Source organism: Fringilla coelebs, assembly GCF_963513975.1.
Source record: "Fringilla coelebs genome assembly, chromosome: 12".
Taxonomy (NCBI): Eukaryota; Metazoa; Chordata; class Aves; order Passeriformes; family Fringillidae; genus Fringilla; species Fringilla coelebs.
Genome location: NC_140038.1, coordinates 21,860,158 through 21,997,156, shown reverse-complemented (window position 1 = coordinate 21,997,156; position 136,999 = coordinate 21,860,158). Strand labels below are relative to the sequence as shown.

Genomic DNA, 136,999 nt, shown 5'->3' with positions numbered 1-136,999 from the left:
TTCGTATTTATTTAACACCTCAGTGAGGAGCAAAGAAAGCACAGCGATTAAAGCACCTGGAAACCCTGGCAGTCTGTGCTCAGGGCAAGCTCCCTGTGCCATGGCCAGCCCGCCGAGGCTGGCCCTGCCGGCCCTGGGAGCTGTGAGCAGCACTTCCCTCGGCTGCTGGGCCACGAGGGTCACGCTGCACACCCCTCCTCTGGTGGATGCCACCTCACCCTCAGGAAACACACCTCCCTTGGTGCCAGGAATCAAACTTTCCACGGCCTGAGCCTTGGAAGCTCTTGGTGATGTTTCCATTGCCCTCTGTATCTTCCAGAGGGAGCCTGAGCTGAACCAGCAGCCCTGGGGAGTCCCGAGGCTGGGCCTGGCACCATCCCCAGCACAGTCCAACACTGCCTGCTGTCCTTAGGGCAGTGGGACCTCACCCCCTGAGCTCTGGGCACACTGGGCCTGTCCCTGGGCACCCCTCATGCCCAGCTACCCCCAGCACCCTGCCCCTCCAGGCACATCCCCGTGCCTGCTCAGAGGGCTTGGCAGCTCCCATCCATGCAATAATTATGCAATTATTGTTGTTATTAATGCCAGCTTCCCAGCTGTTATTTCATCCAGGACCTTGCAGGCTGCCACAAGGTCTCTTTCTGTGCCACTGCACTGTTCATAGGTGACAGCTTTGGCACAGGAGGCACCTTCTGCTTTGTGCTGGGAGCCACCTCTCAGCCCTGGCGGAGGCTGCAGCAGTGAAAGGGGACGTGGGACCCCTCTGGGGTGGCTGGAGAAGGGGAAGGGAGAGAGCCCTGGCCATGGAGGGGAGCTGGCCGTGCTGCTGGGAAAGCCCTGGAGCTGCAAATCCGCCTGCAGCTGGGCACAGGGGCAGAAGGGGGAGGATGAGGGGCAGGAGTCGGGGCAGTAGGTGGCTCCAGCCCCGCTCTGCCCTCTCTGGCACTGCCCTGGTGACAGCAGGCCTCGGGCCGTGTCCCCTGAGGTGGCCGTGGGCACGAGTTCCAGCAGTACCCAGGCCAAGCAGCTCCATCCTGGCAGTGCCAGCACCCTTCCCAATTCCAGCCTGTTCCCTCCCGTTCCCATGGCAACCTGTGACCTCACCGGGTTCCTTGGAGCTCTGCCAGCATTTTCAGCAGCGATAAAGCCAATGACCAGGGTTGTCCTGCTGTCCCCCCTGTCTGTGGGGGTCTGTCACACCTGGGCTCAGCTCAGGGCTGGCTCTGCTGCAGGACTGACGTGCCACATGGCAGGTGTCACCCTCGGTGCCCGTCACGGTGGCATCTGGCTGACCCAGCGCTCCCGGCTGCGGAGGGCCCTGGGGTGCAGGGGCACCAGGGCACTCCCCTCCCTGCATGGGCTGCAGCTGCAGCCAGTGCCAGTTCTCCAACACCCAGCCTTCCCAGTTTTGCCCTGCTCGGCAGAGCACACACGGCCAGGGTGGAGAAGAGGGATTAAGGGTGAGACAAATGGAAATAAATGGAGAAACTGGTCCCTCTGCTCTGCCTGCTGGTGCCACTTCTCTCGAGGTCCTCCCCTGCCTAAGGGCCCCTGGGATCCACCACCCCAGGGTTCCCATCTGGTCTAGGGTCCCTCCTGGCCCAAGGCTCTGGCTGTTCCTGGGGTCCCACGTGCCCAGGGGTCCCCCTTGCTCTCGGGGTTCTGCGTGTCTGGAGCTGTCTCAGCTCTGGCTGTGCCTGGGGGTCCCTCTCGGCCCGGGGGTCCCTGGGTCCCCCTCGGACCGGGGCTCTGTCTGGGTGCGGGGCTCCCCGGCGGTGCGGAGCTGACGGTGACGGTGCTGGCGGCGTCCCCGGCATCCCGCGGCCCGGGGGCGGCCCCGGCGAGCGCAGCGCGGCGCGACCACCCCCGCAGCCGGCGGCAGGGAAGGAGGCACGGGAGAGCGGCAGCGAAGGAGGGCCGCGGCTCCGCTCGGCTCCGCTCGGCTCGGCGCGGCTCCGCTCGGCGCTGACGGTCCCCGGTGCCGCCGCCGTCACTCGCCCCGCCCGTCCGCGGTTCCGCGCGGCGGGTGCGGGACGCGGCGCTCACCGGCACAGCCGCGGCCGGGGCTCAGCAGGGCCGGGCCGCGGGATGAGCGCCCGGCGGCTCCCCGGGGGCAGCGGGGGCCGCTGATGCTGCGGGGACCGCGGGGTCTGCGGGGGCGGCGGGGGTGGCTCGGCGCGGCCCCGCCCGCGGCGGGGGCCATGTGAGCGCGGAGCCGGCAGGATGCAGAAGGGGATGCGGCTCAATGACGGGCACGTCGCCCACCTGGGGCTGCTGGCGAAGAAGGACGGTGCCCGGCGCGGATACCTGAGCAAGCGGAGCGCCGACAACACGAAATGGCACACCAAGTGGTTCGCGCTGCTCCAGAACATGCTCTTCTACTTCGAGACCGACTCCAGCTCCCGGCCCTCGGGGCTCTACCTGCTCGAGGGCTGCGTCTGCGACCGCGCGCCCTCCCCCAAGCCCCCCCTCTCGGCTAAGGACTCCCTGGAGAAGCAGGTGGGCGACACGGGGGGCCCCGCGGAGGGGGAGGGAGGATGCCCCGCGGGGGTCCAGGCCCCTCACCCCCGGAGCTTCCGGCGCCCGTGACCTACCCCACGCGTGACCGGGGTGGGGAGGTGAGGATGAGGCCGGTCCGTGCGGGGGAAGGGGGATGATTCTCGGAGCTGCAGTGCCGGAGCAGCGGGCGGGTTCATTGTGGGGGTGTCGGGCTCTGCCCGGGGCGCCCCTGCTCCCCCTCCCGTCTAATTAACCGCCGGTAATTAGCGCGGGGCTGCGGGGCGCCTCCCAGCGGCCGCGCTGGGCGTTGCAGAGCCCCGCGTCCCCCGCGCGTCCCCCCCCGGCCCGGCGGGTTCGGGGTTCGGGTTTGGGGTTCGGGGTCTGGGGCAGCGGCCCCGGCGGGGCCGGGGCACCGCGGGGCTCCCGTGGGGCGGCCCCCGGTACGCGGCCTCGCTGTTTGCCAGCCCCCGTGTGCCCCCTCCGTGCCCCGTGGTTTGCGGGCAGCGCCCCCGGCCCGGCGGTGCGAGCAGCCTGCGGTGGGTGCGCGGTGCTCGGCGCGGGGAGCTCAGGGCCTTGTTTTCAGGCAGATTTCAGCCTATTCCGCTCGCCACGTGTGCGGTTTGCGGCTCCATCCCCATCCCTGGCGGGGGAAAAGCAGAGTGCGGGTCTCCAGAGCCCCCCGTGCTGGCGCTGGGCTCCAGTGTCCCTTGCCGCCGCTGATGGCTGCGGGCGATCCGCACGGCAACACCGAAGCCCTTGCGAGAACCGGGGACATTCCAGGTGTCCCCCAGCCCCGGGGCTGCTGTGGTCCCAGCCGTGAGGACTGCAGCCCCTGGCGGGCCCCAGGGTGGATTTCTCCCACCAGCTGTGCCCTTCCCGGCTGGGCAGGGTATCCCTGGAGCAGCACGGCAGGGAGGCTGGCAGCCCCTGGCGCGTTTGTCTGGGGTGGTTTGCTGGAGCTGGGGTGCGCCGCGGCAGCCAGGAGAGAGGGGATGGTACCAGGCAGGGGGAGAAGGGCTGGCTTCCAGCTGCGGGGGCAAATCCCCATGCATGGCTTCCAGAGCCACCCCCGGTCTCATCAGCGGGGACGGGAGCCAGCTGGATTCACCCTCTGACACCCTGGTGGCGTGTGAGCGCGGACGTGTGCCCTGTGGGTGGCACAGCGGCACCGGGGCCCCTCCGTGGGAGCAGCGCGGGGGTCCCGGCACCACCGTCCCGGGCTGGACACGTGCGGGAGGCACGGCGCGTTTTGGGTCCGGCTCTGCAGGGCTTGCATAATTACTGCCTGGCAGGCTCCGGGGAGGCGCAGGGAGTGCTGCTGGCAGACTGCAGGACGGGGCCCCGGGGCACCCCCGGCACCCCGGGGCAGGGGGCAGCCTGGGAGGAAACCAGCCCCTAATTCCGGCTATTCCTGGCAGCTGGAAAACCCTGCCAAGAGAACCAGGCATGCAGCACCACTGCTCCCTGGCACATCCCCTCCTCCTGGCTTGGAGCACAGGAATATTTCCTGTGAAGAGGAAAATGCTGTGGTTTTTGCCCAGCTGGGGCTCCTTTCAGCCCAGCTATGGGGAGCAGGGGTGGCGAGGGGGGTCTGTAGTGGCAAGGGGTCACACTGCTGTGGTTGTCACTGCTGTCCCTTCAGAACAGATGCTGTGTGCTCCTAGCTCAGCCTCCATGAAGTTTACCAGCCAGGCTGCTATCAGCCCTCCTGCCAGGCTGGAATCGAGCTGGGAACGGGGGCTCTGGGTCCTGGTGTTTGTGCGGAGGGTTTTCCACCCCGCAGACGCCACGGGCAGGCTGTCACATCCCCTCTCCAGCTCCAGCCGCACCCGGAGCGCTGGTGCTCGCTGCGGGCGAGGGGCGGCTGGCGCAGGGAGCTCCTGCCGTGGCACACGCGGCCCCTGCCACGGCTGCGGGGTTTGCCGCGGCTCAGCGCCCGGCCCGGAGTCCGTGACATTCCTGGGGCCAAACGGGACTGCAAGCCCAGCGCTGGGTGCCCGCTGCTCTGCAAGCTAATTAAGGGCCCGGGGATGAGATAAGCGGCGAACGCTGATGGTGCAGAGCCGCAGCCCGAGCAGGTGGCACACGGGGCTGCGCTCGGGCAGGGTTTGTGCCCCCACACCAGGGAAAGGCTCGGCTCGGGCTCACCTGGGAGCCAGCCAGGCCAGCAGCCTCCAGGGGGAAGGTGCTGAGGAAATTTCCAGCATTGCCCGTGTTCCCAATTAGCCGTGTTCTGGGTATTTATCTATCCATGCAGTTCCAGCTCTGAGGACAGTGCTCCTTGCAGCAGAGGAGCTCCAGGTTTGGATTCCTTCCTGGCTGGAGTGCCGCCTGACAGGTTCCCAGTCCTCTGCAAGGGAGAAACTTTTAGAGGTGGGGCTTTCAAACCCCCCCTTTGAATGTACTCATATTTTGCTTTGGGGGGATTTTTTCCTTGGAACACAGTGAATTTTAGCATTGGTATATGTGAGAATGAGGGAGCAAAGACGTGTGGAAAACTGGAACACCAAAGAGGATTTGCTACCTCTGGAAACTTTGTTTTGTTTTTCCAGAAATGAATTTTCCTTCCAACCAGTTGGATGGGGAAGATAATTTCCTGCTGGGTGAGGTCAGGCTGTGGCCTGGGGAAGGGTCCATGGGGTCGGGCTGGGGCTGCTCAGGGCAGCAGTGCCGGCGGTGCTGGGGGGAGCCAGGCTGGGAGAGAGCCCCCTTTCCCCTGCTGTGGTGTCTGGGCCGTGCCACACCCCAGCCCTGCTGCTCCCGGCCCCTGAGGTGCTGGGATGTGCTCTCACAGGGTCACTGTCCCCTCCCTGGGCAGGATGGGGTCCCCAGGTGGGAGGGGCACGGCCCAGGTGAGATGCTGGTGGAGGAGCTGAGCAGGTGCAAGGTCCGGAGCTGATCCCGCCCAAGGCCAAAGACACCCCAGTGTGGGGTGAGGGCTCTGCTTTGCCCGCCAGCTGGGCAGCAGGAATCACGGCTGGGTTTGCTCCATGGATTCAGCCTGGAGCTGGATTTAGAGTCCCAGCATCACTGGGGCTGGACAAGCCCTCTGAGGCACTCAGCCCCACCATTCCCCCAGCAGCACTGAGGCTGCCCCTGCCCCGTGCCATGCAGCTTTGGAGCAGCTCCAGGGATGGGGGCTCCCCGCTGCCCCGGGCAGCCTGGGCCAGTTTGCAGACCCCTATCCCAGTGCCCCGGGCTGCTCCTGAGCAGGAGCCCTCAGACAGAGCCAGCGTGGTGCTGAGTCAGGCTCAGGAGGCTCAGGAGCTGGGCTGTGTCCCCAGCTGGGGCTGCCCAGGGATGGGATTTCCCTCCCCTCTCCAGAGCGTTTCCCAGGGATGGGGCCACAGAGCACCGAGCCCAGCCTGTCCTGTGCCCCCCACTCCTGGGGCACTGGCAGTCTGGGGTATTTGGATGCCCTGAGGCCGTGCAGCAGCCCCTGCCAGCCCAGCAGCTCCAGCTGTGCCAGGGCCCAGCCCCAGGCCTGCTGCAGCCGCTCCTGGCAGTGCCAGAGCTTGGGCAGCTCTCCGAGGTGCAGCAGTGGGGCCTCGGGAGCCAGCCGTGCCCGTCCCTGCACGGGGGGCCCTGGGTACCCCCAGAGGGCTGTGCAGGGGGCTCGGGGTACCCCCAGGAGGGCTGTGCAGGGGGCCCTGGGTACCCCCAGGAGGGCTGTGCAGGGGGCTCGGGGTACCCCCAGGAGGGCTGTGCAGGGGGCCCTGGGTACCCCCAGGAGGGCTGTGCAGGGGGCTCGGGGGGCCAGACCCCATCAGGGGAGCAGGGCTGAGCAGGTCACCCGTGGACATCCTGAGCAGGGCAGCTCCCAAGCTATTCCAAACTTCAGGGTAGATATCCCAGGCACTGCATCCCCAGATGCCAGCTCTGGCTGCAGGTCCATGAGCATCAGCCATCTGGTCCGCTGAGAATTCTTCTACCTGAGTGTCATCCCAGGCAATCTGATTTTTTGGAGACTATAAATCATAATTTGTGGACTTAAATCCAAACTATTCATCAGCGTCGGGGTGACACTGGGTTTTTAATTAATGAGTGTGTTGAGTGATGCCATGTGGGGATTTCTGAGTGAGGGGGATGCTCACAGTGTTGGTCCCAGCCATGCCTGCTTGCCCGCCTGCCAGCGTCCCCGGATAAAATCAGGGGGAAAATTGATTTATTTTAATTATTTTATGAATATTTCTCCGCATGACTCCAGAGCCTGCTCCATAAGGGTGATGCTCACCTCTAGTATCCATTTCCAAATATCCTGACAGCCCGTAGTGAAACAAAGAGGGGAAATTGCAGCCTCTGGGATATTTTTTCTTATTGTCAGCACGGAAATGAGCTGCTGGAGCATCCAACTCTGAGGTCCTGTTTTCCCAGAGCACATGGTATGTAGGTCAGGGATGTTAAAAGCTGCCATGGCTGGCTGTGGATTTTTAGACTCATCCATCCAGAGCAGGAAAATTCTCCTCCTCTTGCCCTTTGTGTCAGCTGGAATAACCATCAGCTTCACAGCAGGCGGACGTGGATCTGCCCACTGGGGAGGGTGCAGGGCGGGCAGTTCGAGGGTGCTGGGGCATCTCTGCGGGGGAAAGCCCCCTGTGGTGGCACAACAGAGCCAGGAGAGGGTGGCAGTCGCTGCTGTGGGTTGTTCAGGCTGAGAAAATGCCCTTGTGCAAATTCTAAAAAATTCTCTGAGAGGCTGGTTTTCTACTTTGGAAATAACGTGTCGCTTTAGAGCTTATTTGAGTTTATTTTGGAGCCTTTCTGCACGTCAGGGGCCTTGGGAACGCCACCCCCCCGCAGCAGGGAGGGCCTGCGGGGAGCCGGGTGACGGTCACGGGGCTGTGGTGGCCCGGGGGAGCCGGGTGACGGTCACCCGGGGGTCACGGGGCTGTGGTGGCCCGGGAGAGCCGGGTGACTGTCACCCGGGGGTCACGGGGCTGTGGTGGCCCGGGGGAGCCGGGTGACTGTCACCCGGGGGTCACGGGGCTGTGGGTACCCCTGGAGGTGTTCTCATGTTTGCCTTGGTGACCTGGAACGCTCCCGCGCCGTCATTTCGGGCAGAATCGCTGTGAATTCCGTGAGGTCCGGGTAGCTGGGCATCCCCCAGGGGCTGTGTGTCCGGCGGTGCCAGACGGACACACGGCCCACAGCCCGGGGCCCGAGGGCTGTGCGGGCACCGTGGAAACGGGGAGGATGGAAAACCCCGCCAGGAGGGCTCCTCCAGGAACCGCATCTGCTCCTTTTGGCGAGAGCAGGGCGAGGGGGTTGGGATGAGGGGGGTCCGTCCCGGGGCTGGGGGTTGGTGAGGTGATAAATGAACGAAAAATGGGCGCAAAGAGAAGCAAAGTGACGCTGCGGGCTGCTCTGCCCTGCCCCGGGCAGCACAAACTGCCCCAGGGACACTGAGCTGGGGCCGTGGTGGAGCTGGGGGCTCACACTGGTAGCTGGCCTGCGCTGGTTCTGTCCGTGGGTCTGGTTCTGTCCGTGGGTCTGAGGCTCAGGAGGCAGCGAGTGCCGGGAAGCGCTCCCGGGCTGTTGGTGCGATGTGTCACTGCGATGGCAGAGAGGGATCATCTCTTAGGCGGAGATAAAAGGTGGTGGGAGTTTTATTATTCAAATATAAAATAACTTCCTCCTTCCCAGCACGCTGCACTTCCTGGGAATTGTGTGGGGATACACGGGAGCAGCGCACGGACGGGGTGTGTGCTCCAGGAGCCGGGCCGGGCTGGCAGCCGTGGCACAGAGCAGCCCGGGGCACAGCCCTGCCCTGGGGGCTGGCAGCGGTGGCACAGAGCAGCCCTGGGGGCACAGCCCTGCCCTGGGGGCTCGCAGCCGTGGTCCTGGCCACAGCCCTGCCCTGGGGGTTCACAGCCTCCCCTCGGCCCGGCTGCCAGCAGCCTGGCACCCCCTCTGACAGAGCCCTCGGCTGTGGACTGGATCCCACCTGCCCGGTGCTGATGTGCTGGGAGTGGGTGAAGGGGGCAGAGGGGCAGGTGGGATCCAGTCCACAGCCTGGTGACCTGTCCAGGCCACCTGCTCCAGGTGCCTGCCCCGGTTCCTGGGCTCTGCACCCTTGTTTGAAGCTCAGACAAGCCCCGAGGCTTTCCCGGGGTGCTGGGGAGGTCAGGAGGCTCCAAGCCAGGCTGTGCTGTGGACGCAGGGCTCCCCGTGGGTGCCCTCACCCCCACAGCACAAGGGGCACCGTGCCATCCCCATGGCACCCTGGGGTGTCTGCCAAGGACAGCCCGGGGCTCGCTATCTCCTGCCAGGCAGGGACCAGTCTGGGGGGCTCCTGGAAGTGTTTCCCCGTGTTTCCAGTCTCAGGGGAGCTCAGGCTGTTGCTGTTGGATCCTGGAGAGGGAATGGGCATGCTGTGCTCTCGTTCCTGTGGCACCAGGACCTGCTGGGGGCACCAGGGCCTCGAAGGGGCTCCCCCACTCCTCGCTGGTGTTCAGGGGGGCATTTCCAGCCTTGCCAACTTGATGAGCTCCTCTTGCTGCAGTTACAAGGGAAGGGATGTCAGGTGGGTGTAAAGCTGGGGTACAGAACCCCCCCCACCCCACAGGGATCTCAGATTTTTGGTGAGTTTTCCCTCGGAGCTTTGTCTTTGCCAGCAAAAGCATTTGGGAGTGGGAGGGAGGGAGAGGGGGTGGGATGCAAAGGCTGGGGAGCTGCTGCAGCCCCAGAGGTGTCCTGCAGGCAGCCACGGAGCTCTGGGCAGCCTGAGCATGGCAGTGGGAGGGGTGGGCAGTGGGCGAGGGTGTTTGGCACTGGGGTGTGTGATGGATGGTGGTGTTTGACGTTGGGCATGGCTCTGGAAGGAGAAAGCTGCTCCACAGGTCAGCAGTAAAGGATCCTGCACTTAGAGGATCCGTGGCAGGAGTGAAGGAGCTGCATCTTCCCCAGGGCCCTGCAGCTGCTGCCCAAGGGTGAAAGCTGTTTCTGAAGGGGGCCCTGCTGTGCCTGGGGGCAGCGTGGGCTCCTGGCCCCCTCTCCTCCTCTGCTGGACCCGGAGGGCTGGGCGAGCTCTGAGGGTGCCACCCGAGTCCTGAGCCCTGGCTGGGCACAGGCTGGGGCTGCTGGCTCTGTCTGTGCCCTGTCTCCCCATCGTCCCGTGCTCACCCAGAGCCTGCTGTGCTGCCCGGGGCTCCTTGTCCCCAGCACCCCTGGGCCTGCTCGGCACAGGAGGGGAGCAGCCTTGTGGTGCCCATGGGCGTTTTCATGGCACGCACAGGGCTGTGCCCTTGGGTGTGAGGCAGCTTTTACCTGTGAATTCAGGTCCCCGATGAAGCCCAGCAGAGGAGCAGATGATGTCAGGATGAGCTCCTTCCAGTGGGTTTGGTTTAGCCCAGTTATTCCGGGCAGTATCCGGCACTGCAGCGTGGTACCTGTTTCCTTGGAGACTGCAGGGAAGCAGAGGAGCGGCACAAACCCGGCGGCGGCGGCACCGCACACAATCAGCACAAACACGGGAAATGTCAAGGGAGGCTAAAAATAGCCCCGCACCGCGGCCACCCCCCGAGCCCGGGAGCGGGACAGAGGGACCCGGGCTCTGCCCGCTGCCACCTCCGGCGGCCGCGGGGCTCCGAGGGGCTCGCTGGCCACAGGGGCCGGGCTGCAGGCAGGGAGCGCCGCCAAGGGAGCATTGGGGCTGGAAAAGGCCTCTGAGGCCATCCATCATTAGCTGCGGGTGCGGGATGCAGGTGCAGCTCAGCATCCTTGCTCCCCTGCCCGTTCCCCAGGTGAGGGTAGCCACAGGCTCAGGACTGCAGCGCCCTGGCCTTGGGTGGGTTTGGTGGATTTAGGTGTTCCTGGAGCTGCATTGCCCAGCAGGATTCCCCCTTGGATTTCCCTCACCAGCGGCAGGGCTGTGCCGAGGCCACATCGTGGCTGGGGTCCCGGCGTTCGCAAAGCTGTTTATTTTCAATGACGCAGCCTGGGGTGGGTCAGGAAGTCAGGAGGGTCTGGGTGTGCTTTCTGCCAGCCCTGTGTGGGGTGTGACCGTGTCCCCAATGCGGGGTGTGACCCCTGTGCAGGGTGTCACTGTGACCATGTCCCCTCTGTGGGGTGTGACCGTGCCCCCTGTGTGGGGTGTGCCCCCTGTGTGGGGTGTGACCGTGCCCCCTCTGTGGGGTGTGACCGTGCCCCCTCTGCTCCCCCCACAGCACTACTTCACCGTGAACTTCAACCACGAGAACCAGAAGACCTTGGAGCTGAGGACCGAGGACGCCAAGGACTGCGACGAGTGGGTGGCAGCCATAGCTCATGCCAGGTGTGCCCTGTGGGTGGGGTCGAGGTGAGGGTGGCTGGGAGCAGGGTGAGCTGGACACTGCCAGCAGGCAGAGCAGGACACGTCTTCCCCCAGCCCCATCCTGGGGGCCCTGATGCTGAGTGGGGGCTGTGCTCAGTTGTTCTCCTGCCCCTGTTCCCATCCCAGTCCCATGCCACCAGCCACCCTGGCAGGCTGGCACTGCCTGTCCTGGCCTGCAGCCAGAGGGACTCGCCCTCAGGCTGAAAGGGATGGCAAACCTGGTGAGGACAGGGATTGTCCAGGCTCCTGTCCGTGCCCTGGCAGTGCTGGCACAGCCCAGCTGCCACGGAGAGCAGCCAGGAGCCAGCGCAGTGCAGGTGCCTCTGGGGAAGGAAGCGAGGTGTGGGAGCAGGTGTGAGCTGTGTGCAGGGCATGGGAGAAACGCCATCCCCTGCCAGGAGCAGGGAATGGGAGGAACTCTGTGCCCTGCAGCCCCTACCAGGAGCAGGGAATGGGAGGAACTCCGTGCCCTGCAGCCCCTGCCCGGAGCAGGGCCTCGTAAGAGCTTGTGCCACACACGTCCTTCTTCAGCTCTTGGAACGTGGCAGGTTACAGAGGTTTGGCCACGGGTGTTTGGGGTCCTTTTTGACTCCTGTGGTTCCATTAACGTTTGCTCTGTCCTTTCTGTTTGCCCCTTTGGGAGCCCATGCCCTGCCCAGAGGGGCCCTTTGGGAGCAGCAGCGTTCCCAGCTGCAGGAGCTGTCCCCAGCTCTGCTCCCCGGCCGGGCTGCGAGCAGGGAGGAGCAGGGAGGAGGCCGAGCCCCGTTGCGGGCCCTGGGGCCGTGCCGGGGGCGCAGGGCAGGCTCTGGGGCGGGGATGCTCACGGCCGCGTCTCCTGCAGCTACAGGAACCTGGCGACGGAGCACGAGGCGCTGATGCAGAAGTACCTCCATCTCCTGCAGATCGTGGAGACGGAGAAGACTGTTGCCAAGCAACTCCGGCAGCAGATCGAGGACGGGGAGATCGAGATCGAGCGCCTCAAGGCCGAGGTGAAGCGCCCGGCGCTGCCCCGCGGATGCTCTGGCGCTCCTGGGGTGACCCGTGGGGGCCGGGTGCCAGCCCCGCCCGGGCAGGGGGTGTCACCGCCGGGGGGTTCTGCTTCTTTTAGCGACACAGGGCTGGCCCTTCTCCCGCAGGAGGGCGAGGGCAGCGCCTTCCTTGGGGATTTTCCTGGCAGGAGGGGTGCAGCTGTGCCCCCCCAGCACTGAGCCTGTGGGGGCTCGGTAGGATCCCTGGAAGCTGCTGGAACACGGGAGGGTTCACTCCAGCCAGGAGCGCTGGGGAGCCGGTTCTTGCCTCTGGAGGGAGGGGAAAGCAGTCGCTGTGTCCCAGAATGCCAGAACGGCCGGGGTTGGAAGGGACCTCCCGGACCGTCCTGTCCCACCCTGCCCTCTCCGGGTCCCCCTCTGGAGCGACCCCCGCAGCCCAGGTCCCTGTGCTGCTGGGGTCCCGGAGCCGGGGCAGCGCTGCGCTGGGGCTCACCCGAGCGGGGCGAGGGCACCTGGCGCTCCCGGATGGCGGGGATGGCTGAGCTCCCTGCCGTGACCCCGCAGGCGCTGGCCCGGGGAGCCCCTGCCCGCAGCGCGCCCCCGGAGCTCCGCTGCCGTTCCCTCCCTCGGGCTGGGCTGTGGGAAGGGTGACACGAGGCCGGGAAAGGCAGACAGCAGCGAGGTGCGCAGATGACTCAGCAGGCGGCGCCGAGGGACACGCGTGTCCCTGGGGCGCCTGGAGGAGGAGGCTCAGGAGAAGCCTGGCAGCGGGGGTGATGCTCCTGGGCGCGGGGGCTGCTCGGCAGGGGAGAACACGGAGTGCTCCGGGTGCTGTGGGGTGCTCCCGGCAGAGGGGCGCTGGCAGCGGAGATCCCCTGTCTCCGGGCCATCCCCGTGCTGCCGGGCTCTGCCCGCAGGACTGTGCCCCGGTGGGTGCCGGCCCTGCCTGGGCTGTGCCCCGGTGGGTGCTGGCCCTGCCTGGGCTGTGCCCCGGTGGGTGCCCTCCCTGCCTGGGCTGTGCCCCGGTGTGTGCCCTCCCTGCCTGGGCTGTGCCCCGGTGTGTGCCCTCCCTGCCTGGGCTGTGCCCCGGTGTGTGCTGGCCCTGCCTGGGCTGTGCCCCGGTGGGTGCTGGCCCTGCTGCACAGGGGGGGCAGTGGGGACAGCGAGTGTGGGGCACCCCACAGCCAGTGCTGCTGCCAGGCTCTCCTCATGCCTGGCACGGCTCCAGGCAGCGGCCATGGGGTGGAGGCAGCCAGGAGTGGGCTGGCAGGGCTGGGACCTTGATCCCAAATCCCTCAGAGTCCCAACATCACCCCAGAAGGATGTCTGAGGAGGCAGTGGGGTGGTTTTGCCTGTCCTAATGGTGGGCTTTTCCTTGCATGTTGAATCTTTGCGTTCAAACGTGCAGGTCAATAACAACCCCTGACCATGTGTTGGGGTGCACAACAGGCTCCAAAATCTCCTCTAACATCTGATCCATATAATGAAATGGGGTGAAACAGATGTGTAGAAGCTGGATCAGTGACCATGAGCCTGTGGCCACCAGCTCTGGAGTGTTCCTGCTTTTTCTGCCAGTCCAAACTCCACCTTTCTTTCCTCCTTTCTGTCCAAAATGGGACATCTTCCCCATCTCCCCCAGCAAAGTCCTCTTTCCAAGTTGTTTCCTTCAAAGTCAAAATCAAAATCCAGATCACATTTTCCCAATTTCCCACGTTCTGGATGGCACATGTGCTGTTTCTTGCCTTTTCCTGTCACTTTCCAAGTGGTTTTGGCCGTGGGGGCCGGGACAGGCGATGAGCAGAGGAGGGAGAGAAAGCACAGGCAGAAACAGTGAAACCAAACCCGGGAGCTGATGGCTCTGATCCCACATGTGAGGGAAGTGCCTGGGGGGCTGCTCCCTGCCTGCACATTTTGGTGTCCAAATGCTCATTGGATTTTTCTGCCATTTTCTCTCCAAGTTGTGTTTATTGAACTGCTGTGAAGGCTTTTTTGGGAAATGGGGATGGGGTTTGGATTGGGCACCCATCAGAATTTCCAGGTGCTGGTCCTGGCAGGGTTCAGAGGTATTGAGGAGTCGGTGACAGATTGAGGAGCCCTGACAGCTCTGCCACCTTTCTTCACCTGCTTCATCCACTGACTGAGCCCCCACCCCTGGAGGGAATTAAAAGCTGTGTGGATGTGGCACTTGGGGACAATGATGGGTTAGTGGCAGTGTTGTGATCGGGTGGGCTTGATGATCTCAGAGGGCTTTTCCAGCCTGAAGCACTCGGTGGCTCTGTGAGTCTGTGATGCCCATTAGGACAGAGCCAGCAGAAGGTGTGCCTGTGTCTGTCATTAACCCAGAGGCTCACGCTGTTCCCTGGCACAGGGGCAGCCTGGGATGCCCTCAGCCCCTGGGATGCCCCCAGAATGCCCCTGGCCCCCGGGCAGTGGGGCCCCTGCTCACCCCTGTGCCTGCAGATCGCGTCCCTGCTCAAGGACCACGAGCGCATCCAGGCCAGCCAGAGCAGCGCGCCCAGCGACGACGACAGTGACATCAAGAAGATCAAGAAGGTGGGTGGTGGCGAGGGCTGGCACCCAGGGGCCCAGCAGGCACGGCAGAGCGCTCCCTGGGGGGCTGAAGGAGGTGTCTGGGCCGGTGCTTCTGTCAGCAGGGGTTTTAGGAGGAACATGTGTTCTGCCCAGGCGGGAGCCCATCTGTTGGCAGGGCACTCCCAGCATTGCCGGGGGCACGAGGCATCCTGGCCCGAGCTGGCTCCTGCACCTCCAGCCCCTCTGACTTCTGTTCCCATGGCTGTCACTGCTTTTTTTGTGGCCAAGGAAAAGCCATCACCCCGGCAGCATTCCCACAGGGAGCAACAGCCCGGCCCCAGGCACCCCCTGTGCTGGGGTGGGAGCCCTGGGCACAGAGCAGGACGTGCTGCAGGTGCCCAGCTACACAGGGAAGGGATCTGAAACCTCATGTCCTTCCACCCCCTGTGGAACGCACACCTTCCACTGTCCCAGGCTGCTCCAAGCCCCATCCAGCCTTCCCTTGACCACTCCAGGGACGGGGCAGCCACGGGCAGCCTGTGCCAGGAATGTGAATGAGCTGTTGGATCCCCAGCCTGCAGGGTTCAGAGCAGCACCAGGAAGAGGCAGCAGCACACACACCTGGGTGCAGGGCCTGGGACCTGCCGGCTGCCCCGTGCTGAGCGAGGGTCCCTGCCTGGCCCCCAGCCCCATCCTTAACCCCCAGCCCCTGCTCCCCCAGGTGCAGAGCTTCCTGCGGGGCTGGCTGTGCCGGAGGAAGTGGAAGACCATCATTCAGGACTACATCAGGTCCCCCCACGCCGACAGCATGCGCAAGAGGAACCAGGTGGTGTTCAGCATGCTGGAGGCCGAGGCTGAGTACGTCCAGCAGCTCCACATCCTGGTCAACAACTTCCTGCGGCCGCTGCGCATGGCCGCCAGCTCCAAGAAGCCGCCCATCACCCACGACGACGTCAGCAGCATTTTCCTCAACAGGTGAGCTCTGTCCTGGGCTCCGGGAGCTCCGTGGCGTCCCAGCAGCTCCGCACAGCCGCTGCCTTCCCTGGTGCTGGGAGTCTGCAGCTGCACCATTCCCCCCGTGCCTCCGGGCACCCTCTGCACTGCCTGGAGCAGCTGCCCCCAGCCAGCACAAGGGCTGCCCTGCTCCCCCCGGGCTGGGGAATTTGTCTCCTTCCTCCTTGTTTACCTCTCGTTCATCTGTCTGTTCTTGGTTTGGCTCAGTCCTCTCTTGGTTCCTCTTCCAGTGAAACAATCATGTTTTTGCACCAAATTTTCTACCAAGGCCTGAAGGCGCGGATCTCCAGCTGGCCCACACTGGTGCTGGGTGAGTGCTGCTGTCCCCTCCTCCTCCTCCTCCTCCTGCTGCTGCTTCTTCTCCTTCTGCAGCTCCACAGGCATTTGCCAACCAGCAGCAAAACACTGCACACCGTGTCCTGGCTTGGTCACATCAGCCACACACAGAAAGCCCAGAGTGACCAAATTCTGGCGTTGCTGGTTCTGCTGGGAGGTGGGACTGGGCCATGCACAGGGAGGCGATGCTGGAGAGCATCGCTGTGTCCCGTCAGAGCCTCCTGAGCTCAGGCTGGGCAGGGCTGGGGGGCACGGGGGGCAGGAGAGCGCAGGGCTGCTCTGGGCTCAGGGCTGTGCTGGGCCCCAGGAGGGGCTGCAGCAGCCCACCCACGCCCCTGCTCTGCCTGCAGCCGACCTGTTTGACATCCTGCTGCCCATGCTGAACATCTACCAGGAGTTTGTGCGCAACCACCAGTACAGCCTGCAGATCCTGGCGCACTGCAAGCAGAACCGCGACTTCGACAAGCTGCTCAAGCACTACGAGGCCAAGCCTGACTGCGAGGAGAGGACCCTGGAGACCTTCCTCACCTACCCCATGTTCCAGGTGAGCGCTGCAGCCAGGGCTGCCCCAGGGGTGCTGGGGGACCTGGGATGGGCAGTGCACATCCGCAGCTGGCATTGGGTGGTGGGAGGCAGACCTGGGTGAGGTGGCCTGGGGCTGGACCCCGGTGGTACCACATGGCTTCTGGGCCTGCTTGATCCATCTCTGGGGGGGAGCTGGGTGCTGCTGGCTCCCCAGTTATCCCACACCTCTGGGACTGGGACAGGGACCAGCAGGGCCCTGGGCACAACCCCACTTTGTGCCCCCTCTTCATTCAGCTTCGGCACAAGGAGCTTCGAACTGCTCAGGCCAGGGTGTCCCTGGCCAGGGTGTCCCCAGGCATGGCAGGAGCAGCCCAGGGTGGGCCCCTGCTGTCCCCTGTGCCCCCAGTGACCTCTGCTCTCTCCCTCGTGCTGCAGATCCCCAGGTACATCCTGACCCTGCACGAGCTGCTGGCTCACACGCCCCACGAGCACGTGGAGAGGAACAGCCTGGATTATGCCAAGTCCAAGCTGGAAGAGCTGTCCAGGTGAGAGCTGCTGATCCATCTCCTGGCTGCTCTGGCCAGGGGCAGTGTTTCCCAGGGATCCTGGACGATGAAATGAGTGCTTTGGAGTGCTGGGAGTGTCTGGTTCTGTCCTCTGTTCAGGGCTGGTGGGGCTGCCCCGTGGGAAGGCACCAAGTGCCTCCGAGGTCTCCACATGAGCACATAATTCCCTGCTTTTTATTCTCTTCCTCCCCAGCCCATAGACTGTTCTGGAGTGTTCTGGATGTCAGTGCCAAACCCACCTGCACACTTTAAGTTCTGTAAAGAGTTTCCATCTCTTTTCCCACTCCTCAAGGAGCAGGGATATCAGAGGGGGCTGGTGAAGGGGGGATCTGTCTGCCCTAAATCTGAATTTTGTGATTTCCAAGCACTCCCATTTCAGTATTTATCAGCCTGCAGGCACAGCCTGGGCAGATGTACAGGTCACCTCTGGAGCTCCTGGCTCTGGGTGGATCCTGCTGCAATTGCCTTGACATTCCTTCAGTTTTGGTTTTACCTGGTGCAGCCCCACCATGTGTCCAAAGGGGTTGGGAAAACCTGAACAGATCCCACCCCAGCTCTGATTTTCTCCTCTCCGTCCTTCAGGATAATGCACGATGAAGTGAGTGAGACTGAAAACATCCGGAAAAACCTGGCAATAGAGAGGATGATCATCGAGGGCTGTGAGATCCTGCTGGACACCAGCCAAACCTTTGTCAGACAAGGTCTGTGTCAGTGCCAGCGTCCCTCCCCTCTGTGGTCAACGTGAGCTCCGTGGCCCTGTCCCTGTCCTGTGTGCTCTGGTGGCCTGTGAAATTTAAGAATATAACTCAGTTGTGAGTTTTCACTGATCAGAGGCACATGGGTTTGGGCAGTTCTGGCACTTTAGGGCTGTTTTGTCCCTGCCCTTTTCCCCCCCAGAGCACGGCAGGTGCACCTTGGCTGTTGCTGGTGCCCCACGCTGAGCTCTGTGCCCGGGGCTGGGCTGGGGGCACGCTGGGGGCCGTGCTGTGCGGGGCTGACGCCGTGTGCCCCGCAGGCTCCCTGATCCAGGTGCCCATGTCCGAGAAAGGGAAGATCACGCGGGGCCGGCTGGGCTCGCTGTCGCTCAGGAAGGAGGGCGAGCGCCAGTGCTTCCTCTTCTCCAAGCACCTCATCATCTGCACCCGTGGCTCTGGGGGCAAGCTGCACCTCACCAAGGTGAGGGGCCGGGGCTGCTGCCGCTCCCTGTGGCCCGAGCTGGCCGGGCTCTTGGCAACAGAGGGGCCAGGAACCGCCTTGTCCTCCCCTGGCACAGCCCCAGGGGTGCTGGGCTGGGAGCCTGTGGCCACCTGGATGTATTTCATGTGGTCCTTGTCAGAGCTGAGTCACGGGGGAGATGAGAAACTACAAGATCTTGATAAAAGAATTCACCCTGATTTGCAGCAGAAACGTTGACAGTCTGTTCTGGAAGAAGCTGAAATCACAGCCCGGGCTGTCTGTAGCGCTCCCGGCTCCTCTGGTTGCTCCCTAGGTTCCTGTGTTTATCTGGGGAAGTTTGGCAGTTAATTGAGCAAGAATCTTACAGAAATTGCTTGTTACTGGCATTAAATTATCAGTTTGAAGAATTACAGTCCGTGGCAAAGAGCTGATAATTGCAACAACAGACTTTGGGAAAATTAAATTTAAAGCTCCTATTAAATAATTTATAAACAAATTAGTTGATCAATTTGACAAGAAAAACCCAGAGATCCCAGCAGGCACAGATCTTTTTCCCAGTGAAAGCAGGCGCTGTGTGTGTGTCCCCCTCCCCTGGGCTGTCCCCTGGGGACACTGACCTATCCCCAGCCCTGGGGTGGGGGACAAGGACAGAGGAACTGCCAGCCCCGGAGGGTCCCACTGCTGAACCCTGACTCCTGGCCTGGTGGGCGCTGTGCTGGGGGCCGGGGGATGCCCAGCCCCAGGGTGGCAGGGCTGAGCCCCCTTTGTCCCCTGCAGAATGGGGTGATCTCCCTCATCGACTGCACGCTGGTGGAGGAGCCCGAGAGCACCGATGAGGACGGTAGGTACTGGGGAGGGGGCTGGGGTGTGCTTGGTGGGTGGGTCAGATTCAGGTGCCAGTAGAGTCAAGAAATCCACGATTGAGGTTTAATTAGATTAATTATTTACTGTGAACCAAGCAGACCCACGCTCAGGCAGACCTGACCTTCTTGGGGCAGCCAGCAACCCACAAAAACCAGAATAAACCCTCCTTGAAAGCTGGCTGGGAGAGAGGGGATTGGAAAGGCTTTCCCAATCACTGTGTGGGCTTCTTCTGTTCCAAAGCCAAAACATCAGGACAAGACATTGACCACCTTGACTTCAAAATCGTGGTGGAGCCAAAAGATTCCTCATCTTTCACCGTTATCCTCGTGGCCTCGTCCAGGCAGGAGAAGGCTGCATGGACCAGTGACATCAGCCAGGTAGGACCCAGCAGGGAGGGCTGTGGAGCTCTCAGCACGAGGAGCTGCCACGGGGTCCCTGCTGGGCCGTGGCGTCAGTTTGGGCACACAGGTAACCCCGGGTCTGCCGTGTGCCCACGGCCCCACTGCCCACCCTGCACCCCGGGAGCTTTCCTGGTGCCCCTGGGTGTGGGGACCCGCACGGAGCAGGATGTGGCTGCTCTGGGGACAGCCAAGCCCTGACTCCCTCCACCTGCCGCCCGTGTCTCTGCAGTGCGTGGACAACATCCGCTGCAACGGGCTGATGATGAACGCCTTCGAGGAGAACTCCAAGGTCACCGTGCCCCAGATGATCAAGTGAGTGTGCAGGGGCCAGGACACAGCTCCTGGGCCAGGAGCCTCGGGACCACAGGGACCTCCCTGGGACCTCAGCCCTGTGCTCCATGGGCTGTCCCAGAGTGGCGATTAGCGGCGGTACTTAGCTGCTGAGGGATTTGTGCGTGCTGGGGAGGTGGGAATGCCAAGGGGGAGAGTGAAGAGAAAAATAACAGAAGTAAAGATGGGGTAGAAGTGCCAGAATGGAGGGGCATGGGGGCTGTCCACCCTGTAGGTCCTGGGGTGCAAAGGCTGTGCATGTGTGGGATGAGGGGGGACAGGGCAGCACAGGGTGTTCCCTGCCCCGTTCCCTGCTGCCAGGCAGGAGAGGGGGCTTGGCTTGTCTGCACCTGGGGATGGCCCTCCACATCCCTCTGCCTGCTGAGCACTCCACCCATTCCAGGAGCCCATTCCAAGGTGTGGGTTTCTGGGTTATCCCCTGGGAGCATTCCCACCCGTGTTTTCCGTGGGGGCACCCATTGGAACAGGGCTCCTTCCTGCACCACTTCCCATGGTCTCTTGGTTTCGTTCCAGGCTGGAACCACAGAAATCTTGTTTCTCTGCAGGTCTGATGCCAGCTTGTATTGTGATGATGTTGACATTAGGTTCAGTAAAACGATGAATTCCTGCAAGGTCCTGCAGATCCGCTATGCCAGTGTGGAGCGGCTGCTGGAGAGGCTGACGGACCTGCGCTTCCTGAGCATCGACTTCCTCAACACCTTCCTGCACTCCTACCGCGTCTTCACCACCGCCCTCGTCGTCCTCGACAAGCTCATCACCATCTACAAGAAGCCCATCAGCGCCATCCCTGCACGGTGAGGCTGCGCTGCTGCCAGGGACCTGTCCTGTCCCTGCTGCCACCCTGGGACTGTCACTGCTCCCCGTCAGCTGTGCTGCCCCCAAACAGGGAAGGAGATGAATCCCGGCTCTGCGGGTGTCCCCACTCCTGGGAGGGCCAGGTGCTGCCCGCAGGGTGGTGGGGCTCACGTTGGCTCTGCTGCTGTGCCTGGGGGGACGCCCTGGGGTCCCAGTGCCACGGGGGGAGCCCCACGCCCTCCTGGGCAGGGCAGGTGCCAGCTCAGCCTCTCCCTGTCTCTGCAAGGTCCCTGGAGCTCCTGTTTGCAAACAGCCAGAACAACAAGCTGCTCTACGGGGAGCCCCCCAAGTCGCCCCGAGCCAACCGCAAGTTCTCGTCGCCGCCGCCGCTGTCCATCAGCAAGTCGTCGTCGCCCAGCCGCCGCAGGAAGCTGTCCCTCAACATCCCCATCATCACCGGCGGCAAGGCGCTGGACCTGGCCGCGCTCAGCTGCTCCTCCAACGGCTACGCCGGCGTCTACTCCTCCATGGCCCCCTTCAGCAAGACCACCCTGGACATCAACAAGCTGTACGTGTCCAGCAGCTATCCCAATAAGATCCCGGACGAGGGAGAAGCGGCCCCGGAAAAGCAAGAGGAGTCCCTGCCAGGCAAGCAGAGTGAGTCCCTGTGGGTTTGGGCTCTGGCACAGAGGGGCTGGCTTAGGTGCATGCACAGAGAGCTCCTGCCTCCTGAAAACTCAGTAATTTTTAGGAACAAAACCAAAAAATCCACCCAACCCCTCACCTCAAGGAAAAAACCTGTTCCAAAGTGTCCCACAGAAATGGCAGAACTCTGTACCTTTCCCGTACATGGTGGCTTTGTCCCAAGCTGGAATGGGCCAGACTTGAGGAAAATGGGGAAGAACTAAAAGGTGGCTGTGTTTGTGTGCAGCGGGTGTAAAGGGGTTCCCTGTCCTCCCAGGCTCAGAGGTGTCTGTCAGGGAAGAGTCGGACACGGATCCCAACCACAGCGATGAAGCAGAAGCTGAAGCTTCCCCAACAAAATCTCCAACGACTCCCAAGTCCATCAAGTGCAAAAATTCATCAGGTAACGAGTGAGGTCTGGGGGGGTGCCCATGTCTCGGGGGCCTGGCACGTGTGGGGCCCTGTCCGGGCAGCAGCGGTGCCCACAGGGGTGTTGGATTTCTTCTCCCGCAGATTTCTCGCTGTTTTCCTACAACAATGGCATGGTCATGACGTCCTGCCGGGACCTGGACAGCACCCGCAGCGCCCTGTCTGCCACCTCTGCCTTCGCCATCGCCACGGCGGGGGCCAACGAGGGCACCCCCACCAAGGAGAAGTACCGCAGGATGTCCCTGGCCAGCGCAGGTACCTGCCCGAGGCACTGCCTCTGGGGCACCCATTGCCGCCAGAGGGGATTCCCTGGCTGGGAAGAGCCTGGCTGGGGTCAGAGCCCCCAGAGCCTGCTCCAGGCTGTGCCCTGGAGTCTGGGCATGGCCCTGCCCAAGGGCTGTGCAGGTCCCAGGGTGTGCCCCTGCCTCCTGACACGGCAGCTCAGGGAGGGAGTGCTCCTCTGGCAGCCCTGGAGTGGCTGTGAGCCCCTGCTGAGGAGCTGTGCCGTGCTGAGGGCCCGCTGGCAGTTTCAGGGTTCCCGACGGACCAGCGGAACGGGGACAAGGAGTTTGTGATCCGGAGAGCCGCCACCAACCGCGTGCTCAACGTGCTGCGGCACTGGGTGTCCAAACACTCCCAGGTGGGCAGCGCCGCCTCCCTCGCTCCCTCCCACCCTGCCTGTGTGCTGGGCAGCTCAGCCAGCCTTGCTGAGGAGGCAGTCTGGCGCTGAGGCTCTGGTGAAGCAGTGTAGAGGAGCAGGGGGCTGGGGTCCCCGGCAGGGAACGGGGGTCACATCCAGGGTTTGCACAGCTGGGTGCAGAGGAGGGGAGCTGGGCCTGCCAGCAGCCCTGGCTGGGTGCAGAGCAAGGGGAGTCTTGGGTTTGGTGCCTGGTGAGATGCCCAGGATGGGGTCAGGGATCAGGCACTGGGAGCTGTCCCTACTGTCCTGTCCCTCCTGCCCTGGTGATGGGGCAGTGGCAGCAGGGCCATACTGGTTGCCACTGGGAACACACAGCTCTCCCAGACTGGTGATGCTGATGCAATGGAACTGAGTGAGCCTGCTGCCTTCCTGTGCTGGGATTGTGCTGGAAAGAGGCAGCCCCTTGCCCAGCTGGGAAGGAAGCAGCTCTGCTGGGATCAGGGTCACTCCCAGCACAGTAATCCCAGGCTGTGCTGGCCTTGGCAGGACTTTGAGACCAACGAGGAGCTGAAGTTCCGGGTGATTGGCTTCCTGGAGGAGGTCATCCATGACCCCGAGCTCCTGACGCAGGAGAGGAAGGCGGCTGCCAACATCATCAGGTGAGGGGTGTGGGCAGGGGGTTTTGTGTCAGGCTTGTCCTGGCACTGCCAGCTGCTGGCCGTTCCTGCTCTCCCCTGGGAGCACAGCAGGCTCAGCAGGGACTGTGCTGGGGCTGGGAGCAGCCAGGGAGGAAGATGAGGAGGAGGCTGGGTGGTGCTGGCTGCACTCAGCCTCAGGGCACGGTGGTGTGACCCCCTTGGTGCCCTGCTGAGGCTCAGTGTTGAGCCCAGAGGGTGCTGGTGTGGCACCGTGGCTCCCAGGGCTGTGCTGGGCAGGGTGGCTCTGGCACTCAGGGTGTGCCCACCCCTGTCTTGCAGCAGGGCTGACACTTGTGGGGCCATGTGGCCTCGGCTAAGGAGGGTTTTTCTCTTTAAAATGAGCAATGGCACTGAGGGGGTCTCCTGAAACCCAGGCTGAGTGTGGCACCGTGCTGTTCCTCGGGGCCATGCTGCCCTGCTGGAGCCGTGTGGGTCTGGTGCTTTCCCAGCTGCAGTAATCCTGTCTTTCCGTGCCACAGGACCTTGACGCAGGAGGATCCAGGAGACAACCAGATCACCCTGGAGGAGGTGGTGCAGATGGTAAATACTCCATCCCTCCCTGCCTGCCTGCCCCCGCTGCATTGGGGCGGTGAAGGGGGGCAGCCAAAGGTCCTGGGGCTCACTCAGGGCAGAGTGAGCCTCCAAGGCCAGTGCCAGGGGTGCAGCTGCAAAGCAGGAAAGGCTTTCTGGGGAGGGGCCAGCTGTGAGCACAGCTGGATCTGTTAGGGGCAGAGGAAGCACAGCCAGCCCACAGGCACATTATTCCCCTGCAGTCAGCACAATGGCTGCAGGAGGCACAGAGACACCTGCCTGCTGCTGCCTGTGCCCCAGGGGCTCCCATCGTGTCTTCTGCGTCCCCAAACCCATTCCAGTTCCAAGTGAGGGGCCCTGGCTCAGCCAGGATCACTGCTGCTCCCTGGAAGGAGAGCCCTGGGGATGTGCCTGGATTTGGAGCCCCCACGGTGGCTGCAGAGCACTTGCTGCCCTTCTGCACTGAAAACACCCAACCAAACCTGTTCCCAGAGCACAAGAGCCACTTGAAACTGGCCTGGAGCACCTGAAACACCCAAGATTCTGTCTCCTGGTTCTGCTGGTGGCTTCTGGAGGGGGGCAGTCCCTCCTGGGCTTTGTTTGAGCTGTTGCCCATAATTGCATGTTCTGGAAACTTCCTCTGAAGAGAACAGAACAGCCCTGAGGGCTCTGCTCTGCCCCTCGGGCTGGGCAGCAGCGACCTGGCAGTCAAAGGGTGCGGGGATGTGAGGCTGCCCTGGGGTTTGGGGTGCACATCACGAGCAGGGGGCTGCCTTGTGCTGGTACCTGCGGGGTGCCTCGGGTACCCCCTCCCTGGGCTCTGCTGGGGTGTGCCCCACAGCTCACCCCCGTGCCCCTGCAGCCACGCCAGGATCCCTGGAGCTGTGCAGGAGCCCAGACAGTGTTTGTTTGCTGGAGCTTTCACAACCCCTGTCCCAAGGGATTGTGCAAGGGGCTCTTGCCTTGTGCTGGGCTCTTGTGTATGTGTGTTGATCTTGGGGGGTTCTCCTGTGTCATCAGGGCAGTTTGGTGTTGATTTGGGCAGGATGCCAGCGGGGTTTGTTGTTTTTGGTGGCTGATCTTTTCCCTGAGGGCCGTGGGGATGGAGGTGTTGCAGGGAGCGGCACCAGCCCCATCCAAGCACTGGTTGTGGGGCTGTTGTGGGGGCTGTTGGGTGGTCCTGAGCTGTGCCAAGGACTGGTCTCAGTGACAGTGTCTCTGTGATGGTTTGAGGACAGCCACCAGCCAGTGGCTCCGTGCAGTCTGGACCTCAGGCTTTGGCTGTGACCCCAGGGTGGCTCCATGTGGGGGCACCCTGAGCCCTGCCCGTGCTGTAGTGCTGCTTGGCCAGAGCCAGGCAGTGGGACAGGGCTCATCCCTGTTCCCCTGCTTGGAAATCCCATGGCAGAGCCATCGTGCCCCTCCTGAGCCGGGGCAGCGGCGCTCCAGCTGGGATCCCCGGATGCTTTGCTAATTAAACAGCCAAAAGGCTGCATGATTAAATCCCTGGGGTTCTCGAGGCTGGCAGGAGCTCGGCACAGGCACGGCGTGGGCTGGGGTGCCTCTGGAGCACCACACAGAACCCAGCTCTGCTGGGGAAAACCTTTGGCTCGGGAGCCTGGCTTGGCTTTGGGTTTGTGTCCGTGGCGTGTGGGATTCTCACTGCTCTGCTGCCTGGTGAGCCCCACTGTTCTCTGTCCCACAGGCCGAGGGGGTCAAAGCAGAGCCCTTTGAAAACCATTCAGCCCTGGAGATCGCAGAACAGCTGACGCTGCTGGATCACCTGGTCTTCAAGAAGATCCCTTACGAGTGAGTGATCCCCGTGCGTCAGGAAAGGCAGCTCTGGCCACCCAGGGCCTCACAGGCAGCCTGGCTGGGCTGACCCCAGGGACTGCAAAGCCTTCCTGGGCTTTGCCAGCAGCCCAGACTTGGCTCAAGTGCAGATTTGGAGCCCTGTGGCTTCTCTGCTTTTGTGGGATGCCCCAAGGTAATCGGCTCAGGGAGACCCTCCCACAACCAGCACATATCAGCTCCATCCACGGTCCCTTTCTGGCAGCACGAGGGCAAAGCCCTGGGATCTCCATCCTGTGCAGATGCAGTGGAGCTTGCAGGGCTGGGACATCCCACAAAACTGGGAAATAAAAGTTGACCTGAGCACTGTGGTTCGCAGGGAATTCTTTGGGCAAGGCTGGATGAAGCTGGAGAAGAACGAGAGGACTCCATACATCATGAAGAACACAAAGCACTTCAATGACGTAGGTGCAGCTGCAGGGCACAGGGGGATGGGCACAGGGGAGGCAGCTCAGCCCCCTCCCCAGGGCCGGGGTGAGGGAGGGTCACCTGCCCAGGGGCCCTGCGTGTCCCACGGCCCTGCCTGCGGGCAGCAGCGCAGGCGGCGCCGGTCCTGCCGCAGCTGCTCCTGGCGGGGCTGCGGCAGCGCAGGGAGATCCAAGCCCTGCTGCGAGGCCGGGGTGCCCAACGCCACGCTGAAGGCCGGGCTGGGCCGTGTGTCCCCCAGGTCAGCAACCTGATCGCGTCGGAGATCATCCGCAACGAGGAGATCACGGCGCGCGCCAGCGCCATCGAGAAGTGGGTGGCGGTGGCCGACATCTGCCGCTGCCTGCACAACTACAACGCCGTGCTGGAGATCACCTCCTCCCTCAACCGCAGTGCCATCTTCCGCCTCAAGAAAACATGGCTCAAGGTCTCCAAGCAGGTAGGGCTGGCCCTCCGGGGAGCTGCGCTCGCTGCGGGGTGCTGGGGCAGGGTGAGAAAGAGTTAGAAAACGGGGAGAGGGGTTTGGGGATATTCTCGGGAGGGAGATGGTGAGCAGACGGGCAAAGCCTGCCTTGGAGTCGGTTTATTCATGGCATCACAGGATTGTTTTGGTTAGGGAAGCTCTCTGAGACTGTGCAAGTCCAGCTGTTCCCTTGGCACTGCCAAGGCCACCACGAACCAGTGTCCCCAAGTGCCACATCCACATATCTGTGGATTCCTCTACTGACTCCACCACTGCTCTGGGCAACTGTGCCAGGGCTGAACATTAAGAAAAAGCCATTAAGAAATTTTCCCAGTATTCAGTCTAAACTTCTCCTGGCACAACTCCTTTCCCCTTGTCTCATCACTTGTTACCTGTGAGAAGACACTGGCCCCACCCTGCGAGGCAGAGGTGCAATTAAACCTCTCTGAGCTGGCCCCACTGTGGGCTCCCACCAGCCAGGAGCAGTTGTTTTTGCTATAAAATGATAAACCTGTGAATGAAAACAAGCGCTGGTGAGGGCAGAGGTGGGAGCAAGGGGAAGCAGCGAGTGCACAGCCTGCTCCCCTGCCGCCAGGTGTGACAGCCAGGGCACACTGTACCTGTGGAGGTGCAGGTGGGGTGCTGTGCCTGGGCAGGGCGGGCTGGAAGTGCCCCTGTGGCTCTGCAGACTGTCCCCCAGCCACAGGGAGTGGGGTTCTTCCAGGGCCCTGCCAGCAGCACTCTGGTTTCTTGCAGACGAAGGCTCTGATTGATAAGCTCCAGAAGCTGGTGTCGTCAGAGGGCAGGTTCAAAAACCTGAGGGAGGCACTGAAAAAGTGAGTGAATGGTGCTCCTCTTCCTCCCCCACAGTGCTCCTGGGTGCTCTGGGGCCTGCAGGGTGGGGGGACCTGAGCTCTGCTCCCAGGATTGTTCGGAGCCTGCACTGAAGGCTGTCACCTGGAGCCAGCACAGTGCCTGGCAGTGATCCCCAGGTCTGAGCTGCTCCTCTGTGCAGCATGCAGAAAGATGGGAATAAAATGGGCTGCAAAAGGAAAAATCACTGCCAGACACCAGAGAACAATTCTCCCCATCACTATCATAGAATTGTCAAATCCCAGGGTGGTTTAAGTTGGAAGGGACCCTAAAGCTCATCTTGTTCCATTCCTCTCCGTGGGCAGGGCCCCCTTCCACTAGTCCAGGTTGCCCATGGAAGGTTCTAAAGGTCTTCCTGACCCTCTGTGCTGTCCAAGCTGCCCCCAGCTCATCTCCTGCATCCCATGGCTTTGTGAGGGGCACAGCCACAGGTCCTGCCTGTCCTGGTGGGGGTGAGGCCCAGGAGACCAGGAGCCTTCCCCGGGAGAGCCCTCCTATATTAGAGAGAATCCTTCCACATCTGCTGTCTGCAGAGCTGTCCCCTCCTTCCCTACCCCGCCCCAAGCTCCAAAGTAAGAAAGTTTTACTCCTCATTTCTTTCTGGTTCACTCCTGAAGTTGTGATCCCCCGTGTGTCCCTTACCTGGGCATGTACCTGACGGACCTGGCGTTCATCGAGGAGGGCACCCCCAACTACACCGAGGATGGCCTGGTGAACTTCTCCAAAATGAGGATGGTGAGTGCTCCAACCCTCTGGGGTGGGCACAGGGGCTGGGCTGATGTGGTTGTGGCCAGGTCTGCATCCCCTCAGCCTTCACCTGCACAGCGCCAGGAGGCCACACGTGTCCCCTGCACACACCTGGGGTTGTTCCCAGTGTCTGGAAGAGACAAAAAACCTTCTGCTGGGTGCCTCTGCCCTCCTGGGCACTGGGACGGGTTCTCTGGGTGGTGGCTGAGCCATGAGCACCTCCTGTGTTTTATCCCTGACAGATCTCACACATCATAAGGGAGATCCGCCAGTTCCAGCAAACCTCCTACAAGATCGAGCACCAGCCGAAGGTACAGCCCTGTCCCCAGAGCCTCGGGCAGGCTCTGCCCCTCATGCCCCCCTTCCATCACAGCACCTAAGCCTTCAGTACCTGGCAGCTCCGTGCTGGAGTCGGTTGGAGGGGTCAGGGGGTGGAGGGAGGCTGTGGGGGCTCCAGCAGACTCCCCCGCGGTCCCCAGGCAGCTGCAGCAGAGGAGTTGCTGCAGAGGGCAGCATCGATGGACAGCCCCGGAGTGCTCGAGGGGTGCACCCGGACACGCTAAGAAGCAGCGGCATAGCGGCAGCACTCCCTCCCCAGGGAGCAGCGTCCCCCTCCGCCCCGCTGCCAGCACCAGCCACCCTCTGCCCGCGCTGGCCCCAACATGAGCCCAGCTGGAAGCTCTCCGAGCCCGCTGTGGCAGGGTTCGGGTGCCCCGGCTGTCGGGCTCGGTCCCTCCCGGCCCGCTCACGGCCCGCTCCGTCCCCAGGTGACGCAGTACCTGCTGGACCAGTCGGGTGTGATGGACGAGGAGTCGCTGTACGAAGCTTCTCTGCGGATAGAGCCCAAGCTGCCTTCGTGAGCGGCGCGGCCGCCGGACACTCGCTGTACCCCTGTACATAGCCACGCTCCACGGGCGCCCTGGAGCGACCCCCAGTCTGTGCTTCCCCCGCCCCCGGCCCCGGCCCCGGCCCCGGCCCCGGCCCCGGCCGCGCCGCGCTCGCGTAGGATTCCCCGCCCCGTCACGGTTTAACGCGCCGACACTTCGCTGGAGTCCCGGGTTCTTTTCCATGATGTTACTTTTGTCATTTGTTCCTCCTGGGGGGCTGGTGGTCGGGCAGGTGAGTCCCTGTGGGACAGGTGAGCCCTGTGTCCCCGCGGGGCAGGTGAGTCCCCGTGTGGCAGGTGAGCCCTGTGTCCCCGCGGGGCAGGTGAGTCCCCGTGGGGCAGGTGAGCCCTGTGTCCCCGCGGGGCAGGTGAGTCCCCGCGGGGCAGGTGAGCCCTGTGTCCCCGCGGGGCAGGTGAGCCCTGTGTCCCCGCGGGGCTCCGGGGCAGCACAGAGCAGCTCTCACTCGGGCAGTGCTGGCGGTTACATCCCAACTCTGTAAGGTGGGAGAAGGGAGCACATTAAAGGTTGTCCCTCGGTGTGAGCTGCCCTCTGTGTGTGTGCCGCCCTCGTGCTGGCCGGGCACGGGGGGCCCTGGTCCCCCCGAAGCTGGGAAGATGGAAGCATCCCCTCGCCTCTCCTCGCTGCATCCGGCTCCTGTTGATATGCTGTAGATCCGTGCCCTTGTGCCCACTCTGAGTACCATGACGTAGAGTTAGAGATGACGAGTGTTTTTATTACATCTACTGTAATCCTGGCTAACCACCCGCTAGCAGGATATAGTAATGTAGTGCTTATTCTGTGAATAGTACCTGGGTTTTTTACATTGTACAGTCCCTGACACGGTTCCCCGGCAGTGGCAGGCATGCTCCACTCACACAACACTTGCTGTAAGCAATACCTCGTGGTATGGGAATTCTCTTTCAAGCCCTAAAACTATTTCAACTTACAGCTTGTTTGGGAAAAAAAAAAGATATTTCCATTTTTTTTGTAAAAATATATGTTTCCTGATTACCTCTTGCTAATAAATCTATTCTATCTCAGGGTGAACCGGGGTTTGTGTTAGTTTTACGGGAGGGATGACGCCGGACCCGCCGGGCCGCGCCCAGTGCCGGTGCCCGCCCAGTGCCCCTCCCAGAGCCGGTGCCACGCCCAGCGCCACGCCCATCCTCTGCCCCGCCCACCCCGCCCCTTGTCCCGCCCCCTGGCAGCGGCTCGGCCCATTTCGGCTCCGTTCGGCCGCGCTCGGCTCGGCTCGGCTCGGCCCGGTTCGGCTCCGCTGCGTCCCGCCCGTCCCGGTTCGGCCCGGCCCGGCCATGGGCTGGCCCGTGCTGCTGACCGCGGCCGCGCTGCTGGCCGCCGCCGCCGCCTGGGAGCCCTCGGCCGAAGGTACAGGGGCACCGGGAGGGCAGGAGGCGGCTTGGCACGGCCTGGCCCCGGCCGGCCCGGCTCGGCTCGGTTCCGGCCCGGACCCGGTGCGGCAGAGCCGTGGCGGTGGCGCCGCTGACGGGCCCGTTCTCTCCCGCAGAGGAGCGGCTGTTCAAGGCCTGGATGCTGCAGGTGAGCTCGGGGCCGCGGGCAGCCGGGCCGGGCCCCGGGGCTCGGGGCCCTGACGCGCCGTGTCCCCGCAGAACGACCGGCGCTACGGCCCCGAGGAGTACCCGCGCCGGCTGCGCATCTTCCTGGGCAACAAGCGGCGCGTGGAGGAGCACAACGCCGGCAACCACAGCTTCCAGAGTAGGAGCCCCGAGCCCTGAAGCCTGCCTGGCCACGGCCGGCCCTGGGCAGCGCGCCTCGCTCAGCAAAGTGTCCCCTTTCTCCCCCTCCAGTGGGCCTGAACCAGTTCTCGGATCTGACCTTCGCCGAGTTCAAAAAGCTGTACCTGTGGAGTGAGCCGCAGGTAAATGCTGGGAGTGCGGGTGGGCAGGGAAGGAGGGGCTCCAGTGCACCCGTGAGTGGTTTCTGCAGTGACCCAAACCCCCGTGAGGGGGTTCTGCAGTGACCTGAACCCCCGTGAGAGGGTTCTGCAGTGACCTGAACCCCCGTGGAGGAGGTTCTGCAGTGACCTGAACCCCCGTGAGGAGGTTCTGCAGTGACCTGAACCCCCGTGGAGGAGGTTCTGCAGTGACCCAAACCCCCGTGAGGAGGTTCTGCAGTGATCCACACCCGCTGCTGGGCCAGCACCCCTGGCTGTGCTGCCTGCAGTCCCCTGTGATCCGGTCACATCCTGTGCCACCAGCACTGGGGCAAGAGCCAGGTGAGCCCTGTTGCCCACCCTCAGGGCTCTCACTGCCTCAGCCCTGACTCCAGCCCAGCTATCTGTTCTGCTGTCAGCTCCCTGAGCAGCCAGAGCACTGCAGCCAGGGGTGCAGGCTGGCAGTGCTCCCCGCTGCAGTGGCCAGGGTGTGTGGGTGGTCACCAACCCTGATCCAGGAGGGTGGCTGTCGTGGCCCACTGGCCTGGTGGCTCACCACAGCCCTTTGCCCTGCTTGCAGAACTGCTCAGCCACCAAGGGGAACTTCCTGCGCAGCTCTGGGCCACATCCCGACTCCATCGACTGGAGGAAGAAAGGGAATTTCGTGACACCTGTGAAAAACCAGGTGAGGGGTGTGTGACACGGCCAGAGGGGGCTGGTGGCTGCGGGCAGGCGCCGTGCCCCAGGGGCAGGGCTGGGTGCCCCTGCCAGGGGAGCTCCCCCAGAGCTGTGCCATGCCTGCTGTGTGCCCTGGCAGGGGCTGCCAGCACGGAGTGGAGGCTCTGCACTGCTGCCATGCCCCCTGCCCGTGTTTGGGGAGGCTGGTGAGCCTGCAGCACCTGGAGCAGTTCCTCTCCCACTCCTCATGTAGGGTGCCTGTGGGAGCTGCTGGACCTTTTCCACCACGGGCTGTTTGGAGTCTGCTATTGCCATTGCCACGGGAAAGCTGCTCTCTCTGGTAAGAGGCTCTCTGGGCTTAGAGCCCTTTGGGGAGCAGGATGGAGCCAGAGGGGCTGGAGGCTGCTGGGAGCAGGCGTGGGGACAGAAGCTGTGCCTGCCCTGCCAGCCAGCCTCACTGCAGGCAGCACATTGGGACATGTTGATTTTTCAGCTCCCAGAGGATTTATATTCCTGAAGAACTAGAAAGACAGTAGCCACTTACACAACTTCACAGAATAACTGAGGGCTGGGTGTGTTAAAAACAAACCTGACCTTTGGAAGACATCTCAGCCAGTCCTTCTGGGGGGGGATGGATTCCTGGCAGGCCTGGGGAGGAATGCCCCTGGCAGCCAGGGCATCCCAGGCTGCTGGCTCCAGGCCTTCCTTTTCTGCCTCCCTGGGACATGGAGCCATTTCCAGGGTGCTCCCGGGGGTAAACGGTGCTGTGGTGGTCATTGCAGCCAGCTGCACGGACAAACCAGCTCTCAGTTCCTGCTGTGCAGTTGCTTTTTGTGTCACTGACTCTGAGCACAGGTGTGGGACAATCACTGACTCAAAACCCTTCTCTGCAGGCAGAGCAGCAGTTGGTTGATTGCGCCCAGGCCTTCAACAACCACGGCTGCAGTGGGTAAGTCAGAGAGGGTCAGAAAGAGCAGAAATTAGGGAATCTTACATCCTGTGATGGACAGCCTTCCTCCAGATCTAGTGTCAGGATCCTTCCACATTATGGAACGGCTTTTCCCATGGCTGCAATGTGTCAGGGGAAGTAACTTTGGGTTTGGTTGCTTATTTTAATTTCACCCTCCATCGAGGTTAGGATGTTTCACTAAATGTCCAGCATTTCCCAACCTCTGCTGTTCCTCATTTGTTGGTTTTTATCTGAGGTGTTTTTCACACGGCAGCCATAGGCTGGGCTCTGATGGGCTCGGGGACAGCAAGGGGACTTCTGGCTGTTGTTCTGCCCTGACTCACGCGCCTCTCGTGGCGCCCTGAAGAACCCACAGAAACTTTAACTTCCCCTTGGGGAAGTTCCTCCTGGCTTTGCTAGAGAAGGCAGAGAGTAGAGCTGTCTGAGAACTTCTGTTTTCTGTGAGATAAGCGGTCCTAGAGGGACGCTCAGAGTTGAGCAAAGCCACTCTTGGTGCTTTTTATCTTTCTTGTGGCACCTCCTTGGGCGTTTCCACATCAGCACTCCCTGATCATCTCTCTTTTCTTCCCTCCTGAGACGTGCTTCTGGAAGGTGGCCAGGGAAGGGAGCAGCTGCTTGCTGGAGATGTGGGTGTCTCAATGTGCCCCAGCCAGGCTGGGCAGAGGGCACCAAAAAGCACCTTTCAGCATGTGAGGCTGCTGCTGTGTGGGCCAACTGACCTCACACCCTCAGGGCTCCTGGTGTTCTTCTCCAGGGATCTGGCAGCTGGAGAATGAGGTGTGACCATGCCAGGCAGCCCAGGCAGGGAGATGCTGCAGGCACAGACTGGAGTTTGTGCCTCTGGGGGCTCTGGGATAGACACAGCCCTTCCCTGGCTGGTGGAGTGGACTGCAGAGGGGGGAATGTTGGTGGCTTTGCTCTGCAGAGGCTGCAGCATTAGCAAGTTCATCATTACCATCCGAATTAGCTGTTAGCATCCTAACGGAGCCGTGTTGTCTCACAGGGGCCTGCCCAGCCAAGCCTTCGAGTACATCCTGTACAACAAGGGGCTCATGGGGGAGGACAGCTACCCGTACAGGGCCAAGGTACTGCAGCACGGCCCCGGCCATCGAGGGGGCACAGCAGGCCTGGCTCAGCTCCCACAGCACCTCTCTGTCCCCACAGAACGGCACCTGCAAGTTCCAGCCCGAGAAGGCCATTGCCTTTGTCAAGGATGTGATCAATATCACACAGGTGAGGCCCCGAGGGCTGCTTTTCCAAACTGCCAGGGCTGGGCCAAGGGAAGGTGCCATGCATGCTGTGTGCCCTGGCACACAGCCCACGGCGTGCTGGGCTCAGCAGCTGGAGCTGCAGCCTGTGTGCTGCTGGAGAGAGAGAGCTGCTGGGCACACTCCTGCTCTGCTGCAGCTGGAGCTGCAGCCTGTGTGCTGCTGGAGAGAGAGCTGCAGGGCACACTCCTGCTCTGCTGCAGCTGGAGCTGCAGCCTGTGTGCTGCTGGATTCAGTGAGCTGCTGGGCACACTCCTGCTCTGCTGCAGCTGCAGGCTGTGTGCTGCTGGATTCAGTGAGCTGCTGGGCACACTCCTGCTCTGCTGCAGCCTGTGTGCTCCTGGAGAGAGAGACCTGCAGGGCACACTCCTGTTCTCCTGCAGCTGGAGCTGCAGCCTGTGTGCTGCTGGATTCAGTGAGCTGCTGGGCACACTCCTGCCGTCCTGCACACCTTTTGGAAGGTGGCACCAAGGAGGTGCTGGAGGCAAAAGGCAGGCCCTGGGTTCCTGCCTGCTTCCCTGGGGTGCCCCTCCAGGCTGGGACAGAGGCCTGGTTCTCCTCTTACGGCTCAGCACTGGGTTCCTTGTCCTGCAGGACAGCAGGGTTATCCATTGCCCATGGCCTGGCTGCTGGGCCTGCACTGGGCCCATCACCGCCAGGAGATGATGAGGATGATGACCCTGGATCCTCTCTTGCAGTATGACGAGGACAGCATGGTGGAAGCTGTGGGAAAGCACAACCCAGTGAGCTTTGCCTTTGAGGTGACGAGTGACTTCATGCACTACAGGAAAGGAGTGTATTCCAAGTGAGTGTGTGACCCTCATTTGGTAAGGTGAGGGCAAGGGGAACGTGTAGGGCTGGAGTCATGTGCATCCCCGTTTATCCTGCTGCATGCAGGAACACTGCACTGCATTCTCACACTTCTTTTAAGTAGAAAGTAGAAAAGAAAAAAAAGAGTAAACAGAGCCTTGATTTACTGGTTCCTGAGGGGATGAGAGGGCAGCACAGGGAGGAGGGCTGCAGGCTAGGAACCTGTCCAGCCTGGAGACCAGGTCGTGGTGGAATGAAGGTCAGCGAGTCAGGCAGCTTGGGAGACTCTGTGCAGCTCCCCATGGGGCTGGGGCTGTTCCAGGGCTGATCTGTGTCTGGGCTGGGACAGAGGCAGGGGCAGCCCAGCTGTAGAACACATCTGGTTGCTCAGGGTGAGCCCCAGCCTAGGTGGATTTTCCATGGTATCAGGGCAGCTCCCGCAGTGCCGGAGCTCAGAGGGGCGGGTGAGGAGGGTGGCTGCCCTCACACTGCTCTGCACCTGAGCTGGCAGCTCAGCAGGTGCTGCTTTTCGGTGTCACTGCTCTCCACAGGGCAGGTTGTGCAGCACCTCGCCTCAGCCCTGCCACGTGCTGCTCCCTGGACAGGTCGGAGGAACAGCAGAAAGAAAAACCGGCTTGGGACACGAGGGAAGGCTCGAGCGTGGTGCCACTCCATGGCCAGGGCAAAAAGCCACCTGGAAGGCTGATCAATGCACATTGGAAAGATGAGAGCTGAGCAGGGCAGCACAGGGGCTGGTACCCAGCAGGGGGAAAGTGTGTGTTTGGAGAAACAGAAAAAGGCTTTGGAGTAATGAACCCTCCGTCGCCAGAACTGCAGGGAAAATGCAAGGGAGAGGCTGAGCCTGAGGGATCTGCCCCAGGGAGCTCTCAGGAAGGAGCAGGTGGGGATTCCAGAGGCTTTGCTGGGCCCAGAGCCAGTGATGCCAGAGGTCAGTGCCAGCCCTAGGCAGGTGTGAGCTGTGAGGGCAGGGTAATGGTCAGAGGAACGTGCCAGCAGCAGTTATCCTGTGGACTTACAGTCTAAGGTGGATTTGAAGTCAGAGTGCATGGAATAATTGATGCTCCAGTGCTTTCAGCACAGAGCAGCTGTTAACATATCAAAAAAAAGAAAATCTGAGGTGGATTATTGATCTTTTCCTGTGATGCAGCTTGAAAATGTTTAAAAATAGATGCTCTTGAGATGGGAGCATGTACCATGAGCTGTCTTGTTTCACACCACAGGCAGCAGCTTTCAGCAAGTGCAGTTTAAAGGTTGAAAATTCAGAGGAAACACATATTTAGACCCAAGAGCTCGCCCTTCCTGTGCAAAACATGAAGCAGTGCCCTTGAATTTCAGGGCAGTACAAAGCAGCACTGGGAGGCACTAAGAGCTGCTGGTTCCAATTGGGAAAATTCCTTTGCACTGTAGCTCATCTTGGTGGGCCAGGAGCTCAAAAGTCCATGGATCCCCTAACTCCAGATATGGCTGGTAATTTCAGAGCGGAAAAACAGAGCAGTGTCTCCCTTCCGTGCCTCCCCTCCCTGCTCTCCAGAGCTGGGAGTTCAGAGCACCCCCAGTTCTGTTTGCAGAGCGTGCTCACCGCTGCTGCCTGAGCAAGCCCTGGCTAATTGCAGGCTGCTTCTCAGAGCACGCTGTGTTGTGTCCCTGCAGCCCCCGCTGCGAGCACACCCCTGACAAGGTGAACCACGCCGTGCTGGCCGTGGGCTACGGACAGGAGGATGGCACTCCCTACTGGATCGTCAAGAACTCCTGGGGCCGCTTCTGGGGCATGCAGGGGTAAGGCTGCACACCACGCTCTGCCGGGGCCTGGGGACACGCCACCCTCAGCTCTCCAGATGAAATGTGGCAGCTGGGAGGACACGGGGAATGGTGCCAGGCTGGGCAGGGACACAGCTCACCAAGACAGGCCTGGGGTCCCTGCCCAGCAGAGCCTTGGCTCAGTACAGAGCTGCTGAGGTGCCCAGGGCACAGCCAGGCTGTCAGAGCTGCTGGTTCCTGAGGTGCCCAGGGCTCAGGGCACAGCCAGGCTGTCAGAGCTGCTGGTTCCTGAGGTGCCCAGGGCTCAGGGCACAGCCAGGCTGTCAGAGCTGCTGGTTCCTGAGGTGCCCAGGGCTCAGGGCACAGCCAGGCTGTCAGAGCTGCTGGTTCCTGAGGTGCTCAGGGCACAGCCAGGCTGTCACAGCTGCTGGTTCCTGAGGTGCTCAGGGCACAGCCAGGCTGTCAGAGCTGCTGGTTCCTGAGGTGCCCAGGGCTCAGGGCACAGCCAGGCTGTCAGAGCTGCTGGTTCCTGAGGTGCCCAGGGCTCAGGGCACAGCCAGGCTGTCAGAGCTGCTGGTTCCTGAGGTGTCCAGGGCTCAGGGCACAGCCAGGCTGTCAAAGCTGCTGGTTCCTGAGGTGCTCAGGGCTCAGGGCACAGCCAGGCTGTCAGAGCTGCTGGTTCCTGGCTCCTCCCTGCTGGTCACACGGCCAGGAGAACATCTTGTGCCAGGAGTGAGATCCCAGCTTCACAAGTGTTCCCAGCTTCACAAGTGGGATTCTTGGGAGTGAGATGGAAATTCTGGTTCGTTCAGGGTGGAAGGGGCAGGGACTGGCATTGCCTGGAGAGCTGAGGGGGAAGGGACCTCACAGCCCGTCCAGTGCCACCCCTGCCGTGGCAGGGACACCTCCACTGCCCCAGGCGCTCCCAGCCCCGTCAGCCCAGCCTGGGATCCGGGGCTGGGCACTGTGCCAGGGCTGCCCACCCTCCCCTGCCACCGGAGGGAACGCTTACTCACTGCCATTTCTGTCCCTTGCAGGTATTTCCTTATCGAGCGAGGCAAGAACATGTGTGGGCTGGCTGCCTGTGCCTCCTACCCCGTTCCTCAGCTGTAGCAGGGGCAGGCTGGCCCGGGGCTGCGGTGACTGGCGCTGCTCCAGGGCTCAGGCTGGCCCCAGAGGGGCAGGACCGGTGCCACGCCTGCCTGCCGGGGTGTCGCCTGCCGGGGTGTCGCCTGCAGGCAGCCGGGCTCACACACACAGCCAGGTCCTCCCGCAGCAGCAGGCCGAGCTGAGCCTGCCCGCTCCGGCCAAAGCCCGCCAGGCTCCGTCCTCCCGCCGTGCCCAGGTGTGCCCAGGTGTGCCCAGGTGTGCCTCCGTGCCCCGCCGGGGTGCAGGGGAGCCCCACAGGAGCCGATTGAGGGCACACAGAGCTCCCCCCGCCCTCGGGTGGCTTTTCTGCAATCACCAGCTGTAAATTGTAATGACTTCAAAATTTTCTTTGAAGGCAGTTTCCCTGTTCTTTAAAGGAAGGATGAGTGAGTGCTGTGATTTTTACACTTTTACCTGTTTTGATGAAATGCTTGCTATATTTTGTATTAAAACCCAGGGTATTTTAATGCACATAGAGAAGAAACGGGTGATTTTTCTTTAACCCACCAGCGGAGACCCCAGAACCTCGGTGCCGATCCTGAGCAGGCGCTGGGGAAATGAAGCGGCGTGTGAGCAGGGGCACGTCTGAGTTCTTTCACAATGAAATCTGTCACTGACAATAAAGCTGCCTCGTCACCGGAGCTGTGCTGTGGGCTCTGAGCGGGGGGCTGAGGGGCTCCGGCCTCCCGGCGCGGGCCGGGACCGTGCGAAGCGCCGAGGTGGTCTCGGGGCTCTGGAGCGGGGCTAAGGCGGGGCCGGGCGGGAGCGGGCCCGGCCTGAGGGCGGTGCCGCCATTTCCGGAAACAGTTCCATTTCTGCCACCATGCCGCCCGCCCCTGCGCGTCACTTCCGGCCCGTCCCCTCCGGCCAATGGGGAGCCGGGGGCGCTTTTGGCGCCGAATGCGAAGCGGCGGCGGCGGGCGCGGTGCGCCCCCTGGCGGCGGGGCGGCCCGCGATGGCGGCCGTGCCGCAGAACAACCTGCGGGAGCAGCTGCGGCGGCACTCGGCCCGCGGGGCCCTGCGCGCCCCGCCGCCGCCAGCGCGGGACCGCCCGCCGTGAGTACCGCGCCGGGGCGGCGGGCCGGGGCGGCCGTCGCGGCCGGGGACTCACGGGGGCTCGTCTCCTTGCAGGGGCTTCACCTTCAAGAAGGCGCCCCGGGGCCTCGGCGTCGCCGCGGTGCTGAGGGACAAGGACGTGAACACCTCGCTGGCCCTGCCTGCCTCGGCCCCGCCGGACGCCAAGGCGCCGCCGCGGGGCTGCGTTCCGGCCCCCAGCCCCGGCCCGCGGCCGGTCTGTGCCCCCGCCGCGGCTGCCGGGGCCAGGCCGGCCAGCGCCGCTCCCGCCGGGAAGGCCGACAGCGGCCCCGGCTCCGCTGCGGGCCCCGTTATCACCATCGGCGATGAGTGGGATGACATCGACGACTTCGACCTGTCGGGAATCGAAAAGAAGCTCTGTCGGCCGCCCGTGGTGTCCCCCAAGGGGCTGCGAGCCCCCGGCAGGGAGCCCCCGCGGGCCGGCCCCCGCCCGGCCCCGCGCGGCTCTCCCGGGACCCCGGGGCCCGGCGGCGGCGGCGAGGCGGCGGCGGAGGCCGAGCCCGAGCCGCGGCCCTGCTCGCAGCGCTCCGTGATCTGCCTGGAGGACTCGGCTCCCAGCAGCGGGAGATCGGCGGCGGAGCTCGGCTGCGGGGAGCCGGCAGCTGCTGAGCCCCGCGTTGATGCGGGCAGCGCCGGGGCTCGCCCAGGTAACGGCTGTGGCGGGTACCGGGCTGGAAGAACGGCTGGGTGTGCGCCCCGGGGCTCGGCGAGGCTGCTCGGGAGTCACGGGGAGCTGCGTGCTCGGCACTGGCAAGCAGCCGTGATTCCGGTCCGGGTACCCGCAGCCTGGAGGCAGGGCAGCATCCTGCCGGTGCAGGAGTAGCAGCTGCTCGTGTACTGCAGTTACAAGATCGATGGCATTCCTGAAATTGTAATAACCTATAGGGATGCTATGGAGAGAAAAGCACTAACAAAATTCATACAGGAGAGACATAAAGTCATCTTACACCCAAATGAAATACTAAACCAGAAAAAGTGATTGCTCTCCATTTTTAATACAAACGTAAACACAAAAGAAATCCAGCTCTCAGTTATGATCACAAAATTCCTGCCTGTCATTGCTTTGGCAACTCTGTCCCACAGAACTGCTTTATTTTAGATTCCTTACCCGCTGTGTTTTGAAACTTTGCACCTTTATTTGGGAAATTACCATGTTTATGCAACTGAATAACATCAAAGAGTGTTCTGGGATGCTGCCCTTACACTGAGTGGTGAAAAGATTTGTGAACTGTATTTCTGTTCTTAATATTTTGTTGTCTTTTCCTTTCCCTGTGAAATTAATTTCAATAAGTTAATGATATTGACCTCTCTTTGTAGGATTTGTCTTTTAAGACGCAATACATTTACATTCACCTTCCAATTCCAGTACAGGGATTGTGTCAGCTGATGAGTCTGCACTCTTTTAAGGCTAGGATTTAATATAATAGGAGCTTTTTATAGAAACAGGTTTTTATAAAAATAGTTTTATAGAAAAGTATTGCAGAAAAATAGATCTCTTCAGTGTTTCACTTCTGCCAGGGACAGGTGACTGTAGGTTTAGCTGTATCACTTTTCCACTTAAATCAGGGTTTGTGGGGGGCAAAAGGGAGCAGCAAGTTTTATCCTTTGGAAGTCAGAAGCTGTATCAAACACATGTTTTGAAATCTGGCTGCTATTTTTCCCCTCTGTCTGTGGCAGGCTGAGTGTGCAGTGTTACCCAGCAATATCAATGCACTTCTCTTGCAGCTGAAGGGGGTCAGGGCCAGGAGCCACAGAGGGCTGGGAACAGCTCCCCAGCACTGGATGAGGCCACCTGGCCGTGGGCAGGTGCTGATCTCGAGGAGGATGACCTGGACATCATCCCTCCCTCCCCTGAGGAGGAGCTGCCTCCCTTCTCCCCCTCTGTACAAAGTGCCAGGTAACCATAGCTCACTGCTGGAGCCATCTGTCTGATGCATGAGTCCAAAAGTACCAAAACCAACCCAAAACTCCTGCTTGTTAAAGAGGCACAGATTGAGCTTGTGTCTCTTTGCTGCTTGGCAGGTTGATGGCTGGCAGCTGCAATTAATGCTTTATCAAATACTAGTTTTATGGCTGATGTTTTAGGTGGCTTTCACTTCAGAAAAAAAGCAGAGTGACTTCTGTAATGGGATGGGAGAAAATTCCACACATTGGTACACAGGATGAGTGGCTGCTCAGCTCTTGGGTTCTACCTGGGCCTTCAGGAATTTGTCTTTCCACACATCTTAAATCCAGCTGTTCTATGGAAGTGCCTCAGTTTACAGATATCTGTATTTTCATGGCTTTTCCTTTTGGTGTTAGCAGTGTTTTCAGAGACTCTCCCACTGGAGGAAGGGGCACACCTAGCAGCTCTGAGGCCAGGCAGGAGAAACTTCCCTCAACACATCCTGGTGATGCCAGTGCAGGAGATTCAGGTACACAAAATGCTTTGGAATGTCATATCTCTGATTTTGGGGATAGTTTGCAACTATTTATTATCCTGTGTAATCCAAGAATATTAACAGATGGAGAATTAACATCTGTAGATGGAGAGTTGACGTAAATGGTTGAATTATAGACAGATAATAAAAGACAAGGGCAAAAATAAGTACATTCATTGAGTTCCTGCGCACAGAAACAGTTTCTTTATGCACATGGACTAAAAAGATGTTGGAAGTGAATTGTTTAGACTGATTCACTGCAGTGCCCTGTCCTCTGGGAGGGTGGTGTCCTCTGGACAGGTGTTCTGCTGAAATGACTGTGCTGAGCTCCCTCCCTGTGCAGGTGAGGCCGTGCCGGTGGCCCCGCGGCTGCTGGGAGTCATGGAGGCCATCTGCGAGCTGGTGGATGCCATCCCCCTGCAGGAGCTGCAGGCCCTGGGCTGTGCCCGGGCCCTGCTGCAGCACAGGGACCTCAGGTAGGCTGGAGCAGCTCCGTCAGGAGCAGGGACCCGCCTGCAGGTGTCCCCAGCACATTGAGAACCGGGCAGGAGGGCTTGGAAAGCTTGGAACAAAGTACCCCAAACTGCTGCAAGCGTTAGGGGCCCCTGTGTGCTGCCAGAGGGAGGGTCCAGTTCCACGGGCAGCCTGAGGAGGGGCCTGGCACCAGGTGCTCCTGCACCCACAGGTGATGGGATGTGACCTGCCAGGTGTCCTCCTCAGTTCTCCTGCCACGGGCGCTCAGCTGGTATTGTCTCCCCTCTTGCTGACTGCAGGGATGGTGATTTCTCCTAATATCCCTGAATTTGTCATCTTCCAATGGAATTATTGCTGCCACAACCTGCTGCTCTATCTGCTGCCTCATCTGATGGCACAATGCATGGACAAAGTGTTGGGATCTGGGATTTTGGTTAGGTTCTTCCTGGACTGGGACCATGAGCTTCTGTAAATGTTCTCAATACAACAACTATTTTATTTCCCATTGCTGTAGTCAGACATAGTCTTTAGAAAGTACCTAAAAACGTCATGGGGTTCAGGCATACTTTTAACATCAGGTTTTGCCTCTTAAGGACTTTTTGTTTTCTACCTTGCCTGGATCTGTTCCTTGCTTTTAGGAATTATTTAATATTGTGTCTGTAGAGATGATGTCACAGTTTTGTCATTAGTTTCTTCTGGAGGTATTTTCTCTTCCCTTGATTTGTTTGAAATAATTTTCAAACATGGTGACTCAGAGCACGATGGAACCACCATATGTTAAGATGTTTAATAGCAGTGAGACAAAACTGTTAATGAATGTTGTAGAACTTGGTAAATCATTGCTTGTGACTAAATTTTTTTTTTTTTTTTTGTTCGTCCTTCCCTTGTTATCTCTCCCAGGAGAAAACTGCTGGCTAATTCTGTCAGTTTGAACCAGAATGGCATCAGCACCACTGTTCCTAGAAGCTGGAAGTCTCCCATGGAGCAGGGCCCTCGCGTGTGTCCTGGTGCAGGCTCTGGCCCACGCTGGAGCTTCAGTTCTGACAGAAACTCCTCCAAATCCACAAACCTCCCCTTGGTGCTTTCTGTTCATTCCAGCACCTCTTCTGCCAAAACCAACCAGACCTCGGACAGCTCTTGTGCTGCAAAGCAGAGTGCTGAGGAGGTGCCCTGCCCGGGCTCTGCAGAGCTGCCTGGCGCCAGGGGAGGTGGCAGGGAGGGAGCTTCCCCCAGGCTCAGCCTGCACAGAAGCCCTGGAGCACGGAACGGGATCCAGCCCCTGACCAGCACAGTTCCCACTGCTAGTCCTGCAGGGAACAGCTTGGGCACCAACGAGCCCGACCTGGACCTGGATGCCTTTGACATCGATGACCTGGAGGAGGAGGACTGGGAGAGCCCGGTGCCCGTGCCGGCCCCCGGGGCGCCGCTCTGCCGGCCCGGCCCGCAGGGCCCTCCTGCCAAATCCCTCCTGTCCAAGATCATGTCCAGAGCCAAAGGGACAGCCGTGGGATCCAGTCCTGCTGCTCCAAAGCCAGGCCTCCCCATGGCAACAAAGAACCATCCAGGTGAACTATACTGCTGAGAGTTATTGGGGTTTTCCATTTTTAAATTCTTATTTTTTTCTTATTGACTCTATTACCAAGTAACTATTACAGATCACATCCATGTCTTTTGTTTCTGTGGAAGTTTCTTTTGGTTCCCTTTTTTTGCAAAGTCATCTTGGGTTTTTTTTTCTTCCGCTAAATGATGTCAAACTGGAATATTCCCTTCCTGTGCAAGTTTCAGGCTGCTGGAAGATGAAGCTGCTAAAATTGGAAATGAGGATGTTTCTGTGTTTTAGTTAAATAATGATTCTGCAGCTTTTGATTCAAAGCTGTACAATGGTTTTCACTGCAAAATGTTCCAAAATATGTTTGTGGAAGCAAACTCAAGTCCCCCTGGGGCCCAGAGTTGTTCAGTGTCATTTCAGGTTAATGTAGGAACAGGCTTGCAAAAAGGGAGGTGAAAATCAGAGCCACGGAATGGTTTGGGGTGGAAGAGACCTTAAATCCCATCCAGTGCCACCCCTGCCATGGCAGGGACACCTTCCACTGTCCCAGCTGCTCCGGGCACCCTGTGCCAGGGCCTGCCCACCCTCACAGGGAGGAATTCCTTCTGTGACCCAATGTCATAACTTATGCTAATTACTTTTTTTTTGTCTTCCAGATCCAGTGGTTCATAACCCTGCACTGGAGCGTTTCAGGGGTATGAAATTCCCCCATTCTGCAGAAATGATGAATATATTCCACAAGAAGTTTGGATTGCACTGTTTCCGGACAAACCAGCTGGAGGCCATCAATGCTGCTCTGCTGGGGGAGGACTGTTTCATCCTCATGCCCACAGGTACAGGGTACAGACCTGCAGCTCTTTTTGCAAGCTTTGGGACAAGCTTTTCTCTTCCTCTATGCCTCTGTTGTGCTAGAATTCTGTGACTGCAGGATTTCAGGAGTATTGTGGCACTGGGGTATTTTGAGTGAGGGGATTGAATTTCTGCCTTCCTTAATAATTCACACGGTAACTCTTCCTTATCCTACAGGCAGGCATTGGTTGAAATGTATTGTTTCCAGAAGTGCCATAAATGGGAAATAAGGAGTAGGTGTCCATCCCTTTTCTCTTGATACCCAACCCTTGCTGTGCTGTGTCTCATCCTCACAGGAGGTGGGAAGAGCCTGTGCTACCAGTTACCAGCCTGTGTCTCTGCTGGGGTCACCATCGTTATTTCTCCGCTGAGGTCGCTCATCATCGATCAGGTTCAGAAGCTGAAGACTTTAGATGTAAGTTCCAGCAGCTTTATTGAGTGAAACTGCAGGTAACTGGATTAGAAATCTGAAATTTTACGGCGAATCTTGTGTCTCCCGAATATAAACTGCATAAATAGATTAGATGGACACTGTGAACAGCACAGGAAGTTGCCTGGGAAGAGCTAAATTGGATGAGCTCGAATATCTTGGCAGTGTGACCGCTGGATTTATTGCTGCTCCTGGTGCTGGGTGTTGGAGCTGCGCTTTTCAGAGCAGGGGCTGGTTCTGAGATCCTGAGATTGTAGATGATCACTCACCTACACAGGAGCAGCTTGACTGCAGTGGGAATGAGCCCTAGGAGTTCCTGAGCTGCGGGAGTTCTGGAGGTGCTAAACATCTTTGGGAACATATGCACAGAGCAGAAATGCAGGTGCAGGAGATCACAGGATCCCAGGATGTTTGGGTTGGAAGGGATCTTAAAGTTCACCTTGTTTCACCCCTTGCCACGCACAGGGACAGCTTCCCCTAGCCCAGGGTGCTCAGATGTGTGCTCCAAACGTGTGTTCCCAAGGCTGACTGCTTAGGAAATGGTTTGTAATGAGAGGTAGGGAGGTTCTTCATTTGGAGGTTCTTTTGTTTTGCATGTAATCAAACTCTATATATTTATGCTTTTTTTAATATAGATTGCTGCAACATACCTGACTGGTGACAGAACAGATGCTGATGCCTCAAAAATCTACATGCAGTTGTCAAAGAAAGACCCTGTCATAAAACTGCTGTATGTCACCCCTGAGAAGGTCTGTACTTCATCTTCAGTTGTAAAACCATAGGGGCTATGAGGGGGAAAATTGCTGTGAGGTGCTAAAATCTGCGCTCAGAGTAGGCTTCTGGGGAAAAAAAAATGCTAGGTTTTGGGTAACTCATTAAGAATCTGTACAGATGTAGCTAATTTTCAGTAATTAGCCAAGAATAAGAACTGAGTATGTCTGTAAATTGTAAATTCCTAAAACAGGCTCCCATGCCCAGCTGTTTCAATCTGTCTTGATACACATTAGTGTTAATCACTGTCCTGTAGCTACTAAATCCAGACTGCTCTGAATCGGGTAATACAGGAAAAATGCAGCATTGTCAGGGTGATAGGAGATTGTCAGAGCTGGCCTTGGGCTGCATTGGATGCTGCCTTAAAAACCTGTTATTGCACAAGAGCTTTGTAAGAGGGGCCTGGTTAGTGTGCTGATTGTGTTTCTCTCTCCGTTTCCTGACATAAGTAATTTAAATGTGCTGAAATTTCCTCAGAATGAGGGGCCTTGGGGTGGGTGATCCCAGAACCTGGTGGGAGTCCCACAGCAGCTGCTTGGTTAGAACGCAGCTGACTGGCGTCATCTCTGTGCCTTGAGGAGTCAGCTGCACAGTGCAGGGTGATTCTGCGCCGTAGGACGGTTGTTTCTGTGCTCTCAGCCAGCCCAGCTGACGCTTGTAGCCCAGGTATTTTGCTTTGCATTGCCACTGGTGGTGTGTCCCAGGTGTGTGCCAGCAGCCGCCTGATGTCCGCCCTGGAGAACCTCTACGACAGGAAACTGCTGGCGCGTTTTGTCATTGACGAGGCCCACTGTGTCAGCCAGGTAAAACCTCCCCTTGTTTTCAGGAGTGCCAAAAGACTCCGCTGGAGCGTTTTACTCAGTTGCACCCAAATTGTGTTTCCCGACCAGTGGGGCCATGACTTCCGACAAGACTACAAGCGGCTGAACATGCTGCGCAGGAAGTTCCGCTCCGTGCCCATGATGGCCCTGACTGCCACCGCCAACCCCCGCGTGCAGAAGGACATCCTCAACCAGCTCGAGATGCTCAAACCACAAGTGTGAGTTGCTCAGCGGGTTTCTGAAACCCTTTGTTTCTTCCACAGAAATTCTGAGTGGAAAACTTAGTGAAGTAAAAAAAAGCCTCACAGGCCTATCTGAAATCCTTGTGTAGCTGTATCTGATTAAATAAAATAAAATTAAATTAAATTAAATTAAATGCATGCATGGAATTTAATAGGAGGTAGACTAAAAATATTAACATATGACACAAAAAACTCACCAAGCCCTTCCTTGCCTGATGAAGGAAGCTGTTTAACACAACATAGCTGTACCCATAAGGCTGACGAGCACCATGAACTGTCACATTTCAGGTTTACAATGAGCTTCAACAGGCATAACTTGAAATATGATGTGTTGCCCAAGAAGCCAAAGAAGGTGGCGATGGATTGCTTGGAATGGATTAAAAAATATCACCCCCGTGAGTACTCAGCAGCATGGTGCCCACAGGCCTTTTCATGAACCACTTCTCAAGGCAGTAAAAGCTTTTATAATGCTGTAATAGTGATATATTTACCAGAAAAGCAAGATGGAGGTAAAGTGATGTTACTGAAAATGGGAATCAGATTTATGTGCATTCTAGAGTTGAGAATTTAAGTTAAGATGGAAAAGTCAGTTATGGGGATGCTCTTGAATGACCCTTCTGGAGCCTGCCAGAGCTTTTAGGATGTCTTCAGGGCATAAAGGCCATGCATTATCTTAATTGTTTAATTGCATTGGTCTGCTTATCTGTAGTTGCCCTTGAAGCTATCTTCAGAGATTCCCATCTTTCTAGGCTCACTTTGGAGTCCTGCAGCTCCTGCTGCTGGAGCTGGATTACACCAAGCTCCCTCAGAGCTTCTCCCATGCTGTACCCTCAGAGAGCATTTATTGGGCTTCTCTAACTCTTGATTTATATAGGTTTTGTTCATGTATTCTAAATCCTGAGATTGCACAATACTGATGAGGGGAACATTTCTTCATTCCACCTCACCAAAAGCCCAAAAAGACTGTGTAGGAAAAACTATCAAGACTATCTGATATTAATAAAGTAAGTTCTATAGTGAAGCAGTTATATCTTTACTCTTATCCTTATTCTAGTGGGGAGAGGTTGGTGTGTGCTTGGCAGGTTGAGCAGGGAAAGGAATTAAAACTGTATTGTAGTTCAGATTTCTTTTCCCATCTCTTTGCAGACGACTCTGGGATAATCTATTGCCTTTCCCGGCACGAGTGTGACACCACAGCAGCCATCCTGCAGAAGGAGGGGCTGGCTGCCCTGGCCTACCACGCTGGCCTCACCGATTCCAACAGGGATCTTGTGCAGCAGAAGTGGGTTAATCAGGAGGGATGCCAGGTGAAGAAAAACCGGGAGGAAAAGGGAAGAAAATCTGGGCACTTTTATCCCTCTTGGCCTGGGAAATAATAGGGAAGTTGTTATCACCAAATGCAGTATTGAATAACCGATCCCAGCAGACCTGCTGGGGCACAGCAGCCACCTTTCACCGGGAATTCTGTGAATGGAAGGTTTGTGGCGCTGTACCGAGGTGTGCTACTCCAGCAGGGAGGACCTGAGCAGTGCAGGGCTTCAGAAACAGCTCCTGGCAGGCTGCTGTGCAGAGGCTGGGATGTTCCTGGGTGTTCCTGGGTCTGGAGTAGCTCCTCTGACAGGATGGGAGGTGGTTGCTGTTTTGTACTTGTTCTGCACCATTACAGCTGAAATTCTGGGTCCTCCGGGTTTCCTAATTCAGGTCCCTCATCTGCTTTCCATGCAGTGTTGCAGGAGTGATTTCCATAACGTGGAACATTATGATCTCTTTCCCAGGTGATTTGTGCAACAATTGCCTTTGGAATGGGCATCGACAAGCCCGACGTGCGCTACGTTATCCACGCATCCCTTCCCAAATCCATCGAGGGTTACTACCAGGAGTCTGGCAGAGCTGGCAGGGATGGAGAGATGTCCCACTGCCTGCTCTTCTACAGCTACAGTGATGTGACCAGGCTGAGAAGGCTCATCCTGAGTGAGTTCTCCTCTGGAGACTTTGGAGATGACATTACAGCAGTCACATTGTCGCTGGTCTCATTTAGCCTGTGTTACTTCTCTTTTGCAAGTGCCATGGATAGTTCAGTATTGCAGGGAGGGGAGAACTGGAATCCTTTCCTGGATGTTTTCATTCAGGTGGCAGGAGCAGGTTTTTTGTCACTTGTAGTTAATTTTAGTTAAAACCACTTTGCTTCACAGAATAATGGAGTTGTTAAGGTTGGAAAAACCTTTAAGATCATCAAATCCAACTGTCAGACCAACTCTACCCCCCTGTTCACCACCAAAACATGTCCTCAAGTGCCACATCCACATATTTTTTGAGCATGTCCAAGGATAGTGACTCCATTAAGGGCATCCTGTACCAAGGCTTTGCTACCCTTTCTAAGAAACTGATCTTGAGATGTAATCTAAAACTCTCCTGACACAACTTGAGGCCACTTCCTCTCCTGCTGTCACACTTACCTTTCTCTTGATTTTTGTCATTCTAGCTTTATTTCCCTTCTCCAGTTCTCTAAAACTTCAGAGGTAAAATCTGAAGTCCTACATCTGTTCTGTACTAACCCGCTCATCTTTTCTTGAGCAAAGCCAATATTGCGTTTTAAGCAAAGCCAGTATTGCAGATTTTTTAAGCAAAGCCAATTTTTTTCTCAGTCCATGAAAAGGCAGAGGTGCAGCTTTAACACCACTGAATTTGCTGTGTTTCAGTGGAGAAGGATGGGAACAGCCACACGAGGCAGACCCACTTCAACAACCTGTACAGCATGGTGCACTACTGTGAGAACGTGGTCGAGTGCCGCCGCGTCCAGCTGCTCGCCTACTTCGGGGAGACCAACTTCAACCCTACCTTCTGCAAAGAGCACCCAGAAGTGATTTGTGACAACTGCAGTAGAAAGAAGGTAAACCCCACAGGTTTTTTTTGTAGCGGTGTTAAACTGAATTTGTATTTAGTTGCATCCAGAAGCAGTTACATGACCTTTGGGAAGGCAAATGGAGAAAAGGAATAAAAGTCCTGTATTTTTGTGATGCTTCCAGGTATTTTCAGGGTTTTACTATGGACTTGTCCTGTCAGAGGCATAAGGATGTTCCTTGTAGGAGGCAGGAGCTCAATTCAGATCCACTGCAGTGACTGTGGGGAAATCCCTTCAGCTCCTGTCCTGGTGTTTTCAGGGCAGCTTTTTACTGCCAGAGCAGTATGAGGGCCATATTAGGTGTGCCGTGCTGAAGGTGGTCGAAACATTTGGGGTTATGCAAACTTAGGAGCAGGAGCAGAAGGGAAGGCAGGTGTGGAGGCCAGCAGGGAAGGGATCCTGATCAGTTGTGTACCTGTGGATATTGTTTCTCAGCTCTGTGTTTGAAACATTTCCTTATACAGCTGTGATTGGAACCAAATTTGATGAGGATAATGCCTATTTAGTCTCATTCTAATGTTCTAGAGCGCAGCAGGATAATTACAGGAATACTTCCCAAATGATTTACCTTGATTGCCGGTATTTACCCAGCAATCTTGCACCTCACTCTACACAAATAACCCCGGGGGGATTTTATACAGTCAGTTGGACTGGTTTTGCGTTTTCACATCCAGAATCCCTGTGACTGTATCACTGTAGGTTTCTAACTAGGAAATCACGGTTTCTTTATTTGGAACAAACTCAATTCACAGCTGAGAAAAGCTCAATCATGTAAACTGAGGTTGTCAGTAACAGCTTGGATTAGGGCAGAAACACGTAATGGCATGTCCTAATGGGGTGTAACTTAACAGGATTATAAATCACGGGACGTGACTGAGGATGTGAAGAGCATCGTGCGGTTTGTGCGCGAGCACTGTGCGCAGGCGGGGCGGATGAACAGCAAAAGGAATCCAGGCTCTGGCAGGTACACCCTCAACATGATGGTGGACATTTTCCTAGGTGAGTCTTCTCCCAGAAACGCCTGAATAACCTGGTGCACAAATCCCTGACCAGGAATCAAGAGGGCTGTGCAATGCCAGCAGGTGTTTAAAAAAACATGTATTTTGCAAAGTTAATTTTCCCAAGAATCTCTTGTGGTAAATGATCCAAAAGAAATGAAACTGAAGATTTAATCCATTTCAGGTTGCTATAGTGATAATATTGGTTTTCTGGTGTTTAAAGGCTTTTTTGAATGTGAATAGACTGCCTTGGGAATCTCCCACAGGTCTGTAAATGCATGTACATGGGCTTTGTGAGCACGGGCTCATCCTGTGCTTTCTGTTGCGCAGGTTCGACGAGTGCCAAGATTCAGTCTGGAATATTTGGGAAGGGGGCTGCCTATTCCAGGCACAATGCTGAAAGGCTGTTTAGAAAACTAGTCCTGGACAAGATCCTGGATGAGGATTTGTACATCACAGCTAATGACCAGGCAGTGGCATATGTCATTCTGGGGGAGAGAGCTCAGGCTGTGCTGGATGGGTCACTCCAGGTGTGTAACTGTTTTTAGTTTCTTTGCTGCAGTTTTCCTTTAGCATATTCCCTCTGGTAGCTTAAACACACTTTGCCTCCAGCTGAGCCAACGTCTGGTAGATGGAAGGAACAGAATCCAATATGTGTGATTCCTAGCCCAGTATTCCAGTAATAATGTTGTGGGGCAAAAAGTGAGTTTGTGAGGCTTGAAGAGGTCTAAATCTTTCTCTTCTTCCCCACCCATGTGATTCCTGCGGGACAGTGAAGGAAAGTTCTGATCCCCACAGAAAGATGGCTAAGAAGAGAAAGAAGAACCAGTGCTCCCTTCTTCATTTTCTACTCTAATTTTTCCTAGTCATTGGTGGGATCTGATGGAATAGGCACTTTGTGAAGGTCATGGAACAGTCCCAGGTTTCTTGAGGCAACGCCTCCTCTGCGTTAGTGCTGTGTTTGGAGCAGGACAAAGCCCTCAGTATTAGCCCAGTAACCTCTTTTTCAAGCCAGCTGGGAACTGGGCTCTTGGGAGGTTTTCTTTCTCTCTAAACTCTTCCAGCCCTTTGTTGAGGAAACTGGGTGCGGTTGAGTAGCCTGTAAAAACTTACTTTAAAAATGTGTGCTGGGAGAACAGCTTTTTTTGGTCCATCAGAGGATATCTGTGTTTCCTGCACTGTGTCCCTGTGTTATCAGTCAGGGTGTGCCAGAGTTCCCTGGCAGCAGTTATGGATGGCTCATTTTAACAGGTGGAGTTCCACGAGACAGAGAGTGCCAGTGCCATCAGAAGGCAAAGGGCTTCCATGGCAAAGATGTCCCAGAGGGAAGAGATGGTGAAACAGTGCCTCAGTGAACTTACAGACACCTGTAAAACCCTGGGCAAAGTCTTTGATGTGCATTACTTCAATATTTTCAGTACTTCCACCCTAAAGAAAATAGCAGGTAAGGTCAGGTTTCTCAGAAGTCCATTGGGGCTTCTGCATAGAGGGGTGTGGAAAGGAATTCATTTCCTTCAGGGTGTCTTTATAAAAAGTTATTTGTTTGACATGTCTGCGGGGTGCTTTGTCGTGCTGCAGAAACCTTGTCCTCAGACATGGAGGTGTTGCTGCAGATCGATGGTGTCACAGAAGACAAACTGGAGAAGTACGGTGCAGAAATAATTAAAGTGATGGATAAGTACTCAGAATGCTCCATCCCAGGTGTGCTTTGTACCTCAACATGTACTTCTGTTCAGTGCCTTTCTCTCCTCCTCTAGCAGATGTTTGCTTCAAAAGTTACCATGATTTAATCACAAATAACTAATTTTTACAGTTCTATAATTCAAAAGGGAGCAATCACTTTCAGAACACACCAAAGTCTTTCTGCCTTCCCACTAGATATAAATTCAGGGTGTATCTGAAAGACTGGTGGTGGGGCAGTGCAGAGGAGGTGAGGAACGGCCAGGACAGATGTTCTGACCCCAGCAGTGTGTCCTGGTGCCTGACTGGCCCCGGTGCTCCCTGCCTGAGTTAGCTTTCCCTCCCTGCCCGTGTGTAGAAGATGCTGCCTGCCCGGGCGGGGACACGGCCACGGGGAGCACGGGCTCGCTGGGGAGCGATGGGGAAGCAGAGGATGCAGGCACAACCTCCAGCTATTTTGGCAATAACACAAACCAGAGGAGGAAGAGGAAGCGGGCGCCGACCTCCAGGGACTCCAAGAGGAAAAAGACGAGTGGTGGTGGCAGCCAGCAGTTCCACCCCAGAGGGTACGTGCCTGGGGTCACTTGTCACTGCGCAGTGATGACCCCAGAACTGCAGTTATCCCACTGCAGTGTCTTGAGCGTGGGCTTAAATAATGGTGTTCAAATTATCTGCGTGCCTTGTCAGAGCTGCTCTGCCATGCTTTTCTGCATGTTTGCTTTTTAAAGCTGGTGAGGAAGGACATTTACAGCTGTCCTCACACTTGACTGCCGCAGGCTAGCAGGGAGCACTCCGTTTCAGTGTTCTGCCATAGCTAGCATTAGCAGGCTCACCAGGTTCCTTGCTTGAAATCATAAACAGGTCTTAAAACTTTGAACATTTGATGGATATTTGAACTTCAGCCCCTTGTTAATTCAGATTCTCCTTCTGATTGTATCATGCAAAGCAACACCTGCATCTGCTGTTGGTTGGCCTTGAGCTTCTCAGGCAGATCTGCCACTTCCCAAGGATTTCCCCTTCTCTGCCCCAAAATTCACCCTTCTGCTCCCTGGTTTTTGTAGCAAATGGTTTTCCCAGCCCAGCAGGTTTTGTCCCACCCTTGGCACTTTCCCATCTACTGGAATATCTGTCATTAGCTCTGCTGCCTCTGAAGTGTCCCTTGCTGTTGCTGCTCACCCGTGGGTACATCCCAGATCAACAGTTGTACTGTTTGCATTTCAGAGGTCGTTTTGCAGCCATGCATGTTAAAAAAAAAAAAAAATTCACAAAATGAGTGTGTAGTCCTCAAGAAAATGCAGTGGTGGTGCCTGTGTGAGCGCAGGCTGGTGCAGGGGCCAGGGCAGGTGCCACAGGTGTCTCACACACTCCTTCTCTGATTTTTGCAGTGGCTACAGCAGGTACAGAAGGACCAAGAAGCTGCCGAGTTCAAAGGCTTCAGCTTCCTCCGGTGCCAGCTCTGTGTCCTACAGCGTTGGTGGCACACAGGGAGCTGCTGGGAAGCTGGCCATGATGGCACTGCCCAAACCCAAATCCAGGAGCTTCCTTCAGCCTTCGTATTCCATATGTTAGCAATTACTGAGTGAATTTCCTGAAGATGGAATCACTGTTTATTAAATTTTTGTTTCGTTTGCTGCTGCTGAACCTTCTGGGACTTGTGTATTTGTCGAGTACAAAAGCTCACATTAAATAAGTATTTTTTAACTTGTCCGTTTATTTGAGCCTTTCTGCTTGTGAGTGGTTCTAGAAGGTGACACTCCTCCCTGTGCTGCTGCTTTACAGCCCCCTCAGGTACATGATCATGACCACAGATGCTGGGGGCTGCATGTCCCCAGAGCTGTGGCTGCCTCTGTCCTTGCTTGCTCCTGCCTCAGTGCTCCCGGTGCTGGGAGCTGGGGTGCTGCTCTGGAAAGAGCAGGTTGGGAAGGAAAAAGGTGATGAATGAACGTTCTTAATTTTCCTATTTAATTCCCCACATCCTGGAACTGGGTGTGTCTAACCCTGCCCTGCGTGTGCTGTTTTTCAGTTACTGTTTCCTTTTTAAGCCGAGATCTTGTCAGTGCCGTGGCGCGGGGCGCGGGCCTGCCCTTGCCCGGCACGGCGGAGTCGGGGTGAGGGCGGCTGTGCACCGGGCAGGGCAGGGCAGGACGGGCCGGCCCCTGCGTGCCTGGAGCCCAGCATTTCATCCGCTCGTCCCGGGCAACGAGTCCGCACGGCTGGGCTTGGGAGGGACCTTAAAGCTCACCCCTGCCATGGCAGGGACACCTTCCACCATCCCAGGCGCTCCCAGCCCCAGTGTCCAGCCTGGCCTTGGGCACTGCCAGGGTCCAGGGGCAGCCACAGCTGCTCTGGGCACGCTGTGCCAGGGCCTGCTCACCCCCTGAAGGGAGGAATTTCGCACTCCGCAGCGCTCCGTGCCCGGCGGCGGCGGCGGCCCGGGCGGTGCCGGCGCTGAGGGCGCTGAGGGCGGGCCCGGCCGGGCCGGCCCCGCGCGGGCGGGAAGCGCCGCTCCGCCCCGCGCGCGCCATGGCGCTGTCCCAGCCCGGGCCGCGGCAGCCCGAGGAGCCGGCGGCGCACCACCGGCAGCAGCTGCAGGTGCGGGGCCGCGGGAGGAGAGGCGCTGGGATGGGAGGGGACCCGGGGGCTGGCAGGAGAGGGGACACGAGAGGAGCTGGGCTGTGAGGGGAGAAACCGGGGGAGGTGAGGAGCGGGGCGGGCCGGGTTCAGGGCCCGCCGGTGCCGGGGGCCCGGCCGCGGGTCTCCGCCGACTCCCGTTCATCCCCGCAGGAGACCTCCTCACCGGACCCCGCCGAGACCCGTGCGCCCCACCAGGAGTCCTCCTCCCCGGGCTCCGCCGAGCCCCGTTCACCCCCGCTGGAGTCCTTCTCCCCGGGCCCCACCGAGCCCCGTGCGCCCCAGCAGGAGTCGCCCCTGGCGGGCCCCGCCGAGCCCCGTTCGCCCCCCCTGGAGTCCTGCCCGGGCCCCGCCGAGCCCCGTTCACCCCCACAGGAGTCCTCCTCCCCGGGCCCCACCGAGCCCCGTTCACCCCCGCTGGAGTCCTTCTCCCCGGGCCCCACCGAGCCCCGTGCGCCCCAGCAGGAGTCGCCCCCGGCGGGTCCCGCCGAGCCCCGTTCACCCCCACAGGAGTCCTCCTCCCCGGGCCCCGCCGAGCCCCATTCGCCCCCGCAGGAGTCGCCCTTGGCGGGCCCCGCCGAGCCCCGTTCGCCCCAGCAGGAGTCCTCCTCCCCGGCGGGCCCCGCCGAGCCCCGTTCACCCCCACAGGAGTCCTCCTCCCCGGGTCCCGCCGAGCCCCGTTCCCCCCCGCTGGAGTCGCCCCCGGCGGGCCCCGCCGAGCAGCGGCCGAGCGCGGCGCCGGGCCCGGGCCGGCAGCTGCGGGTGGTGCTGACGCCGCTGCCCGCGGCGGCCTGGCCGCGGCCCCAGAAGCGGCTGCTGAGCGCCCGCTCCCCGGCCCGCAAGAGGCTGTGCCTGGAGCCCGACAGCGGCCCCAGAGCCGCCCCCGGCTCCCCGCCCGGGCCCAGCTCGGCTGCCCGCGGCCAGGACGGGCTGCGGGATGTGGACAGCGACGGCAGCGACGGGGGAGACGCGGCTCCGGTGAGTACCCGGCCCCCGGTTATTATCTTTATAGAAGTAAAGCTTTTGAGTGTTTTTCTTTTGTAAGCGGGTTTTATTCCCCCTTTTTTAACCTCTGGCTGGCAGTGTCCCACTTCATTTTACGCCTTCACTGAAGTTTTAAATGCTTTATTGAGTCTCTTCATTATTACTTTAATTATTAAAAATTTTGATACTGTTTTCTTCATAGCGTTAATGCTAGAGTAAGTTTTGTAAAGCAAACTGGACCCGTATGGACAGATTCTGTTGTTGATACATGACCACCCCAATTTGTATGGTCTTAGATTTGTTATTATATTTGTTAAAAATAATTTAGTTAGTTTAGAGACTCACTTCCACTCGTGCAGCCTTGTAACTGTATGATGGAGAGTGACTGTCTTTCCATTCTGTAGGATGGATACTCCCACCTATCAGCCTATGAAAGGAAGAGACTAAAGAACATCACAGAAAATGCTAAATTCTTTGCTGCTCTAAAGCTACATGAGGTTTGTATTGGGTCTAAATAGCATCAAAACGCTCTTTTCAAGTGTCATAATTGCACTGTCATCTTTCCTGGTGTGAAACCCTTTCCTCACTGGGGCAGCCGTATACGAGGAAAGCCATGAAAATCACAGAATCCTTGGATCTTTGGAAAGGACCTTAAAGCCCCTCTCATTCCACCTCCTGCTGTGGGCAGGGACACCTTCCATAGATTAAGGTGCTCCAAGCCCCATCCAACCTGGCCTGGAACACTTACAGGGATGGGGCAACCACAGTTTCTTTCTTATTATTATAAATAATTGCAGTAAGTTCATCGCTGCCTTGAGATAATTGTATTTTATACAGGTTAATTCTTTATGCTCATTATCTATAATTAGTCTCTTTTTTTCTCTTTAAGTCAGCTGCAAGACTTAACCAACTTACCACTAAAAGGCGATCTCAGGTCACTAAAAGGTACAGTGACAGTAGATGAGATTTATATCCTTGATTCTTCATTGTGGGAGGAAAACAAATGTACAGTGACAGTAGTTGAGATTTATATCCTTGATTCTTCATTGTGGGAGGAAAACAAATGTTGGGAAAAGGTTAGGGGGAAAAAAGAGAGGGTGTGACCAAGGTGCGAGTGAGAGGTTAACCAGTAAATGTGGAGGAGAAGACATTGGCTGTGCCAAAACAGTGCCAGGTTGAGCAGAAAATGAGCTGAAGCCCAAATACAGAGTAAGCTGTGTGATGGGAGCAGGTGGGAATGGCTGGGTGGGTAATGAATGGGGAGAACTGGGAAGGGATGCATCCCCGGGAAACAGGAGTGGCGCCTGCGTGTGCATTGCAGAGTGCTCGTGGTTTCGTTCCTCACCGCTATGGGTGGAGGAGCAGGGCCAGGAGGGGCTGGTGCCAGCCAGCTGTGCCCTTGGGTCCGTCCCTAACTCTGCTCTGTAGCTGAGATGCTCTCGTTGCTGCAGGGCCAAGCCTAAGAAGGTGGAGGATGAGCCAGCGCGGCGGCGATCCATGCGCCTGCTCAGGGAGCCGCCGCTGGACATTCCCTTGCTGGACACGTTTGCCCGGCCAGAAGCAGAGGAATATGTGAGATGGGGAAGGGCTGCAGGAGGGGGGGTGCACAGCAGCTTTCTGAAGCCACTGCTGGTGACACTGATGGGTGGCCCTGGGCATTGCCCTGGGGCGTTTGGGAGCTGTGACACAGGGACAGGAAGGCAGGGTCGGTTCTGTCACGGTCTCGCCACGAGCCAGGCAGTGCTCTGTGGCCCAGGCTGATGGCATGGTGCAGTTGGGATCCACAGAAGGGTCCTGAGGTGGAACTTTCCACATCAACAGCCCATGGAGCTGAGCAACCTTAAATCCAAAGGTTTATTACTCTGGGTTTTATTTCGCTGTAACTTCTGAACTGGTTTTATTTTCCCGGGTAATATTTACCATCTCTTTGAAGCAGTGATGGAGCAACAAGTAAAAGGCAAGTTGTTCTGAGAGATCAGAATTTAAATCTTCCATGGAGCTGTAGAATAGATTTGAATCTGTAGTAAAAGTCTTGCTGGAGTATCAGGAGAGGAATAAACCCAGGGAGGCAGTTGTTCTGTGCTGCCAGTGAAATTCTCTTTATCTTTTTAATAAGGTTAAGATATCACCTTCTGTTTTTACTGTTTATTTCCTGTCCTACTGTAGGAGTGTTCTCAGAATGTCTGGTGTAGGAAAAGTACCAATTCACCTTGTTTATGGTTTAGTTGGCTTGAGTTAAAAAAATTGCCAATGTCCTCCCAGCCTCAGGTTCCAGCTGGACCTTTGCCCATGGTTCCAGAGGATCAGGCAGAGAGCAGTAAATGGACAGAGGCCTTACTGAGCACGTGGATGAGGATAAGTGAGGTATTACTGGTTTTATTTGTTATTTTTGGATCATGTAATTTCACTTGGGCTCTGATTTTGATTAGACATCTCCTTTCTGTGTGTAGGTGAAAGCGGAAGATGCTGAGCAGGGCACACCTGACATAAAGAGGTAATGTGAAAACAGCAGCCAGAACTGGGGGTTGTCTGGCCCTCCTTCCTTCCCTAATGAGTGTTTTGGTGATGGTTGTCATTTTGGTTTTCCAGGTACCAGGAGAGCCTGAGCAGCATGGTGCTGAGAGAGGAGAACATCAGGAAGGTGGTGAAGTCCCGGGTGTGTTCCATGGCCATCCACCCTTCTGAAAGCACCATCCTTGTGGCAGCTGGAGACAGTTCGGGGCACCTTGGCCTCTGGAATGTGGTGAGTGGTTGGTGTGCTCCTCACCTGAACAGGTGTGTGGTTCAGGACAGCTGCAGGTGGGGCACAGCCTGGGGTGGCATTTTGTCAGGCTCTTGAGAGTGTTTTAGGTTTTTTCCATTCTTAGGGATAATCCTTGGTAGTTGTCAAGAGTGACTGTCAGAGTTGCCAGAGTGGCTTTCCCTTCTGCTTTCCCTTGTTTTTTCTGAAGTTTGAAAGCAGAATCATCTTTGTGGGATGAACCAGAACTTGGTCCAAAATGACCTGTTCAGTTTCTTTTAAAATAACAAAATGATGCAAAATTTTGAAGAGAAGACACAAGAGATCCTGTGTTCATGCAATTTGGGTCACTAATTCAGCCTGAGCTCTCAGTAACCCAGTGTGTCCATATTTTGATGTGGTAGCAGAAACCAGCTGTGTGAGTGAAAATGAGCCAGGTGCTGCTGTCCAGGTCCAGGGCTGGTGGCTGCAGTGGCACTAATTGCAACAGGAAGTTGCAGCTTTCCATAATTAAGGACCAAAAGCAGTCCATATCACCTGTGCTATTGTCTCCTCTCACCCAGCAGCCTCTGCCTCCTCCAAAAAACATTCAAAAGCCAGAGATTTGGGTCTAAGAGTTGTAGTCATTAACAGAAATAACTACAGTGATCAGCACCCGTGTCTGTGGGATCTGTTGTTTTGCAGAGCTGCGGGATGGAGGAAGGAGCCCACATCTTCATCCCCCACAGCTTCCATATCAACTGCATGCACTTCTCTCCCTGCAACCCTGCTCACCTGCTGTCCCTCAGCAATGACACTCTGCGCTGTGGCGATGTCACCAGGGCTGTCTTTGATGAGGTGAGGCGCTGCTGGGAAGGTTCAGTCTGCTTGTACCAGCTCATTCTTTGGCTCTTTTATTAACAGGAAAGTTCAGGTTCTATTTCCACAATGAAAATATGAATCAGCATTTAATTAACATCACATAAATAGGGAGATGTTTCCTACTCACCAAAACCCAGAGACAGCCTGGGTTCTCCCAGTTTCCAAGTTTACATTTCTGCACATGATTAAAAGTTTCTGGAGCACTGGAGAAGGGAAAGATATCCTTAATCCTCCCTCAGTGTGTGCTCAAGGCCCACAGCTCTTTGATTGCTGGAACACAGAGGTGACAGTGCCTTGTAGGAGCTCTGACTGGAAATTTGGATGTGCTGTTGCCGGTCTGGTTTGGATGGTTAATTATCTCCTAATTATTTCCCCTGTGGAAAGCATCCTTGTTTCAAGGAAGGGTTACCTGCACAGCTGGATGACGCTGTCACATGGGCTGCGTGGTTTTTAGTGAATTAAAGAGGGAAAGGATGGAACCATAGCCCAGGGAGTGTTTGGGTATTAGAACAACTGCCTGTTTCCTTTACTTCTGGTGACATTTAACCTTCCCTGGGCTCAGATCTGCAGGAGTGAAGACTTGTCCTGCTTCGACTTCCTGGAAGAGAATGCCTGCACTGCCATAGTGAGTCACTGGGCCGGGCCCGTGGCTGTAGTGGACAGACGGACACCGGGGGCGTCCTCGGAGCTCTCTGTGGACATCGGCTTCAAGAGGACACGGACAGTCCACGTGCACCCCGTGAACAAACATTATTTCCTGGCTGCTGGCTCCGTGTACGTAGCCCAGACTGAACTGGCTGATTTTTCAGTTGTGGGGCTGAGGAGCTTCTCAGCCTCAATTTACAGTCAGAGCTGTCTCGGTCCTTTTAGAAAACAACTTTTAAGTCCTTAGCAGGATTTAAGGTGGCATTTGGTTTGATTTCCCAGATCAAATGGAGGCAGATGGGCCCTGGTGGGCGTTGGCACAGAGGGACTGTATGGAGGGCTGGTTGGGGTGGTTTTGGTGCTCCCCAAATCCCTCAGAGCCACCATTTGAGTGGATATTGAAGCTCTGAACCTCCTCCCACACAGCCTGCCGTGCTCTGGAGCTTTTTTGGTGAATGAAGGATAATTACTGAAGTGTTTGTGGTACCTGTTACAGGGATGTTTGTGTTTTTGATGTTCGGTACCTTCGGAACGCCAAGGAGAACAAGCCCCTGAGCTCTCTTACAGGACACACCAAAAGTGTGGCCTCAGCCTATTTCTCACCTGTCACTGGCAGCAGGGTGGTGACAGTGTGTGCTGATGACAAGCTGAGGTAAGGCTGTGGAAGGAAGAATCCTCATGTATTATTATTACTACTACTACTATTATTACTATTACTATTATTACTATTATTATTATTCTCCACATGATCCATCATTGAGCACCTTCTGTCTTTGTCACTGTTAAAAAATTATACAGATTTACTTGCATTAACATTTTTTATGTAGTTTTAAATAATTTTTTGCTTTGGTTGGTTTTTTTTAATTCTCATTTTCCCTCAGGATATTTAAAAGTAAAAACATACAGGTACTGTTAATCTTTAAAAAACAAACAAAATGAAAACCCACAAAAACAGCCAGACAAAACCTGGCTGGTGAACATAAGCACAAAATACTCAGAAACTAAATTTGTTTGGAGCTGGTACTTGAAATAATGATGATAAATAGCAAATAGCCTACCATTTCATCATTTAAGGTGCTGTGAGTGGCTTGTGTTAGAGGTTCATTTTCTCCCGGTTACTTTGTGACTGTAATTCAGATGATTACCTGACTCGGTGTGGGCTGGGCAGTTTTTGCCCCGCGGGGTGGGACCCCCGGGTTCATGGGGCGGAGGAGCAGGTGGGACGCTGGGCTGGCCTGGGGGCTCTGCAGCAGGGTGGGCTGCAGTTCCAGCTGAAATAAATCCAGTTCCCCGGCACAGGGAGGGGTTCCAGCTGGGGTGCTGTGCCTGTGGCCGGGCTGGGTGTCTGTGCTGGGTGTCTGTGCACGCTCCTGGAGCTCTCTGTGAGGGAAGGGCTGCCTTGTTAGCACAGGCTCTTGGTGTTAATGTGCTCTTCTGTGCCCAGGGTCTACGACACCACGTCCTTGTCATCCACTGTCACGTTGCTCAGCTCTGTCAGGTAAGGACAGCACACCTGGGCCAGGGCACCGCCGTGGCTGCTCCTGTGGGCCTGCAGGGACAGACACAGGGAACGGCTCCCGCTGCCAGAGGGCAGGGATGGATGGCGTTTTGGGAAGGAACTGTTCCCTGGCAGGGTGGGCAGGCCCTGGCACACGGTGCCAGAGCAGCTGTGGCTGTCCCTGGGTCCCTGGCAGTGCCCAGGGCCAGGCTGGACAGGGCTGGAGCAGCCTGGGACAGTGGGAGGTGTCCCTGCCATGGCAGGGGGGGCACTGGGTCATCTCTAAGGTCTCTCCCAGCCCAAACCATTTTGGTATTCTTGTCCCATCCTGCCCATCCCAGGACAGGGATCCGCTGCAGGGGTCTGAGCACTGCCGCGTGTGTGCTGAAGATTTAGAAGGCAAGGCAGCAGATGGGCCATAAATGATGATTTGAAATGCTGGATTCACAAGGAGGAATGTTCCTCTTCCCCTGCAGGCACAACAACAACACAGGCCGCTGGCTGACCCGCTTCAGGGCCATCTGGGACCCCAAGCAGGAGCACTGCTTCCTGGTGGGCAGCATGGCACAGCCCAGGCAGATCGAGGTCTTCCAGGACACCGGGAAGTTGCTGCACTCCTTCTACAACGTGGACTGCCTCGGCTCCGTGTGCTCCATCAACGTCGTGCACCCCAGCCAGAGCATCCTGGTGGGAGGCAACTCCAGTGGCCGCCTCCATGTCTTCAAATAGAAGTGCCTTAGAGCTTCATTTTTCACCTTCCTGCACTGACTTTGTGCATTCTGTATTAAGCAGTTCCGAAGCTGACTGTTGTTTCTCAGGACAGAAATGTACTTTGAAAGTCTTAAAATAAATAGTTTAAACTGCCTTTGGCACCCATGTCTTCCATGGAAATAAAAGTTACACTTGAGTCCCCAGCTCCCTCAGCCACTCCTGGGGCTCCAGGACATTCTGCAGCCCCTCCGTGCCTTCCTTGTGGTGAGGGGCTTGAAACTCCCAGGTGCCTTTGTGAAATTGTGCTCCTGGAGTGCAGAGACGTGTGAGGGACTCACCTGCAGCTCTGGAACTCTCGCTCCAGTGAGAAGCTCCTAAAAGACCAAATTTCTCACACTCTGAGCTGTTTTCACAAAAATCAGAATCACTGAACAAAGCTCATCCCAACTCTGCTTTTCATGATATTTAAATATTTATTTAAATTTAAAAATACTTTTCATGGCACCAATGATTTTATGCTAACTAAGGTATTGGATATGTAGAAAAAGGTACATTTTGAAGGAAAAAAAGATGTAACTTACAGTATTTGGCACATGAAAGGTTAATCTCTAGGTTTTCTTTATGAAAACTAAGAAATTCACATTTTCAGGTATTTTACTGTCTACTGCTGAAAGATGCAGTATGCTAGGACGAGATTCATGGGTTTCTGATCTCAGAACCTATGGAAACAACATTTTGATAGAAAGACGGGCGAAACTAACGGCCTGAAACACACGACAGGATCTGGGACCGACGGGAGAAACGTACAACAGAAAATCACCAATTCTCGTGGTTCTGCAGTAAAACGCTGGGGGACAGCGGCAGAGGTGACCTGGGGCTGGCACGGAGCGTCACCCGAGGAAAGCCGAGGTGGAAGGGCCCAGCTGGGGCTCAGAGGATGTGTCTGAGAAGGATGGAGCGCGGGATGGAGCTGTGCTGTCACACGTCACACAGAACATTGCCGTGAGGAGAGGAGGAGGAGGAGGAGGAGAGGAGGAAGGACGACACTGCAGCGTTAACCCGGGGTAAAAAATGTCAGCGTCGGGACGAGCACAACTGCATAGAAACATCAGCGCTATGGGCTGAGGTAGGAACACTACACTAAGAGTTAATTCTGCTATGTTGCATAAAAGAGGATTATCATGTAAAAAAATAGCTCCTCCGCCTCCTGGAGCCTTCCCCCGGGCTCCTGGAGCCTTCCCCCGGCTCCTGCCGTGCTCTGGAGCCGGGGCTGGACCCACCCCTCCTCGGGCCGTGCTGGGACCCAGGCGGGGGGCTGTGCCCCCACGGGACCTCTCCCCTTATTGCAGTGACAAGGAGAGGCCCAACGTCACCGTCCCGCCCGGCGGTGGCTGCTGGATGCTCAAAGACAACACGGACGTCAGGCTTTGTAAAACTGCAGTTATGGCCCCAGCTTACAGAAAAATCTCTCCCTGAGATGAAATTAAACTTGCTCAGCTGTTTCTACCCATGTGTGTTTTTTTTTAATTTTTTTGCTGATGTGTCCAACTTGTCACCCCAGCCTAACCAGAACTGGCTGTTATTGCTCCCTGCGGATGGGCTGCTGCTCCTGGTGACCAACAGTCCGGGGGTCCTCACCATCACTTGGGTTTATTGACTTGCACTCAGCGTTGGTCGGGGCTAAAGGTGTCCGTTGGCTTCTTCAGTGTCACCTGCGCTTCTGAACTTGTGTTCTCTTGGGAAGAGTCCCAAAAGCAGAGCTCCTTCTCTGTCCCAAACCCAGCAGGGCTCGGCTGGCCTTGGGCTCCTGGCGTTTACTCTTAAACCGTTGCTCACTGGGAGCCGCTCGGTACCGGCACCCACGGTCACCCATCCGTAAAGTAAAAAAAGACTGGATTAGATCTGATAACAAAATAGCTTTTCCTTGTTAAAATAGACCTTGAAATGTCTCTCTTTTTTTTTTTTGTTTGTTTTTGTTTTTTTCTTCTTTTTGCTTGGTTTTTTTACAAAACAGGTACAACTGGCGGAGGGTAAAGGTCATCCCAATAAATCTGACACAGTCACTACAGCTCCGCGCCAGGTTCGCGTCCCCCGGCTTCCATGCTCCCCTGCCCTCGGGAGCACCGATGCTTCAAGGCTTAAAAAAGTGGCGGAGGGCCGAGTCCGCGGCAGGGCGAGGGCTCCGGATGGCTGCGCTGCGGGGAGGAGGGCACCGGGGCGTCCCCGAGAGCGTGGCGGCTCCGTCACCTCCCGGGAGGCTCCGGTGAGCGGGGAGGGCTCTGCCAAGCGGTTCGTGGAGGGCGGGGGCGGCGGGCACAGTGCGGATTGAATACCGTAACAGTACACGAGTGTTAAATGAAACCTCAGTAGCACCATTGCTAAAGCTCCTGCGGAACGGCCCCGCCAGCCCCGGCCGGGCTGGCAGAGCAAAGAATTCCCCTCTGCTCGGTGCTTCCCAAGTCGTGAGCGTGGGATCGGGACGGGAGGTGTTGTGCGGGCTCCGGGGGTGGGAGCACGGGGAGGAGGGGGCTCCGGGGGCTGCGCCCACCCTCCTCTTCCTCCCGGAAAGCCGCCTCCTCGGCCGGCCGGGCTCTGGGTCGGGAGGGGAGGGTTAGTGAGTGACGGCGGCAGGTCCAGGCCCCCGTGGTGGCTCCTGCCTTCAGGTGTCAATGAGCAGGTTTACCACGGCGCGGAGCTTGCAGGCAAACCATCGCCTGAGGGGACAAAAGTATTGGTAATGGAACTGCTCGAACTCTGGGGTCTGGCGGATATCACGGAAAAAGGCAGTGTCAAGGTCGGACTCGGTAAGGACGATCAGGAGGAGGAGCAAAACAAAGAGGAGTCCAACTGTCACAAGGAGCAAACGGAGGACACTTAAAAGAAACTTATTCACCTGTTGGGCCTGTGCCGGCCCCAGGCCGCCGGCGCCCGGGCACAGCGCCCGCAGCTCGCCCTCCGCCTCTGCCGCCGGCGTGCCCGCCTCCGACTCCTTCTCCTCCTCGATGCTGCACGGGGCCCCGTTGGCCTGGCGGGACAGCAGCATCAGCTCCAGGCTGTGCTCGGCCACGGGCGTGGGCAGCACGCTGTCGGCGGGGCTGTAGCTCTCGTCGGCGATCACGGCCACCCGCTCGCTGCTCTCGGCGCGGCCGCTCCGGCCGGGGCCCGCGAAGGCGTCGCCGTGGGAAGCCGAGCGCACCGGGGTCGAGTGGGCGCTGTCGCGGAGGGACTCCAGGCCTGAGGAGACAGGGGAGGGGCGAGGGACGATCAGGGGGGTGCAGGGGGTTCCTCTCCACAGCCGGGAGCCGCCCGCACTGCCCCACGCCGGTGTCCCCGCGGGACGGAGCGCAGCGGCTGCCCTGGCTCGTTGCTTCTTGTTGTTATTGTCGGTCCTTCGGGACCTGCAGCCCCTTAAACGCGACCTGTGACTGCGGCAGTGACACCTCAACACCCGCCTGGTTTGTCACTGGCACCAGCAGCCGCTGGCTGCCAGCCGGGACCGCAGCAGGGTCCGGGTTGTTCCGCAGGCCATCACACGCACCCGCGGGCTGTAGCTGCCCTGAGGTGACAGTGACAACACCCCTGGCAGTGCCCACAGTGCTTGGGGCCCCTCTGCCGCTGGCAGCGCCAGCTGTGGCACCGGGGCGCCACGGGCAGGTGACACAGACGGGACGGGCTGGGGGCTCGGCCATCTCGGGGGACAGGGATGGGTGCCGGTGACGAGAACCCCGGGTGGGAGGTGCACGAACAGAGGGTCCTGCTGGGCTGGAGGGGGTGGGTGTCCCCCAGCACACAGGGCAGGTGTCCCCATCACGTGCAGGAGCCCCTGCAGCGCAGGCTGCTCTGAGTTCACCACAAACCAAATGTTTCACATCGCTCACACCCAAGCAGGAGCCGTGGCAGGAGCTCTGTGCCAGCCCCTGCACCAGCTCCCAGCCCTGTACCAGACTGAGCTTTGGTCCTTTGTGCCAAGGAACTCCTGCCCCTGCCTTCATCTCCTCCAAATCCTCAAATTCCAAGAAACCACGCACATAAGGAACTTGTATCTGGTGGTTCTGGCAGGTGGGGGGGATAGGAACTCTGCCATTGCAGTGGCCCCAGCTCCAGGGAGGGTGTCTGAAGGTCATGGAGGGGACGAGCTGGTCCCCAGGGCCACCCTGCAGGCAGCTGGAGAGGGACGGGGCTGGACCTGTCCCGGGGGAAGAGCACAGTGCACTGAAGCACCTCGACATGCTGTCACCACGGCCTGGCTGCCGGAGGGTGAAGGGGAACACCCGGAGCTGATCCAGCCGCATTCCCGGGGATTTGCAGCCTCTCCTTTGTGAGCGCTGCCCGGATGAGGGCCACAGCAACGCTGTGCTCCCGGGCAGTGAGGAGGGAACATGTTCTCTCCCTGCCAGCTCGGCGCTTTCCCCTCCCATGGGAACGCTCCCCACGGCACCCACTGTGTCCCCGACATGGGGGACAGCCCCTGAGGGGGTGTCACTGCTCATCACCACAGTGACAGCAGCGCTGGCCCCCAGACCCAAACCCTCCTGCCATCTGCTTCCACAGGACTGGCAGCAGAAGCTGGAAAATCCTGGAAATCCGAGTCCAGCCCCACCACCAGAGCTGCTCTGTGGTAACAACAACAACCTGGAGTCCAGGAGACCTCAGCCACACATACCCTGCACCCCACATTCCTGCCCCCCACATTCCTTCCTGCACCCCACATTCCTTCCTGCACCCCACATTCATTCCTGCCCCCCACATTCCTTCCTGCACCCCACCAGCTCACCAGCTGACTACAGGACCACAGTCCCTGGGAGCCCCGGGCGCTCCAGGAGAGCCAGCCCCGCGGCGCAGCGTTACCTGGCTCCGGTGGGTCCCCGGGGCCGCAGGCAGCGTCGTGGCCGAGGCCGGGGGCAGCGGGGAGCAGGGGCAGGATGCCCAGGGCCCGGGAGAGCAGCCGCGGCCCCAGCGCCAGCACCCGCACCCGCACGGCCCGGCAGCAGTGGTTGATGAGCCACAGGTGCACGCTGACCCTGGTTCTGATCCTCACCAGGCACTTCACCATGGTGGCACGGGGACGCACGGGGCGCGGGCACGGCTCTGAGAGCGGCGCTGCCGCCGGCCCCGGGCTCAGCACTATTTTGGGCACCCGCATTCCCACGGGACCGAGCTGAGGTGGGAGTGAGGAAAAGCAAAGGGGTGGAACCGGCTCGGGGTGATTTATGGTGGGAGGTGATTTAATGCGCTGGCTGCTTCCCAGCGGCATCTGGGGGACAGACTGTCACATGTAACTGGGTGGCAGAGGTGACCCTGTCTGCTTCCATCCCCAAAACTGGCACTGCCACCGACCCAGGGATCCCTTGGTGGAATTAAATCCCGCCCACGGGGCAGACAGTCCATGTCCCTGCCTGCATTCCGAGACCAGGACCAGGATCGGGGTGGCTGTGCTGGGGCAGGGCTGGCCCCATCCAGGGGCAGGGAACAGCCATGTCACTGGGAGTTGGACACTGTCACCAGCAGGTGACACAGCCACCACCAGCAGCACAGCCACAGCCCCCAGCATGTCCCCAGCCCCGTGGAGCACCTCCACAGCTGCTCCCTGTGTCTCCAGTGTTTTTCCTTTTGCCAGACCTTCTTCCCAGTGCATCCTCCTTTGACACAGCCCCAGCATGGGAAGGAGCAGCCTCCCTGCTCCAGCCTGGTGAAACACCAGCTTTGCTGAGGACAAGCCACCGGGGCCGAAGCCTCAGCTGGACATTGTGCACGTGTGTGTGTGTCTGTGTGCACATTGTCATTGTGTGTACGTGCATCTGTGTGCCTGTGTCTGTCTGTGTGCCTGTGTCTGTGTGCACCCCTGTGTTCAGGTGCCCCTGTCCCTGTGTCCCTGTGTCCCTGTCCCTGCAGGTGCCCAGGTGTGTGTGTTCCCGTGCCCCAGCCTGCTGGGCAGGGCTGCCCCGTGTCCTACCTTCCATGATGGAGATGTGGACGGCTCTCCGCCGGGTGCGGGGCACGCTGCTCAGCCGGGGGCCGTGCGTGATGGAGGGGCAGCTCCTGCTGGGCACCAGCCCGGCCCTGGGGACAGGAGTGGGGACAGGGTCAGGGCCAGGACAGAGCCAGCGCTGGGGGCACACGGCAGCGCCCTGGGCACGCTCCCACCCCGGCTCCCACCCCTGGAGCTGCTGCCAGGCTCTCACCTGTGGATCTCGGGGGGCTCCCTCTTGATCTTGGCGCTGGACTCCATCACCTCCTTGGCGACGCGGCCGCTGCAGGTGGGTCAAGAGCAGCACAGGTGAGGACAAGGGCACAGCCCTGGCAGCCACGTGGGCACCCCGTGCACAGCCTGGGCCCCTCCCCACACAGCTCCAGGGGAAAGCAGAAATGTTTTCTCCAGGGGAATGGGGGCAATGGAGAAGCCTGGGCTGACACCTCTGCCACCATATTTTGCTGCTTCTTCTGGCATGGGATGCTGGACACCAGCGATCACCTCTCCTCAGCTGAGATGGACACAACATGGGCATCCAGGCCCTCCCAGGCCAGCGAGGAGGGTGCCAGCACTGTGCCTGGTGAGGGCACACACTGGGGTGTCATCCTGGAGACAGGAGGTCCCCGGTCCGGGCTCTCGCTCCAGCAGCTCAGCACAGGAATTTAGGGATAGTGCTGATTTGTTTCCCACCTCGTTCTTCTCAACACCCAGATCTCCCATCCTCTCCCATCCTCCACTCCTGTCCCTCCAAACCCTGTCCTGTGAGCTGGGGACAGCGGTGGCCTCTGTGACACAGAGGCAGTGGTGGAGGTGGCCTGGTGGGGTCAGTGCTGCAATGGGGGGGATCTCTGGAGACCCTGAGATGTCCCTGGGCCACTGCAGCCCCAAGCTGCTCCCCAAGGAGCACGCAGGAACACACCCAGCAGCTGCTCCTGCCAGGGTTTCCCTGTGCCAGGGTTTACTTGCACCAGGGTTTACCTGCACCAGGGTTACCTGCACCAGGGTTTCCCTGCGCCAGGGTTTACCTGTGCCAGGGTTTACCTGTGCCAGGGTTACCTGCACCAGGGTTTCCCTGTGCCAGGGTTTCCCTGCGCCAGGGTTTCCCTGCGCCAGGGTTTACCTGTGCCAGGGTTTCCCTGCACCAGGGTTTACCTGTGCAGGGTTTACCTGTGCAGGGTTTACCTGTGCAGGGTTTACCTGTAGCGGAAGCGGCTTCCCTTGAAGAACAGGTTGCTGCTGGACACTGTCCGCACCTGGCTCGACTTCTCCAACCTGCAACAGCCCAGGAGAACTCTGAGAGTCCTGCCAAGCCCTGGGAGCATCCCAGCGAGGCCAGGTGACAGCAGCAGAGCCCTGGGAGTGTCACCCCGCTGCTGGCAGGGGTAGGTGGCACTGGCCAGTAGGACACAGCACCTGCAGCCACACAGCCCATCCCTGATGGCAGCCAGGACAGACACACTGCCAGGGGCTCTGCAGGGGGCTCGGGCCACAGCTCCTGCTGGGTCCCCAGGGCCAGCAGTGACACCCATGTGCAGGGCTGGCACTCTCTGGGGCCAGCAGTGACACCCACGTGCACCCAGCAGTGACACCCACGTGCACCCAGGGCACTCTCTGGGGCTGACAGCCCCCATGGCCTGGGAGCTGCAGGGTGACAGTCTCAGCCCCTCTGGGCAGGTGGGTGAAGCTGCCAGAGGGACCCTCCCAGCTCCCCATCCCACAGGAGCTGATCCCTGACCCCAGGAGCACCCCGGGCCAGCCCGTGGTGCCCCCGCAGGGTGCAGGACCCAGCAGCGATCCGCTGCCACGATGAATCACAGAGAGATTTGTAAAGCAATATTGCAATTTCATTTCATGTTCATGTAATGAGGAGTGAAACCTGCTGATTGCAGCTGCTGATTGCAGAATTCCCGGTGGGAATGCATCGCTTGCTCTGTCTCAGCTTGCTGATTAAAATAAAACTCATTACCAGGCACAAAGTGGCCTGGGTTAAGAATGGCACCAACAGGATGGGGCTGCTTGGCATGCCAGGCTTCATCCCAAATAATTAGTTATCATTTCCTGATGGGACTTTGTGAGGAGGGATGAGCACAGAGGGGCTGGGAAAGGAGGGACCCTGCAGGGCAGAGACCCATCCAGGGCACTGGTGCTTCTGGTGGCTCTGCCAGGGCTGCTGGGACAAGGTGCCACATGGCCAGGGACTGACCACTGGGACAAGGTGCCACATGGCCAGTGATTGACCACTGGGACAAGGTGCCACATGGCAGTGACTGACCACTGGGACAAGGTGCCACACAGCCAGGGACTGACCACTGGGACAAGGTGCCACATGGCAGTGACTGACCACTGGGACAAGGTGCCACACAGCCAGTGACCGACCCCAGTGCCTGGATGGAGCCCACAGGTGGGCACCAACCCACGGGGGCTGCAGCACACCCCACAAAGCAGCACGTACTTGTAGAAAGCCTGGTTCTCGATCCCACACTTCCAGAGGTGTTTGCAGGCTTCTGGTGTTGGGGCAAAATAGGTGAGAACAATTTTCTTCTCCTAAAAGAAAAAGACAGGGCATCAGGGGGAGAGCAGGGAGTGGTGCTCATCCCACAGACAAAGAGTGGAGCATACAGAGCTGGAGAGTGGCCCTGGCACGGACAGATCCTGCTCTGGAGCTATTTGGGATGCAGGGATCAGTCTGGTGCAGCACCTGGCATGAGGAATGGGCAGATGTGTCCACACCTCCCAGCCTTTGGGAGCAGCCAGAGGCACAGGGGCTTTTAAAAATTCCTGCTGATGGCTCCTGTGGGAGCCAAGCCCAGCCAGAGGAGCTCTGGCTGACTTTGAGGGGTGATGGCACTGCAGAAGCACCTTGGGAATATTCCCAAGGGTGGGCATGGCCAGGAGCTCTGGGGGTCCTGGCAGAGGCACGTGTGGCCTGGCCTGGGGCTGAGGGGGCTGTGGGGTCCAATGCCCACATCTGGGCACCAGCAGGAGCAGGGAGGTGACCCCAGCAGTGGCACAGAGCTGCAGCTGCTGTCCCCATGTGCCTGCCCTGCAGGCCAGGGTGACGCTGCTGCCACGATCCCAGAGAGCTGAAGGGAGGAGCAGGCTGTGCCAGGGTGTCCCTGGGGAGGGGGAGCACTCACCTCCTTCTGACTTACGTACAGATAGAAAGTCTTCCCTTCGAATTTCATCTTGGTCACCTCGTTCCTGGGGGGACAAGGACAGGCAGGTGGGAGCTGTGCCCACACAGCCAGGCACCCCTTGGCCACTCCTCAGCCACTCCTCGGCCACCCCGGGGATGCCAGGGAGCGAGGGGAGCCCCTGGGGGGAAATCACCGCTGGCAGGGAGCTCCTCACACTGGCAGTGAGCTCCTCACACTGGGAGTGAATTCACACTGGGAGTGAGCTCCTCACACTGGGAGTGAATTCACACTGGGAGTGATTCACACTGGGAGTGAGCTCCTCACACTGGGAGTGAATTCACACTGGGAGTGAGCTCCTCACCCTGGCAGTGAGCTCCTCACACTGGCAGTGAGCTCCTCACACTGGCAGTGAGCTCCCCACACTGGCAGTGAGCTCCCCACCCTGGCAGTGAGCTCCCCACCCTGGCAGTGAGCTCCCCACACTGGCAGTGAGCTCCTCACACTGGGAGTGAGCTCCTCACACTGGCAGTGGGCTCCCCAGGCGATGAGGTGAACTCACCACTTGATGAAGTGCACTCTCTTGTTGCCCTGCAGAACGACGAAGCCGAAGGGGGTGAAGGCCAGGAACGCTGCATTGCCAGACACGTCCTGCAAGGCAACAGCCAGGGCTCGTGCAGCTGCTGGCCACCAGCACAGCTGGCATGCCACTGTCCCCCCAGCCCCAGGGCCAGGCACTGCCCCACCCGGTGCCAGCGCTGCCAGCAGGGTGCCACAGCGACCTGTTATTGTCTACATTAAATGCCATACTGACATTTATAGAATTCCTGCTATTAATATAATACCATGTTGTAATTGTTGCAATTAATGTGTATTTATATATCTACATATTTATATATATATATATACATAGTAACTGTATTACTCTGTGTAAGTATACATAGTTATTATATAGATATACACGATTTATTTTGTATATATAATTACTATAATATATATAGTTTAATATGGTTATTTATTATATTATCACAGAATATCCTGAGTTGGAAGGGACCCACAAGGATCACTGACGTCCAAGTCCTAAATATATATACCTTAAATATAGCAATTAACCCAGAACACGATAACCCCCAGCTGTAGTCGCCTCCCTCGGAGCCCTGCCCAGCCAGTGCCCGGGTGGCACCGAGCCAGTCCAAACCCAGCAACCAGTGCCAGCCTTCAGCCCAGTCCCAGTCCAAACCCAGTAACCAGTGCCAGCTCTTTAGCCCAATCCCAGTCCAAACCCAGCAAAGAGTGCCAGCCTTCAGCCCAGTCCCAGTCCAAACCCAGTAACCAGTGCCAGCCTTCAGCCCAGTCCCAGTCCAAACCCAGGAACCAGTGCCAGCCTTCAGCCCAGTCCCAGTCCAAACCCAGTAACCAGTGCCAGCCTTCAGCCCAGTCCCAGTCCAAACCCAGCACCCAGTGCCAGCCTTCAGCCCAGTCCAAACCCAGTAACCAGTGCCAGCCTTTATCCGAGTCCCAGTCCAAACCCAGCACCCAGTGCCAGCCTTCAGCCCAGTCCCAGTCCAAACCCAGCAACCAGTGCCAGCCCTCAGCCCAGTCCCAGTCCAAACCCAGTAACCAGTGCCAGCCCTCAGTCCCAGTCCCAGTCCAAACCCAGTAACCAGTGCCAGCCTTCAGCCCAGTCCCAGTCCAAACCCAGTAACCAGTGCCAGCCTTCAGCCCAGTCCAAACCCAGTAACCAGTGCCAGCCCTCAGCCCAGTCCCAGTCCAAACCCAGCACCCAGTGCCAGCCCTCAGCCCAGTCCAAACCCAGTAACCAGTGCCAGCCTTCAGCCCAGTCCCAGTCCAAACCCAGTAACCAGTGCCAGCCCTCAGCCCAGTCCCAGTCCAAACCCAGCACCCAGTGCCAGCCTTCAGCCCAGTCCCAGTCCAAACCCAGTAACCAGTGCCAGCCTTCAGCCCAGTCCCAGTCCAAACCCAGCACCCAGTGCCAGCCTTCAGCCCAGTCCCAGTCCAAACCCAGTAACCAGTGCCAGCCTTCAGCCCAGTCCCAGTCCAAACCCAGTAACCAGTGCCAGCCCTCAGCCCAGTCCCAGTCCAAACCCAGCACCCAGTGCCAGCCTTCAGCCCAGTCCAAACCCAGCACCCAGTGCCAGCCTTCAGCCCAGTCCAAACCCAGCAACCAGTGCCAGCCCTCAGCCCAGCCCCAGGGAGGGGCACAGGGAAGCCAGGGGCAGGCTGGGCTGTGAGACCCCGGAGCTGGGGGTCAGCAGCACTGGCTGGATCCATCCTGGGGGTTTGGCCCCCGATCCCCAGAGGGTTTTGAGGGTGCTCAGGAGCCCAAGCCCATCTCAGCTGCCGAGGCTGAGTGGCCAAAGGAAGGCAGAGAGGGCTGAGCCTCAGCCCCACGGCTGCACACCACGGGGCAGCCCAAACTCATCCCCAGCCGGCACAGCAGGGACATCCCTGTGTGCCCCTGCCCCAGCCAGCCCCAGCTCAGGCCTGGGCTGCACAAAGGGCTCTCCCAAATCTGGGACAGCCTCCAGCCTCAGATTCACTCAGGAGTGAGTGAAGGGACACTGAACTGAGGATGGCTGCTGAGAGGGAACAACCCCTCATGCAAACTTCTCCACAGTCCACTGGGGAGGAGAGAACAGAAGGATCAGCTTCATTTAGCCTTGGTTTCCAGGTCCTTTAAGCACATTAACGGCAGCTCTTGATGAATTAGGCAAAATGCTGCTGATAGACATACAAGAGTGTATGTTTGTCCTCACAGGAGCATTAATTAGTGGAACTCAAATATGTTCAAAAGGTTCTTGAAGTAAAAGGATGGCAATTACCTGCAGCAGCAAAGGTCACAAGTGGGTGGCTGCTGGCAAGACCACTGCTTCAGAGGGAATTCAGTGCAAAGCAACCTCTTGGGTACTCAGAAACTGCCCATAAATGGGGAACCCCCCCAAATTTGCTGCCAGTGTGTGTTTATGTGGCACAATCCCAGGAAAAGCCCCAGCACAGGCACTGCCTGAGAGCAGAATTCTCTGTTTGCTCTGTATCCCACGTCCATCTGCACATGATGGGATTACCAGGGAGCAGAGAGCCACATGCAGTGACAGCCTCAGTCAATAAAGAGCATTTCCAGCAGCAAACTGGATTTAGGGCTGGGCAGGGCAGAGGGATGGGCTGTCCCAGCCAGATTAATGCCTGGTGCCTCCTCAGCCACCTCACTGACCTTGGTTCTTGCCTCCAACCCCCTCCTTCTGCAGGAGGGCATTGACCACCCTGCCACAGCTGTCTGTGCTGAAAACACCTTCCCAGAGCTGCCCTGGGAGGTTGCAGACCCTCACCCTCCCACTCCCTCAGGCTCTCCCCCTGGCCAGGGATGGGGCTGAGCAGGGCTGGTGGCCCCAGCACGGCCCCAGAGCTGCTGCAGGGGACAAATGCACTGGGGGCAGTCCCCAGCAGCTCAGCAGGCCATCAGTGGCCCCAGAGAGGAGCCCAAGCCCAGCAGCAGCCCTGGGAATGGGCCAGGAGCTGGTTTACCTTGCACGGGTGTGGGTCAACCCCGTAGGTCTCCAGAGTCTGGGCTTTCCTGAGGAAGTTCAGCTCTGAAGTCGCCGGCGTCTGCCCACTGCAGGAGGGAAAAAAGAACATTCCATGGAAACAGGGGGGTGAGAGGCAGCTGCAGGGACTCTGTTATGATGAGGCATCAGCCACAGCACGTTCCCATCACATTTTTATGGGATCAGCAGGAGCCCAGCACTGGACCCTGGCCCAGCCTCTCCTGACAGCCACATCCACAGGAGCCACGCCGAACTGGCAGCACTGGGAAGGGTCAAAAGGCACCTGCCAAATTTAGGGATGGATTCCCTGCTTGCATACAAGCATCAGGGGGAAGGAAAGGGGAGCTTGGTGTCAGAAGGCAGCAGCCCCTGGCACACAAGGACACACCTTTGGTGGGTGTTTGGGAGCTTAAACCCACTTCCCTCTCTGGGAACCCTTCAGGACGCAGCTCCAGAGGCACCAGCAGTGCCATGGATAATGGGGATTGCTGATGGCCTCTGCACCTCTTGTCCCTGGCGAGGGGTGAGGGCAGCAGGGGTTTATGAGAGCCTCAGTCCCTGTCCCCATGAGGCCCCCTGGGCCGTGCTGGCTGAGGCAGGAGCAGGTCCCAGCTGGATGTGACACATGAGTGACAGTCCCAAAGGGGGACAGAGGTGCTCTGGGTGTCCCTGACCCCTCAGCTCCCCTACCTCAGCTCTGACTTGTGGATCTCTGCGATTTTCCTCTCCAGCTTCTCCGAGTGCTTGGGGAAGAACTGGAACTTGGAGCTGTAGCCCTCTGGGTGCTTCCCCGGGTCGTAGTCCCCAATCTCAGCTGGTGGCAGACAGATCCAGTGGGGAAGAGCAGCAGGACCAGAAGAGCACAGTGAGCATCCCCATCCCCATCCCAGCCCAGGAATGCCGCTCCCACCCCGCTGCCTCCCCCGGGAGGGATCCTCTGCCAGGCACTCACTGCACCCAATTCACTTTGCTGTTTGTGTGGCAGTCACCTGGGAGCAGGTGGTCACCATCCCAAATTTATTAACTCCTCCAGCTGCAGGAGCAGGCAGGAGGGCAGGGGCTGGATGAGCCCAGGGGCTGCTCTTGGGGACACCCTGTGCAGGTGTGGCCTGGCAGGTGAGAGCCCAGCACCATCCCCACCCTCCCCCAGCCCAGCCCAGGTGGGTGCCCTGTCACTGCAGGCGCAGTGAGCTGCTGGCAGTGGGGATGGCAGGGTCCTGGCAGGGAAAGGATCCCTGCTGTCCCCCAGCCTCACCCTGCAGGATGTAGGCAGCCAGCAGCGCCGCGTCCGACGTCTTGCAGAGCAGCCGGCCGTGGTACAGGTCCCTCTTGATCTGCAGGAAGACCAGGTACCTGGGCACAGGAGGAGAGCCCCTTCCTTAGGCACAGGTCAAGCTACCCAAAGAGCCCATTCAGACATGGAACACCTGCCACCAGACACTTGCTCTGGCATCTCCCTCCCAGCAGCCCAACGTGGCACTTGCTGGGCTGAGCCTGGCCAGGCTCTCATGATCCAGAGCCCTCCAGTGCCTGCTGCGTTTCCCCCGGATGTTCAGCTTCCCCAAAACGTGATTTTCTCCTTCCCAAACTTTCTGTGTCCTTCCAGGTCTCGGTGTCTGCACCCACGTCCCTCCTCCGCGCTCGCTGCATCACCGGGGCCAGCTGCCTCCTGTGCTCCCCATCCCTGTCTCTGTGCCCAGCTAAAGGACAAACCATGCTGGAAAGATTGCACATTCCAATAAATTTAAACCTAAGTAACATTTTGGGCTGCGTCACGTGGTGTTTGGGAGAACCTTTAGCTGGTAAAACATAAGTCATGAGTGAAGGAGCAAAATGGAGCGCTCAGAAATGGATTTAAATAACCAGGCTTGCACTCTGCAGTCCTCGGTCACACCTCATTGCTCAAATCTGAGTTTATCATGAGGGAAACCATTAATTTTCACAGATAAAATACATTAAAGAGAAATATTGGTATTAGAGTGGACTCAGTCCAGAAAAAAGTGAATTTTAAGCCCAGGTTCCAGCTGCAGCTGCAGGCACACCTCAAAGGGCAGCAAGCAGGGGCAGCTCACCTGTATGGGAGCCTCTGCCTGGGCCTGTGGAGGTGGCAGAAGACAGAGTTAGATCAGGTTTTGGGAGGAAATTCTTCTCTGTATTGCCCCCCCTGCCATGGGCAGGGGCACACCTGACCAGGCTGCCCCGAGGCAGGCTCACCACCCTGCAGGGAAGGATTTCCTCCCCATATCCCAGCTCAGCCTGCCCCTGGCACGGGAAGCCATCCCCCTGGCCTGGCCCTGCAGACTCCCAGACCCCACGGGAGGGACCCTTTGTCCCTGGGGGCTCTCAGGTGTCCCCACGGAAGGTGCCAGCTCGGAGCCCTTCTGTGCAGGCTGCAGCCCAGCTGCCCAGGCAGTTCCCCCGGGGTTCGGGGCTGCTGGGCAGCCACAGCCAGGCTCCCTCTGCAGAGCTGCTCCGTGGGGCTCTCGTGTCCTTCCTGCTGGCAGGAAGAGCAGCACAAGAGCCCCTAAAGATAGAAGCTCAGGAGAGGCTGTGCCGGCAGCCCTGCCGTGCTGCCAGCTCCGTGCAGCGCTGCCCACGTCACAGGGACACGGCTGGCTGCCTGCAGGGATCCCAGGGGGCTGCAGGCGCTCCAGCCTGCCCAGCACGGCAAGGACACCGAGCTGGGGACGTGCTGGGGCAGGGCACAGCGCCTGCCTCTCAACGGGAGCAGTCTGAGCAGCAGGGCTTGTGGCACAGAGCTGGGGCTGTGCTCAGAGTGCTCTGCCCTGGAATGTGGGTCTGGAACTGCCTGCACCCAGAGACCAAGGCAGGGGCTTTATCACAGAGCCCAGGGATGGCTCAGGCAGGAAAGGACCTTAAAGCCCATCTCATCCCAGCCCTGCCATGGCAGGGACACCTTCCTCTGCCCCAGGCTGCTCCCAGCCCCATCCAGCCTGGCCTGGGGCACTGCCAGGGATCCAGGGCCTGCCCACCCTCAGCCTGTGCTCCCCAGCAGGCACAGCAGCTCCAGGTGCTGACCCAGCACAGGTGGGGACTCCTGTGTCCTTCCCCCACAGCAGGAACAATGCCAAAGCACCCGGGCTGGCTGGAAAATCCCAGTGGCTCTTTCCTGACTACAAAAGGAGCCTGTCCTTGTGCTCAGGCCCCAGGCAGTGCCCATCCTCACCTGGTGATCTCCTCCTTCAGCGCCGCGGGGTCCGTGGGGTAGAACTTGACACGGAAGCACATGGTGAAGGGGGGCTGTGCTGCAGAGAGCAGGGACACCGTGTCACCAGAGGGCAGGGACACCGTGTCGCCAGAGGGCAGGGACACCGTGTCACCAGAGGGCAGGGCTGTCCGCTGCCCCCGCAGCGCCCCGCTCCAGCCAGGCCACACTGGGCTCCCCCCTGCCTGGTTCCCCCAGACTGCCCCGGTAAGGAGGGGACAGGCTCTCCTCACTGCAGGGGCTGTGGCAAGGGCAGATGTCCCTGACGGAGCTGTGGGGAGTGCCAGTGGCTCTGTACCCACCACCCAGCCCACTCCCTGCTCCCCAGTGTCACTCCCTCACCCCACCCCTCCTGTCCTGCTCTCCCTGGAGCTGCTGCCCTGTGCTGGTGGGGATAACCCCGCTCCCAACCCACCAGAACAGCTTCTGGGGGAGCTGCTCCTGGCACAGGGGCTGGGAACTGACCCCCGAGGGGGGCAGGCTGGAGGAAATGGGAATACATCTACGGTGGAAGGAGCAGAGTCTGCCCAGACCTCCCACAACACTCACCCCGCATCTGCTTCACAACCGACTTGGTGAACTCCAGCCAGTGCTGAAAGGAAAAGAAGGCAATTAAAGCCTGACAGCCGTGACTGGACAGCGATTCCCGTGCACAGCCTCCGGGCTCTAAGGGCAAGGAGGGACCGGAGGGGCCCCGGAGCTCCTTCTGCACCAGCCCCGCTGGAGCCCAGGGCACTCCCACAGCCCTCCCTGGGGATCCAGCTCCCTGGGCTGTGCCCCATGCTCGGCCCGGCTGCAGCTGCCCGGGGCCGGCAGGACACAGATCCGAGCCGGGAGCTGGGTCAGGCCGGCTCCTGCCTGCCTCTGCCTCCTGCTCTCACTCTCCATTGCCCGAGGCAACGCTGGAGCCTCGCATCCTCGGCACGGAGCTGTGAATGGCCCGATCTCGGCGTCAAAACGTGAATCTGTTCTGGTTTCCAGCTGCAAGGACAGGCCTGAGCCCACCCCCCAGCCCGGGCAGGGGCTCTCTCACCCTTTGCTTGTCGGGGTCCACAAAGCGGATGCCGAAGTAATCCTTCTCCAGCAGGTTCAGGTGGTGGCACAGAAGGTCGAACAGGTACTGGCCCTTGGCATCTCTCTGCAGGACAAAGAGAGTCAGTGACAGCACAGGGGGCGGCGGGGCAGAGCCCGGGGGATGTGTGTGAGGGCTCTGGAGCTTGTGAAGTGACACCAAGGACAGCCCGAACCCCGCACAGCTCCCGGTGTGACACTTTCGGCTCCAGAGCCTTCTCCCGTCCCACCTGGGGGGCAGCTGAGTCGGTGATGCCCCATAAGAAGGGATGAAAACCCCAGGCCCGGGTGTCCCGATACCTCCCGGGAGGAAGTTTCACACCTGAGCCGGCCGTGTAGGGGAGATCATCGCCCTGATAAAAAGCATTACCCCCACCCCCGCCGGATCTGCTCCGTGTCGGCCTCTCCTCGCCTGGTTCCACACCCAGCCTGCTGCCAGACAAAGGCGGGTTTGTGTGCTCTGCCCCCGGGCTTCTCCTGCGCAGAGATTTGGCCACCACACCCCCTAAACTCTCCTCCTCCTCGTCCCCGCTCGGGCCGGGGGTTGCAAACCCCCGCTGCTTTGCCAGCGGCCCGTGGGTCGGGCCGGTGCCGCCTCCCGTTCCGTTCCCCGGAGCTCCCGGTGATTCACTCGCAGCCCCGGTGTGCGGGAGCCGCCGCGCATCTCCGCGATCAAAGGCTGCTCCTGACACCCGCTGCCTGCTTCCTTCCCACCGACACACCGCTTCCTGACAAATACACGGAACGCGCCCGATCTGATCAAATGAGCGCGTTATCTGATCAAACAGGCGCTCAGCAGCCGCAGACGGCAGCGGGGGAAGCCCACGGGACAGGAGCCCTGCCTGGGATGCGCAGGAATGTGTTCGTGCTGTAAATAAAGAGGGTTTCACCCCTCGCACGCTGTGCCCCGGCGGGATGCGCGGCGGGACCCGGCCGGGATGAGCGGCCCCGGCCTTGCCGGAGGCGGTCACGGACAGCGAGGGAGGAAAAGCCCCCCGAGACCATCGAGTCCAAGCGGCCCCAGCCCTGCCGAGGACAGCACTAAATCCGCACGGCATTAAATCCTGCAGGGACGCGGACTGCAGCCCCGCCCCGGGCAGCTGGAGAGCCCTCGGCACCCAGGAGTTCTCCCAGTGCCCGGCCCCAGGCTGCTCCCTCTCCTGTCCCTGCTCCCTGGGGCAGAGCCCGATCCTCGATCCTCTCGGGGATCCCTCCTGCTGTCAGGGAGCTGCAGACACCGAGAAGGGCCCCCGAGCCTCCTTTTCTGCAGCCCTTGCCGGCTCCGCGGCTCTCCCCCGGCCTCGGCGCAGCAGCTGCACGCCCTGGAAGGAGCGCGGACGTTTTGGAGCTGCTGCTGCTGCCGGCGCGGCCCTGCACAGGATCCAGGAGCCCAAACTCCTGAATCACCCCAGCCGGACCCCAAGGAAGGACTGGCAGCCCCACCTGGAGCCGCTGCTGCGGGAGGGGAGGGCCGGCTGCAGCATCCTGCCCCTGCTCTGAGCAAACCTCTCGGGGATGTGCTCCTCTCCCTGCCCCTGCCCCGAACCAGCACGGAGCCCGCAGAACGCTTTCCTCTGCCATCTTCACAGAGGAATTGCAGAGAAGGACAAAGCAGACACCCCCCGGTGCCTGGGATCTGGTGAAAGTGTGAAACCACGGATGGCATTACAGGGAAAATGCTCCCTCTTTGATCTCTCTAACTTGAATTAAACATATTCTAAATTAATCATTAGCAGAATGTCTTTCAGGAAATTATCTGAACTGCCTTTACAAATCACGACTTAAAAGAGCTCCCATTGCATAACACCGGCTTAAATATTCCATGTTTGGATCTTTACATGTCCTTATAGAATGAGATTCCCGTCTGTCTGCAGGGTTTGAGGTCAGCCTTCGGGGTGCCCAGGCTGTGGGAGACCTCGGGCAGGGCTGGGATGCCACGGGCCAGGCTGGCACCCAGGGCTGGCTCCCGGTGCCAACACCTGCCAGGGGCTCTCAGGACCTGAAGGAGCCTCCGAGAGAGCCAGGGAGGGACTCTGCACCAGGAACTGCAGCGACAGACCCGGGAATGGCTCCCACTGCCAGAGGGCAGGGACGGGTGGGTGCTGGGAATTAGGAATTGCTCCCTGGCAGGGTGGGCAGGCCCTGGCACAGGGTGCCCAGAGCAGGGTGCCAGACTTTAAGAAGATTAAAGTAACCTTGCATTCTTTGCTTTTCTAAGCTTCTCAGCCAAAATTAGGGTCATCCACAGATAGAAAAATAAACGGGGGAAAAAAAATAGAGAGAGATTTAAAAATAGCAGCTCATCTGCAAATGAGCAGAGGGCTCAGTTCAGGCAGGAGCCTTCAGTCCCAGCCCAGTGGCAGCACTGCTCTGTCCCCAGGCCCTGGCTGCAGAGATGGGAGGCACAGCCACGCTCCAGACCATTTACCCCACACATGGCAGGGCTGTTTCAGTCCAGCTCCCAGGCTGCTGCTGTGGCTCAGCACCAACCCCAAAGCTGTGGAAACATCTTCACTTCCCAGCTGTGCCCAGCCCTGCTGACAGCCCCTCCTGCCATCCCCACAGCCCCTGCAGCCCCCCGAGCCAGACCCCAGCCCCGGCCCAGCATTCCCACTCCTGGGCCCAAACGGCACGTTCCCCCCAGCTGCTCCAGGGATTAAGGCCAGGGTTTACAGAAGCAATAGGAGCAGCTGAAAGTGGCTCCTTCCTGCGTTATTTGGGTTGGAAATCTCCTTGTGGGCTGCCCACTCGTCCCTGCTTCCTGAGCTTAGGAGGAGATTATTTTTTTAAAGGAAACCGTCAAAAAAAGTCTATTTTACAAAGTGAAGTTTAAGCTTAAGTCTCTTTGGCAGCAACATCTGAGCTGGGAGAGATCAAAGACCCTCCAGCTCCACTTCCAACATGAAGAGATTTTCACCAGCAATTTGACTGCAATATTGTGGTTTAAATGCTTCATTTTCCAAGTTCAGCACCGTGCTGTAGGAGCCCAGGATTTATCATCCCTCAGACAAAGTTAATGTTGGCTCTGCAGGCAGGGCCAAGTCCTGACTGACAGCTCTCAGCCCTCACCGTGAGCCAGAGCCTCTGCTAAGCCCTGGAATGAGGAGGAAATGGACAAAAATAGGCCTGAGAATACTCATTTCCAGGCAGGGAATAAGCAGCCCTGAAATCAGGAGCACAGCTGGAGCAGAGTGCTCCAAGGATCCCTGCCTGCCCCAGGAGGGGCTGGGGGCTCCCCCGGGGCAGGGCTGAGGCTGTGCCTGCACCTCCAGGTGAGTGGGGCAGGAGGGGGATCTGGGACTGAGGGGATGGAGTTGGGTGGGAAGGGGCCTTAGAGACCACCCTGCCACGGCAGGGACCCCTCCCACCGCCCAGGTGCTCCAGCCCCAGTGTCCAGCCCGGCCTGGGGCACTGCCAGGGATCCAGGGGCAGCCCCAGCTGCTCTGGGCACCTGTGCCAGGGCCTGCCCACCCTGCCAGGGAACAATTCCTGCCCAAATCCCACTGAACACTGCCAGTTTGAAGGCATTCCCTGTGTCCTGTGAAGATGATAAGAAAAGGTGCCCTGGGAGCCACAGATGAAGGCAGAACCTGAGGGGATTGCCCACCTGCCCAGCAGAGCCCTGCCCACCCGAGGAGACTCGGGAAGGAAAAGGGCTTTTACATAACTCCAGTGTAATCCTGTTATATTTATAGCATATGCATTTCAGTATTAATTCCCTGTTATCTCTAATCCTTCCTCCTCGCTGACACAGTAATTTCTGTCTTCAAGACTTATCTGGGCAGCTGGATCCAGAAGTTTATAAAGCTCTTGAGGAGAAAGTTCCTAATGAAGGGCCCCATGGAGCCTTAAACTCCAGATTATCAATTCTCCTCTTAATCCTCCGCAGGTTCCCAAACCTTTGACGTGCTGCCGTATGCAGAAGGCACCACGGGCTCTCCATCACGGATTTTCAGCCACCGATGTCCTCGTTTAGGAAAGTCTGCAGTGGGACAGCAGTTGAGCACATTTTTAAACCCGTTAATAACCAGGAACTCGTGCCAGGAGCACTTCCCAGCTCCCACAGCACCTGGGGAGGGTTTGTCTCCGGTTTTCCTGACAGATTCCGAGGGCTTTGCAAAACTCACTCAGTGCTTTCCCCGGGGCTCTGCACGCCCTGGCAGGGAGCAGGGCCCGGCTGGAGCAGGGCAGAGCCGAGCCGAGCCGAGCCGAGCCATCCATCCCTCCTGCCCACCCACCAGCAGGGTGAGGCAGGACACCCCCACCTCCACATTCTGTCCTGGACAGGCTCCGGGCTGGCACCAACCTGGATGCTGCACGGACTCCCAGAGGGTGCAGGGAATATTCTGCAGCCCTGAGAGCTCTCCACAGCCAGCCCTTCCCTCCCGGTGACTGATGACACGCCACCTTCACTCTGCTGCCACGCAGCTTTTATGAATTACATTTAGGATTTATAACTCTATAATTGAGAGGCACAGAAAATCTCTCTCCATAAAGCCAAATTGGTTTTTCCAATAACTCAAACTCGCTTTTTTCATTCACGCAGCCTGGAGTGGCTCCATGTGGCTCTTGTTGAATTTGGCACTCCCCTGCCATTAGCATGCAAAAGGCTCTGGGCACAACCAGCCCCGGTGTGAATTGTTTGGAGGCCAATGAAGGTGTTCAGAGAGATCATGCCATGAATGCCTCTCCTCAGGAGCCGGCCCTACCTGCTGCGTGCGGCACAGCTCTGCTCCCTCAGGCTGGGCTGGCTGGAGCCTAAGGGAACCTGGAACACCTTGCCAGTGGAGCTGGGCAGGGGCTGGAGCCCCAGGAGGGGCTGAGCGAGCTGGGAAGGGGCTCAGGCCAGAGAAAAGGAGGCTCAGGGGGGCTCTTGTGACTCTGCACAGCCCCTGACAGGAGGGGACAGCCGGGGGGTCGGGCTGGGAACACGGACAGGAGGAGAGGGAGCAGCCACGGGAGCCAGCGCCGTGGATTACAGCTTGCCCCAAATGATTTCCCAGGAAAGACGCGGATCCCTGCAGGGGTGTCGGGGGTGCTCAGCTCATGCTTCCCAATTTGAAACCAGAGCCGAAATGAGACGACAAAAATAAGGGGAAATCCTGGCTGCAAACACGGGGCAGACGCTCAAAACCCCAATTCAGACTCCGAACTAAGAACAGGATCGAAAATAATTCCTATTTCCATCTCCCAGAATTGCACCTCAAGAATAAAGAGCATCGTGCACCAAGAGAGGAGCTGGAGCCCGTGAGAGAGGCAAACCAGCTTTTATTTGTGCTACAGGAATGACCATATGTGGAATCCTTCTGGGAGACCGCAATCAGTCAGATTAACATGATAATGAACTCTGATTTGCCCAGCCACGGCAAGATCTTTGTCCTGGGAGAAGCGGCACTGCTCCCTGAATATTAACAACGGGGCTCGGGTTTTCACAGCCGGAGGCAGCCCCGGGCTGAAAGAGGGCTCCTGCCCCAGGAGGTGACTGCCAGGGACGGGACAGCCTGGCCAGGTGTAAACGATGCACACTAAGAGGGGGCAGAGGGCAGAAAGTCCCCAGTAAATCTGACACGCCTTGAGCAGCAGACGAGACACAGACAGCGCTGGGGGCTGGAGCCCTGCCCCACAGCCAGGCTCTTTTAGCAGTAACCCCTGGAAAACGCGCTGGGCACCCACGGGGAGCACCTGCACAGGTGAGGCGGGCAGAGCCCAGCCTCGGGGAGAGCAGCCTCACAGAAATCCTCACACGGCAGAAACGCTGCTACCCTGATCCCACAGCGGGGCTGGCAGGGCTGGGACAGCTCCGGGCACTGCCCTGCCGGCTGGGGATGTGGGGGAGCCCGGGAGGCTCCGGGGGAGCCCGGGATGCTCTGGGGGAGCCCGGGGATGCTCTGGGGGAGCCCGGGAGGCTCTGGGGGAGCCCGGGATGCTCTGGGGAAGCCCGGGAGGCTCTGGGGGAGCCCGGGATGCTCTGGGGGAGCCCGGGGATGCTCTGGGGGAGCCCGGGGGTGCTCTGGGGGAGCCCAGGAGGCTCTGGGGGAGGCTGGGGATGCTCTGGGGAAGCCCGGGAGGCTCTGGGGGAGCCCGGGATGCTCTGGGGGAGCCCGGGGATGCTCTGGGGGAGCTCGGGAGGCTCTGGGGGAGCCCGGGATGCTCCGGGAGAGCCCGGGATGCTGCCCGGCATCACGGTGGGAGCCTGCTGCTCCCCTCCCCCGAGGGACACTGCCCCCAGCTCAGCGCAGAAGATGCCAGCCAGGGCTCCTGCTGCCCGCTCTGCCGGCAGCACGGCCCCAGGGCTGCCGTGCCCGGTGCCACCAGCCCGGTGCCACCAGCCCAGTGCCACCAGCCCGGTGCCAGTCCCTCCTGGCCATACCAATGTGCCCCTCGCTCCGTCCAGGGGCCGTGGCAGTCCTGGCTCACCCCTCAGCCGGAATAAAAACCCTCCAAAACCCGAGCCAAAAAGCCCCACTTGGCCTCCCAGGTGACTCAGAGCCAGCTGTTTTCCCGGCTTTCCAAGCAGGTTTTTCTCTCTTAAGGAGGGTTTAGGTTGAAGAGAAGCTGACCTGGAGCTGCAGAACGGCGCTGGGATCCCACACACCGCAGCCCTGCACACCCACAGCTCCTCTCGTTTGGCTTTCGGCTGCTCAGGTCCACACTGAGCATTTAGGGCAGGCTGCGGTTCTGGGAGAAGGAAGGCAAGGGGAGCTGCTTGGGCTGCCGTGGGTTTGATTCCAAAGGCTGCTGCAGAGATTCGGAACAGGCGCGAGGAGAGGTGCATTTGTCATCTCAGCAAGGCCCTTGTTTTGCCGCTGGGCTTAACGTCTCAAAATACATATTCATTCAAATGCAAATCTCTGCTTTCACCTGGGACCCAACAAAAGCCCTGCGAAGCGAACACCGACCTTTCCCGTGCCTCTCCATCCCTGCCCGCTTCCTGCACAAAGGCAAAGCCCGTGAGCACGGCCGGGACCGCGGGGACCTTGCTGGGGAGAAAGCAGAGCCCTGCCGGGAGCCGCTGCCCCACGGCCCGGGCTGGGGGGGCTGCTCAGCCCGGCCCCCCCGGGCCCAGCGAGGGCTGGGGCTGTGCCGCGGGACGAGCGGCAGGGGCAGGGTGTGCAGGGTGCCGTCCTGCTGTCCCCGCGTCCTCCCGTCCCCGCAGCCCGGCCGGCAGGGACAGCCCCGCAGGGCCAGCCCAGCTGCAGGGGGATGGGCTCTGCTCAGCCGCTCTGTTTCCGCAGAAAAGCCCCCAAAAGGCCCCTCTGTCCTGGCAGTCACATGCCGTGTCACGCATGACCTTTCCAGAGGAGCCCGGCAGAGCACGGGGCACTCTCTGGGCGCCTGAGCTGGGGATGGTGATGCGGGCTGACACCTCCCTGCACGCACCCAGGGGACACAGCGCCGGGGTTCGGCAGGAGCACGGCACAGAACGGCAGCCCCTGTGACTGAGAGCGGGCAGTGCCACCCCGGGGTGTCCCGGTGCCACCCCGGGGTGTCCCCACCTCCCTGCTCGGCCAGGGCTGCCTGGGCCAGCTCAGCCCCCGGCTGGGGACGTTCCCCCCACCACAGGGAGCACACCAGGGGCTTGGCAGGCAAAGCCCTGGGTTTGGGCAGGATCTGCAGTAACATCTGCAGGAAGGATGTGCCTCCCTCCGTGGCAAGGGAAGCTGTTCTTCCATCCATTTCCCAAACTGTCCAGCAGGATCCAGCTGCCCACAAAACGCCAGAAGCAGATTACTGGCTTTGTTGTTTTTTTCAAACACAAACGAGTGACCTTATTTCTGCTTATTTCTGTGCTCTGTCCTGAGCACTGGCACAGCCCCACCCTGGCTGCCTCCAGTCGCTGGCAGGGGACACGGCAGGGCTGGGCACTGTCCCCTGCTGCCGGGCACCAGGACACTCTGCTCTGTGGCAAGATGCTGTTCTGAGCCTGGGGTAAGCTCCAGCCCAGCCCCAGGTCACCCAGGGCTTCCCCCTCCATCCTCACTCCATGGAAAACCCCAGAAAAGCCAGGTAAGGGAACAAGAGCCTCTTGGCACCCCCTGCACCCTCCTGGTGCTGAACTGGAGGAGCAGCCCACAAGGCCAGCCTGGATTCCTGTCAGCAAAGCCATTTGCCGTGTTACACTCTGTGAGTGAGGGATCCCACCCCGCAGGCAGGGCTTCCATCGCTCTGAGCAGCCCTGGTCCCTGGGAGCAGCACCCCCAAAGCTCTGAGCAGCACCCCCAAAGCTCTGAGCAGCACCCCCAAAGCTCTGAGCAGCACCCCCAAAGCTCTGGGCAGCACCCCCAAAGCTCTGAGCAGCACCCCTATCCACCTGAGCAGCTCCATCCCCCCGAGCAGCCCCATCACCCCGAGCAGCCCCATTCCCCGAGCAGCACCCCATCATCCCGAGCAGCCCCATCATCCCGAGCACCCCCATCATCCCGAGCAGCCCCATCCCCCGAGCAGCCCCATCATCCCGAGCAGCCCCATTCCCCAAGCAGCACCCCCAACGCGGAGCAGGAGCCAAATCCCAAATCCCAACTGCCAGGCGCCGCCGGGAAGCTGCCTTGATGTTAACGTGTTTACTTTGCACATCAAACCCGGCAGAATAAAGGCTCTCGGCTCCTCTCCACGGAAGCGCGTTTGACGAGGCACCAGGGCCGGAGAGGAGCCCCGGAGGGGCGGCTGAGGCTGTGCAGGCGCTCGGAGAGGAGCCAGGAGTGTCCCAGGGCAGGGACCCACCGCAGCCCCACAGCCGTGTGCCAGCCCATCCCCGCCGCCCGCAGCGATGCCAGGGAGGAGCCGAGGGCGATGCCACGCTCCAGAGCAAAGGGAGGACAGCGCCAGCGGTCCGGGAGCTCCGGAGCACGGGGTCCCTGCAGGGCAGGGCTCCTGCAGCAGCTGCTCCGACCCGCACAGGGCCTGCCCATCCCCACCCCTGATATTCAGATTAAAGCTGCCCTCCCCGCCAGGGGCCGCAGGGCAGCCAGGCACACCGAGGGCTCCCAGCCCCCCGGCTCCCATTCCAAACCCAAATCCAAACCGTGCCCACTGCCCAGAGCTGGGAGTGACACGGAGGGAGTGCTCCAGGGGCCCAGAGCCGTGGGGTATTTCTGTTCCTGGAAAGAATGTGGGGCTGCAGACGGACAGAGTGCCACCGGCCCTGCCAGCTCGTCAAACAGACCCCAGCCAGTTCAAATTCCTTTATCACCGTTAAAAATCAGAGCCACGAAAAGAAACTGTCTGAATTCCACGTCTGTGTCAGTGTCCCAGACAGCCACCCCAGCCAGGGCAGTGACACTGCTTTAAATGCTGCTTAGAGAGAATTTCATATTTAGAGATAAAAATAATCCACAGAAACATGGCCCAGGGCTCTCCCAGGGGCCCAGAAGCAGCTGAGCATGTTCACAACCTGAGTTTCAGGATAGATCTCTGCTGACAGCAGCAGCTCCTGGCCCTGCTGCACCTCCCCAGGGCAGGGGCAGCCCCCCGAGCCCCCCACGCCTGTCCCCGTGAGCCCAGAGCAGGACAAGGGCTCTGCCGCTGTCCCCAGCCGCCACACGGACTGGCCCCTGCCAGCAGGAGCCCTGGGCAGCAGCTGGGAGCAAACGTGGATTACAGGCAGGGATTACTCGTGTTGATGGGCAAAGTCTCTGTTCCCTGCCCAGATGGCCCCCTAAGCTCCCAGAGCCAGGATCAGCCTGGGCAGGGCTCAGGGCAGAGCCAGGATCAGCCTGGGCAGGGCTCAGGGCAGAGCCAGGATCAGCCTGGGCAGGGCTCAGGGCACAGCCAGGATCAGCCTGGGCAGGCTGGGCTCAGGGCAGAGCCAGGATCAGCCTGGGCAGGGCTCAGGGCAGAGCCTGGATCAGCCTGGGCACAGCTCAGGGCAGAGCCAGGATCAGCCTGGGCAGGGCTCAGGGCAGAGCCTGGATCAGCCTGGGCAGGGCTCAGGGCAGAGCCAGGATCAGCATGGGCTGGGCTCAGGGCAGAGGCTGGGCTGGGCTCAGGGCAGAGCCTGGATCAGCCTGGGCAGGGCTCAGGGCAGAGCCTGGATCAGCCTGGGCAGGCTGGGCTCAGGGCAGAGCCAGGATCAGCATGGGCTGGGCTCAGGGCAGAGCCTGGATCAGCCTGGGCAGGGCTCAGGGCAGAGGCTGTGCTGGGCTCAGGGCAGAGCCTGGATCAGCCTGGGCAGGGCTCAGGGCAGAGCCTGGATCAGCCTGGGCAGGGCTCAGGGCAGAGGCTGTGCTGGGCTCAGGGCAGAGCCTGGATCAGCCTGGGCAGGGCTCAGGGCAGAGCCAGGATCAGCATGGGCTGGGCTCAGGGCAGAGCCAGGATCAGCCTGGGCAGGGCTCAGGGCAGAGCCTGGATCAGCCTGGGCAGGCTGGGCTCAGGGCAGAGCCTGGATCAGCCTGGGCAGGCTGGGCTCAGGGCAGAGCCTGGATCAGCCTGGGCAGGGCTCAGGGCAGAGCCTGGATCAGCCTGGGCAGGGCTCAGGGCAGAGCCAGGATCAGCCTGGGCAGGGCTCAGGGCAGAGCCCGGATCAGCCTGGGCAGGCTGGGCTCAGGGCAGAGCCAGGATCAGCCTGGGCAGGCTGGGCTCAGGGCAGAGCCTTCAGGACAATGAAAGGAAGGAGATGAAGGTGCTAGCACCACGCCAGCATTTACACTGGAAAAGCCCTCCCTGAGCACTGAGTCCAACCCTTCCCCCAGTGCTGCGATGGAATTGAATGCTCTGGCTCCCGAGTTTATTTTAAAACAGAGGCCTGCAGAGGCAACAAAAATAATTACAGTAATGAAGTCATTGTGCCTGCACTATCACATCAGATTATCTCAGGGCTGACAGAAGATGAGCCCCCAAGGAATGGTCTCCCTTTACTCAGAGAGTCAGGAGTGCTGCCAGGACAGCCAGGGCCAGCACAGCCCCTTGTCACCACTGCCAGGGCCAGCACAGCCCCTTGTCACCACTGCCAGGGCCAGCACAGCCCCTTGTCACCACTGCCAGGGCCAGCACAGCCCCTCAGCCCTGCCAGCACAGCCTGGGCACTGCCAGGGTCAGCACAGCCCCTTGTCACCACTGCCAGGGTCAGCACAGCCCCTTGTCACCACTTCCAGGGTCAGCACAGCCCCTTGTCACCGCTGCCAGGGTCAGCACAGCCCCTCAGCACTGCCAGGGTCAGCACAGCCCCTTGTCACCACTGCCAGGGCCAGCACAGCCCCTTGTCACCACTGCCAGGGCCAGCACAGCCCCTCAGCCCTGGCAGCACAGCCTGGGCCCTGCTGGGCTCGCTGCCACCATGGAAGTCCCACTGGAACGTCCCTTTCCTCCCTGTGCTCCCCAGGGGCAGTCACCTTCTCCCAGCACAGCCCCTGCTGCAGAAATGTCCTTTTTGCAGCGCCCTGCTGCCAACTGCTCCTCTGTCCCTGCTGCCACCATGCCCAAAGAGCCCCTGGCTCCTGTCCCAAGGGCTCTGTGCTGCCTGCAGGGACTCTGCAGCCCTGGGGATGCTGTGCCAGCACCTGCCCAGCTCCTCTGTCCCACCCCAGCTGCCCTGCCGGGGACAGGGACGAGTGAGACGGCCCCCAGGACAAGATGGGCTTTCAGGTCCCTTCCCAGCCACACCAGTCTGCAGGAAATCTGTAAAAAATCCAATTCCGGCTGAGCTCAACTCCTCCCTCATTGTTCATGTAAACAATCACCAGTCCCTGGGGGCAGAGACCCTTCCCTGCCCAGCTGCCTCATCCCAGAGGCAGCAGGAGCACCCTGGAGCTCCTTCCCCCTCCCACAACATCTTGTGCCATCGATTATTTCTGATTATTCATGCTAAAAAGGGCCCTCAGCCCCCCCTCGGCAATATTTACCTCCCTTAATTAAAGATGGCAGCCATAAACATGAAATATGGACAAAGGGAGGTTTTAATAAATGCTGCCTCGGGGAGCCCAGAGCCAGCCTGGAAACACTTCGTATCTGCTGCTGCATTGTTTTGGAACTCAGACAATATATGGCCACATAAAAGCAATATTAAAAATAATTACCATAAATTAGGCCTGGAAGCCCCCAGGTAGGGGGGAAGAGCCTTCCCACGGGTTTTGGAGGAAAACCTCGAGCCTGGCTCGTGTCTGCTCCATCTGACAGGAGAGCCCAGCTCTGGCACCCCCTCCAGCACAATAAATAACAATAAACACTTCTCTGCCTCCCAATCCCACTCTTGGTTGTGGATCTCAAGGTGGCCAAACCCAAAATAATTAGTCAGTGCCCAACGAGTTTCCCCCCACCCTGTGGAGCAAGGACCCAGCCCCCAGGCAGCCTCCAATGGCAGGATTTAAATATCTGCATTCAGGAAGACAAAAGCCTTGGCCAAGTCCAGGCTTGAGCAGTTAAATTGGAATTTCTTTGGGACAGGGACTTTGGGCCCTTCAGGTTATGCAGAAACTCATCTTATTTTACACCTCTGCAGGAGAGGGCTCCAAAAGTCTGATGGAAAACAGGGCTCTGGCAATAAATAAAAAGGAGGAGTGTCTTCATGGGCAAACCCCATCCTCTGACCCCAGCCCAAGGAGGATCCACTGCTAGCAGAGAACAGGCACCAAAATTGGTGAAAAATGAACCCTGTCAAATCTGTTTGAGCCTTTGATGAGTTTAAAAATTGGTTAATAAAGGCAGCCGTGCCAGTGGAATAGATTTAGATTCTGGCAGCCACTTAACCTGGTGTGGCATGACATTTTGATTAAAAATTAGAGTGATACAAGAGCAACATGACACGCACTAACAGGATTAAAGGCTGGCTGCAACACAATTAGGATGCTGCAACTGCTGGGTGGTTTAGCAGGGATCCTGCACAGGGAAAACAGGTCCAACAGTGGGAGTGAGTTCAGGCCAGGGTGACCCTGCAGGAGGTGAGAGGTGCCAGCTCCTCACCAAGAGCACCGGGGTGGTGACAGCAAGGCGGTGACAGACACAGGACACGGGGTGAGGGAGGGGGTGTCCCTGCTCCCCACGGGCTGCTCAGGGGCAGGAAAAGCCTCAAGCTGCCTTCACAGACTGAATTTCCCGTGCACATCCCCATCACCATCAGGACTTGAGTGTTTTTAAATCCACACCCCAGTTCTGACACTCTCAGAGGAGTTGCCAACAGCTTTGGACTCGTAGGATATTTACATCTGTGATGAAATTAAACAACAAAACTGAAATGTGCCAGCCTGTCTCAGCTAAAAGGGAGGCACTGCAGCTTCTCCAGTCCCTGGCTCACGGTGCATGTCCGGGGCTGCTCCCCCAACAAGCTGCTCCAGGTTTCTTGGGAGGAAGCATTAATTTAATGCCATTTCTCAGAAATGCATCACCTGGCACCTGCACCCCCAGGGCTTCTGCAGACTCATCCATGGCATTGAGGCAAAGGGCTTTAGCTGAGGGGATGGGGATGGAGACCCCAAATAAACTGTGCTGTGACAGGAAAAGCAGCAGCAGCAGCAGGAATTCCCAGAGAATTCCCAGGCTCTGCAGCAGCAGGAATTCCCGGGGAGCACAGGTTTGGTTTGTCCTTTGTGCCCCTCCTGTGTCCTCAGGGTGGCACAAAGGCCTGTCCCTGTCCCTGCAGGCGCTGCCTGGGACCCCACAGGGCCATGGAATCACAGAATGCTTTGTGCTGGAAATGCCCTCTGAGACCCCCCTGTCCCAGTGCTCCCCCAGCGCTGCCACGGCCACCACCACCCTGTCCCCAGGTGCCACATCCCCAGGGCTTCAACCCCTCCATGGCACAGCTGTGGGTTTGTGGGGACAGCCAGGGACCTGCTCTGCTCCTGCCCTTCACCCCTCTGGGGATATTGCATGGAAATGCTGTCTCTGGGAATATTGCATGGGAATATTGTGGTGGCTGCCCCTTGCAGGGCTGCACGCTGCACCAACAGCACTCAGCTGATTAATTCCATCCTGGCTTTCTGCAAAGAGCCACAGACCACGCCAGTTCCACCCAGACTCTGCTATTTTGAAGCCACCAGATAACTCTGACTTCTAATTTTATCTTTAGAATGAAATAAGGCAAGAAGCCCCACCAGATGACAGGCGTGCATTCCCAGCAGCGTGTGCCGAGCCAGGCCCGTGGCTCCTGGGAGCTTCAATCAGACAAAGACACACAGAACCTCCATCTTTTCCCTCAGAAAATCCTTCCCACACCTTTAACACTTGCTGTTAAAGCCACACTCAGCCCTCCAGCGTTACACCAGCGTCACCCCCGTGACCAGATCCGGTGGTGTTTTGGGGACTAACTGGGGTCAAAACCACATCTAACCCCTGGTTTCTCCCCCAAATCCCTCCACCTCCTTCCACCTCCACTGAACTCGTGAAATCACGGTTTCCAGTCCCTTGTTTTGTACTTTTTGTCATTCTGTGCAGCAGTCACTCCAGGCTGGATGAGCAGCCTGGCCCCAGCAGCCGTCCCAGATCCCTCCAGGTGCCTCAAAACACAAGTGCAAATTTAGGTAGGAAAGAAGGGCAAGTTTTGCCCATTTTAGCATCAGAGCCCAACACCCCGCTCACCCCTGGCCTCGTCACCACCCCCAAGTGTGCAGCAGTGCCCTCCCTGAGCCGTGTGCCTGCAGCAGGAGCGCCGGGGCAGCGCTCGTCACGCCGATGCTTTTTGACTAATTACTGCTATAAAAAGCAAAAAGCTGTCAGAGAGAATTATTCAGCTTCTGCAAGAGTGAAACGGAGACACATCTGAGAGGAAATGGTGCCCCTTCAGACTCCAGTGGTGCCTGCAAGGATTAGCTCAACCCCTGCAGCACCTACCAATGACATTATTTACTGCACCCACCCCAAAATGCTCCAGATGCAGGGGAAAGGAGGTGGAAGGCAGCTCGTGGGGCAGGACAGGCCTGGGCAGCAGGATCAGAATCACAGAATCACAGGATGGTGTGGGCTGGGTGGGGAGGGACATCGAAACTCCCCCTGTCCCACCCCTGCCGTGGCAGGGACACCTTGCCCTGTCCCAGGTGGCTCCAAGCCCTGTCCAGCCTGGCCTGGGACACTTCCACAGCTGCTCTGGGCACCTGTGCCAGGGCCTGCCCACCCTCCCAGGGAACAGTGTCTCCAGAACACCCCATGTAACCCTGCCCTTGCTCAGTCTGAAGCCGCTGCCCCTGGTCCTGTCACTCCATCCCTGGCCCAATGTCCGTGTCAGGCTCAGTCCTGTGTCCCTGGAGCAGCGGGGCTTGTCCTGCCCCAGCCAGGGCTGTGCCTGCCCCAGGGTGACCAAGGACAGCCAGAGGCTGTGGAGCTGGAGCCTGGCCTGGCACGGGGCTGGGGAATGGCACAGCAGGATGGAAATGCAGCTGGGGCTGGGCACTGGCACTGGGAGGGAGCCAGGAGTGCCCACACGGGGGACATCGGGGACACAGTGTGACATTGTGACATCATACATAGCACATGGTGTCACACTGTCAGTGCTCCGGAACAGCTGACATCACACACATGGTGTCACACTGTGACATCACACACACAGTGTGACATTGTGACATCCTACATAGCACACGGTGTTACACTGTCAGTGCTCCTGAACAGGTGACATTACACACACGGTGTGACATTGTGACATCATACATAGCACATGGTGTCACACTGTCAGTGCTCCTGAACAGGTGACATCACACACACAGTGTCACACTGTGACATCATACATAGCACACGGTGTCACACTGTCAGTGCTCCAGAACAGGTGACATCACACACACAGTGTCACACTGTGACATCACACACACGGTGTCACACTGTGACATCACACACACGGCGTCACATTGCTGCGTGTCACAGCCGTGTCCTGTGTCCTGGCAGGTCCCAGGTCCTGTGTCCCAGGTCCCAGCACTCTGCTCCTGCCTGGGGACACAAGTCGCCCCCTGTGGCCCCAGGCAGCCCCCAGGGCCAGGCCGTGGGAGGCAGTTTGTCTGTCCCTGTCCCTGGCGGGGTGCCTGAGCTCTCAGAGGGTGCTGGCCCCAGGCTCTGTGCCACCCTGCTCCCTCCAGCCTGCTCCTCCAGCAGCCCAGACCTGCCAGGGAGCCCTTGCTAAAATCAAAACCTCAGAACCAGATTCAAAGGGAGCAGCGTGGGCAGAGTAACCCAGAAATCCCTCAAAAACAGAGAAATTAACCATCCATTAATTGTCCTGGGGCAAAAAACCACAACGACCTCATTTTGGGCTGAGCTGTTTCTGACCACAAAATTTCTTTCATGTCACGGCCTCTTCCCCTTCTTCCACCCATTGGGTTTCCAATTTGTTCACTCCAAAGCCTCACTTTGTGTTTGCATTTAAATTTTCACCTCCACTGATTTCCCCAGCAAAAACCCCTTGGGCGAGCGAAGAGCTGAGAAATCCTGCCCAGGCCCAGGGGCTGTAGCACCGGGGCACAGCTGGATCCAGCAGAGCTGCTCCCAGCTCTGACATCTCCTTCCCCACTGCAGGAGCTTCCCAGCACCCGGGGCAGCTCCTTCCCTGCCCCAGGGAGGTGTTCCAGGCTGGGCTGGGTGGGCTTGGAGCCCTGCTCTGCAGAGGGTGTCCCTGCCCATGGGATAAAATGGGCTTTAAGGTCCCTTCTGCTGTGGGAACACCCCCCCAATGATGCTCTCTGGCCCTTTTCACTCCTCATTCATTCAATTTACCCCGTCTGTTATTTTTTCTCTGTGGTTTGGAAGTGACTCTTTGGTGGGCTGTGCTGAAGGAGCTGGCTCTGTGAGCTCCTCTCTGTTCTCCAGCACAGAGACAATATTGCCACCAGGCTGAGCTTTAGGCTGAGCTCTGGCACTCAGGCAATAAAGGGGATTGACTCAAGGCTCAGGGCAGGCTCGGGGCAGCTCCCTCAGGGCTCAGGCAGTCAGGAGCTCCTACAGACGGGCATTGATGGCAAATGGCAGCAGAGCCACTGACAGATGCTGCCAAAATTGCTGGCTGGAGAAACACCCCCAGGAGGAGCCCCCAGCCAAGGGCCTGCAGGTGGGGGTGAGAGACACCCAGCCCTGGAGCAGCTCCGGGGGCTCCTCTGGGCTCCCCAGCTGTTCCACATCTGCAGCTGTTTGGCCCCGGGCTGGGGCAGCTCTGCAGCTGGGGTCTGCCCTGAGCGGGGCACCGTGCCCCCTCCCCACCTGGGGCCACCTGGGCTGGCTCTGGGCAGAGGGGTTTGCCCTGCTCCCCCCTCCTGGGGGTGCTCAAGGCTCAGCCTGGCCCCGCTGTCGCCCTGACTGTTCAAGATTTTCCAAACCTTCTGATGTTTACACTCTTGCAACGAACTTTCTCACACACTTTGTGTAAATAACCCATTGTTTTGCATTCTTTTATGGAAGAAGAGAAATTTGATGGGCTGTTGGTTTGTCCAGTGTCATTGGAGAGGTGTCACTGTCACCCTCCAATCCACTGTCACTTTTGATAATCTATAAATGTTGGAGTCAGGAAATAAAAAGTCCGTTTTTACAGCAGGTCCATGTTGTGTGTCCTACAGTGACAGCCTGGTACCTGCATGGGGCAGGAGGGTGGAAATCCTGGGGATGGGGATGGATGAGGATGGGGATGGATGGGGATGGGGATGGGGATGGGGATGGGGATGGGGATGGGGATGGGGATGGGATGGGGATGGGGATGGGGATGGGGATGGGGATGGGGATGGGGATGGGGATGGGGATGGAGATGGATGGGGATGGGGATGGATGGGGATGGATGGGGATGGGATGGGGATAGGGATGGATGGGGATGGGATGGGGATGGGGATGGATGAGGATGGGATGGGGATGGATGGGGATGGGGATGGATGGGGATGGAGATGGGGATGGGGATGGATGAGGATGGGGATGGATGAGGATGGGGATGGGGATGGGGATGGGGATGGGGATGGGGATGGGGATGGGGATGAGGATGGGGATGGGGATGGGGATGGGGATGGAGATGGGGATGGGGATGGGGATGGAGATGGGGATGGGGATGGATGAGGATGGGGATGGGGATGGATGGGGATGGATGGGGATGGGATGGGGATGGGGATGGGGATGGGGATGGGGATGGGGATGGGGATGGGGATGGGGATGGGGATGGGATGGGATGGGATGGGGATGGGGATGGGATGGGGATGGGGATGGGGATGGGATGGGAGTAGCCGCCTGCCAGGGAGCACCAGGAGCTCAGCCTCTCATCCTCAGAGAGCAGAGTGAGAGGTGACAGGCCATCATCCCCAAATGCCTTCACAGAGAGAAACTATCAGCTGCTAAAGGGCTCTTCAATCAAGTGAAGAGAGGCAGCGCAGACCCAGCCCCCAGGGGCTGCAGCAGCCGCGCTTGGATTAAGAACAAGATGCAGTTTTTAAAAACAAGAGCGATTAAGTAGCGGAATAAACTGCCCTGGGGGTGGTGGATCCCAGAGCTCGCGGGGCCGTCGGGAGGAGCTCTGCTCCAGCACAGGCTCCAGCACAGCCCCCGGTGCCTCCACAGCGCTGCCAGCTCCCACAGCCCCGGGGCAGCAGAGAGGGGTCCAGGAGCCCACACACCACCAGGAGGGTCCCTGGCACTGCACAAATCCCAGGATCCCTCCCTGTGCTCAGCCCTGGGTTCAGGGTCCTGATCTGCCCCACAACTCTGAGCAGACTCCCGCTGTCACCCACTGCTCCATCCTGGCAGTGTCCAGGGCCGGGCTGGACGGGACCTGGAGCACCCTGGGCAGTGCAAGGTGTCCCTGCCCCCATGAGGCTCCCTCGTGGAACTGGAGGAGCTTTAAGGTCCCTTCCAGCCCAAAGCATTCCAGGATTCCATGAGCACAGGTGGTGGCACACGGGGCTTCTGTGCAAAGCACTGAGGAGGGGGAGAGCTGAAATGTGGGGAGGTGGCCCATGGTACCCAGCCCTCTCCACCATTGATTTCCACAGACACAGATTTCTAAACGATGCAATTTGCAGTAAATTCTGCCTCTGGAGCCAGCTCTCCGTGCCCAGCAGGACGGTGGCAGTGCCAGCACGGGTTTGCCTTGGGGCAGGGTGCGCTGCTCCAGGATCACCAAGTGTGGGAAAGGAGGCAGGGATAAATGGGGACAGTTTGTGAAAAGGATGGGCTGTGGCAGCTGGGGAAGGCCCTGCCGATGGTTTCACATGCAAATGCCCCAGCCCAGGAGGTGAGGAGCAGCTGGGAGCATCGCTGGAGGATGCCGTCGCCATGGCAACGGGACGAGCACGCCGCCGCGGATCAAGGACACGATTGCATTGTCCAAGCGCCGAGGATTTTTTAGCCCCGTTCCTAGGGACTGCGCGTTAATAACACTTGCATCCTATTTATCCCGGGCCCTCATTGTCCCCGTAATGAGCTCTCCAGGTTTTCCTGGAGAGCGTTTCCTCGGAGGCGCCGCGCCAGAAACGCGACTCCGAGTTAAGTGGTGTGCTTCGCTGGCAATTCCCTCCCATGCCCACACGCTTTGAAATACAGAGCAGCCTGATTAACTATTAATAACAGGGCACTGACAAGCCACACGTTCTGCCCCAGTTTGTGCCACTTGTTCCCGAGGCCCCCGGAGCTCTCGTGGTGGCTGCGGGGACGCTCCTCACCCAGCCTGGGCGGGACACACGATGGTCACCCCCAGCCTGCCCGTTGTGCCCTGTCCTGGCACTGCCTGGTGCCCTGGAGCCGCACATTCCTGTGGTTTGGGTGAGGATCAGCTGAGGTGAGTGATGATGATGATGATGAATGACAGGGCACGGCTGTGTGTGCACACAAATCTGCCCAGTGCCCCCAAGGATAACACCACATCCATGTGAGCAAAGCCTGGAATTACTTTCCTCCTTACAGAGGGTTGGACTCAATGATCTTGGAGGTCTTTTCCCACAGAAATGATCCCACGATTCTATTAAATACCTTGATTTTATTACTGTGCTGTTAAATTATTTCCTGCATAGAAGGAAACCTTGGCCTTCCCCAGCAAACTCCAGTGAATCCAACCCCAATGCCTTCAGCATCCCTGTGCTGTTAGAGCTGCTGAAATCTGCCATGAGACCAGGGAGCTCCAACGTGCTGGGAGCCCAGAACAGCCCCACGCAGGCAAAGGCAAGGGTCCAGCAGCTCTTTGGGAGCTCTGAGTGTCTGGGCACAGGAGCAGCACTGGATGGTGTTTGTTGTGCTCCTGGGCTGTGTCCAGAGCTCGTCCTCTTGGGTGAGCATGGCCAGGCCCCCTCTCCTCAGTCTTTGGGCAGGAGCACGAATGTCACGGTGCAGCAGGGAAGGTGCCCAGCCCTGCTCAGAGGAGGAAGCTGTTCCTGGATGGAGTGTCATTTTTCCCTGTGTCACTTTTCCCCGTGTCACTTTTCCCTGTGTCACTTTTCCCCGCAGATCTGCTGCTCACGGCACCTCCCTGGTGAGTGGGGAGGTGGGAGGCATTGGAACGGGGTGAGAGCATCCCCAGGACTGTGCTGCTGCTGAGCTGGGGTGCTTTCACCCCTCTTCACTCCCTCCCACCCCGTCCTGGCTGAGCTGCAGCCGTGGTCACTCTGTGCTGTCACTTTAAATCCCAGTGGCTGCTGCATCCCTGAGCAGGGAGGCAGGGGCTGCCAAGCCCAGCTCTGCAGCCACTCGCCCTCTGTGCAGCCCAGCTGCTCCCAAATCCTGGGATTTACCACCTCTGCCAGGGCAGAGCTGCCCTCTCCAGGAAGAAATTCCTTCTGATGCCCAACCTGAATCTCCCCTGGCACAGCTTCGGGCCGCGTCCTCTTGTCCTGCCAAATTTCATCCCGTTCAGAGCAGCTCCCATCGCAGCAATCACCACACTGCAGCGTGGCTCTCCCAGGCACAGGGAGCAGGCAGCAGCCCTGGTTTCCATTCAGCTTTGCCACGAGTGCCATCCCTCCTCAGCAGTCCCAGCTTCCCGCTCCCCGAGCAGCCCACGCCAGCCGCGGCAAACAACCCGGCCCTTCAAACACACACAGAAGTTTCCTTTTCTTCTTTAACCAACAACCACTGTCACTAAACCCCCTTTCTGCTTAATGCAGCTCTGCATCACAACACCTCCGAGGCAATTCGTTTATGCCAGGAGAACTTCTGAGGCTGGAATTTTCCCTGATGGCGCTGCTGGAAGGCTACAGCGGCCCAGCAGGTCAGCCAGTTGAAAGCAGTATTTCATCTGGCAATTTATTCAAATAAATCTTTCAAAACATGAAATAAGCTATAAAGATGGAGACTGTCAAAGGCTGCAGTGGCTGAGCTCCTGAGCAGAATGACCAAGCAGGAGCAGCAGCTTCAAAGCCCCTCTCATCCCACCCCTGCCATGGCAGGGACACCTTCCACCATCCCAGGCTGCTCCAGCCCCATCCAGCCTGGCTTTGGGCACTGCCAGGGATCCAGGGGCAGCCACAGCTGCTCTGGGCACCTGTGCCAGGGCCTGCCCACCCTCCCAGGGAACAATTCCTTCCCAATATCCCGCCTAAGCCCACCCTCTGCCAGGGAGCACACATCAAATCGTTAATACTTATGTTGGATCCACTGTGTAATTCCAAAATTCTCAGCCTCATACAAATCTGAAGGAAATGATTTTGCTAAAACCAGTCAAAGTTGACCTTGATTGGGCTCCTGCTTCATCAAAAATGCTGAATTTTGGAGGAAAAGAGAGCAGGTAGTTGTATTTTTTGTGCTTGCACTGCATCCCTGCCTGCTGTCAGGAATGGAACTGGCTGCTCAGGGAAAACCAGGAAACAAAGGTTAATCCAGCAGCTGAGGTGCTGATGCTGGTGTGAAGATTACAGACCTGGCAGGATCTGTGGGCTTGGCTCTTCTTTCACAGATGCCCCAAAATTAAAAGCTGCTTTGAAAACTCTAGAATTGTTGTGTCTTAGCCCGGATCTCATTGTGGGGATCAGATGGCTCCAACCCATTTCTGCAGTGTCTGGTGCAGCCCCACTGTCCAGGGGCTTTGGGACCTGCATCTCAGGGAAGCTTTGTCCCTTCTTCATCCCCCCTCGGTGGGGATCAACCCCTGCCCACGTGTGGCAGGTCTCTGCAGGGCTATCCCTGCTCCTGCTCCCAATGGCACGGCACAGCACGGCATGGCACAGCTTCTGTGTGCTGGGCACGGCTTCCCGTGCCAGGCACAGCTTCCCAGTGCCGGCCAGGCGGCTCTGCTGATGCCCATTAGTGCTAATGGGAAGCTACAGAGCCATCCCTCCCATCAGGGCTAATGGGCACGGCAGGGATAACAATGTGGTTACCTGGGCTGAGCCACAGCGGCTTCCCAGCAGCTCAGGAGCCAGGGGGGTCATGAGCCACGGCCTCATTCCCCAGGAGACAGAGGCAAATTAGCCTGTGCATGGACTGGGGAAGCAGTTCCTTACAGCAGGATGATGCAGGGTGAGCGCTGGAGCACAGAGACCCCTCCTGAGGCACAGCCCTGGGGCAGCCCTGGGGCAGCCTGGCAAAGCTCCCCCTGGCACCGCCAGCACTGCGCCCTGCAGCGTCCCACAGATCAGAGCTGTGGAGCTCTCGGCCCTGGGAGAGCCTCTGGGCAGCTGGAGGGAGGAATGCAGGCAGCAGCGACACAAAGGGAGCACTCTGCCCACTGCAGCACCCTGCTCCAGCATCCTGCTCCAGCATCCTCCTCCAGTATCCCACCCAGTGTCCCACTCCAGCATCCTGCTCCAGCACCCTGCTCCAGTGTCCCACTCCAGCATCCTGCTCCAGCATCCTGCTCCAGCATCCTGCTCCAGCATCCTGCTCCAGTGTCCCACTCCAGCATCCTGCTCCAGCATCCTGCTCCAGCATCCTGCTCCAGCATCCTCCTCCAGTATCCCACCCAGTATCCCACTCCAGCACCCTGCTCCAGCATCCTGCTCCAGCATCCTGCTCCAGCATCCTGCTCCAGCATCCTGCTCCAGTGTCCCACCCAGTGTCCCACTCCAGTGTCCCACTCCAGTGTCCCACTCCAGTACCCACAAAAACACAGGAGGCGCTTCCCATCCTCAGGATCGAGCCCAACCTGCTCTCTGGAAGAGTCAGCAAAGCCAAATCCCGATCCTCCCCGAACATCTTGGATTCTGAACAGAAACTTGGTTGTTTCTGGGTCTGCTTTGAAGTGCGGGTTCCCCAGAAGCCGTTTGCAGCATGGGAATGAGGATTGTGTAACGATTTCTCCGGGAGATAACGGCTCTGCAGGAGCTGCCAGCCGGGAGCACTGGCACCGATGGAATTGGCAGTGGAGGAGCCCAGCCTCGGGAATTTTTTCTTCTAAGTGTTAGTATTTCATAATAAAGATTGTGATTACTAATCCTAGGAAAATAAAGCAGCTGAAGAGGCTTCCTGGTCTGATTTGGGCTCGCAGCAGCCCGGCCTGGCCTGGAGGCTGGCACTGCTGCTTGGCAGGCTGAGCCAGAGTCTGCTCGCATCCAGCATCCCGGGGGCACTGGGAAGGGGTCCAGGATGCAAACCCAGGCAATGTTTCCTCCTTCTCCTTCTCCTTCTCCTTCTCCTTCTCCTTCTCCTTCTCCTTCTCCTTCTCCTTCTCCTTCTCCTTCTCCTTCTCCTTCTCCTTCTCCTTCTCCTTCTCCTTCTCCACACACTCACTACCCTCATCCCCAGGAATGGGACCCTGCACTCCCAGCCCTTTTCTTCTCCCCCTCCCCATTCCCGAAGCAAACCCAGACCCCTGGTTTCCCTTCCCCACATTATTTCCTTTGCTGGCCCGGTTTGCAAAGCCCCTTTTGCTTCTCTTCCCTGAGTTCTGTGGTGTTCCCTCTGTGCCCCGAGTGCTGCTCTGTGCCCCCCAGGGCTGCCTCCTCCGGGGGTGCTGCCGTGCCCGGCCCGGGTGGGACACGCTGGGCTCGGAGCTGTGCTGGTAGCCCGGGGCTCTCTGCAGCTGGATGCCAGCAGGGAGCAGCTCCTCTCTCCAGCATTCCCCACCCCAGGCCAGCTGCAACTTTCTGGACGGCGTTTGCTGTTTTTGTCCTGGTTTTGTCCTGGTTTTGGGATCAGCTGCCAGCCCAGCTGTGGCAACAGCTCCACAGCAAAGCCCGGCCCCAGCGGGCTGGGGGGCCTGGCTTACACGGGGAGAAGCCTGGCACTGCTGACCAGCTCCCCTCTGTCCTGCAGCAGAGGCAGATCCTGGCACAGCCCCTCGGGGGCTCCGTGGCACAGGGGCCCGGCAGAGGAGCAGCCTCGGCTCCCGCGGGCAAGCTCTGCCCAGGACTCTGTGCCCCCTCCAGGGGACCCTCCCGGGGCAGAACCACCTCTGCCCCCCGAGCCCCCGTGCCAGCCGTGCCCGTCCCCGAGGCACACGGCCCCAGAGCGGCGTGCGTGAATTATTGAAGCATCTCGTTAAACAGAGAGATCTCGGCGAGTGACAGGGACAGGGAGGGGACAGCGACGTCAGCAGCAGCTCTCCAGCTGCACAGCTGCTGAGCGCCGTCCTTGCTCTCGGTGCCAGGGGATCTGAGCTCCCCCGTGCCCAGGCAGGCTGGAGGATGGAGCAGCACAGCCCCCTCCGAGGGCAGGGCATCCTGGCAGCCTGGCGAGGGCACTGGGGCTCTCGGGGACAAAAGCACCATTGTCCCACCGTGCACTGCCCTTGTTCCCCACATCCCTGTCCCTTGGCCTGGGCAGGACGGGCAGGTGGCACCTCAGGTGTGGCAGTGATTCCTCGAAAGCTGCTCGCCAGACGCCCCTGGAGAGGGCTGGCACCAGGGGCAGGGCTGGGGCTGGCACCACGCTCAGCCTGGCACTGCCTCCTGGCTCCTGTGCCAGCAGCTCCAGCCTCTCTCCCTGCCAGCCCACCCTTCCTGCCCCTCCTGAGCTCCCCTCCAGCCCCTGCACCCCACAGCCCCCTGGCCTTGTCCCCCTCCTGGAATCACTCCTTGCTCCCTCCCTGCACAGCTCCAAAACCTCACACGGCCCAGAGCAGCTCAGGTTTCACCTTCCAGGACGTTGCCTGTACCTGTCCCTGTGGGAGGACATAAATCCTTCCCTGGCAGGGTGGGCAGCCCTGGCACAGGGTCCCCAGAGCAGCTGTGGCTGCCCCTGGATCCCTGGCAGTGCCCAAGGCCAGGCTGGAGCAGCCTGGGACAGTGGGAGGTGTCCCTGCCATGGCAGGGGTGGCACTGGAGGGCATTTAAGGTCCCTTCCAACCCATCCCATCCCAGGAATCTGCAGTTCCAGGGTTCTGTAACCACCATGCAATCTCAGCAAGGAGTTGGACCATGGAGCAAATACCAAGTGCTGTTTGTGCACCTGAATCCTCCTCAAACACAGTTAAATCTCTGATGCCCTCTGGGACTTTTCTGTCTACATTTTAAAACACCCCCTGGTTACTCCTGTGCTGGAAGCAAACCATCCCCAGCCCCATCAGGCTGTGGCCAGAGGAATTCCCTGTCCTGTTGTAAACCCCATCAATCCTGCAGCCTCCTCCTGGCTCTCCTCAGCCAGGGAACAACATGGGATTGGCTGCAAATGCCACCAGGGCTCTCTATTTAATCTGAATTTTTAATGTTTATGTTTTACCTCGCCTCTCTGTGCAGTGACTGCACTGAATCACCTCAGTCTGATTAATCCCTGCTCGTTTGGAAGAGTCCATGTGTTGTCCACATTCCCTGGGAAGCCTGCGTGGGTGAGGGCCACAGATCCACCATCCATTTGCACAGACAAACACCTCATTTTTAATGGGACACACGGAATGATTAACTGAATTCTCACCCCCAAAGCACCCACGGAGCTGGGGGATGCTCCTCCCCACATTCCCACCCATGGGAGCAGGCAGCAGCAGCTTGTCACTGCAATGAACTGCAGAGTTCCTGTCAAGGACTTGAATCAACCACCCAGGGCTTTCCAAGGGAGCTTAATCCACTCCAAGGCAAAGGAAATATTTATCTCTCCATCTTTAACCCAGTTTGGTGCTGAGGCAGACCCAACACCTCCCGACCCAGAGGCACACCTGAAGCCAAGCAGGGCCTCTCCCCTCTCCCCTCTCCCCTCTCCCCTCTCCCCTCTCCCCTCTCCCCTCTCCCCTCTCCCCTCTCCCCTCTCCCCTCTCCCCTCTCCCCTGCTCTCATGGCTGGTGGTAGATGAGAAACTGGTCCAGCTCCTCCATGGCACAAAAAAATCTCTTGTGAGTCCTGGATGCAATTAAAAATTTTTCAGGCTTAATGATCCAAGCTGCTGCTGGTGCTGGAGAAGCTTGCTGCTGTGTGAGCTCCTCATTTCATGCTGTCCCTCTGAAGGCAGCCAGAGAAGGAGCATTCCCTGCTCCAGCCGGGCTCAGACACTCCGGGGCATGAGTCCCCGTGCCAGGGGACCCTGCTGTCCTGCCAGGAGCAGGGGCCATGCCCAGCAGGGTCCCAGCTCCCTGATGGAGCTCAGGTCACTGCTGGGGGCACAGGGACCCTGCCCTGCTCAGCTGCTGGAAGCATCCCGGGAAATTCGCCCTGCTGGAGCCTCCCAGAGCAGCCCAGCCCCTCCCCAGTGGCACCAGTGGCACCAGTGGCACCAGTGGCACCAGTGGCCCCGTGGCAGGGGCAGTGGGAGGCAGAGCTGCCCCAGCCTGCTGGACCTGCAGCATTTCCCCGTGCTGGGATGCCAGAGGGACAGGAGGAGTGTTTGTGGGCTGGTGGGATGTAATCACGGCTCTCAGGCACCGTCCCAAGGGCCCACAAATTGCAGCAAGCTCCTCATCTCTCTTGCTCTTCCTGCTCACTCTGTTTTCCCCTTCCTCTCTTTGCTGCTCTAATATTTATCCAGGCTGACAGCCTTTTACTCTTCAGGAGCTCCTGAAAGTGCTTTGCCCAGAGTTCCCAAACCTTGACTGTGGAGTTCCATGAGCTCTGAGCAGACACCAGAGCACACAGAGGGCTGTGGAGTTCCATGAGCTCAGCACAGACACCAGAGCACACACAGGGCTGTGGAGTTCCATGAGCTCTGAGCACACACCAGAGCACACACAGGGCTGTGGAGTTCCATGAGCTCTGAGCAGATACCAGAGCACACACAGGGCTGTGGAGTTCCATGAGCTCAGCACAGAGCAGACACCCAGAGCACACAGAGGTGTGTGCACAAGTTTCCGTGTCTCCAGTGTAGTGCAGGAAAGGCTCTGCCTGCCTGTTCCAGTTGCTCACATCAGAGTGGCTTTCACCAGGGATTAGTGCAGCCCTGCTAAAGGAAGGGGATGCTCCAGGAGAGCTGCAGGAACACAAATGGAATTAAACCTCTGGGACACCTGTAGGCGCAGGGAAAGCCGTGCAACTGGCCCTGCTTTGTGTGCACACTGATGAGTTGTGCAGGTTGGTGGCTGCCCCCTTCCATCCCTGGATGTGTCCCAGACCAGGCTGAAGGGGCTTGGAGCACCGTGGGAGGGTGGAAGGTGTCCCTGCCATGGCAGGGGTGGGACAGGTGAGCTTCAAGGACCCTCCCAACTCCAGCCATTCCAGGATTCTCTGATTATTCTAACCCCTAATAAACCCTCTGATCACATTTTCTCTCTCTGACGTGTTATTTGTCCCACCAGAACCATGAAGGGGCTCAGAGCAGTGTGATTTACAGGCACACACAGATGGGACAGGGCAATAAAGGCGAGGAGGCTCCTCAACCCCGGCCTCAGAGAGGGGTGATGGATCTGCTCCCCCACCACGGGGCCATCCCAGTGGCACTGCTTGGACAAGAGCCCCTGGTCCCCCCAGAGAGCTGCTGGGAGCTGCAGCTCTGCACAAGGAGACACTGCTGCTGACAGAGCAGGCAGAGCTGCAGCCCCGGGGGCTCTGTGTGCTCCTCTGGAGGAGATGCACTGCAGCAAGGATGTGCTTCCTACCCACTGCAACCCTGCAGCATCAGGGCTCAAACAGCCCAGATCCCCCTGCAGGCGCTCCGAGCTCTCCCTGGAGCTGTGTCCTCTCCCGGTGAGCAGCCCCAGCTCTCCCAGCCCGGCTCCAGAGGGGCTCCAGAGGGGCTCCAGCCCTGCAGGGAGGATCCCTCAGGGCTGCTCTGCAGGGGGAGGCAGGGCAGAGGCTCCATCTGTGCCCCTGCCCTGTCACCCCTGCCCTGGTGAAAGCAGGCTCTGCCCCTCAGTCCCCCATGGAGGGTGATCCGTTCCCAGCTGCTGCTTTTCCTGGGGAGCAGGACAGGCAGAGCAGAGCCCGAGCCCCCCGGTATCGCACAGCCCTGACCTCGGGGAGCCCCCAGGGCCTCCCGAGCCGTGCCGCCCCTCATCCCCGCCGCGATCCCGTTCCAGCGGAGCGCCGAGCTGTCCCCAGCACGGCCCGGGGAGCCCCAGCTCCATCGGGGCACTGTCTGCTCCATCGGGCTCCTGCGAGCACAAATTGCGGGGTAGATGGCGGAGGAGGCGGCCCCGTCACTCCCAGCTGCCGGCAGCTCGGGGGCGGCGGGGTCAGCACGGATGCCGTGTCTGGAACGGGCAGAGGGGATGGAGAGGGAGGACAGCTGTGCCCGGCAGCTGGAGGAGCTGGGACCTGTCCTCGCACCGCGGGGCGACGGGCACTCAGCTCTGCCTGTGAGAGATGCTCGCCGTTCCCCACAGCTGCCCAAAGCCAGCCCCACAGGGGACACCAGGCTCGGGTGTCACCAGCGCCCCGGCAGTGCCACTGCACACTGTCACCCTGACTGCTCAAGATTTTCCAAACTTTCTGATGCTTACATTCTTGCAACGAACTTTCTCACACACTTTCTGTAAATAACTCGTTGTTTTGCATTCTTTTCTGGAGGAGGAGAAATCTGATGGGCTGTTGGTGTGCCCAGTGTCATTGGGGAGGTGGCACTGTCACCCTCCAATTCACTGCCACTTTTGGAAATCTGTAAATGCTGGAGTCAGGAAATAAAGTTCCCTTTTTTCACCTGAGAGCAGCAGTGTGTGCTCGTGTTGTTTGGGGTCCTACAGTGACATCACACCACACTGCAGGCTCTCTGCATTGCTCTGTTTGTAAAGTCATTAAAAAGTGAGAAAAGGGACTTCAAAATAGCAGAATGAGCAGAACATGTCCAAACTCCAGAAGAAACTGGACAAACTGGACAGAAATTCACATTTTCTTATAGAGTCACAATTGTTTGTTATAGGCCCATATGGAGCTTGACAAGAATAGCTGAGATGAGACTGAAAGTTTTAGAGGGGTCTGCTGCAAACCAAAGGGATGATTCAGGGAGAAAACAGCACTGCCTGCACAGCTTCCCAGTGCCCTCTCCAGCAGACATGTTCATTAGTATTAATTACACTGAAAACCCCACACCAGCCAGGGTGATGGAACACAGCATTAACCAATTAAAAAATAAAAATGGGATGTCCTGGCCTGTGACCCCACGCTGGAACATGCACAGGTACCAGCACATCCCCTGAGCAGCGAGGACCACCAGCACCCTCCAGGGCAGGCTGTGCTCCTGCTCAGCTCCCTGCTCAGCTCCCTGCTCAGCTCCCTGCCAGCCCCAGACCCTGCTCAGCTCCCTGCCAGCCCCAGACCCTGCTCAGCTCCCTGCCAGCCCCAGACCCTGCTCAGCTCCCTGCCAGTCCCAGACCCTGCTCAGCTCCCTGCCCAGCTCCCTGCTCAGCTCCCTGCCAGCCCCAGACCCTGCTCAGCTCCCTGCCAGCCCCAGACCCTGCTCAGCTCCCTGCTCACTCCCTGCCAGCCCCAGACCCTGCTCTCATTCAGGGGTGGCGTTTGCACGGCACAGGAGGGGCTGGAATTGCACGAGGGCACAGCTCTGCCCCCACCAGGGACTTACACCCTGCTCAGTGCCTGCAGCAGCCTCAGGACAGCCCCTCCTCCTCCTCCTCCTCCTCCTCCTCCTCCCACTGGGGGGCTGGGGGACCTGCCCGACCCCACCACCTGACCACACCAAACACTGCCTGTCACCATGGCCCTGCCCCTCAGGGTGTCTGTCTGTCCTTCCCAGTGCTCCCATTCCATGGCCCTGCCCCTCAGGGTGTCCATCTGTCCATCCCAGTGCTCCCATTCCATGGCCCTGCCCCTCAGGGTGTCCGTCTGTCCATCCCAGTGCTCCCATTCCATGGCCCTGCCCCTCAGGGAGTCTGTCACTAACCCCGAGGCAGAATTCCTTATCAGGGAAGGGTCTGCAGGATCCTCCCAGGGCTGACCTTCCAGGAAGGAAACCCCCGAGGAACTGTGGCAGTGCCAGCCAGCACAGGTGACATCCCCTCTGGTGCCACTTCCTGATGGCTGGTGGCAGCTGGCAGGGTTCAGGTGGGTTTGTGGAGCACTCAGGGCTGGAGCCAGGCTTGGCAAACACCTGGACAAGCTCAGCTCTGTGAGACCCAGCCCAGGGAAGCCCAGGGCTGGAGAGGCCCCAGCCCAGCCCAGCACAGCCAGGGAGCTGCAGGTGCACACAGCTGGCTGCAGGTGCACACACCTGGGTTTAGGTGCACACAGCTGGCTGCAGGTACACACACCTGGATGCAGGAGCACACACCTGGCTGCAGGTGCACACACCTGGATGCAGGAGCACACACCTGGCTGCAGTTTTGGGGACACTTTGCAGGCTGCCATAAGGAGGAGCCCCGGGATTAGAGGGGAAAGGCTCAGCTCAGGAGATCAGCCCTCTGCTGCACAAAGGCAAATGGAGTCAGGCAAAAGAGCTCTCCTGGTTTATATTCTTAAGATGGTATCGAGTTCGTTAGGAAGATGGAACAGCAGGAGGTGTAATTTACCTATTCCATACGAGCACTGGATATTCTGCAACAGGGCAAATTGATTTACAGAGCTGGGAGGCAGCACAGTGCTCCCAGAGATCATTTATTGACCCACAGAGGGCAAAGCCTCGTGGGGAAAAGGAGGGTGCAGCCTGCCCCAGCAGCCCCCAGCACCGAGGAGGGGATGGGCAGAGCATGGGCACCAAGGAGGGGCAGGCAGAGGATGCCCAGGGCAGGGGTGGCCTCCCAGACAGCCCCTGGTAGGGCACAGCTTGGCAGAGGGTGGCACTTCCTCAGCCATAATTCCTGTTAGGATCACCCCAGACACAGAACAGCGCTTTAAAATGAGGCTTTGAGGAAATGAAACAGATTAAAACATTCTTTCCCAACAAACTCTTCCCTGTGGGCGCAGCGAGGCCCGGGCACAGGGCAGAGGGCCTGCCCACCCTCACGGGGAGGATTCCAGCCCGTGTCCCATCCCTCCCTGCCCTCCGAGTGGATCCATTCCCTGTGTCCTGTCTCCCAGCCTTGTCCCAGCCCCTCTCCGGTGTCCCTCAGCCCTGCCTGCCCTTTGTGGGGAGCACAGAGCCGTTTCTGCGCCACCAGCACGCCCTCTCCAGCCCTTCCCACCAGAGGTAATTACCTTAAGAGCTCATTAGGACCGCAGGATGTGCGGCTGCCGCCTGGAAATCGGCCTCTATTTTTATCCCGTCAGAGTAAAACGGGGCAGATTGACGAGAGCTGTCCCTCCGGCAGGAAGGCACCTGCCTTGTTACCTGCCTTGACTTTCTTTTCGCTGAAGAAGCGGTTCCTGTCCCTTCCGAGCGGCTGGCACAGCCCTGCCCGGCTGGCCCCGGTCCGGCGCTGCCTCCGGGGCATCCCGCCGCAATTCCAGCCCCGTGGGCACGGACAGGGCGGCCCCGGCCGGCAGCCGCAGGATCCTCATCCCAACCCCTGGGGGGCTGTGCCGAGCCCCTGCTCGCCCCGAGGTCCTTCCCAAACCCCGCCGTAAGCCTGTCCCCACGGCCCCTGGTCACCCCCACCGCCAGGCAGGGGCTCCCAGAGCCTCTCCACGAGCAGGAGCAGAGCGGGAGGATGTCAAACACGCTGGAAATGCGTATGGATTGCAAGGCCATAAATATTTGAAGGGGCTGAGTGAGTCTGTACTAACGCTGTGCAAGCTCCAGTGCCCCTCAGCCCTTCCCTTGGCCAGGATGCCAATCCCCGTGGCTCTCTGGCTGTCCAAATAAAGACCAGGATAATTGCAGCACTTACAGAAGTGCTGTGGTGGGGCCTCTGCAGTTTATCAGAGGGCTTTTATCCCAAGCACACCTGAAAGGAGCCAGGAGCACTCACCCCTGCCGTGCCTGCTCCGTGAAAGGCTTCTGTGCTGCCAGGCTGCTCACCTGGAAGAGTGCAGCAGGCACAGGGCTGTAATTCCTCTTCTGGACCCCGAGGGCACAGCTTCTGTGGGGGCTCTGACAGCTCCTGGGGGGCTCTGACAGCTCCTGGGGGCTCTGACAGCTCCTGTGGGGGCTCTGACACCCCAGCATCCCCAGAGCTCACCCTGGGGATGGGGATGGCACAGCTCCTGTGGGGGCTCAGACAGCTCCTGGGGGCTCTGACAGCTCCTGTGGGGGTTCTGACCCCCCAGCACCCCCAGAACACACCCTGGGGATGGGGATGGCACAGCTCCTGTGGGGTTCTGACACCCCAGCACCCCCAGAACACACCCTGGGGATGGCACAGCTCCTGTGGGGGCTCTGACACCCCAGAACACACCCTGGGGATGGGGATGGCACAGCTCCTGTGGGGGCTCTGACACCCCAGAACCCCCAGAACACACCCTGGGGATGGCACAGCTCCGTTATTGCTCCGCTGGATCAATTTTGTATGGGCACCTTGCTCCTGCCCAGAACAAAGCCCAGATGTGGAGCTGGGGTTGCATGGAGGGGGTGTGCTCCTGCCTGGGAGTGCAGAAATCTGCCAGCAGAGCAGAAATCACGGGCAGAAAGGAGCCCTGCTGTGTGCTCCAGGAGTCGCTCCCAGGGAGTGGTGGCAGGCTGGGGAATGGTGCCCCGCTGCTCTGGGGGTTTGTATCAACCTGCACAGGCCAGCCTGAGATCACACGGGGAATAAACGCTGGGGGAGGAAGGAGGGACAGCAGCCACAAGGGCCACAGGGAGAAAAGTCTGTTTGGGGTTGGGAGAAGAACCTTAATGCTGAGGAGGAGCTCAGGATCGCTGGGATTTCAGCAGGGACTTGGTCCAAGAGAGCACCTGGGCAGGAGGTCTGACGGAGCCAGGGCGAGGGCTGGAGCCAAGGCTCAGTGCCACCTGCCAGGGGGCCACCAGTGTCCCTGTGCAGATGGAGGGGGACAGCAGGAATGCTCCCAGCACCCGTCACACCTCCATCCCCTGCTCCTGCTGCACTGCCACTGCAGCCCCAGCCCTCTCCTCTGCTCCTGGGCTCCTGCTGCCCCCACATCTCTTCCAATGGCCCCAGGAGCTCCAGGTTTTCAGGTCCCAAAAACACTCTGTTCTCATTCCACATTTCCTTTGGAAAGCCATCTTTACGTGCAAGCCAGAAATATTAGTCAGCAAACTATACAGTGCAAGGCTAATGAGAACTAGATCGATTCATGAAAAGTACCTGCTCAGCAAATTTATCATTTTCCAAAGGTAAGTCTGTTGGATTCCAGCTTTTTCCCCCAGTCCCAAAACGCTGCCCATTCCGTGAGTTAAGTGTATAAGGGACAGCTGCAATTGCTACCTGATCTGTATATTCTTAAAGCCTCTTTCCAGCTCCATGGGAAGAGAATGCAATGGCTGACTCAATTTTTGTCATTTTTTTATTAAAGAAAAATCCCCTATAGGCAGCTGGATGGATATTTCCTTTGGGATCCCAGCCTGTGTTCCAGGGTAAGGGCTGACACGAAACAGCCACTATAAACCCTCTGAAAAACACAAGCCCCTCATCGACGTGACAGATATGCCACTATAATTAAAGTCTTTGGCAACAGACATTATGCAGCCAAAATATTCTATTTTGGGCTGCAGCATTGATCAGATCCTGACATCACACATTAACGAGCTGAGGCCTTGCTGGCTGTGCAAGCTGCTGTTAATCATCACGGGGAAAATCCACCTGGATTGTCTGGTGAGACACCAGTACCTGCCAGGCCCACCTGCATCTCCCCCCGACCCAGCCCAGGGGTTTGTCCCTGCTCAGGAGCCCAGGGCTCCTGTTCTTTACTGCCAGGTAGGAAAGATTAAAACACCTGTGAACCCTGAGTTTCCAGCGAGCTGCCCAGTGCAGAGAGCTGGCACTGCCAGGACAGGAAAAGGGGACTTGGCTGCAGTGGGGCTGGGGAAACGGAGGGAGGCTCCCAGCTCCAACAGCCAAAGACGGGATGGTAAAATTATTATGGCAAAATTATCCTGAAAAAATCATCAGGGTAGAGCCAGCAATGCCTGCAGCTCTCCAGGAGGAACTTCCCAACTTGTCCATTTTCCCAGCACGAGGTACATGACAAAGAACAGGAAGGTTTGCAGTCTGCAGAGGAGCTGTTCCCATTTACAGCAGGCCAGGACCAAAGGCCGGGCAGGCTGGGAACACAGACCCAGCCTGGTTCCTGTGAGGAGGACTGGGATCATGCTGGAATGGACACAGAGCTGGTCCCATGGTCTGAGCACAGCCCTGCCCCAGCCTGGGGTTACGTAAGCCCAGCCCTGCTGCGGCTCTGACGGGCATCGGCCGCGACAGCCGCTGACTCCGCTGAGCAAAATCAGATTTTCCTGGATTTCACCCCCAGTCCCTCCCAGATAACAAGCTGGGGGAAGCACAATGGCAGCTTGTATTCTGTGTGTGCGCAGTTAACCAAGTTCCTTGTGAAACTTCAGCTGCCAAGTCACTTCTGTGGACAAAGACAACGGCACGGGTGAAGGTGATGTGCTTGGAGGGTAATTAATGCCCAAGTGTAATTAAGGGCAGAGCAGGGCCTGCAGCTTTAAAAGGAAAATGCAGGAGGGACAAAACGCTCAGCTGATCCCCAGGATCCCATCAGATCATTCCTCCACAGTTACAGAGGTCCTGGTTTTGCTTAGAAAATAAAGTTTTCTCCACCAGCATCTGAAGCCCATTCCCACACCTGCCCCGGCCCTTCCTGGGAAAACATCAGGCTCTCAGGACCAGGCATTGTTTGCAAATAAAATTATCAAATCCCAGAATGGTTTGGGTGGGGAGGGACCTCAAAGCCCATCCAGAGCCACCCCTGCCATGGCAGGGACACCTCCCACTGTCCCAGGTGCTCCCAGCCCCAGTGTCCAGCCTGGCCTTGGGCACTGCCAGGGATCCAGGGGCAGCCCCAGCTGCTCTGGGCACCCTGTGCCAGGGAACAATTCCTGCCCAAGCTCTCACCTATCCCTGCCCTCTGGAAAGAAACACTCTTCCCAATGATTTGTGTTCTGAGGGGAAGGAGCTGGTCTCCAGGATCTGGGCAGAAGAGCTGGCACACCTCCTGCCAGCACTGCTCACCTGGCTGCTGCCCCAGCACCTCTGGCATCCTGACTCAAACCACGTGGGCACACACACCACTGGGTGACACATTTCACAAGGTTTCCTCTCATTTTACCTTTTTTATTGCTGTTTTCCAGGAGTGCCTGTGCCGCACACGCTGGCGGAGCTCGGTGACGCGCGGGGACGTTCCCCGTGCCAGCCGCTGCTCAGCCCAGCGCAGTGACAAAAACATTTGGTGTCCCCGAGTCCCAGTGAACACACTGCCGCGCGGAGCCGGCGTGCTCCCACCCTGCTGCCCTTCACGCTCCTCTTCCTCGCCGAGCAGAGGAGCTGTGGCAGCCCCGGGCTCGGCAGGGCCGAGCTGCTCCCGCCGCTCCGGCCCCGGGCACGGAGCCCGCCCGGCTCCAGGCGCTGCTGCTGCTCCCGGGGCAGCCCCAGAAACGCTCCAGGGTGGATTCCTGCCTCTGCTGGCCCAGCACAGTGTGTCTGCCTTTCTCCTGGGCCTGGGCAGCAGCTGGCAGAGCTCTGCTGGCGTGGGCTGGAGCACAAGGAAAATGCCTCTTGTGGTGACAAAGGTGCCACATAAATCAGATTTTAGAGAGTGACCAAATGCCACAGTGGGTGCAATGCTGATGGCAATACAAGGGGAGAGCCCACAAATCAGGATAGGATTTATTTTCCTGAGTTCTGAAGCTTCCAAGAGGCTGGTAGGAACAGCCAAAAGTCAGTAAATACTGACCCTGCCCAAGAGGGCATTTAGCCCCACCCTTGGAGCCACCTGCCCTAGTGGGAGGTGTCCCAGCCCATGGCAAGGGCTTGGAACAAGATGAGCTTTCAGGTCCCTTCCGACCCAAACCATTTAAAGATTCTATGATTCAGTGATCCTTTCCAGTCATCCCCAGCCCTGGCATGACAAGCTCTGGCCCAGGGCAGCCACAGCGTCCCTCAGAACCTGCTGCCATCTCCTGTGCTGCGCAAGAGCCACTGTCCCTGCGGACACTCACTGTGGACACACCGGCCTCACAGCAATTCCAGATCATCAGTGCTCCCCTACTGCTGGAATAAGGTACCCTGGAAACATTTCAAAGAGAAGAATTTAACCTGAAACCTTAATATTTGCAGAAACAACTCCAGAGCTTGCTGTAACCAAGCAATAATCGGGTTTTCTGCCCACTAACAAGTGGCTGATGGCAGTGGCAGCATTCAGGGCTCTGTCACAATCCCCAGCCCGACCCCAGGCTAAGCAGAGATTGTCTGCTCTCCACAAAACTGATGGCAAACAAACCCCAGCACTTCCCCCACAGCAAACCCTTCTCGGTGGGCATGACTCGAGACAGCAATAAGCACGAGCCATCCTGGAACACGAGGGCCCATCAAGGAGCCACCCTCCGAGCCAAGGGGCAAAACCCTGGCACAGGTGCCCAGAGCAGCTGGGGCTGCCCCTGGATCCCTGCAGTGCCCCAGCCAGGCTGACACTGGGGCTGGGGACAGCGGGAGGTGTCCCTGCCGTGGCAGGGGTGGCGCTGGGTGGGATTTGAGTCCCTCCCAGCCCACAGCACTCCAGGATTCTGTGATGCCACACACCCTGCAAGGACCCCACCCTGCATGAGCCGGGGAGGAGTTTCCACAGGCTGGGGGCACCTCCAGCAGGGCCCTGCCACCACCCCTGATGGCACCTCCGGGAGGGTCACCTCCCCACACAGTCCTCGTCCACCCCACACACGCTACCAGAGGAGCCAGCTCGGAGGGTTCAGTGAAGCACCAGGTCCCAGAGGGCTCCCAGGAGCTGTCAGTGCCCTGGCCTGCACAGGGCATCGTGTGAGTCCTGGCACTGCCAGCACGTGGCCACCGACGTCACCCCTGCGGCCACCATCCCGCTGGGCTCCCGGAGGGGACTCAAAAATTAAAAATAAGTGGGCTGCTCACGGCACTTGCAGTATTCCCCAGACGCCTCAAAAAAAGCCTCCTGCTGCACATTGCCTAATTCTGACACGACAGAAGGAGCAAATTCCTTTTTCCTGGTGCTGTGCTACGCATCCCTCTGCAGTGGCATCTCTGTGTGTGTGCACGAGCGTGCGGACATCTACATCTATATCTGACTCTGTGTCTATATTTGCCTTCAGCATCTTCCACAGGAAAGTGATAAGCAAAGTAGTTCTGTCAGGAAATTGGCTCCTGAGAGGGGAATAGCTGGCGGGTTCACAGCAGGTAACGTTGTAAAACAGGTATGGAAAGTGAACGGAAAACAGACATTTCAGCTGGCAGAGAAAGAACAGCCATAGAAATATTTTCCACAGGTTTGCAAAACAACTTGGGGTTTTGCTCCCACTGAATTGTGAGTGAATATTGTCCCCAGTTTTCAGTGGACATTTAGTGGATGTTTTCCTCAGCTGCCTTCTGTATCTTTTGGACATAAATTTAAGAGGAAAAGGAGACGAAACGCTTCTTTGACTGCTGTTTTCCCTTCAAACTCATTGTGCATTTCAGGCAGTTCCCTCCCGAGCCTACAAAACCAAGTGTATGCAAATGCTGGAGCCAGGGGCGAAGGAGCTGCCCCGCCAGCACAACTCACAGAGACACAGCTGAGCCACAGCGACGGCTTTCTGCTGCAAACACATTTCCAAGGCTATGAATAAAAACATGGCTTTCAGCAGCCCACAGCAAAGCCATGCTGACGCTTTCAGCCTCCCTGGGACCCTCAGCCCAGGACCCTCAGCCAGGACCCCCAGCCCGGGACCCCAGCCCGGCGCACGCCGCATTTCTGTCAATGGCTTTGGCCCCGGTCCCTGTCCCCGCACTCCGGCTCCAGCTGCGGAGGGAAGGGAGGGCTCTGGGACAGACAGACAGACAGACACCGCAGCTGGGCACAGTGGCCCTGGCTGGTGGCGCTGCCGGGGGTGGCCCTGTCCCCCCAGCGCGTCCCCGTGCTCGGGGCTCCGGGCGGAGCCGCCCCCGCGGAAGCTGCGGTCTCCTAACCTAGTTCCCGGGAACGGCAATTGGAAACTCTCAGAAGATAAAAAGATAATGAACAAATAACCTTCACTGCCACAAACCCCCGGCTCCTCTTTGTGCTGCTGCCTGATATTAATGATCCTGTCAGGGCTCCTAAAGAACTTCGTGCTCCAAGTGGGATGCAGGGGGCTCGTCCCAGAGTGCAGCCAGGAGCTCGCTTTCATTTCTTCCCAATCTTAGGCAAGAAAGTTCTTACACTCTGCATCTAAGAAACCATATATTTATTTTCTCACATCTCCACGTTCCTGTCGTTCTACTAGGGTTTGAAACAAAACACCACTGTCTTTTCAGGAAAATGCTTGATGCGTCGAGCAACGGCAAAATCATTAATTATTTGGAGCCTTTTATGCCACCACTGACACCACAGTGAAGAATTTGAAACATTTCCTCAGACAAGCAACTCACTGACAGCAAACCACAGCATCGCTGGGTGTTTCAGAGCTCTTTTCATGCCGACGGCGCTGCGAGGAGCCTGGCCAGCAGCCTGCGCCGCGGAGCACGAGGGGTGAAACTCCAATTAAACACGCAGCTACCCCGGTCCCTCACCGCGGAGACGAGCCAAACGCCTTCAGGAACGGCTGCCCTGTCCGGGAGCCCCCTCTCGCCGGGGACACGTCTCGGGGCAGTGACACCCGTGACCGGGTCCCCACGCCCACAGGTGGCAGCCAGCACGTGCCGAGGGATGGGGCTGGGCTGGCGCCGCTGCCTTCCCACACCTGAAGGGCCCCACGCACAGACCACCCCCTCTGTTGCCGAGGAGGTGCCTCGTGGCCTGGGCCACCGTCAAACATCAGCTTTTCCCAGCCAAGAGCCCAGCATTTTCCTGTTCAGGCAGCGAGTGCTGGCAGGGCTGAGGGCCCAGCCCTGCTCGCTGGCAGACACGGACCAACCCAGACAGATGCTGGGACAGCGTCTTCCCCAATGCAGCAGGTACTGGAATTCACAGAAAAACCTCATGACAAAAGGTTCACGGAGGTGCCAGCCCCGCTGCCCCGACCCATTGCACCCCACTCCCCGTGCCCATGGCACCCCTGTCCCCCAACAGCATCTGGGGGGCCCCGGGGATGAGTCCTCCAGGCTCCTCTGCCTGCTTGGATGGGCTGCTCAGGAGTGAAAATTCGGGAAAAAAAAGAGGAAGGATTCATCCCAGCTCAGACAATGAACTGCTCGTTCTGCATGGGAATATGAACAAAGCAAACCTTGGAAAATCAAATAAAAAAGGCTTTATTTAGAAGCAGAATGCTCAGGTATTATCTGCAGCAGCAAACCCCTACTCACACACCTTCATCAAGCGCAGCCAGAGGTTAATTTCATGACAGATTTAACCGATGCCATTATCTGAAATATAAATAAACCTTCTCAAAAATCAGCCCTGCCTCCAGCGCTGCTTCCTCCTCCCCAGCAGCGAAGCCAGATGACCCGTCAGACAGGCCCCGCTCCAGGGAGGGCACGGAGCCCGTCCTCATCCCTGCTGCCAGGGAGGACACTCGGGCACAGCAGCAGAACCGAGCACAGGCACAAACTTCCAGCCCCGGCCCCGCCGCCAGACGGATCCAGCACTGCGTGAGAGCCGCGGCTGCCGCTCCGGCCAGGTTCTCCGGATTCCAGCAAAAATAGAAAGACATAAATTACATCCAACAGGCGCAGAACCGGCCGGGGTGAGGAGACACCGTGGATCTCGGCAAGATGTGAAATCTCTGCGCTCGTGAGGGAATGACCTTCAAAACTCATTCAGCGCTCGCAGCCTGCGCGGTGACGGTTCCCTCACTTGCGAGACATTACACATTCCTGCTATGTTCTCCCTAATTTCGCATGGACTATAAATACTTGGCTTATAAGGCAGCATGAAAGCAAGCGAGAGCAAACATTTAAGTGGGGTAACCTTGCTTGTCAGGGTAGCAGGAGCAAATTCTCCATCCATCCCTCAGGTCGCGCATGCTAGATGCCAGGAATCCCTGTTTACTATGCTGCACGTAAAATATCAGCCGGAATAGGGCACCGAGTCATATTTTCTCTTTAAAAAAACTGGCATGCGAAACGATGACACCTTGTCAAATTGTCTTAAGGGCAGAAAATCCAGATTTTTCTGAACTGCTCTGCCCACACTTTCTCTCCCAAACTACAGTTTCCCATTTAATTAGTATTAAAAACAACCTCTGAGAGACGAATTAGTTTGGCTTATGCTAAATAAACTGGGCTGCTGCTCCAGCTGTTTACTGGGTCACACTTTACAACCCCTGTGGGGGAGGTGAGAGGAGGACCGGCAGCACTACCACCATTCTTCAGTGGTATTTGCACAAATCACCCTATTTATCGATTTTAGGCTCTTTAAGCCGAAATGACGGTGCCTCCCATAGCCTGCAGCACCCTTGGTAACCGTCCTTTGGCATTATCACCAGAAGCAGGTTTGTGCCTGGAAATGAAAGGATGTTCGCCCCTCCTTGGCATCACAGGCCAGGGAGAGCTGGGGGCCCCCGAGGCTGGGCGGGGGGAGCTGTTGCTATTGACGTGTTGAGTCACCTTTACTCAAAACTCTGCCCCGAATTTTCCATCGCCCACGGGCTGGGCTGGGGCCAGCCGCCTCCAGCAGCAATCCCCGCGCGTGCGGCTCCGCACAGGTTTTTGTGAGCTCCCTTGCAAGGATGATGCTGACGGCAGGAATGAAGCGCAGGAGCAGCCGGAGCCAGGGATGCTTCTCTCAGCCCCCGGTCACACGGTCCCGGTACCGGACTCGCTCCAGTGGAGCCCGGGAGTGCGTTTCCCTAGTTTTCAGCAATACGACGCATCCCACGACATCTGCGCGCTGAGCGATGTCCCTCGCAGCCCTGGCAGCACAGGGACACCGGCTGAGGGGCGACGGCGACGGCCCCGACCACGGGTCCCGGTCCCGGTCCCTCCCGGCACGGGGGCGCAGGGGGCGGCGGACGCGCGCCCGTCCCCGCCGCTCCGGACGATTACAAAACCCGAGCGCTCATCACGGCGAGCCGAGCGCTACCGGGGGAGGCAGAGCGGGCACCCGGCCGCGGCGGGGCCGGCAGGGTCCGTCCCCGCCAGCAGCACCCCCGCAGCATCCCTGCCCCGCGGGTCCCTGCGCCGCCGTGCCCCGCTGCAGCCCCCGTACTCCGGTTCGCACCCACGTCCTCCCCGCGCTGCGCGCAGATCCGCGCCCGGCAGCGGAGGGCTCGCCCCGAGCGGCTCCGCGGGGCACGGCCGCGGCTCCCCGGCCCCGGGGCGGCCGTGCCTGGCTGCCCCTGCCCCGCTCCGGCTCCGGCTGCGCTCCGGGTGCTGCGGGCATCGCCGCGCCGGGGGCAGGCGGGCGGCTCTCGGCGCCATCCCCGCACCCCTCCGCGGCTGGGGGGTCGCAGGCGGCGGGGCTCAGCCCCGGGGCTCTCCCCGCCGCCGGCAGCCGCGGCTCCGGTGGCCGCCCGAGAGCCGGGGGGAGGCGGGCGGCGGGAGCGGGGGGGCCGCCTTTGTTGGCGGCGCGGGGCAGCACCGGGCCGCCCCCGCCGCTCCGCTCCTTTTGTCTGCCGGGGCCGGCGGCAGCGCGGCGGCTGCGGGGGCAGCGCGGCCCCGGTGCCGGTGCCGGCGGCGCGGAGGCTGACCTGGATGGTGCAGGTGTACTCGCTGTCGTCCAGCAGCCGCACGGTGCAGTTGTACTCGCGGTCCAGGTTCCTGCTGCTGCCACTCATCCACCTGCTCAGCATCTTCCCGGGGCGCGGGGCGGCGGGCGCTGCCGGAGCCCGGGCTCACATCCCGCTGCCGGCGCGCTGCGGGGCGGTGCGGGGCGGCGCGGGGCGGGGCTGTGGGCGCGCCCCCCGCCCGGCTCGGCCCGGCCCTGCCCCCGCTGCGGGCGGCGCGGAGCGGAGCGGAGCGGAGCGCGGTGCCCGTGCCCGTGCCCTGCCCGGGCCGCGGCGCTCGGCGGGCGGGTAGGAGGCCGGGCCCGGGGGTCGCCCGGCGCCGGCTGCGGGGGCCAATCTCGGCGCGGCGGCGGTGACGGGCTCCGCCGCAAACCAATGCGGCACGGGCGGCACGGCCCCGCCGCCTCCGCCGGGAGCCCCGCGCGGGAGGGAGCGGCGGGAGCGGGGGGCGGCACCGCGGGCACCGGGCACCCGGGGCTCCGCCGCAGGTGTCCGCACCGCTGCCCGCTGCCCGCAGCCCGGCGCCCACCGAGGGGCTCCCCCGCAGCGGGCGCAGCGGGTCGGGACAGAGCGGGGTGCCCCCCAGTTCGGTGGCACCGAGCATTGCCGGCGATGTCCAGCGGGGTCGGACGTGTGGCAGGGGGTACCCGCGACCCAGACCCCCGATCAGAGGGGCGGGGGCTGCCCCAGGGACTCTGCGTCCCCAGGTACAGCAGGTGGCTGGGCGTGACCCAGCTGGCCCACGGTCCCTGCCAAAGGGCCAACCTGTGCCCAGCTCTCTTGTCAGAGCCCAATTCCATTACTCGGCTGGGATCCCCATGGAGGGTTGGCAGCTGCCGTGGTCCTTCCAGCAGAGCCAGCCAAAGGGCCAACGTGGCCCCCAGGATGTGAGCTTGTCGCTTGTGCTCATTTCTCATGGAAGGAAACCTTTAAATCTCTGGCTTTTGGACAAAATGGACTCCAAGAGCCATCAGTGCTGACGGGATGCAGCTGGTGCTGCTCTGAGGCTGTCAAGTACCTGGTGGCAGCATCAGCATCATCCAGGGAGGATGGGAATCCTGCAGCCCCAGCCATGCCCCTGCCTGGGTGTCACACTCCCCAGGGCCCCGCTGAGAGGTTCAGCAGTGCTCCCCACAGCACCCTGGTTCCACACACACCCACAAATACCCAGATCAAGCAGGCCACAGTGAGGACTCTGTTAAGCTGTCCCCAGTCTCTCGCTGCACCACAGGCCCTGTTCCATCTGCACCTTTCTGGCTCAGCTCCCCTCTGCCTGGAGCCTCACCTTTGTCCCCCTGCTGCATTCCCAGGCTGCAGGGCAGCTCCCAGCCTCCCCCAGGACCCCCAGCCTCCATGGACCACAGCTGTCCAGCCTCTCCCCACACTCCCTCTGCCCCAGCTTTGCCTGCTCCCTGCCTTCCCAGCCAGAAAGGTGCTTTACAGAGCCAAACTCCTCACCTTCCCCAGCTGCTCCCAGCGGCCCTTCCAGATCGCTGCTGCCTGCAGGGCAGTGTCTCCCTGCACAGCTGCCCTCAGGCCAGCGGCTCTCCAGGCTCTCCCATCCCTGACCCTCCAGTGTGTGGGGTTGGGATCCTTCAGGATGCTGTGGGTCAAGGGTTACCTCCTGATAGGTGATGAGAAACGAGCCTCTCCCAGCCTGTGGCCCCATCCCCAGCCGGACAGGCTGTGCGAGGGCTGCCTGTCAGGCTGGGCACCCCTGTGACCCTTGTGCCCATGGAGGGAGCACCGAGGCCCAGGCTTGGTTATCTCAGTGTCCAACAGGCCCTGAATCCAAAGTCCAGTTTAGGCAAAGGACAGAGCGGGAACACGCGGTTGCGGCAGCAGTGCTGCAGCCCTGGGGAGGACACTACCCTGCAGCAAACATGTCAGCAGAGCCAGGCCCTGGCCTGTGTGGGCTCTGCTGGAGGCTGGATCCTGCAGCTCCCGGGACCAGGGGCTGTGCCCAGCACGTTGTCAGGGGCGTGCTGCCGAGCCCGAACAACAAGGGCGCTTTTCACAGCCACGGCCCCGCTCCTGAACCATCTGGGCACTTGTACAAAGATGCTTGTATTCACCAAAGTAGCTGCTACTTTGTCATGGATCCCACTCTGCATAAATTGTTCATCTGCCTCCCAGCTCCCCTCTGGCCCAGCTGAGCGCTGCTGAAGAATGGGATCTGGGCGCTGGCAGGTGCTGCTTTCAGCGAGCAGCCGGGGCTGAGCCAGCTGAGCAGTTTAATGAGCGATCTCTGACGGCAGCCCGGCTGTGCCGAGCCTCTGCCGAGCCACGGCCCCGCCGCAACTTTGTTCCCGCACCCGGGGAACGCTTTTGTTGAGGTTGCCGTTTTCTGCCTTTTTTCCCCGAGGCTGCTCGCTGAGGCAGCCCAGGCACCCCTCGGCTGAGCTCACCCCCCTCTGCTGCCTCTGGCTCGTCCTCGACACGGGGAACAGCTCTGGAGCCCGACAGCTCCACGCTCCACTCTCAAAATACCTGACAAGGTTTCCACAGAGCGTATCAAAGGCTGGCAGATGCCTTTATAAAAGTACTCTCTGTTTGCAGCTTTGATCGACAAGAATGAGCTTTTCATGAGTAACGTCTTCTTCTTTCCCCTTTAATAATTTATACTGTAAATCCTACAAATTCTCCCGATTTGGATTCTCTGTTACTTGCAGTTTTGAGCTAAAAAATTCAAAATGCAGCTTTCCAAAAGTAAAGTGAATTCTTAGATGTTTGTTTTCCAGCAGGTTAAATTTCACTAAGAGAGCTGCACAGGCTGCCCAGAGAAGTTGTGTCTGCCAGATCCCTTGAAATGTTCCAGCTCCTGGATAGGGACTGGGGCAGCCTGGGATAGTGGAAGGTGCCCCTGCCCATGGCAGGGGGTGGGATGAGATGAGATTTAAGGTCCCTTCCAACCCAAACCCTTCCAGGATTCTGTGATTCTGTGCATTTAATAGCAAATATCACTCCTTATCTATTCTGTACGTAATCCATGCATTTCTCATCCATTACAACACGTCACCCACAGGTAGCTGTAGCTTTGAGAGCAGAGCAGCTCTGTCTGAGCTGAGAACAAGATGTGGGTGCTGCCCAGGTAAGGCTGGAGCAGGGCCTGGGGATGCCAGGTTCTGGCTCAGGGGCCTGGCTGGAGACCCCAGCCAGCAGGCACAGGGGTCCAGGATGGCTGCTCATCCCTGAATGATGCAAATGCTGTAGACAGTAACTACATCCTGCGCTGAAATGACCAAAGCACAGCCCTCTGCTCCCGGGGGCACTCCCTGTTTGAGTGCAGCCTGCTCTGCTTGGACACATTCAGCATTTCCTGGAGCTGAGAGCAGGGCTGTCAGCTCTGCTCTGCCTTTCACAGCTACCTGCGTCTGAAATTATATAAACCCACTGTTCTCAGCTCCGAGCTCTGGCACGGGCCAGCGCTGGCTGGACGAGATGTCACAGCGGGGCCCAGCTCTCAGGGCTTGCACGTAATTCAAGTGGTCAACAGCGCTGTCAGCGTTCCCATCAGCCTTCCAAAGCAGCTGGCTTCATCCCTGGGCAGCTCTCCGGGCTGCCTCACCCATCATTCACCACCTCACGTTTGCTCTCAGCTTCCTGTGCACTGAGAATCGACAGGAACAAAGCCCAGATTCTCTCTTAGTCCTTAATTACTTTTTTTTCTGATGAAAAGGTTTGGGAAAGAAGAGTGAACCCCTTCTCGAGAGAGGTTCACCTGGGCTCCTCCCCCTGTACCTGCCCTGGATCTGGAATCAATGTCTGTCACCTCTCAGTGCAATATTTCCCTACAATAATGAATAGTTATACTGCCATGGTGAGGCACTCAGCCTGGCCCTGGGCCAGTGTGAGCACTGCAGCCTGGTTCCAGACAGGAGATCTTTCCAGGGGGTGCAGCAGCAGGAGTTCTGCCACCAGCTGGTGTTTGGGGAGTGTGGGAGCCCTTCAGCGAGGGTTAGTGCATCCTTCACCCTCAGCTGGGCACTGATGGCCACGGGGAACACTTGGACCAGCAGCTGAGTTGTCTCCTCCTGCCAAATGAGGTCAATAAGTTGCAGTTATTTAGGCTCAGACACTGCCCCTCAGACACAGAAAAGGAGGCAAGGAAAGGAGGAGACAAAGTGAGAGAGAAAGAGAAGAGAAGGGGGATGAGAGGAGAAGAGGGTGATGAGGATGGAAGTCAAGTGTAAGAGGGCCAGGAGTGAAAGGAGCTGCTGGAACCATCTCAGCAACATCCCCACGTGTACCCACAGGGGAATAAGCTGGAGCATCCAGCTTCTCGACTGCCAGGCATGTAAAATTTTAACCATAATTTGCAATTATAACCAGAGGATAAGATTTCAGCCTATTAAGAGGAGGTGGGAACCTGCAGGGCGATGCACATTAATTACTGCTGACATCCAGGGACAGGCTCATTAGACAGAGGCTCCTTCAGTTCCAGCACACAACTTCTGGCTTGAGGCAGATATTCCAGGGTGTAATTATAGAGCCTGTGCTGCTGGGCAGGTCAGAGGAGCTGACCACATCCACCTCTGCATTCCCCTGCAGCTGCAGGGAACAGAGAGGCTCTCGGGATGGGGAAGGGGAAGGGGCTGGGGAGAGCCCAGCAAGGAGCAGGGGCAGAGCTCAGGGCCTGGAGGGACAGGACACAGGGAGCGGCTCCCACTGCCAGAGGGCAGGGATGGACGGGATACTGGGCAGGAATTGTTCCCTGGCAGGGTGGGCAGGCCCTGGCACAGGGTGCCCAGAGCAGCTGGGGCTGCCCCTGGATCCCTGGCAGTGCCCCAGGCCAGGCTGGACACTGGGGCTGGAGCAGTTGGGACAGTGGGAGGTGTCCCTGCCATGGCAGGGTGGCACTGGATGAGCCTTAAGGTCCCTTCCCACCCAAACCATTCCAGGATTCTATCATTCCATTATTGCACCAAATAACTCCAGACTAAGGCTTGTAATTGCCTGGTTTTACTCTGAAATACAGCAGAGACACTTAGACACAGGACACTGACTGTGTTACTGTTCAGGTCAGGAATTCTTCACCCCAGCCCCTTTCCCTGCAGGCAGAGCTGACCAGGTGAGGTAGGACCAGCTTTGCTCTGTGAGCTGATCAGGGGTGCAGGACCAGCTTGCTCTGTGAGCTGATCAGGTGAGGTAGGACCAGCTTTGCTCTGTGAGCTGATCAGGTGAGGTAGGACCAGCTTTGCCCTGTGAGCTGACCAGGGGTGCAGGACCAGCTTTGCTCTGTGAGCTGCTCAGGGGTGCAGGACCAGCTTTGCTCTGTGAGCTGCTCAGGGGTGCAGGACCAGCTTTGCTCTGTGAGCTGATCAGGGGTGCAGGACCAGCTTTGCTCTGTGAGCTGACCAGGTGAGGTAGGACCAGCTTTGCTCTGTGAGCTGATCAGGGGTGCAGGACCCTCTTTGCTCCGTGTGCTCACAGCAGTCTCCCCTTTGGAGGCTCCATGCCTGTGCCTGCCTGGGTGGGGCACAGGGCCTTCTCCTCTCCCCAGGTCCCTCCCTGAGTTGCAGATGTACCTCAGCAGTCCCTAAAAAGCGCAAATCCAACTTCCAGCCTCCTCGGGTGCTCACAGAGGTAACGCTGAAAGACGCTCTCGGCAGTTTTGTGCCAGCAAGATAAGCTCTGGTTTATATTTAGGGAATGCAACCAGGGAATAGCTCTGAATCCAGCTCAGAAATCCATTTAAAACACTCCCATAATTCTATTTACAGACTGTTTCTGTAAATGTTGTAACAGGCTGAGAGGAGGGCATCTCTGTATTTCTCTGCCTCTGGGGACTCTGCTGTGGACTGGGGGGTCACAAAAGCACATTGCTGGGGTCCTGTGTGCCCAGCACAACCAGGGAAGCTCTGCCATGACCCACAACTGGGCACCAGCATCCAGCACTTGTGTTTCCTTCATGATTCTCGTGATATTTAGTGGTGTTTTTCTCAAAGTCCCACTTCCTGCTCTTCATGAAAAGTAATCACGGACTCTGTTAAAAAAAAAAGAAAAAAATCTCTCTGCTGATTGTCAAAGAAGGCTGGAAAATGTGAGAGGCAGATGGCCCAGAGGGTGCTCAGCAGGGGTCACAGATAAGACAGCAGGAGCAGCAGCCCTGGGGTTTTCACTCTCCATCCCAGGCTTTGCACCCCTGGCTCCTGATTTTCAGGCTTGCATTTGCTAATGCTGTCCCTGAGGTGTGTGCAGGAATCTAACTGCAAATAAAGACTTCATTTACATTGATGCTTGAAGGATGCTTGAAGGACTTGGGCACCTAATCCTACAAGATCTGGGCTCCCAATCCTGCAAGGTCTGGGCCCCAAGTCTGTTCAGCTTGGCTGAAGCCCCATCCTTTAAGTGCCCAGGGGGGCCCTTATGTGTGTGGGGCTCTTGTCCTGCCACCTCCTGGGGCACCAGTGGGCACCAGAAGGCAGCAGAAAAGCCCTGCCAGCTAAAGCCAGCATCCAAACAGCACAAAATGAGTGGGAGGGTGATAGGAGGCCACAGGCACCGCAGGAATCCAGGTGGCATTTCACTGCAGGGAAGGTGGCCACAAGCGACAATCCTTGGATTTAATTTGGATTTAATTTGATTTAATGAAAACCACTCCTGGCATCTTGGCTTTGGCCTCTGCCCAATGCCTGCCCTGGTTGGAGGGGCTGGGGGGGAGCAGCCCTGGCTCCTGGCACATGGAGCTGCCCCGGGCAGGGCGGGGCAGGGCGGGGCAGGGCGGGGCAGGACTGGGGACAGCACTGCCCCACCCACCTGCCAGAGCACCCAGCACCCATTTTGCCACAGGGAAGCCTCGTTGCTCAGGTCTGAGGGATGTCCAAACAGTGTTTGACAGGGGAGGGACATCACCCTCAGCATCCCAAACCCAGCGCTCAGGCACCACGGGAAACACATTTGCCTGGAGGTGTTCCAGGCAGTGGGCATTGCTTTCCTTAACTTACTTTTATTTTTCTCTTAAATATGTTTAAAATTACTTTCTTCAAAATATTTCTTGCAGAACCCTGTTGTCTGAGCAATGGACTCCCGGGATGCTGCTACAGCTACAACATCCAGAGGCTGAGTTGGATATTTACTGCTCTATTATCTTCGTTCTGTATCCAGACTTTTGGGCAATTGTAGCCACGAGAGAACAGCAAAGACAATAACTTGGGCATCTGCAGACACGTCATGAGGCTGCCAGCAGGGAGTGGATAATCCCTGGCACTTCAGAGGGATGAGCATTCACTGCACATTTCGGGTGGAGGGGGTGGAGGGCTGTGCAGGGGCCCCTGGCAGGGCAGGGGTGCACTGGGACACTCACCTTGGGTGTCTCCCAGTGCTCCTCATCCCTCTGCCCTTTTGGGAACACAGGGACCGTGGAGCCCCCTTCCTCTGAGCCCAGCAAGGCCATCCAGCACTGCCACGGCTCCCAGTCTGCCCCAGTCACCCGTTTCTATGGATCAGTCCCTGGACAGCCAGCCCAGAGGTGATGGCCACTTGTCTCCCAGGAAATGGCCTTTTCTGCTGCAAACAGATGCTTTGTACAGGATAAGGAATTATGAGGAAAGAGATGCATTCCAAAGGGTGCTCCTGGTGGGAGAGGAGGAGGAATGAAAGCCGTGGAGCTGCAGCAGGGCTGACCTCAGGCGTGGGGCAACAAATGAAACCTTCCCTTTCTTGCAGGAACCCTGGGAATTGGGCTTCTGCTTTGTTTGGATATGTTTTTTCCTCTCTGCAACGCTACCCTTTATTTAGAGTCAATATGAAATCCTCTCATCCCCCTGGATTCCTGAGAGCTGTCTGGGAGCCGGAGCCTCTGCCGAGCTGCAGACAAGAAATTAAAAAGTAGGGATGTGCAGAAGAACTGCGAGAGCTCCTGTAGCTGAAAGCACCCTGGTGGAAGCACATTTAGGAAAACAACTGGCATCTGTATGAGCTGGAAGGAAAGCAGCCCCTTTAAACCCACCAGCAAACACAGACATTCAATGGGCAGGTTGGTGAACAGAGGTCAGGTTTTTATGCACTTCTTGTTTCTAATGAGCTGAATTAGGAACAGAGAGACTGGGGAGAAAACAGAGAGGGAAGAAAACTGACGAAAAAAGCCATTGATGTGAAATAGCCACAATCAGGAACACCAGAATCTAAAAAGAGGGAGCTGACCCAGTGCTGTTGATTTTGAATACACCTTTGAATGCAGGGGGAAATCAGAAAGAAAGTGCTGATGCTGTAGTGAAAATCAAGCAGACTGGCAGATTTCCAGAGAGGAAAAGTAATGGAAAAACCGAGACAGAGTTAAGGGACAAAAATACAGCTGTTGCTAATACAGTTTTATAGACAGTAGATTCTGTCAAATAAATGTGCTTCCACTGCTTGATAAGATCACAGGTCAGTGAAATTCATAGAATCAAGAGAACCCAGAATAGTTCGGGCTGGAAGGGATTTAAAGCCTGTCCAGATCCACCCCTGCCATGGCAGGGACACCTTCCCCTGTCCCAGGTGCTCCAGCCCCAGTGTCCAGCCTGGCCTTGGGCACTGCCAGGGATCCAGGGGCAGCCCCAGCTGCTCTGGGCACCTGTGCCAGGGAGGAATCTGATCCCAATAGCCCATCTCACCCTGCCCTCAGGCAGTTTGCGGTGCAGATGTGCCCCAGCACGGGGGTGGCAGGACGAGCTCAGCCCCAGGGTGGGGTGGGGTGGCACTGGCAGCTGGCAGAGCTGTGCCATGCCTGTGGCACAGCACCACCAGCACACCCGGCCTGTGCAGGGGCTCGCCAGGGACTGGGGATAATTTTTTTCTAATCTGCAGATTGTTAGCAAATGCAAGATCACTGCTGATAAAACATATGGGTGATTAAGAGCCTGGCAGGAGAGTCACTAACAAGGAAGAGCAGCTGAGGCACACAGTGCTCCCAAACACTCCACTCATCCAGAGAGGCTTTAATGAAGCTGGAATAAAGCTGGAGATGGGAGTGCAGGACCTTGGCCATGCCCAGGCACTGGGCCATGCTGAGGGTTCTGGAGGTTGCTCCTAGAAAGCCCTGGGAGAGCATGGGGGGAGAAACATCGCACCAGGAGCATCCAGGGTGTGCCCTGGCAAACAAAGCCAGCAGCCAGAAGAGCAGGGCAGTGAATTTGCCCATGGAAAATTCAATTACCCGGTGTTTAGACTTACCCTGGAGATCTGCATTCAGGTTTGGTGTTTGAGTGCTTAACAGAGATGTGCAGCAAGTGCAGAGAGAATGAGTAAAATCCCTGAGAGGCTGCAAAAACACCCCACGAGCTCCATCTGCTTAACTTCATGGAATGCTGAGAGCTGCCTTTATTGAAGAGTGTAAATATCTTTATGGTAAGGAAAGCACCTGATGGTGCTTTTGTTTCACACAGAAAGGCAGAGATGGTGCCAGCAGAGAAGCTGAGACTTGGGGCTCACATGCCAGGCCACCCTTGGGATGGGTGACTCCCCACACCCCTAAATCCCCTTCCTACAAAATGTGACTCTCAGCAGCACAGGATCCTGCCCACGGACCACCACAGCCTGCAGACGAGCCTCCTCTGCTAATTCTCCCTGGCCCTGAACCTGCAGCTGGTTTGGAGCCTGGAAACAAATCTCTAAAAGTGCTTCTTCAAAAAGCAGAGAGGGAAGATGAAAGTGAGAGGAGTTAAAAACGAGATAAAGGCTTGGAAAGCAAATAGCAATTAACCTCCCTGCTCTGAAATCCTGGCTTCCAGAGCTGGGAACATTGCACTGGGAGGGGAGCAGCCCCTGCTGTGGCTGGGCTGGGCTGGAGAGGCACCAGGGATGGCACCAGGGATGGCACAGCCCTGCTGGGATGGGGCTGGGCTGGGGGACAGCAGGGATGGCACCAGGGATGGCACAGCCCTGCTGGGATGGGGCTGGGCTGGGGGACAGCAGGGATGGCACCAGGGATGGCACAGCCCTGCCGGGATGGGGCTGGGGGACACCAGGGATGGCACCAGGGATGGCACAGCCCTGCTGGAATGGGGCTGGGGGGACATGGCTCAGGTCTGGCTGGGACAGAAGGCAGCTGGGAACAGCAGGGTGGGAGTGCAGCCTCAGAACACCCCAGGTGGGACCCTGGCCTCAGGGTCACTGCTCAGCTCCCACCACCCCTGACCCGCCGGGCACGGACAGAGCTGTGGCCGCATTCCCCCTGCCCAGCACAAACAGGGCACGGCCCCCAGCCCGAGACAGCAGCAATCCAGAGAAGAGCTGCCAGCATCCCTCAGGAGTGGGAATACTCATAAATATGGAGTGGAAATTAGCTCAGGCGATAGCAGAGCAGCTCCTGGCACAGCCATTGCCATGGTACCTGTCAGCAGCTCGGCATTGTTTCACACGTCCCACTGCTCTGAAAGGAGCTTTTTTGAGCAGCAGCATTTGAAAACTGAGCAATGAAGGTAATGGTTGTGGCACCCCTAACCCCAGCGAACTCGGCGTGTTTGGGAACTGGATTAACTCAATATTTTCCAGTGTCCCCTCAGGAGCACTGACCATCCCAGCACACCTGCTGCTGCTGCTGCTTTATCACATCACAAATTATTTCAGAAGCAAGTGGGTCCCCTCTAACCTGGAGGTTTGCAACAGTGGCAAAATCAGGTTTTTACACCAAGAATGTGAGTTTCACCATCAGCGCAGTGCTTGTGTACCTGCCAGGCTCCCTCCACACCGGGGACATCCCCTGCTCTCCCAGGAGCTCACTGGGTGCTTCATAGAACACAGAATCCCAGGCTCACTGAGGCTGGAAAATCCCTCCCAGACCATGGAGTCCCAGCTGTGCCCAATGCCCACCTTGTCCCCCAGCTCTGAGTGCTGCCTCCAGGAATTCCTTGGACACCTGCAGGGATGGGCGCTCCAAACCTCCCTGGGCAGCCCCGGCCAACACCTGATCACCCTTCCCATGGAGAAATTCCTCCTGATGTCCAACCTGAGCCTCCTCTGGCCCAGCCTGAGGCTTGCCTGTTGTCCCTTGTTCCCTGGGACCAGAGCCTGACCCCACATGGCTATAGAGAATTAGAATAATTAGAATAATTGTACCAAGAGGTTACAATCATAAGAGTTTTTACCACCAGCCTCTGACCCCTTGTCGCAGTGCTGCCGTGGCTGAGGCTGTTTCTGGAAGCCCAGAGCTGCTGGGCTCGGCCCCACTCGGGGTCCGGAGGGGCAGGACCCCCGGGGAAGGGCTGGGGACCAAGCCCCTGTTCTGGCCAGGGGCCAGGGACAGCTGGCACACACTTCCAGCAGCACCACAGCCCCGCCAGCCCAGCAGCTCCCAGTGCAGCAACGTGCCAAGGGAAAAGGCAGCGTTCCCATGGGAACGGAAAGTGCTGACATTTCCAAACTAAAAAAAGAAAGAAGCAGCAAACTACGTGCTCAGCAGGATGCCGTGGACGTGGCTGAGGGGGATATGCGCTGCCTTGCCCCTCTCCCGGGCTCCAAGGTAAGAAACCTCTAAAGCAGCTCACGGCAGAGCCCTGGCTCAGCTCAGAGCCACGAGGCAAAGTTCTGTCTACCTGCTCTGGGTGTTTCAGTTCAGGCCAATTGCCTGCAAGATTAATTTTCGTGCAGGGATGTGTCGTGCAGCCTTTACCTGAAACCACATTAAAGGAGACGGAGCGTCCACGTGAACTCCTGCTGAGGCATTTATCTCCCTCATGCAAAATGATTGAGATAAATAAGGCAAATTAAACTGCCATATCGTTGTAGCTAAATTATTTGTAATGGCACCACGAAACGTACTGGCTGCATGGTAATTAAGTGTCCTGGAGAACGGGGTGGAAGAGCCTTAGCTCAGAGAGATGTTTCTCTCTCTGTCAGATCGAAGTGACGTTAGCAGTGGATGGGGAGGCTGGCGCTGGGCACCCATCTCCCCAGCTCTGCCCCGGATGCAGCCGGGCCCTGACAGCCTGGCAGAGGTGCTGCCATCCCAGCTCTTCTCTGTGGCACATCCTTGCCACTTAAAACCTGGTTTTTTGCAGAATGAAGAAGAGAAGCTCGTGATGATGTTGGTTGTTCACTCTGCTCACTCCCATCCATCCCACGGCACGGAGCATGGGAGGGCAGAGAGGAGAAGCCTGGTCCAGGGGAGGGGGCTGTGAGTGCCTGGAAAGCAGCCTGGGGAGGGGAAGAGAAACAAACAGGCTTTACCAAATGTTTCTGACAGAGTGAACAGAAATAGCAAACTATTAATGTCATCATTTAGGAATATCAAAAAGTGCCAGTTCTTGTGATCAGGGAGCAATTTCAAATGGAAGGTCGTGCTGCCAGCTGGAAGAGTGACCTGCAGGACCCAAAGGCTCCCATGATGAACTACCATGCACCCCACCTGAAGATCTGAATCCTGCAGAAAAACACACTAATGCTCTGATCACCAGAGGGGGATCTCCCAGGAAAAGGCAAAGAAAATGAGACCGAAATGCCCAATTTTTTCCTTGAGGACTCACAGTACAGCTAAAGCTCTGACCCTGAGAGCTGTGGGGTCAGAATTTCACCTTCAGAGCCCAGCAGACTCTGGCCTGGAGCACACCCCCACACCATTCCAAGTCTGTTTCCCTGGATGGTGCACGTGCAAACGCAAATATTTTTAGGTTCTTCTTCTCGCAAAACATTCAGGAATATTTCTACCCCTTCCCTGTGCTTTCTCTTGTACCTGTGCTGTCCCTGGGGCTGCTCCATCACGACATTGCCTTCTGGAAGGCAGAACCACTCCACGGAAGAAGCAGAAGAGGAGGGAGTGGTTTCCCAAGCAACAGTATCCAGGTGAGAGCAGGGCCCTCCCGCCTCATCCTGCTCCCGGTGGGCTCCTGGCGCAGGCTGGGCAGCCGGGACCCCTCCCGCTGCCGGGGAGATGCTGCGGGGGCAAATTACTCATCCACCGGGGAGAGGAGAAGGCTCAGCAGCCTGTGGGTGGCATCTGAGACTGCTGCTGTCGCCCAGGTGAGCCTGTGCTCGGAGCGGGGCGGCGGGGACACCTGAGAGCTCCCGAGCCCGGCCGCTGCGGAGCTGTGCGCTCCATCGCCCGGCCTGCCGGGGCTGCTGAACGGCGCCCGCGGCTTTATCCATGCACGGCTACGCCTAAAAAAGCATCGCCCGAACAAGGCAGGCGGCATCCCCTGGCAGGAGGGCACGGCCCCTGCTCCGGGGGGCTGAGCCGGAGCCGGGAGCCCCGGACGGCACCGGGACGGCGGCGGGGCCGCTCTCCCGCAGGAGCCGCACCTGGATCTCCGCAGCGCTCGTGATGCGCACGGTGAGTCAGGAGCGGCAGCTCCCTCCCTGCGAGACACTGACTCATCCCGCAGCTCCACGCGCTCCTGGCCACCGAGAGCTGACCTGCCTGTCCCTGGGGAAGGGAGCGAACGGAGCAGGAATTCCGCAGTATTTCAGGGGGGTCAGCAGAATAAAGAGTGAGGGTAAAGCCCCTCACGCCCGTTTCAAGCCCGTTGCTGGTGGCACTCGGATGGAACTCAGAGCAAGGAGCTCCAGAGCTGCCCTGCCCATTCTGGGGGGATGTTCACTCAGCCAGGAGGCTCCAGAGCCGGCCGGGGGTGCAGCAGAGGCACCAGCAGCCTCCCGCCTCCTCGGACCCTCGCCGTGACCCCGGCCAGCCCCTCCCACGGCAAAGCAATTCCTGGCAGCCTCCAGGGAGAATTAGGGACAGTGCTGGCATCCAGACACTGCCGGGTGAGGCAGTTTCCATCCCACTCCTGAGCGTTTCAGGGACAGGAGGATGAAACCTCCTGCAGTGCCTGCCGTGGGTGCCCAGAGCCCCAGAGCTCCAGCGAGGCCAAAGGAAATGCTTGGCCATGGATTTGCTGACCATGTTGATGGTGCTGGAGGAGACTGGATGAGTTCTTTTGTCTTCATCCTTTGGGTGCCCACACCCCCTGAGAGGGCTCCTGCCCGCTCTGGCAGCAGGGGATGGGTGCCCAGCAAACAGCATTCCTGAGGCTCAGCCCCTGGGCTGCTTCCCTGGGCCACTCTCATTAAACCTCTGCCTCGTTTGTTTGATTGGCTTCGTCTGTAACCCTCTTCTATTCCCAGAAGAACACAGGGAGCTGTTTTCTGCCGTTGCTTTCATGGCTCAGGGGCAGAGTTTCCAATCTGGAGTTGGAGAAGCAGATCCACTCCTCCTTCAGGAGGCTGAGGACAATCTGTTGAAGACAAATTGTTGAAGGCAATCTGTTCTTACCAAGGATGGCTTCCCAATGACAGGGAACATGCTTGTCACTGACGGTGTTTGCTCCACCGTTGGGTGTGTATTGGAAAAACAGGAATACAGGCAGGGCATGGGGATACAAGCCAGTCACAGGAGCAGACTGCAAGTCCTGATTCAGTTCTCTGAACTGCCATATGAATATTTCATAACAAGGCCAAAAAAACCCTATGCCAAACTATATGAAACTATTTTAAATTCCTCCACACAAAACCGGCCACAAAGGGGATTATAAAGGCAATTCCCCCCTTAACTGTGAACATTCTGCTCCTCAGAGTTTAATGAACTGTGCTATTTTAATGCACTTTTGAAGCACGTCATCCGTATTCTAGCCACTGACCTTTTCCTAATGCCCCTCAGACATCCAGCAAATAGGTTACATCTGTTCCTCCCAAAGCCAGGCGAGACGAGTGGGGACAGCATCTCCTGGGTTTGGAGTGGCACGGCCTCCCTGGCTGTCCAACACAGCCTGTGGGGCACAGCAGCCAGAGCCACGGAGCCACCAGAGCCCTCCTGCCCTGCCCGTGCCCTGCCCGCTCAGCCTGGCTGGAAACACGCATGACCAGGAGCAAACCTGAGATGCCCTCTTTCTTGTGTGGCCTTTTGTTTTGCAAAGAAAACCCTTTGCACAGGGTTAGGGTTATTTTTCCCCACTTGCACACATGCATCAAACCATTAATTACAGTATAACAGAAACAGGCAGTGGGAGATGTTTGGTGCCCATCAGCTGAAGGAATTAAAGCATTTATCAGTTTTGCTTTCACTCATGCTTGGATTTTTCTCACACCATTTAAGAGCATTAAAAAGCCATTAAAAAATGTCAAATAGATGCAAGAAGGGAAGTAATTCTGTTCTCATTTTTCACTGGAGACTGGAAATGCCTTGACTCTACTTCCATGTCCATCTCCACCAGCAGAGGAAAACTTCAGGCTGGAGTTCAAGCCCTGGCATTGTCTTATCACCATCCAGGGCTGTTTATTGTGGTCCCAAACTAGGCAAGGACACGCAGCCCAGGAGGCTGGGACAAACCTCATCTGCAGGTCAGGGAGGAGGCTGGAGCCCAGATTTACCCTCACGCACACAAACCCCACACATCCTGCAATTCTGCCAAATTTCATAAATGTGCTGTGACACAATGGTTACATCTGGGAGCTATTTCTGTAAGAAGCACGGCGCTAATGTGACCCTGTCTGCTCCAGAAACATGCTGGGCTGATGCACACAGCATCCACAGGCCACCCCAAAACACCCTCCTCAAAAACAACTGAGGCTCCAGCTCAGTGTCACCAGAGATGCAGGGTCCCTCGTGAGGCTCCAGAAGGGCTCCAGTTCCAGAGGTGATGCTCTGGCTTAGCCTGATTGGGATGGGGAATAAGATAAGCCTGGCCCAAGTCCTTTATATCCCTTCCATTGCCTCCCTCCATTGCTAAAGCAAGTCTTCATAAGAAGGGCAGACACATGCCAGCAGACTGCAAAAGTCAAATGAATATATGAATATTTATATAATAAACAATACAAATGGATATATTCATTTTGTATAATAAATTTTGTATGTTATTTTATATTTATTATCTTTTATATGAATGTAAATGAATATATTCACTTGCCAAGGAAGTAGTGGGAATGAAGTGAGCTTATGGGATCAGGCCCATTAGCAACAGCTTGATGCTGTTTCCAGGAAATCACAGTGTTTGGACAGGAAAGGCCTTGAGCCATGAAAAATATGGATTTTCTCGCAAAGCTCATGCTCTGGGCAGTTCAGTTTGCCGATATTGGCAGTGACCAGGTAAGAGGGGCAGAGGCAGGACCTGGGGTGTGGGAAAAGCAGAATCTACAGGTTCAGGGAGAGAAGCCAGCAGGGAGGGCAGTCAGCAGGACTTGTCCCCAGGGACTCTGCAGTTTGATTTACCCTCTGCGTGGTGCAGTGCAGGCCTGCTCCCACCAGGCACGGCCAGCTCTGACCCAGCTCAGTGACTAAATAAAGTGCTTATTTCTGGGCACTCTGCTCAGCACTTTCCCAGATCACAGGTGAGGAGCTCAGCGCTCGAGGGACAGGTCTGTAAGAGCCAGCCCGTAATAAATCCAGCACAATCAGATGCTGGAGGCACAGGCAGGGTGACAAGAGAGCAGTGACAGGCAGCGTCCCAGGGGAGCCCGCCGTGCCCCGGGCACAGTCCCAGCCTGAATCCAGCGCTCAGAGCTGCCTCTGCTCTCCCCTCCCCGAAGGCCTTGGCGTCCTCAGTGGGACACGGTAATTAAGCTGACACAGAAGAACACAACCCTTCTTCAAAGGGCTGGCAGATTGTTTGGGGATTTCTCCTGTAGCTGCACGGCTGCACTCAGGGGCAATATGAATACTGGAAAAGAAAAAAGGGAAAGGAAGGAGCAAGTAGAAATGGGAATGGCAGAAAAGAGGAAGCACAGAGGAGTGGGATAGAGACAGTGCAGGAAAGATAAAACCAAGACAGGAGGAAAATGCGTTGTCTTTGCAGGAAGTGAAGCAGAGAAAGGACTGATGGAGCACTCCCAGCCCTGCCTCTGCGCCAGCACAGCCTTCAGAGGAACGCAGCTGGCACCACGCTGGGCTGGGCCGCACTCT

At 58.4% G+C, this 136,999-nt stretch overlaps 6 protein-coding genes across 8 annotated transcripts; 5 read left to right on the top strand and 1 right to left on the bottom strand.

Moving 5' to 3' along the window:
• Positions 1-2,223: 2,223 nt before the first annotated feature.
• RASGRF1 (Ras protein specific guanine nucleotide releasing factor 1) lies at positions 2,224-28,561 on the top strand (the record flags this gene model as incomplete). The annotated part of the gene is made up of 27 exons (XM_084213460.1): positions 2,224-2,499; positions 10,665-10,771; positions 11,652-11,799; positions 14,260-14,352; positions 15,053-15,306; positions 15,576-15,655; positions 16,032-16,225; positions 16,642-16,751; positions 17,355-17,473; positions 17,788-17,948; positions 18,726-18,789; positions 19,053-19,189; positions 19,443-19,525; positions 20,110-20,358; positions 20,646-21,016; positions 21,321-21,446; positions 21,557-21,727; positions 22,006-22,112; positions 22,659-22,771; positions 23,290-23,350; positions 25,047-25,150; positions 25,512-25,596; positions 25,860-26,057; positions 26,838-26,917; positions 27,572-27,689; positions 27,944-28,012; positions 28,469-28,561. 27 exons carry the CDS (start codon positions 2,224-2,226, stop codon positions 28,559-28,561), a joined length of 3,771 nt encoding a protein of 1,256 aa, XP_084069586.1.
• A 1,233-nt stretch (positions 28,562-29,794) lies between these two features.
• On the top strand, positions 29,795-37,776 carry CTSH (cathepsin H). Its single transcript, XM_084213665.1, has 12 exons — positions 29,795-29,974; positions 30,114-30,145; positions 30,217-30,322; positions 30,415-30,485; positions 31,081-31,185; positions 31,432-31,518; positions 32,072-32,127; positions 33,152-33,233; positions 33,313-33,381; positions 34,115-34,221; positions 35,898-36,023; positions 37,043-37,776. Exons 1-12 carry the CDS (start codon positions 29,902-29,904, stop codon positions 37,116-37,118), a joined length of 990 nt encoding a protein of 329 aa, XP_084069791.1. The 5' UTR covers positions 29,795-29,901; the 3' UTR covers positions 37,119-37,776.
• Positions 37,777-38,063: 287 nt separating this feature from the next.
• On the top strand, positions 38,064-39,072 carry LOC311158433 (uncharacterized protein; the record flags this gene model as incomplete). The annotated part of the gene is made up of 2 exons (XM_084213822.1): positions 38,064-38,210; positions 38,286-39,072. Exons 1-2 carry the CDS (start codon positions 38,110-38,112, stop codon positions 39,070-39,072), a joined length of 888 nt encoding a protein of 295 aa, XP_084069948.1. The 5' UTR covers positions 38,064-38,109.
• Positions 39,073-41,012: 1,940 nt separating this feature from the next.
• BLM (BLM RecQ like helicase) lies at positions 41,013-52,981 on the top strand. Its single transcript, XM_084213599.1, has 17 exons — positions 41,013-41,145; positions 42,044-42,708; positions 43,349-43,525; positions 43,838-43,956; positions 44,607-44,720; positions 45,447-45,545; positions 45,633-45,781; positions 46,094-46,200; positions 46,952-47,112; positions 47,581-47,776; positions 48,505-48,695; positions 49,559-49,706; positions 50,036-50,235; positions 50,957-51,149; positions 51,284-51,406; positions 51,744-51,951; positions 52,771-52,981. The coding sequence occupies exons 1-17, from the start codon at positions 41,051-41,053 to the stop codon at positions 52,952-52,954; spliced, it is 3,129 nt and encodes a 1,042-aa protein (XP_084069725.1). The 5' UTR covers positions 41,013-41,050; the 3' UTR covers positions 52,955-52,981.
• Positions 52,982-53,887: 906 nt separating this feature from the next.
• On the top strand, positions 53,888-61,608 carry WDR76 (WD repeat domain 76). The gene is made up of 13 exons (XM_084213927.1): positions 53,888-53,977; positions 54,170-54,994; positions 55,405-55,497; positions 55,890-55,945; positions 56,452-56,572; positions 57,263-57,364; positions 57,451-57,494; positions 57,590-57,743; positions 58,425-58,577; positions 59,164-59,375; positions 59,743-59,898; positions 60,691-60,744; positions 61,221-61,608. The coding sequence occupies exons 1-13, from the start codon at positions 53,909-53,911 to the stop codon at positions 61,471-61,473; spliced, it is 2,292 nt and encodes a 763-aa protein (XP_084070053.1). The 5' UTR covers positions 53,888-53,908; the 3' UTR covers positions 61,474-61,608.
• Positions 61,609-61,733: 125 nt separating this feature from the next.
• On the bottom strand, positions 61,734-120,252 carry FRMD5 (FERM domain containing 5; the record flags this gene model as incomplete). Of its 3 annotated transcripts, XM_084213930.1 has the most annotated exons (14): positions 61,734-64,689; positions 67,409-67,515; positions 67,638-67,706; positions 68,624-68,698; positions 69,879-69,970; positions 70,564-70,627; positions 71,123-71,211; positions 74,104-74,191; positions 74,814-74,937; positions 75,379-75,476; positions 77,311-77,389; positions 77,899-77,941; positions 78,383-78,487; positions 120,151-120,252. In XM_084213930.1, 14 exons carry the CDS (start codon positions 120,250-120,252, stop codon positions 64,115-64,117), a joined length of 1,710 nt encoding a protein of 569 aa, XP_084070056.1. In that variant the 3' UTR covers positions 61,734-64,114. The 3 variants fall into 3 exon arrangements, with proteins under 3 accessions (XP_084070056.1, XP_084070057.1, XP_084070058.1); XM_084213931.1 differs by lacking the exon at positions 78,383-78,487; XM_084213932.1 differs by lacking the exons at positions 77,899-77,941; positions 78,383-78,487; positions 120,151-120,252 and having other exon boundaries at positions 70,579-70,627; positions 77,311-77,393.
• Positions 120,253-136,999: the final 16,747 nt, after the last annotated feature.

Excerpts from the sequence above, each read along its gene's own strand:
- CTSH (XM_084213665.1), top strand. The coding sequence starts at position 29,902 with ATGGGCTGGCCCGTGCTGCTGACCGCGGCCGCGCTGCTGGCCGCCGCC. Across the intron at positions 30,323-30,414 it reads CGGCAACCACAGCTTCCAGA|TGGGCCTGAACCAGTTCTCG; the intron begins GTAGGAGCCCCG and ends CTCCCCCTCCAG. Across the intron at positions 31,519-32,071 it reads CGGGAAAGCTGCTCTCTCTG|GCAGAGCAGCAGTTGGTTGA; the intron begins GTAAGAGGCTCT and ends CCTTCTCTGCAG.
- BLM (XM_084213599.1), top strand. The coding sequence starts at position 41,051 with ATGGAGGCCATCTGCGAGCTGGTGGATGCCATCCCCCTGCAGGAGCTG. Across the intron at positions 41,146-42,043 it reads CTGCAGCACAGGGACCTCAG|GAGAAAACTGCTGGCTAATT; the intron begins GTAGGCTGGAGC and ends TATCTCTCCCAG. Across the intron at positions 42,709-43,348 it reads GGCAACAAAGAACCATCCAG|ATCCAGTGGTTCATAACCCT; the intron begins GTGAACTATACT and ends TTTGTCTTCCAG.
- WDR76 (XM_084213927.1), top strand. The coding sequence starts at position 53,909 with ATGGCGCTGTCCCAGCCCGGGCCGCGGCAGCCCGAGGAGCCGGCGGCG. Across the intron at positions 58,578-59,163 it reads CCAGGGCTGTCTTTGATGAG|ATCTGCAGGAGTGAAGACTT; the intron begins GTGAGGCGCTGC and ends CCCTGGGCTCAG. Across the intron at positions 60,745-61,220 it reads ACGTTGCTCAGCTCTGTCAG|GCACAACAACAACACAGGCC; the intron begins GTAAGGACAGCA and ends CTTCCCCTGCAG.